Source organism: Rhinoderma darwinii, chromosome 5 (genome assembly GCF_050947455.1).
Source record: "Rhinoderma darwinii isolate aRhiDar2 chromosome 5, aRhiDar2.hap1, whole genome shotgun sequence".
NCBI classification, from domain to species: Eukaryota; Metazoa; Chordata; class Amphibia; order Anura; family Rhinodermatidae; genus Rhinoderma; species Rhinoderma darwinii.
The window spans coordinates 315455935-315600113 of NC_134691.1; the positions used below are offsets into that span (position 1 = coordinate 315455935).

The window sequence follows — 144179 nt, forward strand, 5'->3', positions numbered from 1 at the left end:
CAAGACACCAACGTGCCATACACAGTAACCAAACACCACCTCGCAATTGAATATCTTTGTATCCCATTGTTTTGTTTGTTTTTTATTGCATATTTATTGTATTGCTTGTTTTTTTTTTTTTTTTATATAAACGTAAAAGACATATATAAACATATACATATATTTTTATTTTTATAGAAGAACACAGTACACAGCCGATCAACTTATACAACAATCACCAACATTACATGAGGGAGGGCATTTTCTGCAAAGAGGCCGCACCACGAGGTACGAGAACCTATATCCCTAACTCATTACCCTAACCACACCCCCTTTCGTGCCCTAACACTCCTACCTACTGACTCATCCCCCACAGGGAAGGGGAGGGGGAGGGAGACTAGCCTAACATTAACCCCTTCCCAGCAACAGTCCCTGACTCATCAGTTAAACACCTGTGTGCCTTCATGGAATTCAGTTCATTTGATCCTTTATTTTTTTTCCTTTACAACCTTCATTATATCTATCCTTATTTGCTCTCCTCTTTACTTTGATATTTAAATGGAACTTGTCACCAGCATTTCACCTATTAAACCAGCGATACCTGGTGGTAGTGGGTGAAAAATCATTTCTATGTAACCTATAATTGCCTTCTTAGTCGGCTCTGTAGCTTTAGTATTCAGTTTTTTAGTGTTCCCGCACCGTATGCAAATGAGCATAAAAGAGTCAAATCTTTGTTTGAAAAGAGTCAAATCTTCATTCTTCAAGTCTTTCCGAGTTGACCCCGCCTCCTTACTTGTGATTGACAGCTCCTCGCCTTCCCCCAGCACACACAAAATCCCACGCTTGCGCATTGATGTCCTCTTATGGCGTGTGCGCACAAAGGGACACCGGATTATTACGATAAAAGGCGCAAAATGTTTGCAGACCGTTATTTACAGTTGGAGGAAGAGTTTAGGAGAGGGGATAACGGCAATGAACTTTTGATAGCAGCGGCCAGTGAGCAATAAGTAAAGTTCAATAGGTGAAATGCTGGTGACAGGTTTCCTTTAAAGTTGTTCCTTTGTATGACCTGTTTATAAAATCTCAATAAACTCAGTTTGCAAAAAAAATAAAAATTAAAAAAATTAAAGCAAGACTTGCAAATCCTTGTGTAAAGAAGATAAGGCTCATTCTTCTGCAAGGCAGGGAATTTCCCGGCAGACATCCCTCTCCATTTCTCATTTAACTCAAGTTTACTTCCAAAGCAAGTTCTTGTTTTTTCTGATGAATTTAATCTTCAGACTTGATGCATGTCTCATCATGGAACATTGTACAATATATTATGTTTTTTGCACTAAACCTTTATTTTATTTTATTTTTATGGCTTTTTTTTTTTACTGAACTTCACAAATTTTTGGACACAATAACCACACTCACTATGGTAATGATCCATCAGAAAACCTGATTCCCTGAAAATGTTTTACAGCAGACATAAAATGATTTTCTGAATTTCTTGGTATTAATAGTCGACTGCGTCATTGATTCCATCAAAAACAACGGAGCCCTGTCACAACGGTGACAAACGGAAAAAATTAGCAAAGTTTCCGTCACCATTGAGATCAATGGGGATGCAAACAGAAGCTAAGGTTTCTGTTTCCATTTGCGTTGAGGGGTTACCCCGACGGAAACCTCAGACGGAACCCCACAACGAAAAGCGACGCTGATGTGAACAGGCCCTTAGCCTGCTGAAAGTGTGGAGAGTTAGGGCCAAGCAGGAGTTGTATATTTAGTTACAGGACGTTTCCCAAATTGTGAGATCTCCCAATGGCAAGGTCTAAATATCATGACTCCTGCACTGAGCCTAAGGTCTAATGCATAAGGCCGTCTGACAGATGTGATTTGTATGGAATCGTAATAGGGTTTTCATAGAGGTGCATGTACCCGCTACTGTACCTCTGTATGCCTTTGATTTCATATGAGTTTTTTCCTGTCAGACTTAGGCTATGTTCACACAGGGCGAATACGCTGCATGAAAGCACACAGCGTATCCGCCTTGGTCGCCGCAGGGAATTCCATCTGAAAAACCACACCTCCTGCACTGAAAAAAAAAAGTGAAAACATGTACCATGGTGACGCGTCCCTCCGACGCCTGACATTCTGCAACGCTGTGATGAGGTTTCATCCCATGTGAACGCTGAATGCTGTGATTGGATGAAACGTCATCCTAGGAGGCTGGAATGGGATGAAATGTCATCCCAGGAAGCCAGCCTGGATGAAGAAGCAGAGAATTCTGGGTAAGCATAAGATTTAGATTTTTTCCTGAAGTGAATTGCAACGTCTGCTATTTGTTGCTGGTTTTACTTCCCCATTGATCTTTATGGGGAAAAAAACGCAACAAAAAAGCAGCGATTATGCAAATCCAATTGACTTGCTGCGGATTAAAAAACGCACCGCAGGTGAATTTCTGAGCGTTTTTTTCCGCTCATCATTTACACAGCGTGTGGATGAGATTCGTTAAAAACTCACCACTCTGCTGCTACTGTATTATGCTGCGGATTTTCCACAAAGAAACATCGCCGCTATCAGGGCAGTACATGTGATGCTATTGACAAGGGCCCAGGTATATTGTTATGGCCGCGACCTCCACTTACCTGCCTCCCGCAGATCTTCCTCTTCCTGTCGGCGTCTCCCTCCCCGGAGACGCCGACACATGCGTCCACTCTGTCCCGTAGTGCTCACTAGACGGCGCGCTGGTTCCCGGCCTTAAAGGGCCAGCGCGCGCATATGTAAATAATTAATTATTCCCAGATCACCCTGAACTATAAAAAGGGCCCTGCCCTTCTGATTCTTGCCTGAGAGTTGTTTGTAATCCCCATGTTAGTTTTGCAAATGATTCCTTAGTGTTGTCCCGTTTCCAGTGTTTCCGTGTCCTGCTACCTGTATCCCGTGCTGTGTTATTGTTCCTAAACCTGTTTAGTCATTGGAGTTGTGTCCTACTACACCCGTTGCCCTCCGCCACGTCTGGTGCAACCTACTGCACCTGTTGTCATCCACCACGTCTGGCACAGCCTATTGCTCCCGTTGTCAGCGGCCACGTCTGGCGCAACCTACTGCACCTGCTGTCATCTCCCACATCTGGCGCAACCTACTGCACCTTTTGTCATTTACCACGTCTGGCGCAGCCTATTGCACCCGTTGTCGTCCGCCACGTCTTGCGCAACCTACTGCACCTGCTGTCATCTCCCAAGTCTGGCGCAACCTGCTGCACCTACTACCATTCGTGCCAGAGCCCCTGCCACCATCTTGGACTATTTCAGGTACCCTTGTGCTACAATCTTGTATAGACTGTGAAATGGCCAGCTGCCTCTTCGCTACGGCGGAGCGGCCTAGTGGGTCCACATACCCCGAGAGCGTGACATATATGAGTACCACACTCACCTGTCACCCACTGGTCACTACATGGAACGTACTGAATGCAAATGTAATTTTTGTGCAGCACTCCGCTCTTCCTTCTCCACTATATTGTACTGGCAGGGAACGGTACATAAAGATCATATTATGGTCCTTCCATCCCCCACTTAGGCCGACATATTGCAAAATTTCTATTGGAAGGAGGGATCGCTGAATCTTTATGCTGCATTACGATCATATTAGTGTCTCTAAGTCATCCTCTCCAAAGTGCCCTCCAAGTGCACACAATTGGGTACAAGATTGTGGGATGACCTGTTTCACTGAATGGGGCCCAGGTATTTTAAGTGCGTTCTCTGGTTGTAGGCATAGAAACTGAGACATGCTTGAAGTTGCTATAGTTTCACTTCTCTTTTTCTTCTTGGTTTCACTTTTTAGCAGGAAATATAATTAAAGGGACACTCTCACCAACATAAAAGGAAATGGAGATGTGTGCCCACAGAAACCAAGACTGATGTTTGCACTTTTCCAATTTGCTTAAAGAGCCTATCCAGTATGACAGTCACTCTACATATGATGTCGGGGCTGAATAGCTATACTCAGCCCTGACATCCTTTGTTTCTCTCCCATCAGAAGTCAGGGCAACGTATGTCCAACATATGATAGTGGCAATAAGAGGGGAAGCGGTAGTTTATGCCTGATGCACATGGCCGTGTTTTGCCTCCCCGCGGGACTACTGTCCCATACTGTAATCATGTTTTCAGTACAAGACAGTAGTCCTGCAGGGAGGCAGTGACTCACATGACTATGCTGCTAGGAGTCTGGCTCTCTGAACTGTGTTTGGTCCGGGAAATACGGCCCGTATCTCACAAACCGAACACGGCCATGTACAGCAGGCCTAAGATAATGCTGATACCCTGGACCAGCACTGAAGACCCCGATGTAGTATCCAGCAGACCCAAAGTCATTAGCACTGGTCCATCGGAGAAAAGTGGAGGACGGTGGGGTCGTGTCTCAAACTTCCAAAGAACACTTTCCATAAAAATGTATTAATGGGCGGCCATTTTGGAGAGGGGAAACGAGGGACCGGAATGCTGGAACAGAGGCCAGATCAGGTGCAGGGCAGCAGGTATGTTGACTATACATTTGCAATGTATAGTGACATTTTTAAATTTGGACTGGGGGGGTTGCTTTAATAGGAACCTTCATTGTTGACTACTAGGGGATAAAAATCTGTCCTGGTCATGTGATGGAAACACGGGTGCACAGCTCGTAACTATATGTGAATCAGAGCTGTGTCTTGTTACAATCCCAGCACCTGTGTGTCCATCACACAGAAAGTATTTTAGAAAAAAACAATTACATTACTCAATGAATACAATTTATTTGTTAGTAAGGGGACTGAACTGCAATACTAGACACAGCCCATGGACAAGAGGGGCGCAAACCTTTTTTCCAACACAGGATAACCAGTGGCTTTGAGATGAGACGTTCAGTGAGTGTATTTGGATATGATCCCGGGTGTGATACTTTTGGTAATTTTCTACTTGGTCAATGTCCAAAAAAAAGTTACCAAGGGCAAAATATTAGGACATTTTGTAATTTTCCTTGCAGTTTTATGCAATAAAAATGTAATTCCCCTAGTATGATCATATGCTCCAGCACAACTGGTAAGGCGTAAGGGTGACTTTTCTATAACTATATGCGCTTGTAAAAATCATCCACCATTGCACATTATATTATACTTCTAGTGTCTCAAATAATTCCTTCTCTTTAGTTTCATGACAGTTCAAATTAATCCATGAAATTTGCAATCTATGTGCTACGGTGAGAGTAGACAGGTGTAGTATACGGTCTCGTTACAACAAGATTTTATTTCCTTTGTGGAAAGCTGCACCTTACCTCGGGGGCAGATATATCCCGTATTACAGATGTTTAATATGTTATGTTGCTTTTCTTGCCACTTTTGAACCAGTTCCATTCATCTACTGATTAGCAGTTAAAGGGATTTTCCAACATCATTTGATCCTAATATTTTGGCATGTGTCTTGTGGCTTGCAGCTTACAGAATTCATTATTTATTTTTACCTGTTTTTATTTTGTGTTTTTTTTTTGCACTTCTGCTAAAAGGGGTTGTCCTCTTTGGAATACCCCTTTTTGTGAGAAGAGTCCCCGAATATTAAGCTGAGCACATGCTCTCTCATTGCTGCGACCCCCAGATATCAGCTGTAATCTATGAGGAACCTGGCAACAGTTGTTAAATTTACCTACAGCGCCACCACAGGAGAAATCAAGAATTACACACAGAGAAAGATATGCTCTTTGTGGCCACTCTCCGTTGTGGTTAATTGATAAGAGTCCTAAATAAAAGTCTCCTTTCTATCAACCTCTTTAATTTACATATAAGCTTTTGGTAATATTTGACCATTTAGCGCTTACAGTGGCAATTGGTATAAATTGCCCATATAAGATTATGAAGTCTACAGGTCACTGTTAACAACTCAGTCTACTTTATTGATGCCACATGGGTGGTACAACCTCTCTTAGTACCCAAGGCATTGGATTTTAGGATGTGACCCCCACCCTTGGTTCCTGAAATCCAGCGTGACAGTTATCGTATCGAACCTACAGAATAATCAGCAACTAGGACACAGCATTAAAAAAAAATGTAATTCATAATGTCATTCATGAGCCCCCACTCAGTAGCACCATGGGCTGCCACTTACCCTGCTTGTCCCGGCCCTGTGATGCCACCAGTTTTGATTAAAGTTTTATGAATGAGTGAGATATTCTAAATCTATTCTTTACAATGCTAAATATATGATTTGCACTCGAACAGGAGGGATTGATTACACTGCCGATGTCCAACTCTGTTATTGGATCACCCTCTTATAGAAGGAGATTCTATATGTATTAACGTAAATCGCTTTATATGTAGTTCCCCATATAGATGCATAGGTACACATAAGTTTCACAGAAGTTAAAGGGTAACTAAACGTTCGACAACTTCTGAAATGTCATAGTGGCATGTCAGAAGTTTTGATTGGTGAGGGACTGAGCACTGAGACCCCCACCAATCGCTAAAACGAAGCGGCAGAAGCGCTCGTGTGAGTGCTCAGCCGCTTCGTTTCTGTTTGGCTTCTTCCGGAAAGCCGATGTATTGGAGAACGGGCTCATAGACTTTCAATTGAGCCAGTACCTCGATACATTGATTTCCGTAAAAAGCGGAACAGAAACTAAGTGGCTGGGCGCTCACACGAGCGCTTCTGCCGCTTCGTTTTTAGCGATTTGTGGGGGTCTCAGTGCTCGGACCCCCACAATCAAAACTTCTGACATGTCACAAGTTTGTCGAACGTTTAGTTACACTTTAAACCCAGAGAAGTAACTAGAAACTTCTAGAACCCAATGCAAAATCTGCAGCCTAATATGTGCGATTTGTAATACTGGTGCCTACTTATTTGGTAGAGGGGCCTTTAGGCTCCCTCATGCACCAGGGTCTGGGTGCGACTGCTATGTCTGCACCCCTTATACCTACGTCCCAGGTTGAACCTACACGTTAACATTTGTAGAAATGCTTTACCAGGCTGCTAAATTATTCATGAGACAGGTTGCGTTTATATAATCATATGGACTGAATCAGAACTTCATTTTTACACCTATACGCAAAACATAGTGGAATGTATAGGATATTTCTAAATGTACTGAGCCCAGTGTTGTTAGGCTCTATGATTCATGAGTATTTTATAACGTGTAGGACTAAAGAATGTACAAACCGATCTTGCTCATCATCAACATGACCTTACCCGGGGTTTACTCTGTTTCGAGTCACGCTGTGTTTACAGTTTTATCAATACCAGCCCCACCTTTCTGAATAAAACTCAACACTTCTGCTTTTTCCAGAATTTCTCAGGCTTGACTTAAGAGTTACACCAATGCCTAATAATGTGTCACAGTTTAATTTACATTATTTTACATTTGTATTAATAACTTATTTACAACAAACCCCAAATGTATTGAGTTGTTTCTAAACTCTTTGTTCTCTTGGTTACATCAGGTCTGTTTTGTTGATGTTTTTTGCAGGGGCTTCTGTAGAAAGTAAAGGGATCCCCAACAGCAAAAATCATGGTGTCCCCATCTTCCTATTGCTTCTTTGAGAGAAGGACCATATGACCCTAGGACTGGATTTCTAACATTTTATTGACTGGGGTGAGAAGACCTTCACTGCTTGTCAATTATACCACACGGTGAACACCATAAAAACTAAAACCCAAAAAACAATGACAGAATTTCAGGTTTTTTTTCTCACCCCCCCCCCCCCCCCAAAAACAAAATAGTTAAAGCTTTTTAGTACATTATATGTACCACACAATACTGCCATTAAAAAAATACAACCGGTGCCGCAAAAAACAAGCACTTACACTGCTATATCAACAGAAAAATGTAAAAGTTATAGCCTTCGAAATGCAGTGATGAAAATAATAAAACCTTTGTTGTGTCCTAAAGGCTCAAAATAGTTGCTGTCCCAAAGGGGTTAAAGGGGTTGTCCAGACATTTTTTTTTTTTTTGGTGGCCTATCTTCAGAATAGGTCATCAATATCAGATTGGTGGGGGTGTGACTCCCGGCACCCCTGCCGATCCGCTGATTGATGGGGCCGTGGCTTTTCCCAGTTTACAGGCACAGTGACGTACACATCCAGAGCAGCTGTGAATGGAATTGCAGTTCCGGTCCCATTCAAGCTGCTATCCCAGGTACAGGTGCTACCTATGTGTATGACAGTGACGAACGCTGCGGCACACTCAGTCAGCTGATCGGCGGGAGTTGCCGGGAGTCGGGCCCTCACCCATCTGATATAGGATAGGTTATCAATAAAAAATGTCTGAACAGCCCCTTTAAAGGGGTTTTCTGAAACCAATGAACTAATTTCTATTTCACTGCACATATAAAAATAATGTAATTTGTAATATACTTACGTTTTGATTTCATCTTCTCACATGTCCATGATCTGAGTTCCGTTTTCCGGCTGTCTCAATGTACGGGGACATTCAGCACAGGGGTTGTGATAGCGCAGGAGTGGGCATGCATGGTAAACACTACTAGTCTCTGAGCAGGCGTGGTTTCTACAATAGCAGTGTTTACCACGCATGCCCAATCATGCGCTATCAAAGTGCCCGCGCGTCATTTTCTCCCCCCTAGCAGCGGACTGGAAACTATCAGAAGAAATTATGTCCAGAATTTCTTCATACAAAAAAAACTAGTTTGGCTGACAATTGCTATGGTGGCCGGTATCTCTCTGATTATTTGGTTGTTTACAGGCAAAAGATGTCTCACTTTATCACCAGGGCTAGGCGTAATGTGCTGACCACTACTGGTTGCGTAAAACGTAAAAAAACAGCACAGATAGTGCCACACTCAGTGCCCCTTGAAGATGGTGCTACACACTGCCCCATGTAGATATTGCCACACACTGCTCCCTGTAGATAATACCACACACTGATGTTTTTAGATAATGCCACAGTGCCCCCTGTAGATAGTTCCACATGGCCCCCTTGCAGATAGTGCCACAGTGCCCTCTGTAGATAATACCACAATGCCCTCTGTAGATAATACTGCAATGCCTTCTGTAGGTCGTGCCATGCAGCCCCTGTAGATACCACACAGACCCCCTGTAAATTATGCCACACAGACCCCCTGTAGATGATGTCACACACCCCCTGTAGATGATGCCACACACACCCCCCTGTAGATTATGCCACACATCCCCTGTAGATGATGCCACACACACTCTGTAGATGATGCCACATACACCCCTTGTAGATGATGCCACACCGCCCCCTTTTAGATGCCACACAGCCCCACCGTAGATGATGCCACACGACCCCCTGTAGATGATGCCACACACCCCCTGTAGATGATGCCACACACAGCCCACCTGTAGATACTGTCACAGACCACCCTGTAGATAGCGCGACATACTGCCCCTGTAGATCGTGCCACATACTCCCCCTGTAGATAGTGCCACATACTCCCCCTGTATATAGTGCTATATACTCCCCCTGTATATAATGCCACATACTCCCCCTGTAGATAGCTCTCCCCGTAGATAGAGCCATTGTGGCTCCCTCTGTGAGCGGAAGCCCCGGTCAGGCATTGGCAATGCTCTGGCCGGGGATTCCACTGCAGGAGATGCCCCTGACGTCACTGCTGTTATATGGACAGTGAAGTCATGGGCTCACTCTATGAACGGAATCACTTGCCAGGCATCGGCAACGCTCTGGCCGGGGATTCTGGTGCTCCAGGAGGAGCCCCTGACTTCATTGTCCATATATGGACAGTGACGTCGTCAGTGGCTCCCTCTGAGCGGAATCCCCTGCCAGGCGTCGGCAATGCTCTGGCCGGTGATTACGCTGCAGGAGGTGTCTCTGATGTCACTGCCCTTATATGGACAGTGAAGTCATGGGCTACTCCTGAAGCGCCGGAATCCCCTGCCAAAGCGTTGCTGACACCAAGGCCGGGAATTCCGCTCATAGAGAAAGCCCTGACTTTACTGTCCATATAAGGGCAGTGACGTCAGGGGCACCTCCTGAAGAGGAATCACCGGTAAGAACACTGCCGACGCCTCGCCGGGGATTCCGCTTATAGAAGGAGCCACTGACGACGTCACAGTCCATATATGGACAATGAAGTCAGGGGCTCCTGGAGCACCTGAATTCCCGGCCAAAGCGTTGCTGACATCCTGGCTTGGAATTCCGCTCATAGAGAGAACCCTGACTTCACTGTCCATATAATAGTAGTGACGTCAGTGGCACCTCCTGCAGCAGAATCCCCGGCCAGTGCGTCGGCAAAGCTTTGGCCGGGGATTTTGCTCCAGGAGGAGTGAATGGCAGAGCAGGAAGCGAATTGTTCCTGTTCTGCCATAGTATTCAATTGTATCTGCGTCCTGAGGATGCATATACAATTGAATGTAGCTGTTGCCGGTACAAGTCCCGGGACAGTAATTTTCCGGCACTGTCTCTGTAAATTTGGGACAGTCCCGGCAAATTCGGGACAGTTGGCAAGTATGAGTATCACACATGATAGGATTAGATATAGGGCCCAGCACGCTGATATTGCGGCTCCAGAGCTAGACCCAGAAAACATAAGTATAAGAATTGCTTAGCTTTTTTATGTTACAAATTTTTTTGGTGTGTTTGTGTTTTTTTACAGGTTCGGTTGTTGGACTACGTCGGATTCGGGGACTACTTGGATGACAGCTATTTTATTCTTAATAAAATGGTTAATGAGGGTTGTGTGTGGGTTTTTTATTTCACTAAAATATTTTTTCTATGTCCCTGTATTTTTTTACGTTTTATTACTACCGCCTTAGTAATGGCTGCTGGCTGATTGACAGCATTCATTACTAAGGCGTGGCTTATTGTTGTATTTTATGACATAGGCAAATTGCTATAGTCAATTTTTATAGACGCGGTGCTGGGGGCCGCGGCCCGGTCGCAATAGTGACTGCTGCGACTCCTGTAGATACACCACCGAATGTAGCAATTGCCCGGGGATCTGGGGCAACAGGGCAAAGATCTGGTGCTTGAGGCCCGGTGCTAGCAACGCCCCTGGTCCTTGTGCTGTCTGTGATTTTTACGCACCCATTGACTTCAACAGGTGCGTGATCCGCAAAACCCGCACAAGAATAGGACATGCAGTGAGTTTAACGCAATGGAAACACACTGCGTGAAAAACACTGCATGTCTGAATAGCCCCATTGAATTACATAGGTCCGTGCAGGGCCGCCATCAGGAATTTCAGGGCCCCATACATCTACATTTTCTGGGCCCCCCTACCGTGGCACCGTCTGTTAATGGTACTCCGTCCAGCACTATATCATGCTATCCAGGGCCGCCATCAGGGGGTATTAGGGGTACTGATGTGAGGGGCCAGGCCAAACCTAATTGAAAGGGGGGCCCAGCGAATTCCGCGACTTGCCTTTGGTAGAAAAAAAACAGGCCCCTGCAATGGGGCCCGTTTTTTTCACCAAAAGAATGTCGTGAGCTGCGGGCCCCCCCTCTCGTCATGGGAGCCGTCAAACACCGCCCGCCCGCGCGACCGATCGCGCGCACCCGCATACTCCCGCACGTGCGCACTCGCGAGCGGCCGCGAGCGCGCACCCGCGACCGCACGCACCCGCGACCGCACGCACCCGTGACCGCCCGCGCACCCGCGACCGCCTGGAAGCGCGCACCGAATTTTGAGGCAGATTTTGACCTGCCCACACTATCTTGCCGCGTTTTTTTGCTGCGTTTTTTTCCCGCGGCGATTGAGGACAGCAGACAAAAAACACAGCGAAAAATGCATTTTCTGCCTCCCATTGATTTCGATGGGAGGTCAGAGGCGGAACAGCGGCAAGAAAGGACGTGCTGCTTTTTCTTTTTTCCGCGACTGGCTCCCATTGATTTCAGATTAAATCAATGGGAGGCGGTTTTGGAAGTTGTTTGGTGCTGATTCTGGCGCAGTGTCCGAGTCAATATCAACGCCCAAAAACTCTGTGAACTGGGCCTTATTGTTAGGGCTTATTCAGACGAACGTGTAATACATCCGTGCAACATGCAGGATTTTCACACGCCTCGCACGGACCTATGTTACTCTATGGGGCCATGCAGACTTCAGTGATTTTCACGCAGAGTGTGTCCGCTGCGTAAAACTCACGACATGTCCTATATTTGTGCATTGTTCGCACATCACGCACCCATTAAAGTCAATGGGTGCGTGAAAATCACGCCCAGCACTTCCGCAGCAGAAAACAGAAAAGCACCACGTGCTACAAACATACAGAGTGTCATAATGATGGCGGCTGCGCGAAACTCACGCAGCCGCGCATCATACGCTGCTGACACACGGAGCTGTTATGGACCTTTTGCATGCGCAAAACGCCACGTTTTTTGTTTACACAAAAAGCACACGCTCGTGTGAATCCGGCCTTAGGGTAGGAACACACTAGGCATGAACACTGCGGATTTTATGCAACACATTTTATTGTGGAAAATCCGCAGCGTATAACAGTCGCAGCAGAGAGGATGAGATTTGAACAAATCTCATTCACACGCTGCAAAAAAAATGAACATGCAGTGTGGCTTTTGGCTTTTTAAGCCGCAGCATGTCAATTTATTCTGTGGAATCGCTTCTCCTCTGTTGCGGAAATGCTGCGGTTCTGCCGCAAAAATCATAAATGAGAAAAAAAAAAGGCACTTTTTTTAAATTTATAAAAAAGTTTAGACTTGCCCCGGCCGTAGTTTAGGTGACGCATCTCTCTCTTCTGAACGTAGCCCCGCCTCTTGGGATGACGCTGTAGACCATGTGACCGCTGCAGCAGTCACATGGGATGAAACGTCATCACAGGAGGCCGGGCTGCGCTAAGAATAGAGGATCGCGTCACCAGGACTACGGCTGCGGTAAGTCTAAACTTTTTTTATAAATTTAGAAAAGTACCTTTTTTTTTCTCATTTGTGATTTTTGCGGCAGAACCGCAGCATTTCCGCAACAGAGGAGCAGCGATCCCACAGAATACATTGACATGCTGCGGCTTAAAAAGCCAAAAGCCACACTGCATGTTCATTTTTTTTGCAGCGTGTGAATGAGATTTGTTCAAATCTCATCCTCTCTGCTGCGACTGTTATACGCTGCGGATTTTCCACAACAAAATGTGTTGCATAAAATCTGCAGTGTTCATGCCTAGTGTGTTCCTACCCTAAGGCTGGATTTACACAAGCGTGTGCTTTTTGCGCGCACAAAAAATGTGGCGTTTTGCGCATGCAAATGGTCCATAACAGCTCCGTGTGTCAGCAGCGTATGATGCGCGGTTGCGTGATTTTCGCGCAGCCGCCATCATTATGACACTCTGTTTGTATGTTTGTAGCACGCGGTGCTTTTCTGTTTTCATTCATAGTTTATACTGCTGCGGAAGTGCTGGGCGGGATTTTCACGCACCCATTGACTTCAATGGGTGCGTGATGCGCGAACAATGCACAAATATAGGACATGTTGTGAGTTTTACGCAGCGGACACACTCTGCGTGAAAATCACTGACAGTCTGCACGGCCCCATAGAGTAACATAGGTCCGTGCGAGGCGCGTGAAAATCACGCGCGTTGCACGGATGTATTACACGTTCGTCTGAGTAAGCCCTAACAATAAGGCCCAGTTCACAGAGTTTTTGGGCCTTGATATTGACTCGGACACTGCGTCAGAATCAGCACCAAAAAACTTCCAAAACCGCCTCCCATTGATTTAATCTGAAATCAATGGGAGCCAGTCGCGGAAAAAAGAAAAAGCAGCACGTCCTTTCTTGCCGCTGTTCCGCCTCTGACCTCCCATCGAAATCAATGGGAGGCAGAAAATGCATTTTTCGCTGCGTTTTTTGTCTGCTGTCCTCAATCGCCGCGGGCAAAAAACGCAGCAAAAAAAACGCGACAAGATAGTGTGGGCAGGTCAAAATCTGCCTCAAAATTCTTTAAGGAAGTGCGTACGCGCGGGAGTTTGCGGGTGCGCGCAATCGGTCCCACGCGCGGGCGGGCGGTGTTTGACGGCCCCCATGACGAGAGGAGGGCCCGCAGCTCACGACATTCTTTTGGTGAAAAAAACGGGCCCCATTGCAGGGGCCTGTTATTTTCTACCAAAGGCAAGTCGCGGCAGTTGACGGGCCCCCCTTTCAATTAGGTTTGGCCGGGCCCCTCACATCAGTACCCCTAATACCCCCCTGATGGCGGCCCTGGGTCCGTGTGACAGCCGTTGTTTTCAGCGTTCGTGTGAATAAGGGCATGACCACACATGGCGGAATTCCTCCGCAACTGTCCGCATCAATGCCGCACCTAATCCGGGTTGCGGATTACGGCTGCGGATCTGCACAAAATGTGCAGAAAATTGATGCGGACTAGCTGCTGCGGACTGCGGGAAAAGTGCTTCCCTTCTCCCTATCAGTGCAGGATAGAGAGAAGGGACAGCACTTTCCCTAGTGAAAGTAAAAGAAATTCATAATTACCGCCCGTTGTCTTTATGACGCGTCCCTCCTTCGGCATCCAGCCCGACCTCCCTGGATGACGCGCCAGTCCATGTGACCGCTGCAGCCTGTGCTTGGCCTGTGATTGGCTGCAGCCGTCACTTACACTGAAACGTCATCCTGGGAGGCCGGACTGGAGACAGAAACAGGGAGTTCTCGGTAAGTACGAACTTCATTTTTTTTTACAGATACATGTATATTGGGATCGGTAGTCACTGTCCCGGGTGCAGAAACAGTTACTGCCGATCGCTTAACTCTTTCAGCACCCTGGACAGTGACTATTTACTGACGTCTCCTAGCAACGCTCCCGTCATTACGGGAGCCCCATTGACTTCCTCAGTCTGGCTGTAGACCTAGAAATACATAGGTCCAGCCAGAATGAAGAAATGTCAAGTTAAAAAAGCAAGACGCATCCGCAGCACACATGACATGTGCATGACAGCTGCGGACTTCATTGCGGAACTTTGAATCTCCATTGAAGTCAATGGAGAAATTCCGCCATGAGTCCGCCACTGCTCCGCAACAGACAGAGCATGCTGCGGACACCAAATTCCGCTCCGCAGCCTATGCTCCGCAGCGGAATTGTACGCATCGTGTAAACTAACACTGCTAAATTAAAGTGAAAGTCAATGGAGAAACGGCTCCGCTGCGGATTAACGCTGCGGAGTGTCCGCAGCGGAATTTAAGTGAAATTCCGCCATGTGTGAACCCGCCCTAAGGCCTTAGGTGTAGTTCATAGGTTCCAGACTTTAGGCAGTAATTTACTACAAAAGATTTGCATCCAAGTATTAAAATGAATCCTTATATTTATAATTATGTTAGTTTGTCCAATTATTTTTGAGATTGTGAAAATGAAGGAACTATGTCAAAAACGGCTGGAGTTCCTACACTTTAATCACATCATTGCTTTATTTCAGATTCATTGTGGTGGTGTACAGAGGCAAAATTATGAAAATGATGGCACTATCCAAATATTTATGGACTCTACTGTATGTATTTTTTTATGTTTTATGACTTGTATTTAAAGGGGTTTTCCAGTCCCTAAAAAGGCCATCAATAGCTGATCGGATGAGATTTGAACAAATCACTCAGAAATTGACCAGCAGTGCCTTTTATTTTAATCTGCAGCATGTCAATTGTATTTTTGTAATCGCTGCTGTTTCATCCCATGTGACCGCTGCAGCCAATAACAGGCTCTCACCACTCCTGCTATCCAATAATCCAGAACCTCTGATCATCTGGAATATTTCAGGTCCCATTGATGCATCTGAGTCAGGGGCTGTGGGCTTCTTTTGACCATTGAACACTCTTGGGTGCTGCCCAAATTCTCAAATAGCCAGTCTACCCCTGCCATTCGATAATCCAGAACATCTGATAATCTGGCACCTCTTTGATTAAATTCCTGTGTCCGGTTTCTGATCAAAGAGGTGCCAGATTATCAGATGTTCTGGATTATTGAATGGCAGGGGTAGACTGGCTATTTGAGAATTTGGGCAGCATTTGAGCAGCCAATTTAATTTGAGCAGCCAAGAGAATTTGGACAGCCAATCACAGACTCTCACCACTCCTGCTATCCAATAATACAGAGCATCTGTTAATCTGGAATATTTCAGGTCCCATTGATGCATCTGACTCAGGGGCTGTGGGCTTCTTTTGACCATGGACCCTTGGGTGCTGCCCAAATTCTCAGATAGCCAGTCTACCCCTGCCATTCGATAATCCAGAACGTCAGATAATCTGGCACCTCTTGGGTCAGAAGCCGGATACAGGAATTTAATTGTAATATTATCATCATCCCATAAATCAAATAGTATTTAGTTGTACTAAACCTTTAAATTGATCACAATCTGCAGTTTTCATCTTGCCATGGCCCCCGCACCCTCCCTCGTATTGCAGTTTTCTCTATTAAGGGCCAAAAATCTTGGAAATGATGCAAGATCTCTGTTATCTCTGTAGAAAATGTGTGCTCAGGGTTAACCACTAGTTTACTAGATACAATGCCCAGATAAAAGGATTATTTTCCCAGTAGCTGAAACAACATCCGTTACATTATAATCCTATAAAAAGAAAATAAAAGCGAACGATTCCGTCACGTTCAGCAGTATCAGGTCATTACTCCATATTAATATCATTCTGATATCATAGGCTCATTGGAAAAAACTTTTCCTTTGAAGTAAGTTTCCTTTTTTCATGGCGTCCCTAATATGCAAATACTATGAGCCCTCCCCAGGGTGTCTCTCTAGACAGGGGATTTCCTCTGGGTGGCCCTGACATGACTTTCTATTTTGTCACTGTTGAGTGAAGATCTTCCTCAGTGTCTTTCCACGCTCAGAGGTGTTGTAAGGGTTAAGTTCTCGTGTTTCGCTCTCATCATTTCCTGAAAGAGCACTGCTTGCTTCTTGAGAAAAACTTCCTGCCTGGACTTTCCAGCATTGAGCTGCAGCCTAGGCAGGGAACAACACTCATTACAGAACATGGGGACTGTATACATGGGCAGTCCTGGCCTGACTATGGACAGCAAGTGACCTATATTGTCCTAGCCATGCTGGCCCATATGGAGTGTAAAGGTAAGCGTCCGTATATAGACATTAATATTTATACTATATATGTGATAGATGTCACTGTAGCTCTCTTTAGTACAAACTATTACACTACTCCCCTCATCTGCACTAGATTGTAAGCTCTGAGGGACAGAGATCAGCTGCTACTACTAGCGTCCGCTCTCCTTCTTTTTTCTCTTATTTCTGTTTTCAATATTTTCTATTATTCTACTGCTTCCCCTGCGTACAAAGCTGCGGCTAGACAACAAGTCTTGCGGCACGTCTTCGCGTACATACTATTGCATCGTGACTTCACAGCCCATAGAAATGCATTGAGTTGCTCATATTGAATTGTGCATAAAGGGGTATTCCGGTTTCATTGGTATAATGAAAAGTTTTACGAGTTTGCAATATACGGTTTTCAAGATCTCTGCTTGCTGACATTCAATAGGAATCTTTATTGTTTACTTCCAGAGGATACAAATCAGTCCTGGTCAAGGTGATGGACACACCGGTGCAGGACTGGTTAGAGTAACATTACGGGGAGTCTATTTACACGTTGTGGTCATGTCACGATTTTTGCAGCAATGTGACCGCAACTTGTAAATAGATGTTCTAACTAGACGTGCACCTGCAAGCAGAGATCTTGAAATTGATGAGGAATTGATACAGAAAGTAGATGGGAAAATTTTATAACTTCACAATACAAAGAATAACATTTATTTCCTGAAATTAGAATACCCCTTTCAGACTGCAACCCATTTGCTATGGGTGCGATAGGCATCCCCAAATTAAGAGGACATGCTGGGCCTTGCAGTTCCACAGCCTATAGAACCACTCTACATGCCCATGTCATTTTTTTTCCATTTTGACATTAAAAGTGTGCTACTGTAATTAATAGTATCCGTACACGATACTCTACGGGCACAGCAACTGTACCGCCCAGCGCGCAGGAGCGTCTCTTCATGCCCAATGTCAGTTCACATGTTAGAATACGACTGGAAGAACAGTTTAGGCCTCATTCACACAACGTATTTGTCTGGCATCTTAAACTGCATGAAAAACGCACGTAGAGGTGGATTCACACGCAGCGTTTCTAGTGTCGATATTTGCCATGTTTTTGTGGCAAAAAAATGCTGCCGCCAGGTGTTAAGCCTGAAGCCAATTGGGAAATATAAAACACCCTACAAACATGGAGTTTTTTAAGTTGCCATTTTTTTTATTTTGAACTTTTTGGGTCAGTGGCGTTTTTCAAAAGCTTTGCTTTGTTTTTGTTTTTTTGCATCATTTAGTGGTGTTTTTGTCCGTCAGACCTCTATGTAGTTTTTTTTCTATGTATTTTCTCCAAGTGTCAACGGGTTTTGGTATGTTTTTTTTTTTTTACAGCATTTTTAAGGGCTTTTTGTCAGGAAAAAAAAGCATGTGTTGTAAAGAGGAATCTTTGCATAACATGATCTTTAAATCCCAACATTAACAATGTGAAAAATGCCACCTAAACAAAACGCAGGTAGTAAAACATATAAGCAAAAACGCTATCAAAATCGCCATAAAAAGGTGTGTGTGGAGGCCTAATCATAAGGTTTTTTTTGTCTGGTGTATTTACATGCGCTTTTCCTGCCATTTTTTGAATCCTGCAGAGAAGGCTATAGGGAAAAAACTTCAGAAAACAACGCCATACCTAGAGCATGCTGCGTTTTGAAAAAAAAACTCCACAAACCAAAACCCTTTTGTATGTAGCATTTTCTATAAATCATATAATCTTTAAAGTGATATCAACATTATTTACCTAAAAAAAGAACAACAAACACAACATGAAAAACGCAGCAAAACGCTGTGTGCGAATCCAGCCTTGAAGACAGGGCTTGTCCAAAACGCACCATCTCCTGTGTTTTTTACTGCAGAAAACGGTGCGGATTTTGCGGCGTTTTTCTCAATGTTGGCAGATGGTGACATCTCCTCTGAAAAACGCAGCAATTCAGTCCACAATTCAGGAATTGACATGCTGCGGTACGAAAGATCTCACCCACTTTGCTGCTACTGACTTTTTCTGCGTATTTTCCGTCCGCTATTCCGGAAAATACGCAGCAATTCCTCTACGTGTGGACAAGCCGTATACTAAAACATTCTAAAACTGCAGGCCAATAGTGTGTTGCCCAGTAGTTATCGCTCTGGATCTTCCAGTAGCAGAGCTGAATTTGTATAGATCTATCAGAACTGTACCAAAACTAGGAGAGTTGTTGCAGAGCTGAAGTTGATGTAGCAGAGCTGAATTTGTCATTGAATTGTTTCTTTTGTGCATTATATCACCTCGGAGTTAAAATGATGTAGAAGATTAATCTGCAGTGCTATGGAAAACAGTTGACACATCATGCCAATAGATAGTGTCAGCTCTGCTGCATCTGCACGTTTGGCACAGATGAACATGCACGTAATTTCTATGTAGGCAAGAGGCCTCTGGAACCTACGTCGCCCTTATTCTCTATGGAAAACAATTGAGGGTCAGTTTAAAAAACGAATCATTATTGCGTGCAAGGGGTATCTTTATATTTACTTTTATTTAACGTGCAAACATTAATAATAAATAAATAATTCATTCATAATAAATAAACTGCAACATTGTTACAAACTAAACCAGGTTGAAACTGATTGTAGTTGTCCTAGTGAAGCAGCCATAAAACAAGGGAGGTGAATGTACAACCTCTGGTGGGTAACCCACTGACTCTAGGGAGGTCGGTTTCCTAGGAAACGCCGTAAACGTTCTTGGCACTGCTACACGGAGTTCTATTCTGGGCAGTGTTCGTCCATCTCCACATATTATGTTGTTTGTAGCACAGATCACATTTCTCTAATACATTATGAAGTCTGATCCCATTTGGCTGCTGTGTGGAAGAACATCCCCCATGCAGTGACTATACTAGTATATGGCTGGCAGCATTTTTGGGATTCCTGGCTGAAGTTGTCCTTCCTTGCGAGATATGGATGAATCACACATAATATATCCCGTGGCTCTGTTGTTTTATTACTGGTCAATAGTAACAGCAGAACAAATACATACCAATGATGTAGTGTCACATAAACCATTCATGTTCTCAGTTGATGTAGAAGGAGGTAGTGACCACAGGTGCAATATTTTACTTTGCTATTAATTTGTATTGCATTTAAACTATTAAAACATGTGAAATATGAGAAAGAAGAAAAGATTTTCAAAAATTCAATAACTTGTGAGTGAACCAGTGTCCAGTGAGGGAAATAACCAGACTTGTTTTTTCCCTACAGAGTGGGACTTTCCCTCTCGACCTTCAGATGAGTAATGTGTGTTTTTGCTGTAAGAAAATGGTCACAATTTATTATATGGGATCATAACTGTTGGCATCAGATAAAATAGTGGTATACAGTTCTAGGTCGAATTCACACACAGAATTAAGTGCCTTTTTAGCTGTATTTTTGTTGTTTTTGAAAGCCCAAAATATTGCATCCAGATGTTATCTATTCAAGTAAGTAAGTAAGTAGGGGAACCTGGAGGAGGCTGTATGGCGGAATATCATGATTGTTATGCAGCCTAAAGATCCTGAGGTCACATACCACCATACAGGAATCCACAGGTTTTGTCATGGAATGTGCATAATATTTTTATGCATCCTTTTTTGGCCTAAACCATATTTTTGGAGTAACACTTAAAGAGGCTCTGTCACCAGATTTTGCAACCCCTATCTGCTATTGCAGCAGATCGGCGCTGCAATGTAGATTACAGTAACGTTTTTATTTTTAAAAAACGAGCATTTTTGGCCAAGTTATGACCATTTTTGTAGTTATGCAAATGAGGCTTGCAAAAGTCCAAGTGGGTGTGTTTAAAAGTAAAAGTCCAAGTGGGCGTGTATTATGTGCGTACATCGGGGCGTTTTTAATACTTTTACTAGCTGGCCGTTCTGATGAGAAGTATCATCCACTTCTCTTCAGAACGCCCAGCTTCTGGCAGTGCAGACACAGCGTGTTCTCGAGAGATCACGCTGTGTCGTCACTCACAGGTCCTGCATCGTGTCAGACGAGCGAGGACACATCGGCACCAGAGGCTACAGATGATTCTGCAGCAGCATCGGCGTTTGCAGGTAAGTAGCTACATCGACTTACCTGCTAACGCCGATGCTGCTGCAGAATCAACTGAAGCCTCTGGTGCCGATGTGTCCGACACGATGCAGGACCTGTGAGTGACGTCACAGATCTGCACTGCCAGAAGCTGGGCGTTCTGAAGAGAAGTGGATGATACTTCTCATCAGAGCGCCCAGCTAGTAAAAGTATTAAAAACGCCCCGATGTACACACACAATACACGCCCACTTGGACTTTTACTTTTAAACACACCCACTTGGACTTTTGCAAGCCTCATTTGCATAACTACAAAAATGGTCATAACTTGGCCAAAAATGATCGTTTTTAAAAAATAAAAACGTTACTGTAATCTACATTGCAGCGCCTATCTGCTGCAATAGCAGATAGGGGTTGCAAAATCTGGTGACAGAGCCTCTTTAAGCTGGCCATACTTTTCAGATAGTTGTCGGCCAAAAGCTCGTTCGGCCAACAACTATTCCTCCAGACCCCACCATACACGTGCACACTTGGCCGAGCGGGCATGTGTCTTTAATCAGGAGAAGGTCTCCATCTGTTTTGGTTTTTTTTTGCAGATAACATACTGAACCATTCATTTCTATGGGGCCATGCACACATCCGTTTTTGTTGCAGATCCAGTTGTTCGTTTCACGAATGATAGAACTTGTCCTAGTCTTGTCCGTATTTGTGGTCCGTCTCACCCATTCTATTGTATGGGTTCACAAACAAAATCACAGCACACGGAAACCATTAGGTTCCATGTTTTGTGGTACGCAAAACGAAAACGTTTGTGTGCATGATGCCTGAAGCTGCTGCCCAACTCTTTTGGCAGTAACCTATCTACTTGCAAACAAAAAATCGAGCATGTTAGAATTCAACACGCCCGACCCTTTGCACCCCCAATATCTGCAGTCAGGGGAGAGTCGGGACACCGCCATACACATTAGATGGTTGGTCGGTCCCAGGTTCGGCTGACCATCTAATGTGTATGGCCACTTTTACTTGGGCCTTGTGCAGTTTCACTTGCAGTGACTGGTGGGCGGTGGATAGAATCTGACAGGCAAGCGTCAGCCTCTTTTTTGGACACATTTTCTAGGACCCCTGATGCCAGTATCAACATTATTGCCTTCATGGCAACCATGGTAGTGACCCTCAAAGTCCAATCCCTCGCAGCAGTAAGGAAATAACATTATGAACAATTCTATAATACAATATAATTAATTGCAGCGCTCCCTTTACCCGTGGATGTGATTCCGATAACACATCAGGGCCTCAGTACGGGAATATAATTCGTTTTATGAAGCAGGAAACAGGAAATTTGCATTCCCTGCCCTATTATGAGAATGGTTCCCGCTACTAGAGGGAGTAACTCTAATAGTACTGATGACCTGTCCGCTGGATAGATCATCAGTTGTTCAGTACTGGACAGCCCCTTTAATATAGTTAGATTGACTCCAAGGCAGAGCTTAACTTTAAGGATCCTATGCATGAATTTCCACTGCTTGACAGCTTTCTGTGAATTTCACAGTTTTATACCACTTTCTCATCTCACAATGGTTTACGTTATGCAATACGGAGAAATAAACATGTTTACAAAAAAAGTGGTTAGAGGACTGGATGAGCGGAAGTGACGACTGATTACTGGTAGGACTCCAATGAAACAGCCACAGATCACTTACTGACCTATATTTCATTGTCATACACATTGTGCCCTAATTTGAAGATGACTCTTAATATGTTAAAGCAGGTGTCCGTTTATAGTATAAGCTACAAATAATATTCTCATAGATTCTATTAACACTTTATTAACTCTCGTAGAGTCAGTTAGCAATGTGGGGTGCTGGGGCCCAAAAGATTGCTCTGTGTGGTGGGTTACAGACGGCTCAGGATGACAAAGATGAAGCACATGATAGATATGGATGGTGACAGGGAGCACAGGAAAGCAATGCGTGGTGATGGCGGCGGCACATGACGGCAACTTGTGGCGAAGGGCAGCACAGGATGATGACAAGGCGCACAGGATGGCAATAGCGGTTATCATAGGTCAGATTCCAACATAAAGAACATACTATGGACGCTCATATTTAACACCACCAGATTTTGGCACCTTATGTTAATTGCTGGGGAAATTCTGGATATATATTAATACAAGTGTTATAAAACAAGGGGACTTTTCCATTCACAGAGCTGAATGCTGGGAAACTTCTTTTCATAATGGATTGAATATAACTGTGCTTTAGTTTTCCTGTAAACCGGTCGCAGTTATTTTGCCTTATTTGGATATGGAAAAAAATGTTTTTTTTCTTAAGTCACATTGCAATGTTTGCACAGAAATTGTCTTGTGGTCTTTTTTCAGAGGTCAAAACTCAGGTCACCCTGCTATTTATTAAGGCCCTTTTACACGGCAGATAATCCGCTGAATGAGCGCTCGCACGTATGCTCATTCTCAATCATTACCCGTACTAGTTGTGCTGTGGTGGTTGTCACGTACCTGAGAAGTGTGACAAAGAAATGTGCGCGGTTTACCACAGTTTCGCCGCAAGTACGAGTGAAGCACATGGTTTCTATGTACTTCACTTGTACTTTTAGCGAAACCGCAGCAATTTGCGGTAAACCATGTGCAGTTTTTGCCATGCGGTTCTCTGCCGCACAGCAATTACCGTGACACAACCCATAAGTGGGCAAGCAGCCGACAAACGAGCAAACAAAAATGATGGTTTGTCGGCAGCACAGCTCTCTGTCTAAACAGGGCATTTGCTGCAGAGAATATGCAAACTGCGTAGGGAGGAACGATCGTATTAATGATTGTTCGTCCCCATACTCCCGATCATTGCTCCATGTAATTGGATCAAACAACTGCCGTACGACATGCTGTTATTGTCAATCGGCGCTTGTTTACGGGGCTTGTTTCTGCCCATGTAAAGACACCCCATTGATGACGTGATATGGAGGAATTCAGATTACACAGTTACATATAGAAGCATTATCTACATCCGGTGGCTCTCTGAATATTGTGTACGGTAGCTACAACTCCGGGCATGCCTTTCACAACACATAAAGCCACAAGTTGCAGAACGCTCAGATAAATGAACCTGTATTAACACATCGGTTTCATTGTATGTTGGTCCTGGAAATGCAAATTAGAGGGGAAATAAAACAAGAGGAACAAGCAGCTGTGTCACATTTAAAAAAATCTAAGAATAGTCATTGTTTCCCATCTGTAACACACTGCCAATAATAGGAAGCTACGTTTTATTGGGTAGGGCCAGTTCTATATAACACGCGAGACCAGTGCCTCCGGGGCTATTAGCTGCATTGTGTCATCCATGTATTAGAACTATGACAGCTATCGAAAGAAATGTCGATTATTACATAACACGGTAATGCTGGATAAAGCTTAGAGATATTTATATGGAATATTTGATATTAATGTGGTTATTTCATAAGCGATAATGTATGTACTGCATGGGGTGTAGCTATAGGGGCTGCAGATGTAGAAGCTGCACCCGGGCCCTGATGCCTGAAGGGGCCCAGAGGCACTGGGGTCTAAGCTACACCATTGGTACTTCAAATTATTGACAAATGTTAAGCTAGCCATAGATACCACAAAATTAAAATTGAATGAAAAAACATATTTTCAGTTGCTAATCATTGTTGCTGTTAATAAAATAATTAATTCAATTATCTATTTGAGCAAATTTTGATCCGGTTGTTATTTGGGTTTCTGACCCGTGCAGGGTGGAGCACCTTTTGCAGTTCGTGACGGTGCCTCTGGCCATGTTGCTGTTGATGCACCATTAAAGGGAAGAATAAATTAACTTTTCCTGTTTCTTGGCGTCTCCTGTCATTGCCACCCAAATGTGTAATTTATTGCAGTTTATTTTAGCACTATGTATATGACACAATACTATTCTAGTCATAAGAAGGGCATGACATTTTTGTAGCTGTGGCCAGGAAATTGGAGGGTAGGGTGTAATCCTGTAAGATCTGCCTAACCTATCCCTCTTTGTGCAGTTTCTGCACTTTTTCTGTTGTGGTTTTCCATTCATCAAAACTCATGAACTGCAAAAGTTCAAGAACAGAGTATACGATTCTCATTTCTGGGAAATACATTAAAATATATTGGTGAATTAATGCATGATGTTGTTTGTGGGCCTATGTATTCTTATGGGTGGTCAAAAGACGATTGTGCAAAATGGATCTACACTCAGTAGTAGGTCGTAAGGATTCAGGGGACGCCGGAGGTTTAAGGTGGCCCCCCAGAGTTGACCAAAAGCCAAGATGGGTGGTTTGAAAGGCCGAGGTGCAGAAATGCCCTAGGAGTGGGGACCCAGGTTTTCTTGAAATCACTGAGGATGGGATTCCTCTGATTGATGGACATTTTCATGAACTTCCCATTCACTATTTTGAGCACAAACTCTGTTTTGCCCAGGCTTTTGGCCAAGCTTTACATGGGGAATTTTTATTATAATTACGGTTGCATATCTGGGCCGTGATGACATGGTGCCTCTATTTTATTGAAATTATGATTATTAGTCTGATCATATCAGAAGATCTTTGCATGTATGTTGTTATCCAAAGAACATTCCATTATGGGATAATCCTACGTAGGTTGTTCAAGTGTTTCTTGAGATCCTACTCAAAAGTCTCTCCATTTAGTCTTATGTTTTACAAATACTACTTGGATTAAAAAACTGTTGGATTATTTTAAAATTAACCTCCTTACTTATGTTACTCATTTCATTTTTTTTTAGGTGTTGCTTTAGAAAGCAGTGCCATAATGGATTTCATGAGCACCACCAGTGACCAGAAGGAGGAAGCTGAGTTGCTTCTCACTTATTTAAATGTTACGGATTTGGTAACTATAATGGAAAACATCTACCGAGACGGGGAAGTGTGTGCGGGGGGAAAGAACACGGTCACACTTGGTCAAGAAGCTTATGATAATGAGGAGAGGACTGATTCTCTATTTCTCAGTGGACAAGAAACTTCACTCCTATCATCAGTCAAATACGGAACTACAAAGGAATTACTCAGCTTTGCAAATCAGTTGTCAGATGCAACTAAACATTTACATAAATGCTTGCAGCAGGAATGTGGGGTCATATTAAACAAGGTAAGAAGACTGATGTATATTACTACTTGAAGAAACTACTACTACTACAAGTCAAAGAAAAATGAACCCCTTTGTTCATGTATCCTTAAATTTTCCTGAAATCCACCAATGTAACCTTCTCACATATCTTTTTATATGGCAGAGGGGCACCAGGGCCTGAGTGCAACTGCTACCTCTGCACCTCTTATAGCTACACCCTGGTTGTTAGTAGTACAACAACATTGCAGCACTAGACTTTGGTATCAATTTCTAGTGTTTTCATACTTTCCTTTATCTATCTCTATCTCATGAGGGTTTCCTGTGTATGGTCCTGTGTGGTACATGAATAAAGGCAATGTGTCATTAGAAAATGACGTATTGTTTAAAAAAAGTTTTTATGTTAAACATATTTTTAAGAATTTTTAGTGATTTTTGTAAACTTTTTCTATGTCATTATCTATATTAAAAAATAATCCTAAAATCTTGCAGTTTTCAATCTGGCCACTGAGCTTCACAATATACTGGTCCTTCCTGTTCTATAGAGATCACTTCTCAGCAGTCATCTCATTATCATCACAGACAAGATTACAATGAAAGGTAACACCCCTATATCAATAGGACAGGATCCACCATTGACAATATGTGATGGACACAGCTCCCCTCCTCCCTCTCCCTGCATAATGACCTCTGCACAGGTCACAGAGTATTCCAAGAAAACACTCCCATAGAAGTCTATGAGTTTCCTCCTGTACACAGGTTCCTATGGTCCATGTGGTTGCTGTAAAGCATATTTCTAAATGCTGTTAATAGTAACTCAGGCAATACGGCTGCCCCCATAATCCTGTCCAAAAATAGAATTAAAAAAAATCTACAATCAAAAATATAAACAGATTAGAAAAAAAGATTGTTTCATTATCTGGTTTTAATTAGGGAAAAAAAATATAGGTGATACATTAGAAAAAAAGAACCTAAAGATCTCACAAAACCCACCAGAGTACAGTACAATTAGTACGGTGCCACCAAGAATGAATATACAAAAAGGACAGAAAAAACCCTGGAAAACGAAGGGCACTCGACTCAAGGGTTATAAAAGTATCAAAATTTAGTCCCAAAATAACACCGAACACGCAGGATTTCAGCGTGTTACTTACTGTGATGCAGGATCACTGTTGATGCTGTTTTTTGCGAAACATATTTTATATATTCTTGTGAACAAATGTTGATACTTTTATAACCATTGACTCAAATGCCCTTTGTTTTCCAGTTTTTTTTTTTCCTTTTTGTAACGGGGAATGTTTGCTTAAAGGTTCCCCGCTTTGGACAATCCCTACTTGATAGGGGGGTCCCTTGACAATAAACTGATCACAAAGTGTCCAGCTGCTAGGACCCCTAGCGGTCAGCTCTACTCTGTGGTGAAACCTGGCAATTTGTGTTCAATTTCCCTGCAGTGCCACCACAGGGGAAATTAAGCATTGCACAGTGCCCATTCACATCAATGGGTTGCCTGTGTAATGCAGGACAACAGGTCCTACAAAGCAAGAGGCGCTCTTTGTAACCGCTCTTCAATTTGGTTAAGAGACGAGAATCCTAAACAGAGAACCCCCCTCTGTTAACGCAGAATTCCCTACAAACTAGCGATTGTTCGCTGGCTGCCCAGGTTTACACTAGATCCTTTGGAACGTTTGTTATTCAGAAATTCATTTGCAAATAACCATTTCCAGTCATTATCAATTAATTGCCTTTAGAGGAAGACGTTCCATGACTTGACTCTACAAATACAATAACAACTACGAACTATTATGTCATGTTACTATAAAGTAGCTGCCCATTGAAAGTCTGACTAGCCACATCTATTCTATATTGGTGTTTATGAAGAAGCTGTTGTTTTGTCTCTGACTAAATCCTACGTTCACCACACCTGACAGCAGCATTCCTGTAGGACGGGTCACAGAAATTATCTTCCTCTGTCTAGCGTTGGTGCTTTTTAGCGTAAATGGCAGTAACCTGCTGTAAACACATAATGGAAGAAAAACTTGTTTGTCTCCATATTATATCACACTTATTATGACGAGGCTACTAGATTATTTTGTTATCTAATTACACATTTTCCACATACGGTGTGCACACCCCAGGCATTAGGAAGATATTTTTGAATACTGTCATACATGGGTCTGATCACAAAAGATCATTTTGCCCTTTGTGACTGGTCATTTTCTAATCAAAGGGGTTTTCACATTTATGGCATATCCACCGTTCAACTCTGGGATCCACCCTATCAGGAGAAACGGGGTCCTCTGACTAGCTGCATCCAAGCAGGGACTGAATGGCGAGGTGACCGCATATGCTCTGCTCTTCCAGTAACCCCCTCATACTTTAGAGAGCTGCAGAGCCACTTCTCTATTCGGTCTATTGCTTTATGTGGCCACTGCCAGCCTATCAGATCTGGTGAAACGGAGTTTAGATGATCTCTGTTCTCCAACCTCTGCAACCCCCACCTATCAGACATTTCCATCTACATTCTTGTGGATATGCCATTTATATCTGAGTTTAGTCCACCACTTTGTAATAGTTTAATAATCAGCTGACAAAAAGGGTTACCCAAATCCAGACTACTGACTTTTAGCTAAAGCTCAGAGCTGGCCCTTGGCTTTTTAGGACAACCGGTATCTATTGATGCTTCTTGTAAAGGTCTGTTGAGCATTGATTTTTTTTTTTTAAACATATTTTTATTGAATTTTTTCACCACACAAAAAAAACACAAATCATACAGTAATGCATTGCCATAATAATAAACATTACAAAAAATGTATAAATGAACATGTGATAGTGAATGCTTCCCAGCAAACTAGGTTTGATCTTGGAAGTTATTCCCCATGGGCTATCAGCCCTCCTTCATCTCCTCTATCTCCTCTATCCTTCCCTTCCTTTAACCCCACCTGTCGGGTATTCCTGTAAACATTGTTACATAACTTTGCATATCTGCCTAACTTACATAACTAAACAATACACAGAACAAATAAGAAATTGGAGCATACATAACAATTGGAGCTTCGTGAAGCAGTTCACCAACTCAGGCAGCTGGTCCGCAAGAATAAAGAAATCCCAGTGGATATATATGCTTTACTCCCGTGATATTTTCAGTGCCCCTAAAGTGCCCTTAAGATCTTCAATCAAGTACCATGACGTTCCCGTAAACGGATCTATGATGTCCCTTCGTTCTTCACTGGTGAAATATTTTGTGAGGAAAAGCTTCCATTTCTCAAAGAATTTTTTGCTCTGCGTGTCTTTATTCTGTAATATACCAATGCGGTCTAGATAAAACAGTTTCCTCAACCCCTGGACCACCATGTTCTGAGTCGGTACTTCAGCTACCAGCCAGTTTTGGAGTATGCACCTCTTTGCCACTATCAGTGTGGCATGGGCCATGGGAGCTAAATGTGTCGTTTCTGTCTCTTCTAATTCTCCATCATGTTGTATATGGAATAAGACCTCCATTGGCCCTAAATTCCCATGGAACCTGCCCACCTGCTGTAATAAGGATGTTATCTCCCCCCAGAATGGCTGAATATGTGCACACGCCCAAAGGCCATGATACATGTCTGTCTTTGAGATATTACATCTAGGGCATGACGTTTTCCTATCTGGTTGTGAGGCGGAGGGGGCCAGGGTAAATGCATATATTGCTTGGTGAATGATCTTCAGATGAGTTTCCCTCCAGTTTTCGTTGTGCACGTGTGCCCTGAAATCCACCAGCCCTTTTTCAATATGCTTTTCAATGCCTGATAAATTAAACAGTTTTTCCCATCTCCCAAAGGCCTGCCCCGGGGACATCTTCACTAGTGTTGGTCTGAGTGTACTATATAATTGGGAAATGGAGTGTCTGTGATTGTCCGTGAACCATGAATCAAACAGGTTGGGGGGGACCTCATCCGCTACATCCGCTAGTTTAGTTTTACAGTGATTAACTATTTGTAAGTACTGTAAGTGCTGATGCCGAACAAAAACATATTTATTCTGGAGCTCCTGCAAGGTTAACCACCTCTTATCCTGCGCGTGGAACATATCCCCCAGAGTCGCTACCCCTTTCTCCCTCCATTCTGACATTAGTTTGTTAGATCTTCCTGCTGCAAACTCTGGGTGCTGCCATAAGGGCATATGTTTTGAAATGCGATAAGAGAGGTTATAGTGTTTGCGCAATACCTTCCAGGCAATGATGGTATCTCGTAACAGAGATGATTTCTTGACGATATTTGGGAGACAAGTGAACGTTGTGTGTACCAGAGCCATGAGATCCCAAGGTTTTGCTAGCTGCCTCTCCAGTCTAGTATTGGAGTGGAACTCTGTGTTGTGTTTCCAATCTAGCAGATGTCTACTCAAGCAGGCCAGGTTATAACCCCGAATGTTAGGGAAATTGACCCCTCCTTCCGCCTTCCTCATCATGAGTTTCGTGAGCGCTATTCTTGGTTTCTTCCCCCCCCATATGAATTTGGTAAATGATGAGTTGAGTGTATTGATATCTGAGTGCTTGACCAGAAGTGGGATAGTCTGGAGCGGGTAGAGTAATTTCGCAAATCCTGACATTTTGACCAAACAGCTCCTTCCCATCAGTGATAGAGGTAGACTGTGCCATCTCAGAAGATCTGCTTGGATATCTTGTATAAGGGGGGGATAATTTAGATCATACAGCGAGTTGGGTGCCCGACCCACTTTAATACCCAGATAAGTAATGTTTGACTTAGCCATCTCAACATCCAGGGAGGCTAGGGACCGCCTATATGTTGGGTCCTGCATTCCCAAATCTAATAACTGGCATTTTAACGTGTTAACTTTGTACCCTGAGTAGCTCCCAAAGTCGTTCAATGCCTGGAAGATACGCGGAACATCTTTAAGGGGGTCTGCGAGAAATAACAAGATGTCATCTGCAAACAACGTTTCCTTGACCTCCATCTCCCCCACCCTTATGCCCGTATATAAATTGGATGACGCCAGATAACGTGCCAGCGGCTCCAAAGCCAGATTGAACAGCAGTGGCGATAGCGGGCACCCCTGTCTTGTACCTTTACATAGACGGAATGGTTTAGACAGAAAGCCTGGTGTGGAGATTCTAGCCTTAGGGTCTTTGTATATGTGGTGTAATAATATCCTGAATGCCCCCGTTATTTCCATCTTATCCAGGACAGCATCCAACCAATTCCAACGGACATTGTCAAAAGCTTTCTCCGCGTCAAGTAAAAGTAAAGCCGAATGTTCCCCCGGAAATGGGTTATGCTGTACTCTATCTAGCACTGCCAGAACCGTCCTGATGTTGGTGACCGCCGACCTACCTTTAATAAAACCTACTTGTTCTGGGGCTATGAGGAACGGCATTATATTCGCTAACCTATCAGCTATGATTTTGGAAAGGAGTTTAGCGTCCACGTTTATGAGCGATATGGGTCTGTATGATCCTGGTAGTAGGGGGTCCTTTCCAGGTTTAAGCAATAATTTCACATAAGATGTGTCTGCTGATGGTGGTAACCCCTCCTCTCCCAGAGCATTGTTAAACAAGGAGACCAAAGTCTCCGTAATCTGTTCCCGCATTACTTTAAAAAATTCGCCGGTCAGTCCATCTGGACCAGGCGCCTTACTATTTTTAAGGTTTCTTATTGCCTCATCCACCTCCCCCCTTGTGACCCTGGCATTTAGAAGTTGCAACTGTTCCGCGGAGATGACCGGTAAAGTGACCTTGTCTAACAGTGTGTCTGTCAGCGGAAGGGAAGATGTATCAGAGTACAGCTCCTCATAAAATTTAGCCAAGATGGAATTAATACTAGTTGGATCGCATGTTTCTCGCCCATTATGATCCCTTAATTTCGCTATGTGCTGCACTGAGCGCTTTCCTCGAGCCATATTGGCCAAAAGTTTACCCGCCTTACTTCCGAACTTATGTAAAGTAGCTTCAAAGTCTCGAGTATATATTGTTTCTTTCTGAGCTGCCCACTCGTCAAAAGAGTGTTTTGCCTGAATCCAGGCCTGTCTGGCATCTAATGTAGGGTGTGCCAAATATGCTGTATAGGTTGCCCTCAGTGCAGCACTAGAAGCATTAAATTTTTGTGTTATTTCCCGTTTTTTGCTGGCAGTATACGCCATTATCCTTCCCCTCAGCACTGCCTTGGCCGTATCCCAGTACAGTGAGGGGTCATCTCTGTGTTCTGAATTCGTCGACGTGTATTCTAACCACCACCCTCTTAGCTGTCTCACAAAGGTGTCATCAGTTGCTAAATGAGCCGGGAATCTCCATATGAAGTCTGATCCTCTGGGATATATTTCCTGAAAATCTACTCGTACCGGGGCGTGATCTGAGATCACTAGGTCCCCTATCTCAGCGGCTCTCAGCCTCGGTTGTAGTGTTGGGGATATTAAGAGGTAGTCAATCCTGGACCAGGACTGTTGAGCGTGGGAGTAATGTGTAAATTCCCGGGCATCCGGGTTACCCCTTCTCCAGGGATCTATTAAGTGTATTCTTTCCATCAGAGGTCCCAACACTCGGTCCTGTTTTCTGGGAGCCCCTGTTGGAATGGATCCCGTGCTTTGTGAACTGTGTGTGCGTCTATCCTCCTTGTGATCAGAAACTGAATTAAAGTCACCTCCCACTATTTTGTGCTGGACATTATCTGACATAAGGGCCCTTTCCAAACCATTGAAAAACTCAATATTATCACTATTAGGTCCATACACATTATAAATGCTTAATACCCCACATGGTGTGCTTAGAGTAATATGGAGCAGTCGCCCTTCCTTATCTGCATCAGTATGAATTACCTCGTGTACCAGGTTTCTATTTATTAAAATAAGTACCCCCGCTTTACGGCCACAAGCTGAAGAGCCGTATACTTGGCCCACCCACAACTTTTTCATGCGGTGGAAGTCGCTCTCCTCCAAATGTGTTTCCTGAAGAAGAGCGATGTCCGTATGGAGTTTTTTTAAGTGACGGAGTACCATCATTCTCTTGTTAGGGGACCTAAGCCCCTTTACATTCCACGAGGTCAGCTGCATAAAGTGGGCGTTCCGAAAAGGTTCACAATTGACTGGTCATAAATATCTAATTCTAGGCAAGCGTGCTTTGCTGCCTTGGTAGCCGCCCGGCGGCGTCTGCTCCAGATTGCTCCCAACATTACAATAACAACATTTACATTCGGTGCCAGAAAATTGGCACAACCTTTAACAACAAAATGCCCATCCAGGAATGTCACCAGCATTTCCTGTGAGACAAACTTTAAATTGGCATACATAACTTCACTTTTTTCTGGTCTGTGACCCCTCCCCCCCTCCCCTTCCCGCCATCTTTTCGTGATATATTGGAACTTCACATTTTAATTTTTAAAGTATCAAAAAATAAGTTGGGCTTCCTATACAACACGGGTACAAGTGCTTATGCCTATTATAGCAGGAATTTTGTCGGCATAATATCCCACCAGAACCAATTGCCACATTAATATATAAGGCACAATCAAATGCGCTCATGGAGCCTCTATGCGATACTTATCAGTCCGGGATGGTTGCAAGCCGGTTTTCTGCGCGTTGTCGATGTGGCATCTTCGACGATTCTGCCCGTTGTTGCTTGGGTGAGGAAGTGGAATTGCGGGCGATATCTGACCATGTACAGTCCCTCGATGAAGAAACTGGTGTACGGGGACCTTCACCTCCTGTATCTTGACTCGCCGTCTCCTCTCCCGATTGTCTAGGGCCCCGAAGTCCAGGGATCTTGTCTACATATAATGCCGCCTCCTCAGGATTGTGGAATACCTTGGTGGCGCCATCCGTCTGCATGATCCTCAAAGTGGCCGGATACTGTAGCTGAAATTTAATTTTGCGTTTGTAGAGGGAGGTGCAAACCCCTCCAAATGCTCTCCGCCGCCTTGTGACTTCTGCCGAATAATCTGCAAACAGGATGACTTTTGCCCCCCTTATATGCAAAGGGGTATTGCGGTTCCTGAAAGTGCGCAAAAGTTCCTCTTTGTCATTGTAATCCAAGTACCGCATGATCACCTGGCGCGGTCTGCTTTGCGGCTCTCCTTTGGCGTTGGCGCTCGGACCAGGGGGGCCCACTCTGTGTGCCCTTTCCACTCTGCAAGATCTGGTCAGACCTAGCGCTTCTGGTAACTCCGTCTCGCAGATGCCCTGGAGGAGCTGCGGTCTAATATGCTCAGGCAGTCCCACTATCCTTAAATTGTTTCTTCTGGACCGATTCTCAAGATCTTCTAAGCGGTCTCTGAGTTTTGTGTTATCTCGCATTAGGTCTCTAATGCAGGTATGTGCCCCTGCTGATTCATCCTCCATGAGACCAACCCGCTGCTCCAATTCATCTAGTCGATTGCCATGAGATGTCACCTCATTTTGGAGTTTTTGGAGCGTTGTTGTGACTGTGGCTATTAAGGATTCTCTGATGTCGGGGGCCAGTTGGGTAGCTACCTCAATTGCCAGCTTCCGATAATCAATCTGTGAGTCAGTCATTACCGACGGCGATAGCATTTCCCTCTGAATTTCTGGGCTCTGAGACCGGCTCTGTGAAAGTGGTGGCTGCAGCGGCGCCGCCATCTTGGATGGCCCCTCACCTCGTGTGCTGTGCTCGGCCGGACAGGAGATCTCTCTGCTGCCGCTCCGGAGGAGATATCTCTCCATAAACCTCCCGGTTCTTGTCCCCCACCTCTCCTCCTAATGCCTGGGTGTTTATATCCTGCGGGTGTGTGGCGTAGATGGGTTAGGGGATCAGGGCTTCAGGAGCTCATGCAGCTCCGTCCTCACATCCCAGCGCCGGAACCGGAAGTCTGAGCATTGATTTTGTGGTTCCCCCACCAGTAATAACTAATCACTAGGTTGCCAACAGCAAGTACCCCAGAAATAATTGTAAAAAATGTAATAAAATTCCTTTTTTTTTCAAAAGTACTAAAATTCCATAGTTTATATCTTGATCAATTTTGGTGAAGTTCGGCATATTTAACATACTGTATGTTACATTAAAGAGGATCTGTCACTAGTTTAGTAATGCCCTATCTCCTAGCTAATCGAATAGGCGCTGTCACACTAATAATACTAGTGAAAATTGTGTCCCAAAACGTTTATTATTCTAAAAGTCATGAGCTTTTTTCTAAATATGTAAATGAGCCTATACCTGACAAATGGGTGTAAACACCAGCGATTCTCCTGAGGTGGAGCCTCCTCACAGCCTCTGACGCTGCCCTATCAGCGTGAAGCTGCTTCACACAGTGTGAGAGGCTGAGGCTGGAGGGAAGGGGGATCACTTAAAACAGCAATTTCTTGGGCTGTGGACCACCTAGAATAGTGGTTCTGGTATCTTTCATATGGCACCAGGATCGCAGTTCTAGCTGTGAAACAACCGGAGATATCACCAGTTAAATACAGTCGGGAATGGAAGCTGTATACTGTATGATCACAGTGTTGCTGAGCAGGGAAGGGGGAGAAGCTGTATGCTGATTGGTCAGTTTCATACAGAAAATATTACACCGCCCAGAGTGAAAAGAATGAGTCACCTCCTATTTGGCTATTAGAGCCAAATTAGCATATTTAGAAAAATGCTCATAACTTTGCAAATAATAAAAGTTTTTTGAAAAAAGAAATCACACTGTATTTATCAGCATCATAGCGTCTATTAGATTAGTTCGGAGATAGAGAATTAATAAACTAGTGACAGATCCGCTTTAAGGTCTATGAATAATGTAGGAATAAATTGTGTAGGATATCATCTAGCTGAATATGGATTTTTTTTCTGGTGACGCTTCAGCTTTTATCACACGTCTATATAGCTGGCAAATGTATATGCTAGTATCTTTGTGTTATATCTTTGTTACCTATCTTTTGTTTTCTCAAATTTTCCAATTGGCAAGGAAAAAACTGGTGCTGTCTGGTAACATTACAACAGGACAGCTGCTGTTGGCAGATTTGATGGGTTCTCCAGGATACCTGAAAAGTAGACATAAACTGTGCAGTGAGATACGAGTGCTGTGTAATAAAGATATAAAATAGTAATGATAATGCAACGCTGGTACAGTCATTTCAATTGTGGTTTCAATTCCTTTTTATTTATTTTTCCAGATGCTCACAATACAAAATGGACGATATCAGACAGACACTGATGTGCTATTGTTTCCATGGAAGATGACGTATAAAAGCATCGGTTCAGAATTCATTCCCAGGGGTGCCTTTGGTAAAGTTCATCTGGCACAAGATATTAAGACCAGGAAGAGAATGGCATGTAAACTGGTATGTTCTGCAGAGGGAATTTTATCAAAACAGTCCTATACAGTCAGATCATATCTATCTATCTATCTATCTATCTATCTATCTATCTATCTATCTATCTATCTATCTATCTATCTATCTATCTATCTATCTATCTCTCTTGGGTCTAGCAGGTGAAACGGCTGACCATGTAACACATGACATAGACACACTGGTTCCACCAGAGCAACTCTCTGTTTGGGCTTAAAGTGGGCATCATACCCACCCACCCACAACTATGACATCCATATACCCTAACAAGGCTTAAAAACCAGGAGTAGTCCTCATGAAAATAAGCCCTTTAATCTCATAGGATGCAAATTAACCTATCAGTGTGTTTTCGGAAACCCACACAAACATGGAAAGAGCATACAAACTCCATGCAGAAGTTGCCCTTGGTTGGTTTGAACCCTGGACCCCAGTGCTGCCAGGAAACATTGCCAATAACTGAGTCGCCATGCTGGCCTTAGATAACGTGAGTTACCAAAACCTCTAATTCCACACATAGCTTATCATTACGCCCATACATTTCGTTGGCACGTGTTCATGTATGTGTGGCAATCTCCATTGTGGTTTGTGAACTGCCTATTCTCCAGCTGAACGTCCCTCCCTGCTCTGACTATTATGACATTTCCTCGAAGTCTTTGGAACAACCTCTTCAAGTTTTATTCACCTTTCAACCCCCAACTACAACAATGAAGACACAATGCTATGTTCTTAACAAACCTTTGAGTATGACTGGCATTGCGGTGGTCTTGGAATTTCGCGAGACCTGTACAATGTTTTACGTAGCGGTTTTGGATTCTTGCCCATCATACATAGTTTTAATGGAAAGATAAAAGAGATTTGGTTGTTCCATAGAAAGTAACACCCACATTGTGAAATAACATGTATCTCCATTGACGTTCTTGTGATATTTTTATACCTATATTGATTAATAAAATTATACTATAAGACTGTTTAACTGTGAACTATGTTTCTGAATAAAAATCCCATCAGATCATACCAGCTTCTCCATCTAGACAATGCACATATTTTTTCTTTACTTTGTGTGAATAAGATAAACTATTTTCCAGTTGCTCGCAGTACAAGGAAGTTGATATATTACAATATGTACCATGATATGCTCAAAATCCCTTCAGTGCGTAGTACAAATACATTATAAACACAGGGTTTGGTTTAGTCACTGCGGTAGACGGCAATTTTATTTATATCTGTTGCTCACATTGCGCCAAAATATTCTACAGCTGTCAGAGGAAACAGAGTGCCAAGAAGAAACCCAAACATGGGGAGAACATACAAATCCCATAGCTAGAAAAGTTTTGATTATTATTAAAATGCATGTGTATCATTTAAGTTCGTTGGGGCAGCTTTACTGCTGTGTCTTTTTGAAAGTTCTGAAAGGGGCATGGCTTAGTAGCAAAAGGGTGTGGCTTTCAGGAAAGGGCGGGGCTTAAAACAAGCCAATGTGCGCCAAAATTGTGGTGCAAAATAAGCCAAATCAAAATCGAATAATCCATTTGTAAATGAAGCTCCATTCACTTAAATGCAGTTGTGTAGATGTTCCCTGCATGGTGGGTGGCCTGGAGCGCCGCTGTGCAGGGAGAAACTATGACCTCTATACAGTAAGTAGTTATTCTTATATGATAAAAACATTTCTGTGTTGTCAAGTATCTCTTTGTTTCACCACAGATCCCGGTGGAGCAGTTTAAACCAGCAGATGTGGAGTTTCAAGTTCAGTTCCAGCATGAGAATATTGCAGAGTTATACGGGGCCGTCTTATGTAAGAATATGGTTCACCTGTACATGGAGGCTGGAGAAGGAGGGTCTGTGTTGGAAAAGCTGGAGAGCTGTGGACCCCTGCGTGAATTTGAAATTATCTGGGTCACCAAACATATTCTGAAGGGTCTTGATTTCCTTCACTCAAAAAATGTCATCCACCACGACATAAAACGTAATTTATTTTATTTTTTATAATTAATATTTGTATTGGCTCAATTCTATAATAGACAAAGGTTAAAATGTATTAGTCTCAGCATAGCATTATATGTAGAGGCAGTTTGCATTCATGTATAAATTAATATTCTGAACCATGATGTTTTGTTATAATTTATGCTTTTCTTGCTGTATCCTCCGATAACAACTCTATTGCCTTTTACTTGATGAGAAGTAGCAACCACTCAAGCAACATCTTAAGGCCATATTCACACGAACGTGTCCATTTTGCACGCGCAAAAGTTCACTGTGACATGTGTATATGGTGCGTGGCTGCATGATTTTCACGCAGCCGGCATCCTTATGACACTCCCTTTTTATGTGACGACACAGTAAAGAAGGAGGGGATTTTATGTTTCCCTTCTCTTCTTTACCAGCTGTAGCGCGAATCACGCGTGTCACCCGGAAGTGCTTCCGTGTGCCGTGCGCGATTTGCACACACCCATTGACTTCAATGGGTGCGTGCTGCGCGAAACACGGGCAAGTATAGGACATGTCGTGAGTTTTACGCAGCGCACATACGCTGCGTGAAAATCACTGACGGTCTGAACGGCCCCATTCACTAACATAGGTCCGTGCGATGCACGTGAAAATCACGCGCGTATCACGGACGTATAACACGTGCGTGTGAATAAGGCCTAAGTGTTTAAAGATGACCTGTCAACTCTCCTGACATGTCACTTTTAGTAAATACTTATATTTCCCACAATTCCCAAAATTCAATTCTGGAGCATCTTTTCTAAGAACTCAGCATTACGCCATTCCTCTGTTTTTCCTTCTAGACATTTGACATTCATGAATAAAGTGACAACTGGGTGTTAACATTCCCCTTGTTAAAGGGGCCTGTCCCTACACAGTTTGAGAGTGAGCACTGATTGGACAGTGTCAGACTGTGTAAGGACACACCCCCAACTGGTAGGTTGTCAACTTATTCATAAATTCGTAGGCGGAATAACAGAGGAACGGTACAATGCAGAGTTCTAAGAAAAGATGCTCTAGAATTGTTATTATATGAAGAAAACAAGTATTTACTAAAACAGATATGTTATGATATTTGACGTAGGTTTACGTCATAGCCGGCAATGAAAATTATGGAGAGGGTTCAATGGCTGAGCCTGCTCCATACTCAGTGGGTATCGGCTGTATGGGTGTTGATCCTGGCCGTTTAACCACTTAGAGGTCGCGGTCAATAGCAACCATGGCATAAAGGGGTGCCGATGGTTGTCATGGCAGCCGGGGAACTATTACAATATAACATTATTTAACCCGTACAGTGAACATCATAAAATTTTGTTTTTTTTTTCCTTTTCCACCCCACAAAGAATATTTTTCAGTTTGCCAGTACGTTCTATGGTACAATAAATGGTGGCGTGAAAAACTACAACTCCTCTTGCAAAAAACAGACCCCATACGGCTTTATTGACAGGAAAATAAAAAAGTTATGGCTTATAGAAGGTGGGGAGGAAAAAAATGAAAATGTAAAAAATTAAAAATATCTGAGACGACAAGGTGTTAAAGGGATATTACAGTTTCAGCAAATAAAGGTTATTTATTGTATTATAAGAAGTTATACAATTTTCCAATATGCTTTCTGTATCAATTTCTCACAGTTTTCAAAATCTCTGCTTGCTGTCATTCAATATGAACCTTCACTGAGATCTTGAAAACCGCGCGTAATTGATACAGAAAATATATTGGAAAATTGTATAACGTTTCATAATAGTATAAATAACCTTTGTTTGCTTAAACTGGAATACCCCTTAACATTTTTTGGGCTGGCTGCATATTCATACAGCATGAACTGAATTGCCGTGTGATTGTGAATAGTTTTGCACAAACATAGTCATTATGTCACTGCTTATTAATACTCACAATATAGAAACATTGAATTATATAACACTACGGTATATGACCTAAAAACCCCAGAAAATACTTTTTTAATGACGTATTTCCAAACCAGTTGATAATTAGGTTTATTGAGTTTTTTTTAGTTGTGTAATTTTTAATGCCATCAATGTAATTGCGATACAATATTACTTCCATGTAAAACTGTTCTTTGTTCCCTTCCAGCCAGTAACATTGTATTCATGTCAACAAAGGCCGTCCTGGTGGATTTTGGCCTCAGCATTCAGATGACTGGTGATCTGTATTACCCGAAAGACTTGAGGGGAACTGAGGTAATTAGCTCAGGCTGGCGGCTTAGAACACATAGACTATTCAGATATATTGTCTGGAGCGCAGCTATAATCCTGAAGAACAGTAAATCATATTATCCAAAGAAGGAAGGAATGCTCAGTACTTCTGACCGTTCCATGTCCCGTGTTTCCACCTTCCTCTTTTGTGTTCAGTCTGGTGCTTCATGACACATACACAACCCAAAAAAATGATCTAATATATATATTTGTTACTCTCCCGATATGAGGGAATAACCTTGCACATAGGTTGAAAAATAATTATTTATTACAGGTTAGAATAGTAAAATGGAATTCTACCATGGGCGTAACTATAGCCATAGGTGGCCCAGTGGTTGAGGAGGCCCACTTAGGGGCAAGAACATTGTTCCTATGTGTGGGGAATAACAAATTTGTGACCTTCTGCCATCTAGCACTGTTATGTGGATTCCCTGATTTATGCCGCGATTATCCATACCTTTAATTATTGCTACTTATGTTGCTGTTTCAGTTTTCTGTCACTAGGTTTTGAGGGCCTATCCAATTTTGCTATGGGGTCCTATGAATTCTAGTTACGTCCCTGAATTCTACCAAATATTAAATTGCATCTGTCTTTAGATGGTCACGTTAAACATGCTGTCCCATCTGCGGGCACCATGTTGCAGAGTAAGAAGGGCTGAGCAGATTGATTGATAGTTTTGTTAAAAAAGGTTTAGGATGACCTGTAATGTATGAATTATAAATGTCCTGCTCACTGTGGGCTAAAGAGTCCAGTGGGCGGGCTCACTTAGTGATTGTAAGGTATTTCTGTATGCACACAGGCTGTCAATGAATGGTTGAGACCGCCTGCTGGACTCTTTAGCCCACAGTGAGCATGGATTCAAATCAATAAGTTACAGCTTACACGGAATCTTTTCCCACAAAACTATATATCAATCTGCTCAGCTCCCTCTGCTCTATATAATGGCAGGCAAATAGTACAGATTGTGACGTGACAGGGTCCCTTTAAAGGGAACCTGTCACTTACCCAAAAAACTGCAGCTAACTATCCCTCTAAGCTAAGCTGTTAAAAGGGTTGCATGAGATCAGAAACATACAGGCGCTGCCTCGTTCTTTCACTGCCTGTTATGTACGTATCAGTGTATTTGCACCTTTACATCTCTAATGTTCTGTTAAAAATTCAATAAAACGTACAGTTTGAAAGAAGAAAATAAGACAACCACGATCAGTGCAAAATAAGCAAAGACTTCACAAAGTTTTTAAACTTTTTATGTAGATTATATTTATACGAATTGAAAGATGATGCTTAAAGGGTAATTAAACGTTCAACAAAGATCTGACATGTTTTAGTGACATGTCAGAAGTTTTGATTGGTGGGGGTCCGAGCACTGAGACACCCACCAATCGATAAAATGAAGCAGCAGAAGCGCTCGTGTGAGCGCTGAGCCGCTTCGTTTCTGTTCAGCTTTTTCCGGAAAGCCGATGTAGTGGTGTACGGGCTCGTAGACTTTCTATTGAGCCTGTACTCCGATACATTGATTTCCGTAAAAAGCCGAACAGAAACGAAACGGCTCAGTGTTCACACGAGCGCTACTGCTGCTTCGTTTTAGCGATTGGTGGGGGTCTCACTGCTCGGATCCCCACCAATTAAAACTTCTGACATGTTACTATGACATGTCAGACGTTTGTTGAACATTTAGTTACCCTTTAAAAGTAACTTTTTACATTTTTTAAGTACCCTTTGAATGCATTTAAGTGCAAGCTGATTTCCACACCACTCAGACTTGTTACACACTCCTTTATTGTGGTCATTGTGCGGGGAAATTTTCACAGCTTTTAAAGTAAAAAAAAAACCTGCTCAAACGCAACCACATATTGCATCGCAAACCTGAAAACTGTCTGAACATCTGACTTTGCTTTGCAATAGGAATTTTCTAATGTCTACATACAGTTTAACTTATTTAGAGAAGTTGTTCTCAACATGACAACCCATTCCTAAATTGTAGCCGGCCCAGGGATCAGCAGATAAACCTCTCAGGCCATATAATTCCCCTGCAGCGGCCACAATGTACTATTACATGATCACCATTGAAATTAACCCGCCAAAGCGAGAGCTGCTGTTTACAGCGCCTGTCTGTTCTGCTCATCCTCCATGATGTCCATATGCCCTATCAAGGAATATGAACATGGATTGTGCTGATAAAATAACCCCGTTAAAGTAAAAGATGAATAGTAAAATCGGAGAGAGTAAGCTAAAAGTATATAATATATCTGAATAATAATAATAATAATAATACAAAAATCTTAGTGATTTACTGTAAATAACACAAATTCCTTAAAAAATTGGAAAATTACAATTATCTATCGTCTTTGTGTACCTTAAAATGTAGGTTCATCTTTGACCATCAATTTATACTTTACAAGTAGATATAATCTCCATAAGGTGGTGAGAAATTTTGCAAATACATTGTATTACTTATGTTGTACTCATCTGGAGTGGTAGCATGGTTTATAGCTCAGAGCTGCATTCACAGTTCTGCTGGAAACCAATAAATGGACTTGTTAGGCACATAACGCACTACTGTCTGCTGCACTGCATTCTGGTAGATTACAGTGCCAGATCCAAATACCACGCTTCCCATATGGCAGATTAGCAGCGTAAACTCATTACCAGTGTTGGACTAAAGGGGGTTTTACACACAACGATTATCGGGGCAGACGATCGTTAATATAACGCTCGTTGCAGATAATTGCCCCGTGTAAACAGGAGAACGATCACCAGATGAACGAGCAAACGCTCAATCATCTGCTGGTCGTACCATTTTAGAAAAGTAAAAGATTATCGTTGGCGGCAGTGCGTCTCCCTGTGTAAACAGGGTGACGCGCTGCTGACATGATAATAATGTATCGGGACATAGCTCCGTGTGACAGGAGCAAAAGAGCGCCGATCAACGATGTCTCGTTGATCGGCGCTCGCTGCACCGGCCGATTGTCGGCCGGTGTAAAACGCCCTTAAGATACATTAGACCCACCAGGCATAATTATTCTAAAGGCCCACCGTCAGCTGTACAGATCAGTTTATGGTCACTGTTTATTGTGTTATAAACTAAAGTAATTGTGTATACACCTATATATCCATAAAATGTACTACAAACATTAACCTATGCTTTAATATAAAAGAATAAGGCTACATTCACACGAGCGTATCAGATTCACGCCCGTGAATCTGGTCCATGTGTGTTGCGTTACAAATCAGTGTGCTTTGCGAGTGGCATGCGTTATTCACACACTCGCAAAGCACATCTTTTTTAAAATTATTTTTAATTAAATGGATGCGCAAATCACGCACCGCACACGGATGTGCATCCGTGTGCGGTGCGTGTCTTTCACGCACCCATTGACTTCAATGGGCACGTAGGTGCGTGAAAACGCACCAGTATAGGACATGCAGTGAGTTTCACGCAACTGACTCTCGCTGCGTGAAAACAGCTGCATGTGTGAACGGCCCCATTGAAATCAATGGGTCCGTGTGCTGCGAGTGATATTTATGCGCAGCACACGGACGTTATTCACGTTCGTCCGAATGAGCCCTAAGGGTAAGTTCACACGGGACGGATAAGCTGCATAAAAGCATGCAGCATATCCGTCCTGTGTGCCGCAGGGAATTTCCGGGCGAAAAACCGCACCAAACTGTAGTTTCATCCCAGGAAACGGCTGCAGCTTGTGACTGGCTGCAGCGTCGGTCACCTGGGATGAAGCATCATCCCTGGAGGCCGGCCTTCTGATGTCACCCAGGCCGGCCTCCTGGGATGACATTTTATCCCATGTGTCCGTCGCTACAGCCTGTGATTGGCTGCAGCGGTCACATGGGATGAAACGTCCTCCCAGGAGGTTGCGGGATTTAGCTCCCCATTGAATTCAATGGGGAATTCCAGCAACAAATAAGCAGCATTTACGCAAATACAATTGACATGCTGCGGAATAAAAATTTCCGCACCGCAGGTCAATTTCTGAGCGTTTTTTCCGTTCTATATGTACGCAGCGTGTGGATGAGATTTGTTCAATCTCATCCACTTTGCTGCTACTGTATTCTGCTGCATTTTTTCCTACGGAAAAAACGCAGCAATTCCGCAAAGTGTGGACAAGCCCTGACTGTGTTTTTATTATGATATGAAAAAAATAAGGTAAAATTCAGTTATGCAGGATTGTTGGCAATAAACACTGAAATGCATAGACAGAGATTTAAAAGATAACATGCTGGCTGCAGCTGCCACTAGAGGGAGCTTAGGAGCTTACCGCAAACTGTTGTACATTGAACATAATTATAACACAGTATGCAGCAAACTCTAAGGCTCTGTTTACACTGAGTTTTTTGCAGGCAGACAAAATTTCCTTCCGAGTTTTTTTCGCCTACTTTTTTGCCCGCGGCCATTGAAGCTAACGCAAGGACGGCACAAAAACACTGTGAAAATTGCTCAGAAAAGAGCGCCACAGGTTTTTACTTCTTCCCATTAATTTCAATGGGAGGCCAGTGGTGGAATCTGGGACAAGAAAGGACATGAGCAATCGAAAGCCACCGGGGGAAAAAAACGCATCTGCCCCCATTGAAATCAATGGGAGGCGATTTCGGCCGTGTTTTTGCGCTGAATCCGATGCAGTTTCTGCATCAAACTTAACGCCAAAAAAATCTGTGTGAACTGACCCTAAAGCTCCCTCTAGTGGATGCTGCAGTCAGCATGTTATTGAATCTACGTCTCTGCAGGGGATTTAGATCTGTTCATCAGAAAATCAGAGCTCTGAGCACTCTTGGGCCTAAAAATGACATGATGATAAAACGTGGAGAAATATGTAGAAGGCTTATAATTTCCTCAGTGATTTTTTTTTTCGTATAACCAATGTTGACATTTTGTCTAGACAGAAACAATTTTTTCAAAAATTGTTGTCATTTCTTTTCTTGCAGATTTACATGAGTCCAGAAGTTGTTATCTGCAGAGGACACTCGACTAAAGCTGATATTTATAGTATGGGTGCTACAATCATCCATATGCAGACAGGAAATCCACCCTGGGTAAAAAGATACCCTCGCTCAGCATATCCGTCTTACCTGTATATAGTAAGTTGTGTCCTTTTTTCCTACATTTTATTCTAATGGCCAAAGTTTTAGTTATCTGTTTCACGCCAATATGGAGATCCCTGGTGTCTTCTTGCTGGCCTCCCCGACAGTCTGTTTGCACATTTGAGTCTCAAGATTTTCAAGACGAGTCTGGGAACATGAAAAGGACATAACTCTCCACAGGAAGGGGTACCTCCACTCCGGGCCCGAGTGTTACTTTAATATTGATTTATTTCACATTTTAAATCATGTAAATTCTGTAAAAATATTAATCGAAAAAATTGAGATACTGTAGGCTAAATGCAGTTTCTATTATTTGATATTTTCCCACAGATACACAAACAAGCTCCTCCATTAGAGGACATTGCTGAAGATTGCAGTCCTGTCATGCGAGACTTTTTGGTTTCAATACTGGATAAGAATCCAAATCAGCGACCCACTGCAGCAGAGCTTCTGAAACACGAGGCCCTAAACCCACCGCCGGAGGACCAGCCTCGCTGCCAGAGTCTGGACACTGCTTTACTCGAAAGGAAGAGAATGCTAAAAAAGGAGCTTGAGCTGCCAGAAAATATTACAGGTACAAATTGCTGCGATCCCCCGCTCATTATTGCTTCCTACATTTGTTGGTGTATCTGTGAAGATCTACAGTTAGGACCAGTTTTTTTGACTCGTTTTTTGGTGCGGAAACAGCTCCGCAAAACTCGTAAAAAAACGCCCGAAAATGCCTCCCATTGATTTCAATGGGAGTTGGACGCGTTTTTTTTACCATGGGAAAAAAAACACGCGTCACGGTAAAAAGAAGCGACATGACCCATCTTGAGGCGGTTTCCACCTCCAAAACCCCATTTCAATACGTCAGAAAGGGTAAAAAAACATCTTGACGAGTGTTTTGACGAGTTTTTGTCAAACCACTGTGCAAAAAACGTCTGGAGCAGTTCCTGCAAAAAACTCAGTGTGAACACAGCCTTAATCAGTTTTTCCAGTTCCAGGGGCAGTAAAGTGGAAATAGGTTCTGACATGTGTTTCATAGGAAAGAATAGAGAAATTGCAAAAAGATGGTACAATTGGGCGAAAGATGGGAAAAAATAAATGTTGCGAGGGAGCTTGCAGAATTATGAATTATGGATAATCAAAGGCACATAAGGCACCACTTTCTTTACCACAAGTAAGGACTCATGCACACGGGCGTTTTACATCTCTGTACACCCTCCGTTTTGCCCTTTGTCATAAAACGGCACTTACAGATTTCTATGGGGCCCTACTTCCATATGCCTCCAATTTCGCAACGTGGCATGCTCCATTGGATGCCATATTCTGGTTCTATTCTCACCTAGAAGCATTGCATACAGAGTACAATATGGCAACACATTAAGTGTCTACTGCTCCGTTGTACAGAGCCCCCTGTCCCTCTGTAAAGTCTCTAAGCACAGCTCGAATGTGTGCATGAGGCCTACTTTTTACATAGGCCAATAGTACCTCCCTGGAGGACCCAGCACATCAATACATTACACAGACAGCCGATCGATTCAATAGGCACCATGTAATGCTTGATATCCCCTGTGGTGGCACTGCAGGGGAATTGAACACTTGATGCTGTTTTCCCCACAGATTACAGCTGATCGCTGTATTTCTGTGACCAACATATTTTTGGGGGATCCTTCTAACAAAAAGGTATTGTACACAACCCCATTAACACCTGTACTATGCTCACAAGACTCGGACCCCCCAGCGGTTTTGCTCGACTAAACATGAATCGCCCTAGAAACCCAACGGTGATTCAAGTCAGTTCAGTAGAAACGTGGGAGGTCCTGGTGTTGCGGCCGCAATGCAGATATTAAAATTTGCCCGTATAACAGTAATCTGAAACTGGCTTAACATGTTGTGCGATCTATTGAAACACTATCGAAACCACTTTTGTATTATAGTGTTATAAAATACCATTGCATGCTTTCTGGAGACTCATCCATGATCTGTTCCATCAGAGACTAGATTTTCCACTTTTTCATTAATTCTCTGTAAGAGAAATAGAGAACTGCTTCCCTGAATGGATTTTGTGTCGACTGAAAAACGGAACTTGCAAGCACAACTTCCTCTATCTATTATTATCATGTGCATTTCTTTTATGACATTTATTAGTACTGGAAATACTTCAAAAAGTAAAGAAAACTGGTATAAGAACAGCCATGGTGTGATACTATTTTATTTCCTAAAAATTAAGGTTAGCCTGCAGATAACTTTGGCATTATACCCCATGTCCTTCTCATATGGGGTACGGAAAACCTTAGATATGAGGAGCTGTTTGGCAGTATACTTACACTGGAAACCCGATAGTCTCTGGTGGTCACTGGTGATTATGTTTTCCTGACAACCTCTTTACATATGGCCTTTCTTAACATCATAGAGTGGAATCCCTCTAAGTATCCGTGGCTCTTTGTCTGGCGCACTGAACTCATTCTTGTATTACATCGACTACCATTTTTTTTAAAATAGCAGCCACGTAATACTATTTTCCCCTGCAGCGGCATGTATGGGTGCCACAATGCCCCATGGGATTACAGGTGATCACCGGAGGTTTTCAGATGCCAAATTTGCGGCAATAAGCATAGTATGAAAAATGTGTCATCATGGTGGGACAACCCCTTTAAGGTGCCATAAAATAATAAGAGCCTAAATAATTTTAGGCTTTGAGTAGAGCTTAGGCTTTAACAAATGTGGATTCTATTTCATGTATTTATGTTGCCTTCTATAGTCCTTTTTTTTGCCCACCACTCCTCTAAAAGTCGAAGGGTCTCGTAGGCTACCTTGATTACTTCAATGTGTGGGGGTCTTTAACTGCTTTCGAGTACATGGGTTATTTACTTTTGACACTTGTTTTTGCCCTATAGATTCTTCTTTGTACACAAGCGAAGAGTCTGAACTGCTGAGAAGACAGCGATCTCTATCCATTGACCTGGGCGCTCTTGCTGGATATTTTAACCTTGTGCGTGGGCCTTCTACCGTAGAATATGAATGTCAGTAAATGAAGAAGGAGAGAAAACACTGATATAAAATCTGAAGGAACATCTATTAAATTCTGCGTTTCTATTTTGTATAAAACTGTTAAGAAAAGCTGCTTTGTAGTGCTAGTTTATGATATGCAAATATGAAGGTAAAAGTGTAGAACAAGGAAATCCAAACACTTTACGTCTATACCCAACACTTTGCTACTTAATTGTACAATATATATATTATTTTACATTTTGCAGAGAGACTCTGCTCACATCTACATCTACATCAAGGCTTCTGTTTCTAACGGATGAGTTTTAATGGATCAAAATAACATTATTTTTTTTTCTTCTATTTTCTAAAAAAAACAAACATCAGTGAACAGAGTCTAAAGGGTTATTAAATCAGTGAACAGAGTCTTTGTAGTTATTACATCAGTGAACAGAGTCTAAACGGTTATTAGCTCACCTAATATTTATGAAAATACGATCGCACACATAATCATCAGCACTGCGTTGTATCATAATGTGAATTTTTGTGTTTGTCTGCTATAAATATAAATCTTTGTTTCTAAAATAGCAAAAAAGCGTATTTGTAGAATGGGAGCAGGTTCCTAAGTATTCTGTACAATATTACGTGTGAAATGTGAATGATGTTGTAACATGCATATAGTACATCCGCACGGATGGTCGAAAATGGCAAAATCATGAGCTGCGTTGATCACAGCTCTGGCATTGATGAGGTTAATTTTGCTTACTGAAGATGAGGCTGTAGTAAGACAAATACAGTAAATCATACTGTGTATGATGAATATAGAAAGTGTCAGTATGAAGCATTCGTTCTAGAGTGTAATCTGTTATATAAATCTGTGTATGGATTGCAAAAAATAATAAATACTTATGAAATAGAAAATTGTGTGAATAGTTGTTTAATTAATATTACTGTAAATCCAGAAAAATACTCATTACAGAAATGCTCTTTGACAGGATAACTAGTAATGTTATTGTAAGGAGTCATACTCACACCTGTATTACGGATCTGTGTTATACAGAGCTGTAATAGGACACCCATAGAGGTGCACGGGGCCTTACTAGACCTCTGTACTCTGTATTCCTCGCATTACATATGGAGATTGTTTTCTCCCAGATTCTGACAATGATTTCTGCTCCACCACTACTGTGACTATAGGTGGGATAAGCGCTTCTACTACCCAAGCTAGGGGATTCAGAGTGTGCTCCACCAGCCTTGGTCCCTGAAGCTCGGCATGATCATTGTTGTATGGTCAATCTTTCAGCTGTCAACCCAGTAATAAGTCGAACTGGCGTTCGGCGTTGAAACGCGTTGCATAGCAATAAATACTTTTACGTTCACCCGGCTTCTGGATTTATCCTGTCCTCACCTCGCAGCAGCGCCAATATAGATCCATATTTTCTCTACGTGCACTCATCATACCCAAGCGGTCACCTCGGTAACCGGCCCGGATCTGGCAGCAGCTATTTCGTGGACTCCTTCATTCAACTTTCATAACCTCACGGTGAGCATATATTATTTTTATTTCTCACCTCCACCTTCTTTGATCCACACCAAGTGGCGCCGTGGTTTCTTGCCCTTTCTCTAACCCAGTAATAAGCATTGTTGGCTTTGCTGAAAAATGCTGGTCTGGCTGTACAAATGAATAAAAAAAAAAGGCAGAGCATTGTTATTTTCTTATAATTCATAAATTGTGCCCCCCCCCCTAATGGTGTCCTAGGTGAACGCCGACTCTGTCTACCCCTCATCTGAGCCCAGACGATAACAAAGATTGCCATTCTAAGTTATCTGCCCAATCCATAATACATAATTGTAAAAATTCTGCAACAAATCAAGACACATTATTGTGTTTTATATTCCACAAGTCACTAACCAATAGGCCATGACTATACACAAAGTTTTTGGGTAGGAACACACGTAGCAGCTGCGGCTTTTAAACTATTATTGATAACCACACGTTTTTTCAGGTTAGACTTCTGTTTAAGATCAGGAAAAAGGCCATAATTACTAATACAAGGGACGGTGCAAACACCAGTTCCCAACAGGATGCAGACAAATCACAATGCTACATTGAGGGAGATTAGACTGCTGTTTACCTGCAAAAACGTACAGGCATTAATAATTATTTTAAAAACTGAACCGATTTGCAGTAAAATCGCATGGTGGCTTGGTGTTTGACTCTGTTTGTGACCGCTACGTGTGACCCGATTCTTTGTATTAGGCCGGATTCACACGAGCGTGTGCGTTTTGTGCACACAAAAAACGCTGTGTTTTGCGTGCGCAAAAGGCACTTAACAGCTCCGTGTGTCAGCCCCGTATGATGCGCGGCTGCGTGATTTTCGCGCAGCCGCCATCATTATGACACTCCGTTTGGATGTTTGTAAAACGAAAAGCACGTGGTGCTTTTCTGTTTTCATTCATAGTTTTACAGCTGTTGCGCCAATCACGCGCATCCCACGGAAGTGCTTCCGTGGGGCATGCGTGATTTTCACGCACCCATTGACTTCAATGGGTGCGTGATGCGCGAAATACGCTCAAAGAACGGACATGTCCTTAACAGCTCCGTGTGTCATGATCATATGATGCGCGGCTGCGTGCTTTTCGCGCAGCCGCTATTATTATGACACTCTGTTTTTATGTTTGTAAACAGAAAAGCACGTGGTGCATTTCTGTTTTCATTCATACTTTTCACTGCTGTTGCGCGAATCACTCGCGTCCCACGGAAGTACTTCCGTGTGCCATGCGTGGTTTTCACGCACCCATGCGCGAAATACGCACAAAGAAAGGACATGTTGTGAGTTCTACACAGCGGACTCACGCTGCACAAAAATTACTGACTGTCTGCACGGCCCCATAGACTAACATAGGTCCCTGCGAGGTGCGTGAAAATCACGCACGTTGCACGGACGTATTTTATGTTCGTCTGAAAAAGCCCTTAAAGAGGCTCTGTCACCAGATTTTGCAACCCCTATCTGCTATTGCAGCAGATAGGCGCTGCAATGTAGATTACAGTAACGTTTTTATTTTTAAAAAACGAGCATTTTTGGCCAAGTTATGACCATTTTTGTAGTTATGCAAATGAGGCTTGCAAAAGTCCAAGTGGGTGTGTTTAAAAGTAAAAGTCCAAGTGGGCGTGTATTAGGTGCGTACATCGGGGCGTTTTTAATACTTTTACTAGCTGGGCGCTCTGATGAGAAGTAACATCCTCTTCTCTTCAGAACGCCCAGCTTGTGACAGTGCAGATCTGTGACGTCACTCACAGGTCCTGCATCGTGACGGCCACATCGGCACCAGAGGCTACAGTTGATTCTGCAGCAGCATCAGCGTTTGCAGGTAAGTCGATCTTACCTGCAAACGCTGATGCTGCTGCAGAATCAACTGTAGCCTCTGCTGCCGATGTGGCCGTCACGATGCAGGACCTGTGAGTGACGTCACAGATCTGCACTGTCACAAGCTGGGCGTTCTGAAGAGAAGAGGATGTTACTTCTCTTCACAGCGCCCAGCTAGTAAAAGTATTAAAAACGCCCCGATGTACGCACCTAATACACGCCCACTTGGACTTTTACTTTTAAACACACCCACTTGGACTTTTGCAAGCCTCATTTGCATAATTACAAAAATGGTCATAACTTGGCCAAAAATGCTCGTTTTTTAAAAATAAAAACGTTACTGTAATCTACATTGCAGCGCCTATCTGCTGCAATAGCAGATAGGGGTTGCAAAATCTGGTGACAGAGCCTCTTTAAGTTGATCCAATTTTAACTATTGAGCTACAGCTGCAGTCCAGAGAACTGTGAACATTGAGTTACATGCAAGTGAGTCAACTCCTGTGAACTGCAGCTGTCATTAGATTATTATAGGAAAATCTTACAACAAAAACTCTGTGTGGCCATATAAATTGCTTCACCCTTAGTTGGGCACTAACAACAAACACAAGGATACAGCAGCACTCTGAGCGCTTATTTATCTGCAAATATTGAATATATGGGTTATTTTATATTGCATTAGTGCTATATTTACTCTATTTATAAATATGAAATTCTTAGCGCACATCTTGATGAGTTCTTAGCGCACAACAGCCAGAAAAAGGCAACCTCTACAGATCAATCTACGGATTGCTCTAAACGTCCTCTAAGAGCTTAAAATATATAAATATATTTATTATAGCAGTAACGCAATATGACATAACCCATATATTTAATGTTTGCTTATATCTCAGCGCTCTCAATGCTGTATCCTTGTGTTTTGTTTGCTTTCCACTGCAGTCATAACGGATGTGCACCTGCATATTTCATTTACTTTGTTAGTAGATACTGACCAACTTGTTTGTTTTTTTCTGCATTTACTGTACCAATTATTTGGTACTCACCTTGAATCATTTTTTTGGGACTCTCAAGAGCACCATGTGTTTAGTCCTCACTCGGGCCCCATTTATTTGGGCCTCACTCGGGCCCCATTCATTTAGACTTACTTGGGAATAATTGTTTTGGGCCTCACTCGGTTTGGCCTTTGTAGAGCACCAGTTGCTTGGCCTCACTTAGGCATCATTTCTTTGGTCGTCACTTGTGCACCTTTTTATTGGTTCACTTTAGGTCACCATTTGTTTAATCTCTCTATAAAATATCTGTCTTGGGTCTGAAGTAATGTAGGGGTTTGGGGTTCTCCAAATTTATAGGTTATGTGTCCAGATTTATGTATGGGTCTGGTCTTTGTCTGAATTTGTGTTTAGAGGGTGGAGATGGGCTGTAGAAGTAAGGGTTTAAAGATATATGGGCATAGATCTGGGTGAGGTGGTTGGAGGCATCTGAAACCGAAGTGCGATTTATTTAATTGGTTATTACTGGTGGGACTGGGAGTTGGGTTGGGCCAGGTAGTGCATATGGTTGAATGGTGCATAGATGTGTTGTTATGATGTCTGTGTGGCGGTTGGCTACGCCCATTACCCTACTCTCTTTCTACATTTTTTTCATATGGTACTGCTTTATTATGATTGCACGCTTTCTTTTTTTGTATTGTTTGAACTTATTCTGTAATGGCAATTAGCCCTCTGTCACGCTATGTTTTTCTAACTGTTCTGTTTATTAAAAGTAAAAATAAATACTTAAAAGAAAAGATATCTGGGCATCAAAAAGTGAAAGTGATCAAAATGGTCGTGGCCGGATGAAGAAGAAAAAATCACTAGTTTAATTGTTGTTTATTCTGCCTAGGTCTGATCAGTGCTACAGTATGGCAGTTTTATTGGTTATATTGGTCTTTATATAGGGGTAGCGTAAACAGCAAGTGTACGCCTATCCCTGTCTGTGTGATCAGGTGTTTCTATGTTGCACGTTTATATTCCTTCATGTGTTGACAATGTGAATCATATATTTAAGCGAGTAGTGAGAAACATGACCGAACAAAGCAAATTTCACCATGCTGCACTGCTTTTTTCAGCCATTCCCTAGATTTCAATTCAGTATCTTCCTCTGATTGGGTTTCATGGCTTTCAGCAGCATTTCCCTATACCTATTTAGTAATCCAGAATGTGTGTTAAATGCCAGCAAGTTTAGGATGAAAACAGTTTACTACATTAATTTTCTACTTATGTAATAACACCCCACGTTTAGGTTTCAATGTTTTTATTGAAATAGAATAACTACAATATTTTTCCCATAAAGTTGTTATACATGTGGGAATATTTTGAGTTATGTAGGGTGTAACCAGAAGCAGTCATGTACATGCCGATCTTGAAATTCCTCCTTTCATCTGGAGACAGTCTGTAACTGCAGTTTTTTCTGTTGGTGTAATGGCGATGAAAAGCATTCAAGTTTGGCAAGCATTATCCCTGAGTCATAAATTGATGGCAGATGGCACTCATCATGTCCAGGTTTGCACTGTGACTCAGCCGAGCCACAGGCAGAGACCATCATTTGAGATTTTCATTCCATAAGACTCAGGGAATTTAGATCTATATTCCAAAGATTGGTCAAGTTCGAATTGGCACTGTGACTCAGCCGAGCCACAGGCAGCGACATCTGTCATACTTTTTAAGATTCTTTCATAAAGACTTCAGGAAATTGGATCTATAGTTTAAAGGATGGTCAAGTCCGGGTTAGCACTGTGACTCAGCCGAGCCACAGGCAGTGATATTTGTAATTGTGGGTGAGGTTATATCAAAACCCCTCCGGGTTTAGGTTGGCACTGTGACTCAGCCGAGCCACAGGCAGATACCATTATTTGAGAAGGTTAGTTCACAAAGACTCCGGGATTTTTCATCTATAGTCCAAAGACTGGTGAAGTCCAAGTTAGCACTGTGACTCAGCCGAGCCACAGGAAGTGACATTTGTCATTCTTGGTGAGTATATTTTACAAAGACTTCAGGTCTCGGTTGGCACTATGACTCAGCTGAACCACAGGCAGAAACCATTATTTGAGAGGTTATTTAACAAACACTCTGGGAATTTAGATCTATAGTCCAACAAATGGTGAAGTCTGAGTTGGTACTGTGACTCAGCCGAGGCACAGGCAGAGAAATTTGTCATTCATTGTGAGGTTATTTCACAAAGACTGTAGATTTGGATCTATAGTCCAATGATTAGTCAAGTCCAGATTTGCACTGTGACTCAGCCGAGCCACAGGCACAAGAACATTTCCTTTGAGGTAGACCTTGGTTTGCTGGTACTCTTTTCTCCAAAAGAGACCCACACAAATTCCTTGCGATGCTTTGAGGAAGAGTTCAGTGAAAGTTCCATAAGAATGAGTCTGTGATGTTAGTCTTGTTTTCTTCCTCAATGCAATCTTAGGAATTGCAGTCACTCCAGGTCCAGTTCCCTCAATTGTCAGTGTAGAATCTGTAATGCTTCAACCACTGGAATCAGTAACAGGGTAGGTCATGGCAGCTTTTAATTATGACTACCACTACCAGATATTGGTATCCTGTCACATACATACATGTGGACTTCATGCTGTGTGGTGTCCTGGAATCAGCATGCAGAGAATCCATTCATGGATTTTGGAAACATTACAGTTATGTCTTGAGCAAAGCAGAGCCCTGTTGCTCATTACGGTGAAAGTATAAAAAGTCCAAAATATTGATGCATTTGTTCAGTCCATATCTGTCCTTGTGTGGAGATTAGGGCCAGGGTCCTTTGTTCTCTAGAACCAGTGCAGCCGTGGACAATCTACCAAGATGACATCCTCTGATCTTGAGGAATGGTAAAATGTAATAAAATATCCAAGGCTTCATACTGTTGGGATAAAACAAAACTATAAGTTTAATGAGGTAGGAATACATTATCAGATCATTCACATTTATTTACTGTTCTGCTTTATAACAGACGATGGTCATTAACATGAGTAGTTACAGATTGTGAACTATTAAAGTCACCTAAAGTCCTTATTTATAAAAACTCTCTAACATAAAATCTGGACTTATTTCCCATAGCAACCAATCAGAGCTCAGATTTGAGATCTTAAAGGGAAAGGACACTATCTAATGAGGGAGGGATTGTTTTTGTCCAAAAAGTAGTGAGAAGATGAGCATTACCTTTTCACCCCTCTGCACCGGATTAGGTTGTTTATTGAATCCACAAACCAGACGTTTACCAGATCGCACCGAGCGCTCACACCGCACGCACACCCAATCATTAATAAAGTTTATATATTTTACACTGCCCTTTCCTGCCCGCCACCCAGTCTTTAGCACAAAATCTGTTGGCTGCGTCTCTATCGCTACCAATTACTCACTACAGTCATAGCGATAACGATGATCACTATAGATAAATGTCTAATGCATTTCTGATGGATGAAAAAGATTTCCGTCAGTCCACAAAAAAATGTCACCCACTGACTGTGGCCACAAACAATCCTTTCCAACTAGTTTGACTGAAAAATCAGTTTGTCGTTTGCATAATACATTTATTTTTTTCATTATTCTTGTTTGTCACAAAGTTACATGAAGGTAGGTGACATGGCTGCCAACAACATGTCAGGGCTACTGCAATTGTCAAGTTCTGCATTCAGAAAATAGAAAGGGTTTGGGGTTCACTCATTTTTCAAGGTGTGTAATTCCTGTATTTTCTAGGTTGTTCCTTCATTCTTTTTAAATGTCCAACTTAAAATCAAGTTTTAGTCTGAAGCTTTTTTTGCAGCGGATTTTATGAAGTTATGAGCATTTACACATAGGCCTACGTGGTATGTATGAACTTTGCACATCTTCAACTTTTGTGTGGTGCATCTAATGTTCTGTTTAGCCACAAATATCTATTTTTATGCATTTATTTCTTATGCCCATTTAGGGTTTTAGATCTGCTAGAAAAGTATATAATCCAATAGATCAGTCCTCCCAGATTAATGAATATGTTCCTCAGCAGTATTTTATAAACAGATACATTTCCATTGTATAAGGCTGATTGAGGATGCAGAAGTAATAATAACATAAATAACATTAAATGTGTATAAAATAAAGAATATAAACCTTTTATGATGTTATTGGCCTCTCCTGATTTTCTTATGGACAGATTATGGAGCTTGATCAATCTTCCTCTTCAGGGAAGAAGCTGCATGCACAGAGTACATCAGGATCACAAGGAATGCCGACACCTGTAGGAAACAAAAAGGGTATTCTACCATTTAATAAAAAAAGCTACAGGCTGTAAACAATAAGTAGAAGAGGCTCCTATCTCTATTATGTCCTGATCCACTAGGATTAGGACATAATAGTGATGATCCATTAGCATCCATTAGGATCATCACTCACTTAACATCTTGAGTAATTATAAACACACTTACAGTTGCTGACATATTGAGAATATCATTTATAAAAACGTGATATTCGATGATATGTGTCCCAATGGCATTCACGATCCCTGCACTGAGGTAAAGCGCAGCAGCTAGGAAATGGTAGTAAACATCCTAAAAGAAAAGGGAAATATAAAGTCTGTATTCTGTAACATAAAGGCTCTAACACTACACAGATGAAGAAATGTGTATAATGAGATAACAGCTACAGCTACTTATATTTCACAAAAGTGGGGGCCAATATGTTCAATACAAATCTATTAGAATATGTATTTGTAGAATATATTGTGATATCATTTATTGATTCTGTAGGATTGGACATTGGGTATTTTTCAGGTTCTGTACAATAGGTCGGTCAGTCCTCAGAATTTTCTCACTAATACATTTTTACATAGTAAAGAAGGGAGGGAACCTCCAGCTCACCAGTTTGATGCGTCTCCAGACTCGCCGCTCGGATCCCCGCTACGGCTGGCGGTGTATAATGTAAGAAAAGAAAGAAATGATCCAGCGCTGAGTCGTGCTTCAAGTTAAAAAGGAAACGATATTCCCACCTTTATTGGAGTATAGAAGATTAAAATTGTAGGGAGACGCAGTCCCAAAACAAGTGTGAATAGTAGGTAGTTGTGCCTTAGCCTACGCGTTTCGAGCACGTCCTGTGCTCTTACTCATGGCAAAAGAATGTGAGGACACTTGCTACCTTGCCTGCTTAATATACGTGGATAATGAGTACGGAAAATACAGGTGAATCATTAACCCTAAGTGCTGATTACCACCGCAGGTGAGATATATCTGCGGGAAGAAACGGCATGTCTAAATATAATCAGTCGGGTATATGCTGTATACTAAGAATTTCATAAATCTATCCATTCCGTATAAAAGACGTTGACTGCATTTGAGTAAAGCTATTCAAAATGATGGATTTTACATTGAATAATCCATATAGCAGGCAGAGTAGTATTGTCCCCACAATACATACAAAAAATATATATCACGAATGTTATATATGTGACATAAGGAATTAAAAACAACAGCGTATGACATATGATACATAGTATGGCTTGATTCTGATTACTACATATATAGGTTGATATACAAGAGTGTTTATAATATACGACACAAATATGCAGACAAATCAGAGATAAATTAAAAAATATGTGAAACAAAGTGGTTATTCTTGATATGATAAAAATGGAATTTAAATACACATGTATGACCAGGGGAACACTGTAAACTGTGAATGTGTAATGGTTATATACTATGAAAACGCTTGAGTTCATCACAGGATCTCAAAGGATTGAATGCTGAGCCGTAAGTGCTTAGTTGAGAGTGATTAACGAAACTCAATGTTTGGACAGGTCTGAATAAGGGTATAAGAAGTTCATGCGACTTATCCCGAATGTGTGAGGGATTTAACTTGATGTTTTCTATGTTTATTCTTTCATCATTTTAGAGAAAAAAGCAATTCCTACAATATATCTCAATGTTTTGTATGTTAGTTCAGTCTTTTAGCTCAATGCATTATTTAAATTTATACTTTGATAATTTTAGAAAAAAAGGGGCCATTCCTATAATTTTGATTGGTTGATAGAACCTGCTACATATTGTAAACGTTTGTTATAGAAATTGTCATTGATGTGTTATAATATAAACAATAAATGTGAATGCTTGTCAAGTAATTATTTGTTACTACTATCCGAATGTATGAACTTGGTTCTGTCTTGGGATGTATGAGCTGCTGAAAGCAGTGTGTTATTGGAGACATAAAACCCGTCGGGTAGAAGACACAGGGCTCTCGCTAGCAAGAACCCAAATGTCCAAATGGGAAGAGGGAAAGAGAAGCGGGGTGCCTGTGTTGCTTCTATAAATAGATATGAGAGGAAGCATTTAAACAATATGCATTCAGACTATTGATTAGAAAAAACTATATAATAAATAAAAATGAGATCCATGTATAAATGACTATAGCCTCTGATGAAATGTAAATATAAATGAGACAGTGAAAGAAATTTGTATGAATAATATCTGTCTTAAAGCTAATCTCCTATTGGGTGACTCTGGAGTATAACTCCCATTTTGCTGGATCCGACTTGTGAGTTATATATAAACTCCTCATTGTTAACGGCACTGTCCATAGTGCTGAGTGTGTTCAGGACTATACCATTCAATCAACATGTATTAGAGGCGTACCCCATATTGTTGACAGCGCTGTCCACAGTGAGTTGTACTGAATGTACTCTTAACTATAATGTTTAACCCACGGATGCAGCATGTTAAAGGCTTGCCTCGGATTTTTAGCGGTGTTACCACTGTTGTATAATATTGAATAAATTCCAGACTATAACATTCAGTGCCCCTTAAAGACGGTTGCCTCAGTACCCAGTTGGAAAAAACCCCATGGATGCTGTCCATGGTAAATTGGACTGAATATTCTAGAAACTATAGAAATCCATGTCATTGGTGGTGAATAATTTTGGATAATAACTTGAGGGATGAAATCCCCCTCTGTCGGTATGCCTCCCTGTAACAACACTGTTACGGTTAGTTTTGATGACTCAATCTTGTGTGGGGAATAACCTAGTACTACCTCGCATTCTTATTGTCGCTGTCCATAGTAAGTGGTACTGAAAATGCTGCAACCTGCCACATTCAATACCATTTGGGGCGGATACTATTAAAGTCTAACCCCTAAGATGAATCTCCCCTGATTGGAACAACTCTGTTACAAAAAATGGTATTCCCATTCTTATTCATTCTGATAAAAAATGTATGTAGAATATTTAAGAAAATATAACTCTTGACTGTTGGCGCTGTCCACAATGAATGGTGCTGAGTATGTCGGTGGGCTACAATGAGCAGTACACTTTGTGGAAAAGATTCTGGGAATGTTGATGATAACCTATTGATGTTCTAAAATAGACAAAATTGGCTATGCGTATATATCCCTTTGGTTCAGTAATGGAACATAAGTTCCTTCCTGATATTGAGACCTAGCGGAAAACGAGTTTCCAGGTTATAGATCCAGAAAGCCTCTCTCGTTAAAAGGCGGTGTCTAATGTTGCCCCCTCTTATAGTACCCCTAACTTTCTCCACTGCATAACAGCAAAACGTACTGGTGCATCGATTATGTCTAGCTATGTTTGAGATGTTCAAAATATTGGGGTTCCTGATGTAACCCAGATGTTCTAAAACTCGAAGTTTAAATTTTCTTATTGTGCAACCCACATATTTTAGATTGCAAATCGTGCATTCGATAACATAAACTACATTATTGCTGTTACAGTTGATGTACGATTTAATTGGAAAATTAATGTTTCCTGTGGAGTTAGAAAACTCTTTGGTGATCTTGGAGAAACTACAAACTTTACACGGTTGTGTTCCGCACTTATAGTACCCTTTGTGGGTTAACCATGTAGGTTTGGGGAGACCGGTTGTTAATAACGAGGGGGCTAGCATGTTTCCAAGAGTGGGAGCTCTCCGTGACACCACTCTACATCCGTTACTAAGTACCTCTTCCAATTTAGCATCTTCATATAGCAGAGGGATGTATTTGAGTACCATGTTTCTAATGAGATTAAATTGGTTACTATACTGTAGTACCAGTGTGGGTATATTGGGGTCCGTTGTACTAGATTTTGTGGTGTCTGCCTTGTGTTTGGTGGATAGGAGAGAATCTCTATCTTTGGTTTTAACAATAGTTTTGGCCCTCTCAAGAGTCCACTTCCTATACCCACTAGCCGCAAGTCTGTGGCATATTCTACATTCCTCTCTGGTGTAACCTGACTCAGTGCTACAATTCCTCTTAGCTCTCGCCCACAGGTATTGCCGAAATTGTGTGCTTGGGATGACAACTAGTGGCGTGTAGTAAAGTATTGCCTGATATGGGTTTGTGGTAGATCTCTGTACAAACCCTAGATCCAATTTCAGAACTGAAGTTGATATCCAGAAAATTCATGGTTGTATTATTGGTGTTATATGTGAACCTAAGGTTTAGATCGTTGTCATTGATGAAGGCCATGAATTCTGGTATGACAGACATATCGCCCTCCCATATAAATAGGAGGTCGTCGATGTATCTGCCATACCAGTGGACATGGCCCACATATGGGTTAGCAGTCGAGAACAAGATGGATTCCTCCCACCAGGCCATGACCAGATTGGCCATTGACGGAGAGAACTTAGCCCCCATGGACACCCCTCTCTGCTGGAGATAAAAGGTACCCGCAAAATTGAAATAATTGTGTGCCATGAGAAAATTCGTTACATTGACTATAAAATTTTGCAATAATGGACCGTATCCACTGTATTTGCGTAGATGGTGGATAAGGGCTTTGATAGCAACCGAGTGTGGAATGCTAGTATAGAGAGAGACCACATCGGAACTTAGCCATGTGTGGTCTTGACCCCAGATTTTATTTTGAAAAATGGAAAGCAAGTCCTTCGTATCCCTCAAATGACCGGGCACCCTTAGAACGAGTGGCTGTAAGTGGCAATCAAGTCATTCAGAAATTCTCTCCATCAGGGACCCTATACCGGATACTATGGGTCGCATCGGGGGAGGGGTAATGCCCTTGTGTGTTTTCGGTAAGGCATGCATTATTGGTACCACTGGGAATTCCACATATAAATAATCATACTGTTTTTTGCTCAATAGGCCCTGATCCAAACCCTCATCTAGAATATATTTCAATGCATTGGAGAAATCATTAGTGGGATTATAACACAATTTAGCATAGGTGTTGACATCATCTAATAGAAGGTAAATTTGATCCATGTACATATCCTTATTCATAATCGTGATGGAACCTCCCTTATCCGCCATGCGAATTACAATTTCCTCATTATCTCTCAAGGACTTAATGGCCTGTTTTTCTATTGTGGATAGATTTTGGATGGTTTTGTCGAGTCCCATTTGATTTTTGATTTTATGTAATTCCCTTTCTATGATCGATTGGAAAGTGTCCATGGATTCAGTCCGAGATATTTATATATTTATTATATAGTTTTTTCTAATCAATAGTCTGAATGCATATTGTTTAAATGCTTCCTCTCATATCTATTTATAGAAGCAACACAGGCACCCCGCTTCTCTTTCCCTCTTCCCATTTGGACATTTGGGTTCTTGCTAGCGAGAGCCCTGTTGTCTTCTACCCGACGGGTTTTATGTCTCCAATAACACACTGCTTTCAGCAGCTCATACATCCCAAGACAGAACCAAGTTCATACATTCGGATAGTAGTAACAAATAATTACTTGACAAGCATTCACCTTTATTGTTTATATTATAACACATTAATGACAATTTCTATAACAAACGTTTACAATATGTAGCAGGTTCTATCAACCAATCAAAATTATAGGAATGGCCCCTTTTTTTCTAAAATTATCAAAGTATAAATTTAAATAATGCATTGAGCTAAAAGACTGAACTAACATACAAAACATTGAGATATATTGTAGGAATTGCTTTTTTCTCTAAAATGATGAAAGAATAAACATAGAAAACATCAAGTTAAATCCCTCACACATTCGGGATAAGTCGCATGAACTTCTTATACCCTTATTCAGACCTGTCCAAACATTGAGTTTCGTTAATCACTCTCAACTAAGCACTTACGGCTCAGCATTCAATCCTTTGAGATCCTGTGATGAACTCAAGCGTTTTCATAGTATATAACCATTAGGGTATGTTCACACGAGGGCGTCCGTTACGGCTGAAATTACGGGGATGTTTCAGCCTGAAAACATCCCCGTAATTTCAGCCGTACCGGCATGTGCAGGCGCTTGAACGCCGCGTCAATGACGGCCGTAATTAGCGCTGCTATTCATTGGAGTCAATGAATAACGGCTCCAATTACGGCCAAAGAAGTGACAGGTCACTTCTTTGACGCGGGCGTCTATTTCATTTGACAGCGGCACGTAAATATACGCCTCGTGTGAACAGACAAACGTCTGCCCATTGCTTTCAATGGGCAGATGTTTGTCAGCGCTATTGAGGCGCTATTTTCAGACGTAATTCGGGGCAAAAACGCCCGAATTACGTCCGTAAATAGGCCGTGTGAACATATCCTTACACATTCACAGTTTACACAGTGTTCCCCTGGTCATACATGTGTATTTAAATTCCATTTTTATCATATAAAGAATAACCACTTTGTTTCACATATTTTTTAATTTATCTCTGATTTGTCTGCATATTTGTGTCGTATATTATAAACACTCTTGTATATCAACCTATATATGTAGTAATCAGAATCAAGCCATACTATGTATCATATGTCATACGCTGTTGTTTTTAATTCCTTATGTCACATATATAACATCCGTGATATATATTTTTTGTATGTATTGTGGGGACAATACTACTCTGCCTGCTATATGGATTATTCAATGTAAAATCCATCATTTTGAATAGCTTTACTCAAATGCAGTCAACGTCTTTTATACGGAATGGATAGATTTATGAAATTCTTAGTATACAGCATATACCCGACTGATTATATTTAGACATGCCGTTTCTTCCCGCAGATATATCTCACCTGCGGTGGTAATCAGCACTTAGGGTTAATGATTCACCTGTATTTTCCGTACTCATTATCCACGTATATTAAGCAGGCAAGGTAGCAAGTGTCCTCACATTCTTTTGCCATGAGTAAGAGCACAGGACGTGCTCGAAACGCGTAGGCTAAGGCACAACTACCTACTATTCACACTTGTTTTGGGACTGCGTCTCCCTACAATTTTAATCTTCTATACTCCAATAAAGGTGGGAATATCGTTTCCTTTTTAACTTGAAGCACGACTCAGCGCTGGATCATTTCTTTCTTTTCTTACATTTTTACATACATCAGATTTCTACATTCGTTCATCACTTCTTATGAAAAACTCCAAGAACCCAGAACCCAATGTCTTCATCACTACAGAGAAGACCCAGCTCCACTGACACAAGCGATACATATAGAAATATATCTCAAATGTTTTACTACCCAGTAGTCAGACTAAGCACATCCATCAGTGTAGTAGTCAGCACATGTACATTCTCGGCAGCACAGGTCAGTCGTCAGCACAGAGATAGAACTAGTTAATTTATATTTTCTTATGTTACATAACATTTTATAACTTGGTTTATACTAATCTGCTGGTGTTGCCATAATATTGGACACCATTTATAATTTACAATGTGTTCACACCTAGTGCCGGTTATACACAAAGCCCTGCACACGACTAAGAGGAGACATGTGTGAGCTTTTCTTTATAAAAAATCGTTACATAATAAATTGTAGATTCTTACAACATAAGTCCATATGGTCTCCCTCTTTTTGTGGCCTCCTGCAGCAAACACAATCATGATGGTAAATGTTCCCAGGAAACACAGAAGGGAAACACATAGAACCCATCCATGAATTAGTGAAGTCTCTTCAATGGCTGTTGCTGCAATGAGACTCAATACTAATCCTCCGAAAATCTAGAACACAAGGAGATGTAGATGACATGAGATCTTATGTAATAAACTGTATACATGAAGAATAAATACTTAGATGCAATTATTACTACATCAAATTTGGTGACATACAGTAGTGCCCTGTTGGAGCTGAAATGGCGACTAAATTAGAACTTCTATAATGTGTAATTAGGGGCAAAAACTGCACCAAATCTGTATTGTGTGAATGAGGCCTAATGGATAATTACAATGGAAAGCTGCAATATTTTTTTTTACCGAGCTCCACTTTAAAGTAAATGTCGTCACTTAAATGGCATTTCTTTTTTTCTTTTATATAGATTCAAAATTCTATGATGATCAATTTCTGAATAAACCTGAATAGTGATCAGGGGTTTGTTTTTCTAATATAAAATCCCCAGCATAGACAGAGTTAAATGATAAAATTCTGGGTGCCTGCAGAGGGAACATGGAAGCTGACGGTATACGGTTACACACAGACACATGTAAGTAGTATGGTAGAAGGAATTGTGTATGTGGAGCACATAATACTTACAAGCTCAGGGATAAACAGCATATCCGGGAATGTGGAAAAAATCCTACTGCCCTTGGGCAGGAGAGAGGGTTCAGTGTTTTCCACCACTCCCTTTTCAACGTCCTATTGTTAAAGAAAAAAGAAAAAATATTTATAGTTTTACATTTTTCAATAAATTGCAATACTGTCAATAGAATGAAATAAAAGCTGTTCAATATGTTCTATATCATAAACTGTCCCATGTTACCATCACTCACGGCCTGGAAGACAATTGCAGCGCTATCAAATCCTCTGTCTAGTAAAATATTAACTGCAAACCAGGACTATGTTATGGATTAGATACTCAGTAATGTGTGATGATGTCACTTCTGTCATGATGTCATTGTCAGGTGGAACATTAGACATTAGGGGCATGTGCCAGTATTGTCCATTGTAATAACCAGACTGTTGCAGAAAATGGTTTAAGCCAGTAAATTATGGCCATATTTGCGCTTAAACTTGCAACTTTTTTCACCGTCTTCAAAATAGGCAGGGTTTAGCATTAGGGGCGAGGCCTCTGCCGATACGAGAGTTTTATCATAATTTACCCCAGAAACTGAAGTAAGTTATGGCTCAAATCTACACCTGTTTATAGCAGGCATAGATTTGCATTTTTTTCCCACGGACAGCTAAAGATGCGCCAAATATATTAAGAAACACATTCTCATTGTCCACAAATGTAACGCAACTACACATGAAGGCTCTATACACCCCGTGTTTGGCCATAATGTCCGATTTAGATGTCCGGAAATTAAAAAAAAGTACCCTGGTGAATACTGTACAAAATCCATAGGACAAGATATATATATATTTATTATGCAAACCATCTAATGGAAAAGCTGTCTTTGTTTCCCATAGCAACCAATCAGAACTCAGCTGTTATTTGTGAAATAGCTCTGGAAAAATGAAAGCTGTTCTGTGATTGGTTCCTATGGGCAACAAGGCCAGTCTTTCTGTAAACAGTTTTTATATATGAGGCCATTGTGTTCCTTATTATTGTCAGTCAGGAAGATATTTTATTATCTAAATATATATTGTACTTAACGGCCATATATAGTGCAACTGATATATAGAGGTGTAATATGCTATAGAATGGTGTATAATAACCAGGTTATAAAGATGTCTATGTATAAACTATATATATATATATATACAGAAGGATGGATATGATAAACTGTACATAAAAAGAGGTTCTGCAGCTGTGTATTATAGAGAACAACGTACCCCCTACTATACATTATAAAGAATATTGTCACCTCAGAGTCCTGTGTCCTGTATAAATGTCTTAACCTGAGGCCTCTTTCTTTTATATGGTCACAGAACTTGGTGACTTCTAATATTCTTATAATTTACAGTGGGAGGGGGGGGGGGGGGGCGGGGACATGATATCATATATACAGGAGGGTAGTATAAGGTATATATGAGAGGTGTACTTTATTCCTGTGTATACAGATCACTATTTCTAGTACAATGGGGAAAATGTTTCTTGTATGACCGGCACTGACACTACAATAATAACTAAATAAAAGGAAACTATGGATTAAATATAATTCAGGGGTTCCTTTAGGATAAAACGTCCCGCGTTACTTACCATGATTCACAGTCTGGAAAAACCAGTAACAGCAATAAATTCTCTGTCCAGAAGAAGAATAAATGCACATCAATACTATATCATGTGTAGATAAAGTAGAATGTGATGATGTCATAAATGCATTCTGTCACAAAGGGGTTAAATAATAATTCATACATAGACAGATATACAGGTTATCATATACTACATATAGGAGTACAGCGCTCGGCTTTTTCCATCATTTTCATAGACATTAAGTGGAGCAGCGGACACAGGCTCGACCGCAGCTCCATTCAAACTCCTCCTCACTGCAGGGAGGAGGGGGTGCAGTAAGTAGGAACAGTGGTTCAGGACCCCAGTTCTTACGATTGGTGGGTGTTCAAGCGATGTGTTCTCCAGCGATCAAAAAAGTATCACCTATCCTGTGGATAGGTCATAGTTTTTATTATGGGAATACCCCTTTGAAGAGGACCTGTATTGTGTTTTTTTTTTTTTTTTTAAAAACACATACCTCCCCATATTCCCGTTTTTCTCCCGATTCTAGAACTGTGATTTTTTTTCTGTTATCCCCGTGTCCGCTTCGGCCCCTGCCCTCTCTTGTCACCACATATACTAATTATGGGTGCACGGTCCGTAAACAGCAAACAATATATATTGCGTGCCCTTCTACGGCACGGACACGTTCCCGTAAAAATACGGAAAGGTGTCCGTCGGCCATAGAAATGAATGGGTCCCTAATTACTGATCGTAATTACGGACTAAATCTACGGTCGTGTGAATGGGGCCTTAACAGTTCAACATCTGACAGAAAAACATTTGTGTCAATGATTCTAGGGCAGACTAGCTCTGTACATACAGCAGTTGATGGAATATTGTACATCGACACATGGAGTGGTGTATGACCAGGGTGGTATGGGACTCTGCGCAGTACACTCTCCTTGCTGTGTGTATGAGTCTTGTGGGTAATTGCTGTTAGAAGTATTTATATATTTTTAATGCAACATTGACCTCTAGTGGAAAAATCATAACATTACATTGTTACCAGAATCCAGTGGCCACATAGCAAACTTTGGACTGAGCCCCCCTCGCCTGGGTGCCACACACAGCCTGTCCTTGTAGATAGTGCCCCCCCCCCCCCGTAGATAGTGCCATACAGCCCCGCTGTAGACAGTGCTATGGAGTCTCCCAATACAGTGCTATACAGCGCCCCCTGTAGACAGGGCTATACAGACTCGCCATACAGTGCTATACAGCCCCTCCTGTAGACAGTGCTATAATGCCAATCCTGAAGATAGTGCTGTACAGCCCACCTGTAGACAGTGCTATACAGCCCCCCCCCCTCTGTAAACAGTGCTATACAGTCCCCCCTGTAGACGGGGCTATGCGTCTACCCATACAATGCTATACAGCCCTCCCCATAGACAGTGCTTTACTTTCAAGTATCACAAAGATGGACAACCGATGCGAAGCACAGCGTTAATTTTTTTTTCTTTTAAGCCACGCCTCTAATCCCACCCAATCCCCGCCCCTACACACCCGGTTTAGCCGACACAGTATCATGCTCCCATAGTACCTCCCACACAGTATAATACGAAATAGCTGCCCCCACACAGTATAATGCCCCCTAGCTGCCACCATATAGTATAATGCCCCATGGCTGCCACCATACAGTATACTGACCCATAGATGCCCCCATACAGTATAAAGCCAACACAGATGCCTCTATACAGTATAATGCCCACACAGATACCCCCATACAGTATAATGCCCACAAAGATGCCCCCATGCAGTATAATGCCCAAATTCCCCCATACATCATAATACCCCATAGCTGCCCCATGCAGCATAATGCCCCAATAGCTTCCCCAATACAGTATAATGCCACCATAGCTGCCCCATACAGTATAATGCCCCATAGCTGCCCCATACAGCTTAATGCCCCTAAAGCTGCCCCATACAGTATAATGCCCCCTTAGCTGCCACCATTCAATATAATGCCCCCTCAGCTGCCCATACAGTATAATGCCCCTATGGCTTCCCCCAGACAATATAATGCCCCATAGCTGAATACATACGGTATAATGCCCCCTTAGCTGCCCCTAGTGCCAGTGCCCACATATAAAGTGCCAGTGCCCACGTAGATAGCCAGGGATTCCTCTCCAGGAGGAGCCCCTGACTTCACTGGCCATATATGTACAGTGACGTCAGGGATTCCACTCCAGGAGGAACTACTGACGTCACTGTGCATATATGGACAGTGACGTCAAGGGCTTCCCCGGGCTCAGTGCTTAAAGTAGAGCTGTGTCAGATAATGTCCTCTCTACATACATTTGAATGTGGCGTCGCTACCGATGTAGCAGCCATAGCGGCTGCTAGCGGAGCCTCTGGGCAAGGGGGGGCCCGTGCCGTCATGCCACGGACCCCGTAGCAGCCGCTACCTGGATATGATTATTTGTGATTATATGATAATAAAATGTGTACATGAGCAGCTATGGGGGCATTTTACTGTATGAGGGCAGCTATGGGGGCATTATACTGTATGGGTCAGCTATAGGGGCATTATGTTGTATGGGGCAGCTATGGGGCATTATACTGTATGGGGGCAGCTATGGAGGCATTATACTGTATGGGGAGTATCTGTGTGGGCATTATACTGTTTGGGGCATCTGTGTGGGCATTATACTGTATGGAGGCATCTGTGTTGGCTTTATACTGTATGGGTGCATCTATGGGGGCATTATACTGTATGGGGCATCTGTGGAGGCATTATACTGTATGAGGAAGTTATGGGGCAGTATACCGTGTGGGGGGCGCTGTGGGAGCATGTTACTGTCTGGGCTGAATCGGGTGTGTATGGGTGGGGATTGGGCACTATTAGAGGTGCGGCTTAAAAGGAAAAAAACTTGCCTCGGTTGTCCCTTTTGCGTTACTTGAAAGTTGGGAGGTATGAATATGACTAAACATGGTGTCAGTCATGTGACTCGAGGCGGGGCCTAAAAGGCTTCTGTAAGATAGTGCCGACTCAGGAGATGAGCCGGCGTCATCAGTGGTGGATGTCAGCTGTATGTTACAGCTGACATCCACCTGTAACGGCAGGAACCGGAGCTAGCTCAGATCCCTCAGATTAAACCCTTAGATGCAGTGATCGAAAGCAATCGCTGCATCTTTGTGGTTGTCGCAGGGTTGCCGATTATGCCCCGCCCGGAGGCGAAGCCTAATCGACTTGCTGTCAGTGAATGACTGGCAGTTCTAATACATTACACTACGTAGGTAGTCTGACAGCTGGACCTTCAAGTCCCCTACTGGGACTAAAAAAAATGTGGCAAAAAAGTGAAAAAAAAGTTATAAAAAAAATATTAAAAGTCTCAAGTAATAAAATAAAACACAATCGCCCTTTTTCGCTTATCAAGTCCTTTATTATTGAAAAATTAAGACCATACATATTTGGTATCGTCGCAACCATAACGGCAAAAACTACAAAGATATGTTATTTATTCCATGCGATGAACGGCGTAAAATAAACCCCGTAAAAAACAATGCCAGAATTTCTGTTTTTTGGTCACTTTGCCCTTGGAAAAAATGGAATAAAAAGTGATCAAAAAGTCGCATGTATCCAAAAATGATACCTATAAAAACTATAGCCCGTCCTGCAAAAAACAAGCCCTCATAGAGCTCAGTCGACGAAAATTTTTTAAAGTTATGGTTTTACAAAAGTAATTTTATTGTGCAAAAAGTTGTAAAACATAAAAAAGTGCTATAAATTAGGTATCGCCGGAATCGTACGCACCCGCAGAATAAAGGTAACATGTAATTTATAACGCATGGTGAACACTGTATAAAAAAAAACCTTAAAAACTATGCCAGAATTGCTGTTTTTTGGTTACCTGGCCTCCCAAAAAATAGGATAGAAAGTGACCAAAAAGTCACATGTACCCCAAAATGGTACCAATAATAACCACAGCTCATCCTGCAAAAAAACAGCCTTCATACCGCTACGTCTGAGAAAAAATTAAATTAGTTAAGGCTCCAATAAGTCAGGAAATAAAAAATATGCAGTTGTGCCTGAGGGGAACATTTCTTCTGTTTCAAGAGGCGATTTATCAAGGCCCTAACATTAGGGAACCAGAAAGGGGAGGGCCCAAACATGTCTGCTGGAAGCGAGGGTGCCCGAATTATACCTGGACAACACTTCCCAGCAAAATTCCCCAAACTGCAAAGGTGCAGAGTGTGGACCAAAAGGGGGAGAAGTAAAGACATTTATCAGTGCGACACCGGCAGTGGCGGATTATCATATGGGCGATTCGGGCGGCCGCCCGGGGCCCGAGGCTCGCAGGGGGCCCATGGCAGCCGAACCGCACATCGACATGTAAACCTATTCAGCGCGCCAGCGCTGCTAACTTCCGAAGATGGGAAGGAGCAGGGAATTGGCCGGAATCCAGGGGTAGGACACGCCTCCCTGACAGTGCGGGCGCCGCCATTGAGTAACATAACAGCGACGGACGACTGTTCTGTTACTCCAAAGCTGCAAGAGAAGAGCCGGGCGGGCGGTCACCGGCGCTTAGGTTAGTTGACTTATGATGCCCAACTGGTTCCCGACCGCTGGCTGTATTTTTACGGCCAGCGGTTAGGAACGGGTCCTTAAAACCCGAGCCATAGACTTTCTACGGCTCGGGTTTTAACTTGCTGCCCGCGCGATCGGGCAGCTGAATGTCGGGTCTCCGGCTGTCAGTGACTGCCGGGGACCCTGAGGAGAGGATAGAAGCAGCTTTCGCTGCTTCTGTCTTCTCAGATATCTTTTTACACAGCGCTCAATGAACGCTGTGTAAAGGAATAGAGACAGCAGCAGCGGCGCTGTCTCTATTCCTCCCGGTGATCATGTCACTGGTCACATGATCGCCGGGTGCCGTTAGTGGCAGACTGTTGCTGGGTCTAACTAGACCCAGCACAGCCCTATTAGTGACAATAGTCACTATGAGAGGGCTGATTTCCCCTGTAACTGGGGCTGCTGTGCAGCCCCAGTTACAGTGGAAAAACATGGTGTAAAAGAAAGAAAAAAAATATCTAAAAGTTCCCCAAAGGTCTTCTTTGACCTTTGGGGGACAGACCATAGTAATAAAAAAATAATAAAGTAAAGTGCAAAAAAAAATGTAAATAATAAATACACATAAAATACCCACCCCAAAAAAAAACGTTCCCCCCCCGCCAATCATTGTTGTAACGCTAGCGCTGACCCAATTACCCTAATATAGACATGTAATATATTAAAATTTACGGTAGACAATGACGATCACAAATAAAAGGTCTATTTTAGGGTAAAACTATGTTATTACCCAAAAAAATAGCTGAAACGTAAAAAAGCTTATTTTTTTACTATTATATTCAAACTTTATGAATAAAAGTTCTAAAATAGCAAAAAAGGTGTGTATAAAAACGATAAAAAACGAAAGCTGCATTGTCTACGGAAAAAACGTCGCAAAAATCACGTCGGTTTTATTTTTTTTTAATAAAAATGTGTGTTTGGTGCAACTTTGTAATTACGTTTTATTAAAAAATATTTTCGCTTTTTGAGATACAGCTGCTTTGTATCCTGTATCCGTCAGGTCAGCAGGACTGACGGGATCAGTGAAACGGGCCCTGCGCTAAATTATAATCTTAGATGTGATAGATTTGAGGTGGATCCTGCGTGTCACTGATCCTGTCAGTCCTGCTGACCTGACGGATACAGGATACAAAGAAGCCGTATCTCAAAAAGTTAAAATATTTTGTAATAAAATCAATCAATCACACTGATACACACACATACTAATATATATATATATATATATATATATATATATATATATATATATATATATAATAATAATATAACGTTTTTAAATGTGTACATAACCTTGTGGCACTATATACAAGGGGGAGCGCTGTGTGGCACTATATACAAGGGGGGGGGGGGCTGTGTAGTGCTATCCACAGTGGTATGTGTGTGGCGCTCTTTATAGGGGGGGCTTTTTGGTGCTATTTACAAGAGGGGGAGGGCTGTGTGGCGCTCTCTACAGGGGGGGCTGTATGGCACTATCTATAGGGGGCTGTGTGTAACGCTCTCTACGAGGGGGATATGTGATATATAGAGGGGGCTGTGTATGGCGATATCTATGGGGGTGTGTAATATCTACAGGGGCTGTGTGTATGTGGCGTTTTACAGTGTGTGGTATTATATTTAGGCGCGCAGTGTTTGGTGCTATTATATTTAGGGTACAGTATTTGGCACCATAATAACTTTATTTTCGTTTATAGGTGTGGAAATGTTGGAAAAGTGAGGAGACGTCTGAGTGGCAAATTCTGCAGAAATGAGTCATGGCCGGGAGAAGTCGTCATGAGCGCTGGACCGGATGGAGAAGAAAAGAGGAAAAAAACTACTAGAATCTGAGACGTCGTCACCTGTGAGTCACTAGATTTATAGAGAATCTGTCACCTCTCCTGACATGTTTATTATAGGAAAACCTTGTATTTCACAAAAAGTCTTTCTGCAGTCCAGGACTGATAAACAATTCCCCTTGTCAGGAGGTTGTGTCCCTGCACAGTGTGATACTGTCAGTATGTAGGGACACCGCGCTGTGACAAGGGAAATCGTAACACTGTTAATGCTTGCCCAAAAAGGTAGTGTTAAAAATAGTTACGACGCGGCAGGGCGGCGGTGAGGAAGGGGGGCCCAAGTTTGGATAACAGCCCAGGGCCCATGGTCTACTTAATCCACCACTGGACACCGGCCTGTGCAGAAAGGATTGCTTCACAGCGTAACACACATCTATAGATTATTGTATTGTTTTTCTTTACCCCATTATTATACCACCTGACTATGCCCCTGATGTACTCTGCCCAGCTTACATATGCCCCCACATTATAAACGGAAATACCAGTAAAACTCCAAACAAAACTGCTCCCAAGCAAAATCCCCACTCTAATAGCCAAATGGTGCTCCCTCCTTTCTGAACCCTACAGAGTGCCCAAACAGCAGTTTACTTCCACATATATGGCATCGCCATACCCGGGAGAACCCTTTTAACAATTTTTGGGGTGTGTGTCTCCAGTGCCATAAGCTGGGCACGACATATTTGCCACTGAAATGGCATATGCAGGGATTTTTTTTTACTTTGCACCATCCCTAGCGCAATCATTTATGGCAAAGACCTGTGCGGTGAAAATGTTCACTACACCCCTTAATAAATGCCTTGAGGGGTGCAGTTTCCAAAATCGGGTCACATCTCAGGGGTTTCTTTTATTACTTCACATCCGAGCCCTGCAATTGTGAACCAATACTTTTTAAGTCACCACATTAGGCCTCAATTTCGCATGGTACTCTTTCAATCCTAAGCCCTGTCGAATGTCCAGGCAAAAGGTTAGTGCCCCATGTACGGTGATTCTAAAACTGGGAATCACAGCATAATAATTAGAGAGCTGTCTTGTTAAGGGGGCACCACATATTGGCATTTTTGGAAAAAATCCCATTTTCACTCTGCAACATGGAGTGCATACTAATTTCTGCAAAACACCTGCGGGGTTAACATTCTCACTACACTCCTAGCTGAATACCTTGAGGGGTGTAGTTTCCAAAATGGGGTCACTTCTGGGGGGTTTCCACTGTTTAGAGAATGAATAGGGGTAACTTGTTGTAACCTGCAAAAATCGTGCGGCCATAAAGGGTTTATTAATTCATGGCCGCATGATTTTGCAGATAAAGGGACGGTTTACCTGCATTAACGTGCGGACACTAACAGGCTGTTTGAGAGCCGCACCAAACATGGTGCCAGCGTGGTTGTTAACCTCGTTGCGACCGTGTCAGGGCCGCTCCGTGTGGCCTTACCCTAAAACTGCAGAACCTGGGCAATAAATATTGAGTTGCGTTACTCCGGTAAAACTTTCTGTGTTACAAAAAAAATGGATTAACAATTAATTTCTGCAAAACAAAAATGAAATTTAGAAATTTCACCTCTACGTTGCTTTAATTCCTGTGAAACGTCTAAAGGGTTTAGAAACTTTCTAAATGCTGTTTTGATTACTTTGAGGGGTGACGTTTTTAAAATGGGGTGACTTATTGTGGGTTTGTAATATATAAGGCCCTCATAGCCACTTCACACCTGAACTGGCCCCTGTAAAATTAGCCTTTTGACATTTTCTTGAAAAATGGGAGAAATTGCTGCTAAAGTTCTAAGCCCTGTAACGTCTTAGAAAAATAAAAGGATGTTCAAAAAATTAGGCGAATCTAAAGTAGACATATGGGAAATGTTAATTAGCAAAAATTTTGTGTGTTATGACTGCCTGTCTTACAAGCAGATACATTTAAATTTAGAAAAATGCTTATTTTTGCAATTTTTCACTAAATGTTGGTGTTTTTCACAATTAAATACTAAATGTACCAAGCGTCTTTAACAGTAACATAAAATCCAATGTGTCACGAGAAAACAATCTCAGAATCGCTTGGATAGGTGAAAGCATTCTGAAGTTATTACTACATAAATTGAAACATGTCAGATTTAAAAAATGAGGCTCTGTCAGGAAGGTCAAAAATGGCCAAAGTGGGAAGGGGTTAATGTAAGATTAAGGGTATGTGCACACGACAACGCCAAATACGTCTGAAATTACAGAGCTGTTTTCAGGAGAAAACAGCTCCTGAATTTCAGACATTTTTACAAGTGCACGCGTTTTTTGCGGCATCTTTTACAGACGTAATTGGAGCTGGTTTTCATTGGAGTCAATGAAAAACGACTCCAATTACATCCCAAGAAGTGTCCTGCACTTTTGACGCGGCTGTAATTTTACGTGCCATCTTTTGACAGCGACGCGTAAAATGACAGATCGTCCGCACAGAACATCGTAAGACCCATTGCAGGCAATGGGCAGATGTTTGCCGACGTTTTGGAGCCGTCTTTTCAGGCATAATTCGAGGCGTAAAACGCCTCCATTACGTCTGAAAAGAGGTCGTGTGCCCTAATAGTTAAGATAAATATAGGGGTTTGCCTTCTTTTTCCACAATTATCAATTTATTCATACATTTCCAGGAGGAATAATAAAAGAGGACTAGCACAGTGCAGATTTCTAAGAAAATATTCACCCGAATAAGTATTTTAGAAAAGACACAACTATTTGCGAAAGCACACGTCAGGAAAGCTGACAGGTCCTCTTTGAGGGTGCTCGTACACAATGCATCAGAGCACAGCCAAGAACCGCGCATCAAAACAGCACGTTTACCGCCAACTGCTGCAGATTTGCGTCAAGTACAGGTGAAGCACATGGTTTTTATTTGCTTCACCTGTAGTTGTCACAAAACAACCACTCACGTGTAAAGCACCTGAGTTTTTTGCCGAGTGATTCTCTGCCATGCGGCAATTAATGAATCTTGGCTGCATTGAGTACAGCCACCCTTTAGCCAGAAAATTAGAATTATGTGCAGCAGATCAGGTGCAAATGAATAGAACAATGTTAGAGATTATCTTGGAGAAACCTGTCTGATTAAAGCTGTCTTTTTGGGTTCACACGTCGTGGTCAAAATGCGTTTTTTGACTGTGAATCAGAGCAAAGCTGTGCCGTTTTGCAAAAGTCATGGCAAAACAATGCAGTTTTGCCTCAGTCACTGCAAAAAAAACAAATATCGCATTTTGACTGCAACGTTGGAACCCAGCTTAAGGCCCCATACACAGAACCATATATTTCATACCAATTCATTTCTATTGGCCACGGACACCTTTTAGTATTTTTACGGATGGGCATCCGTACTGAACAAATTAGAGAACCTGTTCTATTCTTGTCTGTAATTACGGCACGGACTCTCCCATAGTAGCCTATGGGCGCTACCGTAAATATAGACTTCTACGGATGTGCATCCGTAAACCGTCCGTCATTACGGAAGCGTTCTATGCTGGTCACATCATTTGCAGCCTTCCTCTTGTTTTTTTTACGGATCCGTATATACAGATCAAATACGGATGCAATACAGACAATATTTACGGACACCCTTTCTTATATACGGATGAATTACGGATGACTACGTATCCGTATTTACAGTATTTATGGATAGATGAAAATACGGTCGTGTGCATGGGGCCTTAGGCTCTATGCACACGACCATGCCCGTAATGACGACCCGGGCATATATATGGGCATTATCCAGAGGGGACATTGTGGTGCTCTCTACGTGGCCACTGTGTTTGGCACTAACTACATGGGCACTATCTATGTGGGCACTGGCACTTTATATATGGGCGCTATGGCACTTTATATAATACTTTATTTGTGGGCACTGTGGCACTATCTACTGTGGGCACTGTGGTACTATGTGGGCACTGGCACTGTCTATGTGGGCACTATTTACAGTGGGCACTGCGGCACAATCGACAGTGGCATTGAAGCAGTCTACATGGGCACTGTAGGACAAAAACAAGCCTGACAACTGAAATCCATCCATTTTTTTTTTGTAATGGCCACAAAAAAGGGATGGCTAACAGATGACAAACGGGACTCCATCTCGGGGAAGCCCCTGACATCACTGTCCATATATGGACAGTGTTGTCAAGAGGAGAGAAGGAGTCCAAGGCAGAGCGCTAGTGGCTCTGCTCCGGGGACTCAGTCTCTGGAGAAGCCCCTGACATCACTGTTCATATAAGGACAGTGTTTTCATGAGCAGAACAGTGTCCCAGGCAGAGTGCTAGTCGCGCTCTGCCTGGAACTTTGGCTCTGGGGTTGCCCCTGACATCACTAGCTGTATATGGACAGTGATGTCAGGGGCTTCCCCAGAGCTGGAGTACCAGAGCAGAGCATTTACTAGCGCTCTGCCCGGGACTTCAGCTCTGCTCCAGACATTACTATCCATATATGTACAGTGATGTGAGCAGGAGTCCCAGGCAGTGCTAGTAGTGCTCTGCCCGGGACTATGGCTCTAGGGTTGCCCCTGACAACACTGTCCATATATGAACAGTGACATCAGGGGTTTCTCCTGAAGCGGAATCCCAAGCCAGAGCATCGGCAATGCTCTGGCTGGGGATTCCACTCCTAGAGTGAACCCCAAAGGAGCTACCTACAAGGAGGGAGGCTGTGTGGCACTATGAGGGAAGGTGGTTGTGTGGCACTACCAGGGAGGGTGGCTGTGTTGCACTACCAGGGAGGGGGGTTGTGTGGCGCTACCAGGGAGGGGTCTGTGTGGCATTACCTGGGAGGAGGGGCTGTGTGGCACTACCTGAGATGAGGGGGCTGTGTGGCACTACCTGAAAGGTGGGGGCTGTGTGGCACTACCTGGGATGGGGGGCTGTGTGGCACTACCTGGGAGGGGGGCTGTGTGGCACTAGAAGGGAGGGGGCTGTGTGGCACTACCTGGGAGGGGGCTGTGTGGCACTATCTACAGAGGGCACTACATTTCTGGGGGTACAAACTGGGGGCCTAACTTCTATATGGGGGCACAAAGTGACGTTTTCTGCTATTTTACTGCCACCATGAGTTCCCCGGCCGGCCCTGTTTACATCACTATCGTTTTGTTTGTATACTGTTTGAATGAAGATGAAATACAGACGGCATATGTTAAAAAGTAAAAAACTTGACGTGAGGTGTCTTTACTTTTTCACATGATTATGTAGATGAGCATTAGAAGTTAGGACCATTTCTATGAGCTACTGGGCCCCACATATGAGATCTTAGGTACTGCAGCACTATGGAAATACGGTGCAGGTCTATATAGCATGGACTTTGATGACCTACAGTCATCTGTATTATGTGTATGTAAATAAACAAGATCTCGACTTGGGGATACCATTGGAACACAATTACAAATACAAATCCTATTAACTTTTTGAGCTTGCTTATGTGAACACAAGTTAAAGACCCCTTGTTTCCATTTACTCTAAGGGGGCACAGTCTCTTTATTTGCAACTTTTCAAGCTAATACTTGCATAAACTGTGCCCCAATGGTGTTCTGCTCACACATGCTGTAGCTCATTTAATACCAGAAGATGGCAGTAAAGCAATGCGTAGTATTAGAAAATACATAAAAATGATAGCTGATAAGTAACGAGAGAGAGAGAGAGAGATAGATAGATAGATAGATAGATAGATAGATAGATAGATAGATAGATAGATAGATAGATAGATAGATAGAATATGAAACAGATAGATATAAAATAGATAAATAAGAAATAACAGATAGTAGAGCAAATATGTCATAAAGATATCCTAATAAAAAGAAACACAAAAATACCTGCTTTTTCACGGTTTTCTTGATATATAGCATTCCTTTAATCCAGCATCTACAGGACCGAATAAGTGTCACATTATTGGATATGCTTGATTATCCAATGCTCATAGTTTATGAAACTCCCTTGTTATTCCAGACATATAAAACATTGTCATACGAATCCTGTTCTGGATTTTCAGCAAATTTCACCCTATGCATTGCGACAGAATTGACATGCTAAGGATTTGAAAATTCCCAGCATGCCCTCATTTCCATGTAGATTTTTTTCTGCTATATGTGGATGGGGGGTTTAAAAATCCTATCCTCATGTATTGTACTGTACTTTATTGCGGATTTTCAGTGCAGAATCCGCACCTACAATCCACTGCAATTCTGTAGCGTCTGAATTTACTTGAAGGGTAAAAAATTTTTAGGAAGAAAATAAGATCTACTGCAAAATACGATTTACTGCAAAAAATTTTGTTTTATAATCAGAGCAAATTCAATAAAAGATATATTAAAAAATTAATCAGTCTAAAATTCTGGACCTAAAAACAACATGGTGTTAAAAAGTGGAGTTCACTTTAAGCCAACATGTAATTAACCATAAAGAAATGGTGGGCACTGCTCAAAAAGTACATCGCTAGAGGTGCAACACTGGCGTCTAGCATACTACAATTGTAAGCAACAAGCAACAAAAAAAAAGTGTGCACACCCACAATGTTTAACAATCAAACAAACATCACTTCATTAGACCGGATTCACATGAGCGTGTTCAGTCCATGATTTACGGTCCGCAGGTCGGCCGCATTTCCTGGACTGAGTACACTGCAGGGAGCTGAGCTCCTAGCATCATCGTTATCTATGATGCTAGGAGCCCAGCTCCCTGCAGTGTGCTCAGTCCGGGAAATTTGGCCGACCTGCGGAACGTAAATCATGGACTGAACACGCTCATGTGAATCCGGCCTTAGGCCGGGTTCCCACCCGACTGATACGCTACGTAAAAATCACGCAGTGTGTCCGACCTGGAACCTGCAGGACATTCCGTCCGAAAAATCATTTCAGAATTATTCAGAAGGAAATTCCGCCATTCATACTTACCCCCTCCCTCTTCTGACGTCCGCTCCGGCCCCTTTGGGTGACGTTGCAGGTCATGTGTCGGTTCAGCCTGTGATTGGCTGCAGCGGTTACATGGGATGCAACGGTTACATGGGATGCAATGTCATCGCAGGAGGCCGGACTGCAGGAAGAAGGGGGGTGTTCTGAGTAAGGCCTCATTTACACGAGCGTGGTATACGTGCGTGCGACGCGCATGCTTTTCACGCGTATCGTATGCACCTATATTAGTCTATGGGGCCGTGCAGACATGTCCGTGAGTCCGCTGAAAAAAACTCACGACATGTCCTATCTTTGTGCGCTGTTCGTGCATCACGCACCCATTGAAGTCAATGAGTGCGTGAAAATCACGCGCACCACACGGAAGCACTTCCGTGGGACGCGCGTGATTCGCACAACAGCAGTCAAAAGTATGTTTGCCAACAGAAAAGCACCACGTGCTTTTCTGTTGACAAACATCCAAACGGAGTGTCATAATGATAGCGGCTGCGCGAAAATCACGCAGCCACGCATCATATGCTGATGACACACGGAGCTGTTATGTGCCTTTTGCGCACGCAAAATGCCGCGTTTTTTGTGTGCGCAAAACGCACACGCTCGTGTAAACCAGGCCTAAGTATGATTTTTTTCGGCGCTGTGATTTTTTTTCGCCGTAAAAGCTGCGATTATGGCGTAAAGTCGCAACACTTGAACTCTATGCGCAAAACCCGCAATGGAAAATCAACAAAAACGTAGCATAAATTGACATGCTGCGGAATTCCGCACCGCAGGTCAAGTTTTTAACGTTTATTTACAGTTTTTTTCCGCAGCGTGGGCATGAGATTTACTAAATCTCACCCACTTTGCTGCTACTGTAAGGGGAGATTCACACGAACGTTGCGTTTTTGCGCGCGCAAACAACGCAGCGTTTTGCGAGCGCAAAAACCATTTGACAGCTGCGTGTGTCATGCGTGTCTGATGCGCGGCTGCGTGATTTTCGCGCAGCCGGCATCATAGAGATGAGGCTTGTCAACGCCCGTCACTGTCCAAGGTGCTGAAAGAGCTAAATCTTTCAGCACCCTCGACAGTGAATGCCGAACACAACAGCGAAAAACCTGTAAAAAAAAAAGATAAAGTTCCTACTTACCGAGAACTTCCCGGCCGTTGCCTTGGTGACGCGTCCTTGGTGACGCGTCCTTGGTGACGCGCCTCTCTTGACATCGGGCCCCACCTCCCTGGATGACGCAGCAGTCCAAGTGACCGCTGCAGCCTGTGATTGGCTGCAGCCTGTGCTTGGCCTGTGATTGGCTGGAGCTGTCACTTGAACTGAAGTGTCATCCCGGGAGGTCGGACTGCAGGAAGGAGACAGGAGTAATCGGTAAGTTAGAACTTCGTTTTTTTTTTACAGGTTAATGTATTTTGGGATCGCAAGTCACTGTCCATGGTGCTGAAACAGTTTAACTCTTTCAGCACCATGGACAGTGACTATCTCCTGACGTCGCGTACCGATAATTTTTTTGCCGGGATCGGCCAAAACGAGTTTGGCCGAACCCGGTGAAGTTCGGTACGCTTGTCCGGCTTCGCTCATCGCAAAGACACTCCGTTTGGATGTTCGGAAACAGAAAAGCACGTGGTGCTTTTCGGTTTTCATTCATCCTTTTCACTGCTGTTGCGCGAATCACGCTCGTCCCACGGAAGTGCTTCCGTGTGGTGCGCGTGATTTTCACGCACCCATTGACTTCAATGGGTGCGTGATGCGCGAAATACGCAGAGTTATTGAACCTGTCGCGCTTTTTGCGCAGCAGACAAACGCTGCGCAAAAAGCACGGACTGTCTGTACTGCCCCATAGACTTGTATTGGTCCATGCGTGCCGTGTGAAAACCACGCGGCCCGCACGGACCGAATACACGCTCGTGTGAATCCCCCCTAAGGCTGGATTCACACGAGCGTGTGCGTTTTGCACGCGCAAAAAACGCAGCGTTTTGCGCACGCAAAAGGTCTGTGTGTCATCAGCATATGGTGCGCGGCTGCGTGATTTTCGTGCAGCCGGCATTATTATGATACTCTGGTTTTCTGTTTACAAACAGAAAAGCACGTGGTTCTTTTCTGTTTTCATTCATTCATTTTACTGCTGTTGCGCGAATCACGCGCGGCACCCGGAAGTGCTTCCGTGTGCCGAGCGCGATTTGCACACACCCATGGACTTCAATGTGTGCGTGCAGCGCGAAACACGGCCAAATATAGGACATGTTGTGCATTTCACGCAGCAGACATACACTGCGTGAAATTCACTGACAGTCTGAATGGCCCCATTCATTAACATAGGTCCGTGCGACGCAAGTGATTTCCACGCGCGTAGCACGGACGTATTATACGTTCGTGTGAATAAGCCCTAGTGCAGCGGAATTTCCGCACACAATTCCATTGTGGAAACTCCACAGTGTTCACGCTACATGGGAACCCGGCGTTATACTGTATATAAACAGTACGTCGACAATGAAACCAATATGTATCACTAATCACTTGAGTGGCCAGCGTCTTGGAGACCCTCATACTCTGTATTGGTGGGAGGGTGATCCCACAGGTTAGACATCCACTGATCATACTTATATGATACAAAATTAAAAGTGCTTGAGTCAAAAACTCCTTTGGTTGAAGTCATTGCTGCTCAAGAAGTTCACATCAGTTCCTAAAATTATGGCTTCACTTACTTTTGCCGGATCATTGTTGGATATCTTTTGATCAATAAGTGAACGTGCAGTAATTGACATATTGAATACTTTGTTTTTTTTTTAGCCTATTTTATAACCTTGATGAGGATCTGGTCACATTTATGTTCATCATTTTGTCTGTGTGCTTACAGTAACCCATCTAGTCTCTGGTATCTCTGTTTCCGCGCATGAATGTCTGTACAGTGAAGGAAATAAGTATTTGATCCCTTGCTTATTTTGTAAGTTTGCCCACTGTCAAAGACATGAACAGTCTAGAATTTTTAGGCTAGGTTAATTTTACCAGTGAGAGATAGATTATATAAAAAAAACAACAGAAAATCACATTGTCAAAATTATATATATTTATTTGCATTGTGCACAGAGAAATAAGTATTTGATCCCTTTGGCAAACAAGACTTAATACTTGGTGGCAAAACCCTTGTTGGCAAGCACAGCAGTCAGACGTTTTTTGTAGTTGATGATGAGGTTTGCACACATGTTAGATGGAATTTTGGTCCACTTCTCTTTGCAGATCATCTGTAAATCATTAAGATTTCGAGGCTGTTGCTTGACAACTCGGATCTTCAGCTCCCTCCATAAGTTTTCGATGGGATTAAGGTCTGGAGACTGGCTAGGCCACTCCATGACCTTAATGTGATTCTTTTTGAGCCACTCCTTTGTTGCCTTGGCTGTATGTTTCGGGTCATTGTCGTGCTGGAAGACCCAGCCACGAGCCATTTTTAATGTCCTGGTGGAGGGAAGGAGGTTGTCACTCAGGATTTGACGGTACATGGCTCCATCCATTCTCCCATTGATGCGGTGAAGTAGTCCTGTGCCTTTAGCAGAGAAACACCCCCAAAACATAATGTTTCCACCTCCATGTTTGACAGTGGGGACGGTGTTCTTTGGGTCATAGGCAGCATTTCTCTTCCTCCAAACACGGCGAGTTGAGTTAATGCCAAAGAGCTCAATTTTAGTCTCATCTGACCACAGCACCTTCTCCCAATCACTCTCAGAATCATCCAGATGTTCATTTGCAAACTTCAGACGGGCCTGTACATGTGCCTTCTTGAGCAGGGGGACCTTGCGGGCACTGCAGGATTTTAATCCATTACGGCATAATGTGTTACCAATGGTTTTCTTGGTGACTGTGGTCCCAGCTGCCTTGAGATCATTAACAAGTTCCCCCCGTGTAGTTTTCGGCTGAGCTCTCACCTTCCTCAGGATCAAGGATACCCCACGAGGTGAGATTTTGCATGGAGCCCCAGATCGATGTCGATTGACAGTCATTTTGTATGTCTTCCATTTTCTTACTATTGCACCAACAGTTGTCTCCTTCTCACCCAGCGTCTTACTTATGGTTTTGTAGCCCATTCCAGCCTTGTGCAGGTCTATGATCTTGTCCCTGACATCCTTAGAAAGCTCTTTGGTCTTGCCCATGTTGTAGTGGTTAGAGTCAGACTGATTAATTGAGTCTGTGGACAGGAGTCTTTTATACAGGTGACCATGTAAGACAGCTGTCTTTAATGCAGGCACCAAGTTGATTTGGAGCGTGTAACTGGTCTGGAGGAGGCTGAACTCTTAATGGTTGGTAGGGGATCAAATACTTATTGCTCTGTGCACAATGCAAATAAATATATATAATTTTGACTATGTGATTTTCTTTTTTTTTTTTAATATAATCTATCTCTCACTGGTAAAATTAACCTAGCCTAAAAATTCTAGACTGTTCATGTCTTTGACAGTGGGCAAACTTACAAAATCAGCAAGGGATCAAATACTTCTTTCCTTCACTGTATATGCATATAGAAGTGATACAGATGGACCAGTCCATTACTATGCAACGATCAATGTACCTGCATAAAATGAAACCAGGACAGATTAGATGGAATGGATTGCCACAAGCATATTGTAGGAAGTCTGGGTAATAAATAACACCTTCAAAGAACATTTCCCCTAGAACCAGTAAAATGCTGAAAATACAAGGCTATAGAAGGATATAAGTTGTGATCTTGTGTCTCTTAATATTAGTAAGGGTATGTTCACACGCAGTGTTTTCGGACGTAATTCGGGCGTTTTGCGCCTCGAATTACTCCTGAAAAAACACCCCTAATACACCTACAAACATCTGCCCATTGCTTTCAATAGGTTTTACGGTGTTCTGTTCCCACGAGGCTTAATTTTACGCGTCGCTGTCAAAATACGGCGCGTAAAAAGACGCCCGCGAAAAAGAAGTGCATGTCACTTCTTGGGACGTTTTTGGAGGCGTTTTACATAGACTCCATTGAAAGACAGGTCCAATAACGGCTGTAAAATACGCCACGAAAAACGCGAGTTGCTACAAAAACGTCTGAAAATCAGGAGCTATTTTCGCCTGATAACAGCTCCGTATTTTCAGACATTTTTGGTCACTGCATGTGAACATACCTTAACATTCAGTCATTTTGAGGTTATTCTTTTACACGGTAACAAATGTTCAGTGACAATAAGTAACCAAAGCCATTAGCGTGTTTAGGTGGTTGTCACTTTGCTTTCAAGGATATCATGTAATATGTACAGTATATATTATGCAGAGTAATGTCTACCCATGTATCCTCTACTGCTGTTCTTGGGTATGTATCAGTCTTCTCGCATTTTATTCCTGAAGTAGAATAGCAGTGCCCTAGTGCTATAGGTTGTACCCAGACTGATGAGTCTGAAACTGTTTGGCAGTGCATGAAATGGTCCAGAGACAGATAAAAAAAAACAATATAAATGGTAAGATGACTAGTGTTAATACGGTTAAAGTGGTATTCCCATCATATAAATTTATGACATATCCCATGTTTGCTAATTTAAAGGGGCAGCGCACATCATAGGCTGCAATGGAAAGTGGCTGCATTGAAGTCTATAGAAGTTATGGAAAGAGCAGAGCAAGCAGCGCCCATGTACGCACCCCTCTCTATGCATGTACCCTAAACTATGGGGAGAACTGCCTCCGTGAATCAGCAAATGGGGGAAACAGGATCCCTGCTCTCCCAATCGGTAGGACAGACACTTATTACACATTTGTGGCAGATCCCGTTGATTTGATATAAATGTATATGAGGGAATAGCCCTTTAATGCTCAATAAATACTTCTATTCTGCATCTGTAGCTGCAATCTATAAAGACCTCCTGGGAAATGCTCAGACTTGCTACAGGTTGTTTTATTCCTATTATTTTCTGCTATGCCATATCTTCCTTACTCTGAAAAATGGATATAATGGGTGGTGTGGCCCTAATACACAATAACATTACAAAATAGTTCCAGATGCTGAATGAATAAAGATAAGAAAACAACATTATCCACTCAATTGAAGCACATTGCCAAATATTATAAGACTATCTGGATTTTCTTTCTACATTATTGTTGTAGGGTGACCTATGGCTGTGTGGGCTGGTATTAATTCAATGCACAAAAAATAAAAAATGAAGGTACTTATTGTGTAAATCTTGGCTCAATTTTCATGCATTAGGAAGGAGGGGAATATAGAAAATATTTTATTGTGGGGTCTAAGAGGGTGTCTCCCAACAGACTCATGAAGATCACAACTCCAAAAGACGGTTGTCTATGAGTAACATCAACCCTAAAATGTTACATGCGCTTACATCACAGAGTAAACAAGAAAATGTACAAAACTGCCGGTAATAAGATAAGAGTCATTAAGATGGATATATGGGAATTTAAAGACAGGATGTAGGAGGGAAGTGTATCATGAGAAAATGTCCAAACTCACAATTCCATGTTGTTCTTTAATTAACTTATTTTTGACTTATCATTGCAGACTGAGTAGAAATGTAATGGTTGACCATCAGTGAAATTATTTGGTCACATGTTAATAGAGATAGTTAGAGTGGTTTTCCCATAATGGACATTTATGACATATCCACAGGACATGTCATAAATGTCAGATAGATGCAGGTCCCACCTCTGCGACCCGCACCCATCTCCAGAACGGGGCCCCCTAAACCCCGTTCTAGCTTTTTGTGTTTACGCTGCTTCCCCGCCACTTACTGATTACATGGTCGGGAGTTACGGAAACAGTGTAACTCGCTGAGCTACGCTGTTTCCGTAACTCCCATAGAACTGAATAGTAGCTACGGAAATAGCGTAGCTCACATGCTACGCTGCTTCCGTAACTGCCATTCACTACTATGGGAGTTACGAAAGAAGTGTAACTCAGCAAGTTACACTGTTTCCGTAACTCCCGACAATGTAATCAGTAAGTGGCGGGGAGGCAGCGTAAACACAAAAAACTAGAATGGGGTTTAGAGGGCCCTGTTGTGGCGATGGGTGAGGGTTCCAGAGGTGGGACCTGCATCTATCTGACATTTATGACATATCCTGTAGATATGTCATAAATGTCCTTCATGAGAAAAACCCTTTAAGGTCCCTTAACACAGGCAGGTGATAGGCCGAACCAGCATTCGTACAAATGCTCATTCCCGATCATTGCCCCATGTCACATGACAGCGATCAGCCGACAAACAAGCAAATGCTGGTTTCTTGGCTGATCTGAACTTTTATGTGACCAAAAAAAATTATAGTTTGTTGGGCAGCACATCTTCCCGTGTTAACAGGAGATGTGCTGCTGACAAGATGCAAACTGTATGGGGACGAACAATGGTATTAACTATAGTTCATCCCCATAGTTACGATCATTGCTCCATGGACTGGCTTGTTGGTGTGTATCCCCCCCCCAGCAGCCAGAACCAGGGCCGCCATCAGAAATTTCTGGGCCCCAAACAGCCAAGAAGTCTGGGGCCCCCCTCACTATTGGGACGGGCACAAAGTAAAGGGGTGGGAGGTAAGGCAGCGGTGAAAAGCAAACTAGTAGGGTCACTTTGGAGGGGCAGGGCAGAGACAGCTGGTGGGTATCAGGGGGCAAGGTGGAGAGACTAAGTGCCAGGGCTCATTGGGGGAAGGAGGGGGGGATTTCTGGGAGAACAGAAAGTGGCATGGGTGGCGACACCGGGCATGAGGGCGCCCGTGCCGCCCGTCTGAACGGGCACCCCCATGGCCGGCGGCGTACTATAGTAGAGCAGGGACATATCTCCCTTCTCTGCAATCTTCTAGCGCCACTGTAGCTCCCTGAAGGAGCGAAATTCCTGTGTGGCCAGGGATTCCCCTCCTGGAGCGCTCCGCTTGATGTCTCTGTCCATATATGGACAGTGACATCAGGGGAAACTCCTGAAGGGGAATTCCGGTCCACAGCATTGTAAACTCTGTGACCGGGGATTCCACTCCAGGAGACTACTCTTGTTGCTCACGGTGTTGCCGTGGGCAACTGCCCCATTTCCCTTAGCTTCTGTGTACCCTTGTCTGTTTGTCTGTCGTGCACTTATTTAGCATAGGGACCGTCGCCCAGTTGTACACAGTCGCCTAGGACGGGCCGTGCAAGTAGGCAGGGACTGAGTGGTGGGTAGATTAGGGCTCATCTGTCTGTCTCCCCACCCCATCATTACCTAATCACAGGCCCATATACCTTTTCTACCCTGGTTCCTACACTACTATGGACCCCCTTGAGACCCTGGCTCAGCAAATGCAGGGTCTCTCCCTACAGGTCCAAGCCCTGGCTCAGAGGTGCAACCAGCGTGATGCTAACCAGGTAGTGCCCTCCAACTCACCTCTTGAACCCCACCTCAAGTTGCCTGACCGGTTCTCAGGGGACCGGAAGAGTTTTTTCTCCTTTCGGGAGAGTTGTAGGCTCTATTTCCGATAGGCTCTATTTCTGAGAGCCAGCGAGTGGGTATAATTATGTCCCGGCTCCAGGACGACCCCCAAGAATGGGCCTTCTTCTTGGCTCCTGACGCCCCTGAACTTTCCTCTGTTGACCTTTTTTTTTCTGCTTTCGGCTCATCTATGACGAGACTGACAAGACTGCCTTTGCCGAGAGTCAGCTGGTGACCTTACGTCAGGGTAAGAGACCTGTTGAGGAGTACTGTTCTGACTTTAGGAAGAATGGTCTCTGCTTCTACTGTGGGGATGACAAGCATCAAGTGAACAACTGTCCTAGGCGTAAGAATAAGCAACCGGAAAACTTCTGCGCCTAAGTGACCATCGGGGAGGTCGCTTGGGCGCACAGGTATTTCCCGTAAATATGAAACCTAATAAGATCTACCCCCTATAGATAGAATAGCACCATACACAGCCCCCTGTAGATAACGTCTTACAGCTCCAAATCCCCCCTGTAGGTAATGCCATACAGCCCCCCTGTAGATAACGCCATACAACCCCCCCTGTAGATAACGTCATATAGCCCCCCTGTAGATAACGTTTTACAGCCTCAAATCCCCCCTGTAGATAACGCCATACAGCCCCCTGTAGATAACGCCATACAGCCCCCCTGTAGATAACGCCATACAGACACCCCCTTTAGATAACCCCATACAGACCCCCCTGTAGATAACGCCATACAGAGTCCCCCCTTAGATAACGCCATACAGAACCACCTGTAGATAACGCCATACAGAGTCCCGCTGTAGATAACGCCATATAGACCCCCCTGTAGATAACGCCATACAGACCCCCCTGTAGATAACGCCATACAGAGTCCCCCCTGTAGATAACACCATACAGACCCCCCTGTAGATAATGCCATACAGACCCCCCCTGTAGATAACACCATACAGACCCCCCCTGTAGATAACACAATACAGAACCCCCCCTGTAGATAATGCCATACAGACCCCCCCCCTGTAGATAATGCCATATAGACCCCCCCCCAAAAAAAAACGGCCTATAGTTTGTCCTACAAAAGACATGCATCCCCTATCCGCAGGATAGGGGATACATGTGTGATCGCTGGCAGCGATAAGGAGAACAGGGGACCGAAAGTCCCCCGAAGTTCTCCATGACAAACCTCGGACTTCCGGCGTCTGCGCAGTTCAATAAAAATGAAAGGAGCGCAGGTCACGCATGCGCACAAGCGCAATCGGTGCGCAAGTCATTTCTATGGAGCTGCAGACAGACCCCGGAAATCCGAGGTTTGTCATGGAGAACTTCGGGGGACTTTCGGTCCCCGTTCTCCTTATCGCTAGTCGTCCCAGCGATCACACATGTATCCCCTATCCTATGGATGGGGGATGCATGTCTTTTGTAGGAACAACCCCTTCAGTTGCGTCGCGCTGTAGCAGCCATAGCAGCTGCTAGCGGAGCCTCCGGCCATGGGAGGGGGGGCCGTGCCGGAGGGTGGCACGGGCCCCCTCATGCTGCGGGCCCCGTAGCAACCGCTACGGCTGCTATAGCGGTAGTTATGCCACTGGTAACAATACTAACCACTGTTGCCCAGGTTATACCTCCTTTCACGGCACTATATGCAAACATTACTATGTAATATGACATTTTGTTCAAAGATCAAAACACAAATATGCATTTATAAGTGACATCTCAAAGGGGGGGGCAGATACTTTTTCACAGCACTGTATTTGGCACACATTAGGCTAACCTTGCAGGTTATAGCCATACTAAGAACGGAAAATAAATTATCAGCTCTAAATCTTTTAATTTGGTTTGTTTGTATGAGAAAAGCTTTTGTGGACAATCTGGATTATTGTACAATACATTTCTGAGAAAACGACGGAAGGATGTCTGCCTCAATCTCACAAGAATGTCTTAATAATAAATAATAAAATAGGCATTTATTCATTTACGTAGACAGCGCTTTTACTGAGCACGGCCTAGAATCTGATGGTCTCCTGTCCCTTGTGTCTTCTTGAGGTCTGAGTCTCGAGACAAGCTGGCATTTCCGAGAGACACAGTTCGGTATGTTTGCTGGTCAGATTTAATCCTCACTAGTTTTCTGCGGCGGCTCAGGCAGAATGAGGCTTCTGTGCTTTAGTTTGTTTGAGTAAGCAATGCATGGCTCCAGCAATGGCTGGGACTTCACTGAATCTGTTAAAAATGAAAAACATTTTGACAAGAAACAGGAAGTCGGACTTCAAATGCTTCCCACTTTCTAGCTGCGTTTAAGTGCTTCTGCAAATAAAAGGTTTTGGATACTTGAAAGGGAGTATTTATGTTGAACTGAGCCTCACAATAACAGACCAACAATGTCATGGTGGCGAGTTAAAAGCCAGTTCTAATAACGAAACAAAAATGAATGGAAGCTTTTAGTGGAATTTTTTACAAATATTAGTCTCTGCTCGCTAGGACTTCACTTTTATGTGGAAACATGGCTACGGGGAGCTATAACGTCAATGCTTCAAGTCTAAGATGCGATGAGATACTTAGTAGTTAAGTACTGATTTGACAGTAATAACATAAAGAGTGGTCCCGTGGCTGTGTCATGTACATATATGCACATATATCGAAGTAACACATTTAAGCATAGCACGTCAGGGGTACACACAGATATTATAGGGGCACATGTACTGATCATCTTCTAATTTAACTGTATAAGAGAGCTCTGTTTCATATGCCAGCCCAAGAATACCACTCTCCTGGAGTAAGATGCATTCAATTTATTAAGAGGTGTAAGCTTCATTAAAAAAACGTTGCATCTTTCTGCAGTCCACGTGCCACAATTCTGGCACAAGAACCGCGGCCATGCGCCATCCATCCATTCTCCTCTATCTGACATAACATTTAAAAAATTGGATGCTCACTGCTCCTCTTCGCTACTCTCTTCCAGGTCCCCTCAGTAGGCTGCGGCTTATGCCATGTCATGACACCGAGCAGCGTCAGAGCCTTATATGCAAATTAGCACTCAACATCCTTTTGCAGGATCTACCTCCATTCCAAGGCAAGTCGGTGGTGTGGGTTGCAGTAGACCGCTTCAGTAAGATGTGCCACCTTGTACCCCTCAAGAAACTACCCAATGCCAAGACGTTAGCTACCTTGTTTGTCAAACACATCCTGCGTCTCCATGGGGTCCCGGTCAATATTGTTTCTGACAGAGGGGTACAATTTGTTTCATTATTTTGGAGAGCTTTCTGTAAGAAGCTGGAGATTGATCTGTCCTTTTCCTCGGCCTTCCATCCTGAAACTAATGGCCAAACTGAGAGGACTGATCAGTCTCTAGAACAATACTTAAGGTGTTTTATCTCAGACTGTCAAAATGATTGGGTCTCCTTAATTCCCCTCGCCGAATTTTCCCTTAATAACCGGGTCAGTAACTCGTCGGGGGTCTCCCCCTTCTTCTGTAATTTTGGGTTTAATCCACGGTTCTCCTCCTTTTCACCTGGTGGTTCCAACAATCCCGAGGTAGATGTCGTTCATCGGGAACTGTGCACAGTCTGGGCCCAAGTTCAGAACATCCAAAAGACTACGGCAGATAAAAGACGTTAAACTAACCCCTTATTTGTGGTCAGGGATCTGGTGTGGCTGTCTTCTAAAAATTTGCGCCTTAAAGTTCCGTCCAAGAAATTTGCTCCCCGGTATATAGGGCCGTACAAAATCATTGAGGTCCTCAACCCTGTCTCCTTCCGGCTGGAGTTACCCCCGTCTTTTCAGATACACAACGTGTTCCATACCTCCCTCTTGAAAAGCTGCTTCCCGTCCTTGGCTTCATCGAGGAAACCTCTGGTCCCTGTTCTCACTCCGGATGGGGTAGAATTCGAGGTAGCCAAGATTGTGGACAGCAGGATGGTCCAAGGCTCCCTCCAGTACCTGGTCCATTGGAGAGGATACAGGCCTGAGGAGAGGACTTGGGTACCCGCCCGGGATGTTCACGCCTTTATATTGCTCAGGAAGTTTCATCTTCGGTTCCCCAACAAGCCAGGCCCACCTAGGAAGGGTCCAGTGGCCCCTCATAAAAGGGGGGGTACTGTAAAGGGTTTGCCAGACACAGGTTCTGTGTCGACACCCGGGGTTAATCAGCCCTCATCAGCTCCAAGGTCTGCTAGAGTGACGTGATCCGTTACCACTCAGGTTCTCCCTCTCCTCAGCCTGCAAGCCTATCACAGCCTGGCCTGACGGTTCTAACTCCCGCCCTTAGTCTATTTATACCCTCACTTGCAGCATGCTCCTTGCCTGTGATTGTCTGGTTTCCTGGCTCTGCGATTCCTGCTATTCACCCTATTGACCCTTGTTACTTATTGACCCTGACTTGCCTGACTATTCTCCTGCTCTGATTTTGATACTACGTACTCCCCTGGTTTGATTTGGCTCGTTCACCACTGCCTTTTGCTCACGGTGTCTCCGTGGGCAACTGCCCCTACCCCACCCTTGCTTCTGTGTGCCCTTGTCTTGTGTTGTCTGTCTTGCACTTACTGAGCGTAGGGACCGTCGCCCAGTTGTACGCCGTCACTTAGGACGGGCCGTGCAAGTAGACAGGGACTGAGTTGCAGGTAGATTAGGGCTCACCTGTCCGTCTCCCTACCCCGATTCATTACAGTGTGATTGCTAAATCTGAACCTGCTAAAGCTACGTCCTTGTGTGGTTTATGCATTTACATATCTCCCTACATACTCTTATACTGCCTACCCCCGGATAAATGCCCCATAGTACCTCGCACACAGTATAATACCCAATAGTGCCTCCCACACAGTATAATCCCAAATATATGTCCCCACACAGTATAATGCCATCATAGAACCCCGCACACAGGTTAATACCCAATACTGCCTCCCACACAGTATAATGCCAAAAAGATGACCCCACACAGTATAATGCCCACATAGAACCCCACACACAGTATAATACCCAATACTGCCTCCCACACAGTATAATGCCCCAATTATTGCCCCCACACAGTATAATGCCCCCATAGCTGCCCCATACAGTATAATGCCCCCATAGATGCACCCATAAAGTATAATACCAATACAGATGCCACCATACAGTATAATGACCACACATATTCCCCCGTACACTATAATACCCACCAAATTCCCCCATACAGTATAATGCCCCATAGCTTCCCCATACAGCATAATGCCCCCCCATAGTTGACCCACACAGTATAATGCCTCATACCTGCCCCATATAGTAGAATGCCCCCACAGCTGCCCCATACACTATACTGCCCCATATAGCTGCCCATACAGTTTAATGTCCCCACAGTTGCCCCATTCAGTATAATGCCCATATAGCTGCCCCATACGGTTTAATGCGCCCATAGCTGCCCCATACAGTATAATGCCACTTTAGCTGCCACCATGCAGTGTAATGCCCCCTTAGTTGCCACCATACAGTATAATGTCCCCTTATCTGCCCTATACAGTATAATGCCCCCTTAGCTGCCCCATAAGTATAATTCCCCTTTATTTGGCCCCATACAGTATAAAGCCCTCTTTGTTGCCACCATACATTATAATGCCCCATAGTGCATAATAAAAAATTAAATAAATAAATACGCCCCTATCCCCAATCCCACAACACATGGAGGAGATCCCTTGGCTCCTCTGCTCAGTGCTGTGAGTGCAGACAAGCACAAAGACGTGACTGCATCGCCTATCTGTGCCGAGCCGCTCACTACGCACAGTCGCTTCACACAGTAAATGCTGAAGCAGGGAGCTGACGGTTCCCTGTTTTAGCATTGGATTTAACTGTATCTACATCCTGAGGACACAGAAACAGTTGACACCGGGACAGACCACCGACCACAGGACACCGCCCAGAATCCGGGACTGTCACGCTGAATCCGGGACAGTTGAGAGGTATGGCATTTATAGTACTGGTGTCTTATTTTGAGGCATAGGGGTCTTTGGCCTGAGGTGCAATTGCTACCACTACACACACACACACACACACACACACACACACACACACACACACACACACACACACACACACACCTGTAGCTACGCCCTTGAGCCAGATTCAGAATTATATGTAGATGGATGTCATGAATGCGATCTTTCATGTGACTTTCTTTCCAAAGAGTTCTTAAAGCAATGTAACAACATGAATTCTTCCCCTTTCCCCGTTCTTTGCATCATCTAAGCTCTACTGGCGCCTCCTCATGCCTTGGATGATATGACCACAGGAATGTGATTACGATTTTCATTTTACCCTTTTTGACGTCTTCAGTTAAAATAATATCATATTCGTAATAGGAAGTCCTGTAGAATATCTGACCGCAGTGAACTCCTGAACTTCTTATGCCTTCAGGTAGTTAACATTGCCCTGAGTTTAGAAAAATAAAATTCTATAACAACTCCTTTACTTGCTAAATGTGCAGGCTAGAATACAAGCACCCACGCGTTTCCCTCTCCGTTTTAATGCTCTGATTGATTACTCATAAATTGCTTCCACTGTGTGTCTTGTAACGTTATACTACAGTATGAGCCTTGTTGGTTGTACACTCTCAAAGATTTTTTTTTCCTAATTAAAAAAAACCCTTCATTCACAGTGTCACAGAGCAGCGTACGTCCAAAAGTTTATAAAAGTTTATAGAAGTCCTGGGCCCCAATGCAAACTCTGTAACAAAGCCCCCCAACTGTTATGCATCACTTGAAGTACTGGTATGCTCATATTTTGTTTTTGGCCCCTTAAGGCTACAGGGCCCCTTAGTGCGTCCACAATCGCTGCACCCTCTATAGTTACGGCAGTGGTTTAAATCCTAAACCGAAGAGACTGGACTACCGTGCATGGAAGCAGACTATAAATCAAGCCTGTGACATTTAATCTAAAATTCCTCCAAACTTTTATTTAATACTGTCTCCAGCCTGGAGTCTGAAGCTTCGGAGAATGTAGGGTCATGAGAGAATAGTAACTTTTAACAAATTCAAGTGTGAGCTATTTTAATAGTTATGTTCAAATTCCATTAATAATGACTCACATGATAAGTGTCGTGCACAATGTAACATGCGGCAGAAAGCCAGTGGCACCCAAATAGTTTTAAAATGGTTATGCTGGAGGGTTAACCAGAGTTTACAGGCAGCAAACATTACATTAAAGTATATTTATAATGCTGATTGTCTACATGTAACACCAGCTGTATATGATTATTGGTTTACACATAATACCTGTCTGACATATTTACTTATTCCCTTTTTGCCCAAAGACTAGTGGGAAAATATCTGAATGCCAGAATGATGGATCCTATCTATCTATCTATCTATCTATCTATCTATCTATCTATCTATCTATCTATCTATCTATCTATCTATCTATCTATCTATCTATCTATCTATCTATCATCTATCTATCGATCTATCGATCGATCGATCTATTCTTCTATTGATCTATCTATCGATCTATCTGTAGGGTCCATGGCCGCGGGCCGTCGGGTTTACTCACCTCCCGACACCCGCAGCCATGGATCAGTGAGCGCTGGTCCCCATCTCCTTCCTAGGAGACGCCAGCGCTCACTTCCGCAAATGCACCGGTGGGCACCGCACATATATTGCCACATACCCAAAAAGCTACAGTAGATAGAGACAAAGAACACACACACACGGGTATGTATATGGCAAAAAAAGTCTATAAATACAAGAGATATAATAAAGTGTATACATTTATTGACAAAAAATACTCCACAAAGACAAAATAAAAACACTTAAAAAAGCAGATGGCTGCTATAACTGGTTCAAGTGGGGGATACCGCCTTGATAAGCAGTTAGATATACAATCCTCCCAAAAACAAGAACCTACCTCAGTATCCCTCGTATAGAAATGACAAAAAGGCAAGGACACAAGTAAAGAGATTATTGCTACAGACCATATAAATGAAGTCATTTTGAAGTCGGCCATTTTGTATCCAACTTTAGTTTTTTCAATGGGAAGAGGGTCATGTGACACATCAAACTTATCGAGAATTTCACAAGAAAAACAATGGTGTGCTTGGTTTTAACGTTACTTTATTCTTTCATGAGTTATTTACAAGTTTCTGACCACTTATAAAATGTGTTCAAAGTGCTGCCCATTGTGTTGGATTGTCAATGAAACCCTCTTCTCCCACTATTCACACACTGATAGCAACACCGCAGAAGAAATTCCTCCTGATCTGACCCCCTTAGACTTTTATCTTTGGGGTCATCTGAAGGCAATTGTCTATGCTGTGAAGATACGAGATGTGCAGCAACTGAAACTACGGATACTGGAAGCCTGCGCTAGCATTTCTTCTGCGGTGTTGCTATCAGTGTGTGAAGAGTGGGAGAAGAGGGTTGCATTGACAATCCAACACAATGGGCAGCACTTTGAACACATTTTATAAGTGGTCAGAAACTTGTAAATAACTCATGAAAGAATAAAGTAACGTTAAAACCAAGCACACCATTGTTTTTCTTGTGAAATTCTCGATAAGTTTGATGTGTCACATGACCCTCTTCCCATTGAAAAAACTAAAGTTGGATACAAAATGGCCGACTTCAAAATGGCCACCATGGTCAACACCCAGCTTGAAAAGTTTCCCCCCTCCCATATACTAATGTGCCACAAACAGGAAGTTAATATCACCAACCATTCCCATTTTATTTAGGTGTATCCATATAAATGGCCCACCCTGTACATTCCAGTCCACCGTCGCGCTGATTCTGAAATTTTCATAGATTTTTATAGCGCTACTGGGGGACCGGAAGTCTTATTTGATGATGATACGACTATTCATTATGTGACCGACCCCACTGTACTCTATGTAAAAGCAGTAGCAGTAGTACAGCCAAAGTTGCCAACCTGATATGTTTTTTTTCAGTACAACTTATCCAAAAATCACGTACAGCAAACATTTTTTACAGACAATTTGGAAAACCGCAATGAATCATAAAAATTATAAGTAATAGATGTCTATAGCTTAGAATAGTGATATGAACAACATTAGCAGCATGTACTGTGACCTATAAACCAATTATAATTACAATCCCAATAAATGGCAAAAACTTGTTCAACTTAATAAAAAATCATGGATGCATAATTTTTTTTATGGACACTGGAAAAAAGACCCTTATTTTTATGGACTGTCCAGGAAATTACAGATGGTTGACAACCCTGAGTACAGCGAGTACATAGAGTACAGCGAGTACATAGAGTACAGCGAGCACATAGAGTACAGCGAGCACATAGAGTACAGCGGGGTCGGTCACATGACGAAGAGTCGTATCGTCATTAAAGAAGGCTGTGCAACTAGACTTCCAGTCCCATGGCAGCCCTATAAAAATCTATGAAAATCTCGATTCGATTCTATGAGAATCAGTGCGACGGGGGACCAGTATATTGGCGAGTGTACTCACATACTGCAGTGACTACGCTGCTAATAAGACTTCCAGCGTGGTCCTGTAATAGGACGCCACCGTTGTAACAAGTCAGTTAATTAAATTTCTTCCCTCCTAGATATTCCACAATCAACTGTGAGTGATATTACTGCAAAGTGGAAGAGTTTACGGATGACAGCCACAAAATAAGTTACAGAGCGGGGTCGTTGATTTCTGAGGTGCATAGTGCATAAAAGCCGCCAACGATCTTCTGACCAGGGGCGTAACTAGGAAAGACTGGGCCCCATAGCAAACTTTTGACTGGGGCCCCCCTCCCCTGGGTGTCACACAACCCCCCCCCCCTTGTAGATAGTGCCTTTTTTACAGCCCCCCCCCCCCGTAGATAACGCCATACAGCCCCCCCTGTAGATAACGCCATACAGCCCCCCCTGTAGATAACGCCATACAGCCCCCCTGTAGATAACGCCATACAGCTCCCCCCTGCAGAGAACGCCATACAGCTCCCCCCTGTAGGGAACGCCATACAGCTCCCCCCTGTAGGGAACGCCATACAGCTCCCCCCCTGTAGGGAACGCCATACAGCTCCCCCCCTGTAGGGAACGCCATACAGCTCCCCCCTGTAGGGAACGCCATACAGCAACCCCCCTGCAGGGAACGCCATACAGCGTTCCCCCCCTGTAGGGAACGCCATACAGCGTCCCCCCTTCCAAAAAAATGCGACCTACAGTGTGTCCTACAAAATACATGTATCCCCTATCCACAGGATCTCCACAGGATAAGCTGTACATGAGTGATCGCTGGCAGCGATAGGGAGAACGGGGGACTGAAAGTCCCCTGAACTTCTCCATGACTAACCTCTGACTTCCGGCGTCTGCGCAGCTCAATAAAAATGAAAGGAGCGCTGGTCACGCATGCGCACAAGCGCGACCGGCGCTCCATTCATTTCTACGGAGCTGCCGACACAGACCCCGGAAGTCCGAGGTTTGTGATGGAGAACTTCAGGGGACTTTCAGTCCCCCGTTCTCCCTATCAATGCCAGCGATCACACATGTATTCCCTGTCCTGTGGAGATCAAGTGGAGAGGGGATACATGTCCTGTGGAGAGGGGGGGGGGATACATGTCTTTTGCTCTATTTTGAGCCTTCAGGACCAGACACCGTTTAGCCCTTTTTAGCACGTGTTAGTTAAATGGCTATAACTTTTTTATTTGTTGGGCTAACGACGTGATTTTTGCGACGTTTTTTCCGTAGACAATGCAGGTTTCATTTTTTATCGTTTTTATAAACACCTTTTTTGCTATTTTAGAATTTTTATTCATAAAGTTTGAAAATAATAGTAAAAAAATAAGCTTTTTTACGTTTCAGCTATTTTTTTTGGGTAATAACATAGTTTTACCCTAAAATAGACCTTTTATTTGTGATCGTCATTGTCTACCGTAAATTTTTATATATTACATGTCTATATTAGAGTAATTGGGTCAGCGCTAGCGTTACAACAATGATTGGCGGGGGGAATGTTTTTTTTTTGGGGTGGGTATTTTATGTGTATTTATAATTTAAATTTTTTTTGCACTTTACGTTACTATTTTTTTTATTACTATGGAACTTTATATATTTTTTTCCTCTCTTTTACACCATGTTTTTTCACTGTAACTGGAGCTGCACAGCAGCCCCAGTTACAGGGGAAATCAGCCCTCTCATAGTGACGATTGTCACTAATAGGGCTGTGCTGGGTCTAGTAAGACCCAGCAGCAGCCTGCCACTAACGGCACCCGGCGATCATGTGACCAGTCACATGATCACCGGGAGGAATAGAGACAGCGCCGCTGCTGCTGCTGTCGTCTCTATTCCTGTACACAGCGCGCATTCAGCGCTGTGTACAAGTGATCGGAGAAGACAGAAGCAGCAAAAGCTGCTTCTATCCTCTCCTCAGGGTCCCCGGCAGTCACTGACAGCCGGAGACCCGACATTCAGCTGCCCGATCGCGCGGGCAGCATGTTAAAACCCGAGCCGTAGAAAGTCTAGGGCTCGGGTTTTAAGGACCCTGACCGCTGGCCGTAAAAATACAGCCAGCGGTCGGGAACCAGTTAATGGCAGAGCGGGGAGATACCTCCCTGCTCTGCCGTACTGTTCAGTGGCGTCCCGCTGTAGCAACCATAGCAGCTGCTAGCGGAGCCTCCGGCCATGGTGGGGGCCCGTGCCGGCGGGCGACACGGGCCCCCTCATGCCGGCGGGCGACACGGGCCCCCTCATGCCGCGGGCCCCGTAGCAGCCGCTACTGCTGCTACGGCGGTAGTTACGCCACTGCTTCTGACTCAAAACCTGCAGAGCTCCAAACCTCTGGCATTAACGTCAGCACAAAAACTGTGTGCCGGGAGCTTCATGGCATGTGTTTCCATGGTCGAGCAGCTGCATGCAAACCTTACATCACCAAGAACAATGCCAATCGTCGGATGGAGTGGTGTAGTGTAGTGCGTGCTGCCACTGGACCCTGGAGCAGTGGAAACATGTTCAGTGGAGTGATGAATCACGCCTGAATCACCTGCCTGAATGTAAAGTTTGGAGGAGAAGGGATAATGCTATGCAGTTTTTTTTTCAGGGATTGGTCTAAGCCCCTTAGTTCCAGTGAAGCGAAATCCTAATGCTTCAGCACATTTTGGACAGGTGTATGCTTGCACATTTTCGGGAACAGTATATGGATCGGCCCTTTTTCTGTTTCCGCATAACTGTGCCCCAGTGCACAAAGCAAGGTCCATAAGGTCATGGTTTGGTGTGTAAGAATTTGACTGGACCAATGGATTTAGAATGGGATGTCATAAAAGCTTCTGTAGGTGTAATGTGTAGTGTTCCAATACTTTTTTCCTTATAGAGTATCCATCGTGGTATTTTACATGGACAAATCATTGATGCTGTCCATATGGAGGAATTCATGCTCAAAAGTCACAATTTTCAGTAAAATTTTTAAACTTTTGTGCCATTTCTGCCGCTCACGGCGCTTTTCCTAAAAGTGGGCAGAGCTTAGTGGAATGAGGCTGGGCCACTCGCAGCCCGACAAATTTACTGTAATAAATTTCTGTATTGCAGTGTATTACAGGCGTTCTATTAGGCCTAGCCTCTCAGGGGTTAAACGAGCCTGATCAGAGGTAACTGATCCCGCTTATTAGAGTAGGAGCCCGGTTGTCCTTAGTCTGACATCCACTGTAGCCGGGCTTACGACACAGCACTGTGAAAAGGTGTATGGGTGGTCATTTAGGGGTTAAAGTCTTTAGTAAGATATTAAATGCACTACACACAATTGCGTTTTGGTTTGTGGCGTATTGAGGCAATTTTGTGGTCAGTAACATACTTTTTCCAAACGCAGCATGCTCTGGGTATGAATTTATTTTTTTCAGGTGTTTTTCCCATAGGCCTCTCTATAGGACTCTAAAATGCCAAAGTACAAAATGACACCAAGTGAAAAATGCCATAAAAAAACACCATAAAATCGCATGTTACATTTTAATAACACTTTTTAGAAGCGTTTTTTGAAGCAGTTAAAATTGCAAGAATAATTCTGTGTGTGAAGGAGGCCTTAGAGTTAATTTTAACATTATGGTAATATGCAATCCACATTCAAGTCCAGCAGATGGCAACATTATATCCTGTCATTGGCAATAGATACATTTATAATAAAATACATTTGTCCTAGGGAATAAAACAACATGTTTGTAATGATTGAATATAAGTCTTATTACACTGGAGCAGGAATAAACTGCACTCAGGATTCACTTTTTAAAGAGGCTCTGTCACCAGATTTTGCAACCCCTATCTCCTATTGCAGCAGATCGGCGCTGCAATGGAGATAAGAGTAACGTTTTTTTTTTTTTTTTAAAACAAGCATTTTTGGCCAAGTTATGACCATTTTTATATTTATGTAAATGAGGCTTTCTAAAGTACAACTGGGCGTGTTTAAAGTTAAAGCACAACTGGGCGTGTATCGTGTTCGTTACATCTGGGCGTTTTTACTTCTTTTACTAGCTGGGAGTTCTGATGAGAAGTATCATCCACTTCTCTTCAGAATGCCCAGCTTCTGGCAGTGCAGACACACAGCGTGTTCTCGAGAGATCACGCTGTGACGTCACTCACTTCCTGCCCCAGGTCCTGCATCGTGTCGGACGAGCGAGGACACATCGGCACCAGAGGCTACAGTTGATTCTGCAGCAGCATCAGCGTTTGCAGGTAAGTAGCTACATCGACTTACCTGCAAACGCCGATGCTGCTGCAGAATCAACTGTAGCCTCTGGTGCCGATGTGTCCTCGCTGGTCCGACACGATGCAGGAACTGGGGCAGGAAGTGAGTGACGTCACAGCGTGATCTCTCGAGAACACGCTGTGTCTGCACTGCCAGAAGCTGGGCGTTGTGAAGAGAAGTGGATGATACTTCTATACACAACACCCAGCCAGTAAAAGAAGTAAAAACGCCCAGATGTAACAAACACAATACACGCCCAGTTGTACTTTTACTTTAACCGGTTAAGGACTAGGCTGTTTTACAGCTAAATGACCAGAGCAAATTTCACAATTTTGCTATGCGCTTCTTTACATGACTATAACTCAGCAGGTGAATAAAGTTCATCTTTGAATTTTACACTCTTTTTAAAGGACAGATAGGGCTTTGTTTTAGTGGCATTTGTCAGTATATATCATTTTTTTTTTTTTCACTAAAGTGGGCAAAATTGGAAAAAAATGCAAGAATTTAACAATTGCGTCGGTTTATGCTAGCATTTTTCACACACGGTATGAACCACGGCCAAAATTAATCTCCTTTCACATTCTTCCACTTCTCCCGTGCATGGGGATACCAAATATGTGAGCCTTATTCACTGTGCGGGCATGTGCCAGGGCTTGGCATAAAAGGAGGCTTTTTGGCCTTTTCGGTCCAGGAATTTTGCATTTGATTTTATAGCCGCATACTGTTTTCTGGGGGGTGTAATGCTGCTGAAACATTAGAATCACCCCATAAATGACTTCATTCGCACAAGTAGACCCCACAAGGTTTCCTTCAAGGGGTTTATCATATTTTTAGCAAGTCCAGTTTTCTTCTGAAAGTTTCTTGAATAAGATGGAACAAAATAAAATCAGCACTTTTTTAGCAAATGCGTCAGTTTAGGCTAGTATTTTTCACACACGGTATAGACCACGGCCAAAATTCATCTCCTTTCACGTTCTTCCACTTCTCCCGTGCATGGGGATACCAAATATGTGTGCCTTATTCGCTGTGCGGGCATGTGCCAGGGCTTGGCATAAAAGGAGGCTTTTTGGCATTTTCGGTCCAGGAATTTTGCATTTGATTTTAGAGCCGCATACTGTTTTCTGGGGGGCCTAATGCTGCTGAAACATTAGAAACACCCCATAAATGACTTCATTCACACAAGTAGACCCCACAAGGTTTCCTTCAAGGGGTTTATCATATTTTTAGCAAGTCCAGTTATCTTCTGAAAGTTTCTTGAATAAGATGGAACAAAATAAAATCAGCACTTTTTTAGCAAATGCGTCAGTTTAGGCTAGTATTTTTCACACACGGTATAGACCACGGACAAAATTCATCTCCTTTCACATTCTTCCACTTCTCCCGTGCATGGGGATACCAAATATGTGAGCCTTATTCACTGTGCGGGCATGTGCCAGGGCTTGGCATAAAAGGAGGCTTTTTGGCCTTTTCGGTCCAGGAATTTTGCATTTGATTTTATAGCCGCATACTGTTTTCTGGGGGGTGTAATGCTGCTGAAACATTAGAATCACCCCATAAATGACTTCATTCGCACAAGTAGACCCCACAAGGTTTCCTTCAAGGGGTTTATCATATTTTTAGCAAGTCCAGTTTTCTTCTGAAAGTTTCTTGAATAAGATGGAACAAAATAAAATCAGCACTTTTTTAGCAAATGCGTCAGTTTAGGCTAGTATTTTTCACACACGGTATAGACCACGGCCAAAATTCATCTCCTTTCACGTTCTTCCACTTCTCCCGTGCATGGGGATACCAAATATGTGTGCCTTATTCGCTGTGCGGGCATGTGCCAGGGCTTGGCATAAAAGGAGGCTTTTTGGCATTTTCGGTCCAGGAATTTTGCATTTGATTTTAGAGCCGCATACTGTTTTCTGGGGGGCCTAATGCTGCTGAAACATTAGAAACACCCCATAAATGACTTCATTCACACAAGTAGACCCCACAAGGTTTCCTTCAAGGGGTTTATCATATTTTTAGCAAGTCCAGTTATCTTCTGAAAGTTTCTTGAATAAGATGGAACAAAATAAAATCAGCACTTTTTTAGCAAATGCGTCAGTTTAGGCTAGTATTTTTCACACACGGTATAGACCACGGACAAAATTCATCTCCTTTCACGTTCTTCCACTTCTCCCGTGCATGGGGATACCAAATATGTGTGCCTTATTCACTGTGCGGGCATGTGCCAGGGCTTGGCATAAAAGGAGGCTTTTTGGCCTTTTCGGTCCAGGAATTTAGCATTTGATTTTATAGCCGCATACTGTTTTCTGGGGGGTGTAATGCTGCTGAAACATTAGAATCACCCCATAAATGACTTCATTCACACAAGTAGACCCCACAAGGTTTCCTTCAAGGGGTTTATCATATTTTTAGCAAGTCCAGTTTTCTTCTGAAAGTTTCTTGAATAAGATGGAACAAAATAAAATCAGCACTTTTTTAGCAAATGCGTCAGTTTAGGCTAGTATTTTTCACACACGGTATAGACCACGGCCAAAATTCATCTCCTTTCACGTTCTTCCACTTCTCCCGTGCATGGGGATACCAAATATGTGTGCCTTATTCGCTGTGCGGGCATGTGCCAGGGCTTGGCATAAAAGGAGGCTTTTTGGTCCAGGAATTTTGCATTTGATTTTATAGCAGCATACTGTTTTCTGGGGGGTGTAATGCTGCTGAAACATTAGAATCACCCCATAAATGACTTAATTCACACAAGTAGACCCCACAAGGTTTCCTTCAAGGGGTTTATCATATTTTTAGACAGTCCAGTTTTCTTCTGAAAGTTTCTTGAATAAGATGGAACAAAATAAAATTAGCAATTTTTTAGCAAATGCGTCAGTTTATACCAGCATTTTTCACACACGGTATAGACCACGGTCAAAATTAATCTCCGTTCACATTCTGCCACTTCTCCCGTGCATGGGGATACCAAATATGTGGGCCTTATTTATCACATAGAGATGTAGGAGGGCGGACGATAGAAGAAGATTATTTCACAAATCGCTTTTTTTCAAAGCTGGTTTTACAAAACTCAACAGAGTTTCTATAACACTTCCAAAATATCTGCTCTCGAAGCAGAAATCCCAAAATATTCATCTAGGGGTATAATGGGAATTTATTTTTTGGGGTTTTCTAAAATAAGAAATTTCAGGTTAATGCAAATGGAGCTCTCCAGCAGATGAACTTTAGAAAACATCAAACATGACATCCACCCCCCACCCATTCCCTCCCTCACCCTTGGAGTAAAATCAGGGGAAAAATAAAAACGTAATGTAGGGCAAATATATTTTCAACAAATTAACTAAAATCTAATAATTCAGAACAGTGTGGTATTTTTTAAAACATGGCTCAATGCACAGGCCTGGTTGCGAGGGACATGAGGGACAGAAATATCGGGAATCTTTGCGGTGCCCGTCTTTTCTGCAGACGCGGCACTTTTTCTGGGGGTTGCTTCTGGTTGCTGTTGGGGGAATCCGACTGACGAAGTGTCTTTCAGTCAGTCGCGTGACATCCTCAGACTGGGGGCATTCTCGGGTGTCCTGAACATCAAAAATGAGGCCTTCAATAATTTTCTCCTGGAAATCCAGGTATGTGTCTCTGCCTCTGTTTTTTTTATAGAGCACAAATGAGTTGTGGATGGCCACCTGTAACAAATAAATGGCCACCTTTTTGTACCAGGTTTTAGTTTTGCGTTTTACTAAATAGGGCTGTAAAACCTGGTCGCTTAAATCCACCCCCCCCATGTACTTGTTATATTCGGACACGCTCACTGGTTTGTGCTTGTCCGATGTTGCCCCTCTTTCCCTCACTGCCACTGTTCCTGCGGTATGAATCGTGCTTAGCACATACACATCTTTGCGATCCCTGAACTTGACCGCCAGCAATTCCTCAGATGCATAAGCACAGGAGTCCCCCTTTACCATGCGCTTCCCCACTAATTGCTGTGGAAAACCAATTCTGTTTTTGCGCATGGTACCACATGCCCCAGTCCTTGCAGCATGCAAATGCCTAAACAGGGGCACACTGGAATAAAAATTATCACAGTACAGGTGGTACCCCTTGTGAAGCAGAGGCTGCATTATCTCCCACACGATCTTACTGCTGGTGGAAAGATCAGGGGGGCATCCAGGAACATTTATTGTGCGGTCCCGCCCTTCATAAATCCTGAAGGCGGTGGTATATCCTGACCCGCTTTCACACAATTTGTAGAGCTTAACGCCATATCTTGCCCTTTTTGAAGGTAGATATTGGCGAAAGCTAAGTCTGCCATGGAAGTTGAGGAGGGATTCGTCCACACTTACATTCTGCTCAGGGGTGTAGAGTTGCAGAAATAAATTATTCAGGGAATTTATTAGCGGTCTTATTTTGAACAACCGATCCCGGTTTGCATCGGTACTTGGGGGGGCCTGTGCGTTGTCATTGAAGTGGAGGAACCTCATTATTGTCTCATAACGAGACCTGGGCATTACTGCAGAATATACTGGGGTGGCTTGGGCGGGTCTTGTTGACCAGTAAGACCTAATGGAGGGCTTTTTGACAATACCCATATTTAGGGTGAGCCCCAAAAAATTTTTTAATTCCTGCAAATTGGTGGGCGTCCAATCTCTGGCATGGGTGGATGAAGGTTTCTGCCTTATATATTGCGTGGCATATAAATTTGTTTCGTGGACAATCTGATTTAGGATGTCGTCCGTTATAAATAAATGGAAGTAATCCATTTGGACAAAATTTGTATTGTCCACGGTTATGCCAGGAGTGGCCGTAAATCCGTGGATTCTAGGCCCAAAAGATGGGGCAGGTGCCCATACAAGAGCCTGGACTGGAGGGACCAGGCTGTCCCGTGCTACAGCGCTACTTGGCCCTGCACTTTCATGTTCTGCAGTTTCGACTGCATCAGGGACAACGTCCCCTGAAGATGAACCTGAAGTGACGCTGTCATCGTCACTACCTAAAACAGGTTCCATCTCGGACGCCATCTCTGATGCGGTCTCCGACTCAGACCACAGCATGGCGTATGCCTCCTCGGCGCTAAACAACTTCCTCGCCATAACGTAACTAACACTAACACTAACTAAACAAATTTTTTTTTTTTTTTTTTTTTTTTATAAAACACACAAACTAACTGCTATATATATCTACACTACCGCTAACAAAAAAATAAACCGCTATTGCTATATATATTATATATATGTGGATATATATATAATTATATACTCCCTACCTGCCTATTCTAATAGAATAAAAGAAAGAAAGGTAGATAGATAGAAAAAAAGATAGATGGATAGATAGATTGTATAGATAGATAGAAATCTATCTATACAGAGAATGTTTTAGTGTAACTGTATTTTTTTTCACTGTATTCTTCTGGCAGCAATTCTCTCGAGTCTCTTCTTCTCCTCAAACTGAAACAATGTTTGAGGAGAAGAAAAGAGGCAGGAGATTTACTGCCAGAAAAGTCAAAATAAAACAAATGTGGTCGCTGTGATAGGTTTTCACAGCGACCACATGATCAGGGACCATCAGATTGGTCCCTGATACTCTGCCCAGTGCCCAGAGCTGTTGGTAACAGCGAGGGCACAGGGCTGTGTGCACGCGATCGCGTGCACACTGTTTTCTATGCAGAAATGCATGTGATCGCTGTGATTGGTTGTCACAGCGATCACATGTTCAGGGGCCAAAAGATTGACCCCTGACATTCTGCCCAGTGCCCATGGCTGTTAGCAACAGCCAGGGCATAGAGCTGTGTGCACGCGATCGCGCGTGCACAGTCTCTGAAGTGCGGCCGTATATATACTATACGCCGGACTTTAGAGACCCTGGCCGCTGGCCGTATATTTACGGCCAGCGGTCGGGAACCTGTTAAACACGCCCAGTTGTACTTTAGAAAGCCTCATTTACATAAATATAAAAACGTCATAACTTGGCCAAAAATGCTCGTTTTTTAAAAAAAAAACGTTACTCTTATCTCCATTGCAGCGCCGATCTGCTGCAATAGGAGATAGGGGTTGCAAAATCTGGTGACAGAGCCTCTTTAAGCTTCATACAAAAAAAGCTGAACACTTTCTATTAATCCACTTTTTAGTTACCGTACATGAAACAGAATAATACACTAATAATACATCATAGTATATAAATTATATAAAAAGACAGTAGATAATCATACTAACTTCTGTCTCAGGGTTCCTTAAAGCAGTATTTAGATCTCGTATATTTATAGCATATCCACAGGACAGAGGCGTAGCTAGGTAATCCAGCACCCGGGGCAAAGATTCAGTTTGCCCCCCCCCCCCCAAACCTCTTTCCCGACATCTCCTTTCCTCTCGCTATGTTTGTTTTCCCTAACAATCAATGAGGTGTCATTTTTTCCCACATTCTCTTAATGTAATTCGAGCATAAAGCCATTTGTACATTTTACAAGTAATATAGTTCTATATACAGCACCAGAACAAAGCTCATTGCATATACAGTGAAGGAAATAAGTATTTGATCCCTTGCTGATTTTGTAAGTTTGCCCACTGTCAAAGACATGAACAGTCTAGAATTTTTAGGCTAGGTTAATTTTACCAGTGAGAGATAGATTATATTTTAAAAAAAACTGAAAATCACATTGTCAAAATTATGTACAGTATATTTATTTGCATTGTGCACAGAGAAATAAGTATTTGATCCCTTTGGCAAACAAGACTTAATACTTGGTGGCAAAACCCTTGTTGGCAAGCACAGCAGTCAGACGTTTTTTGTAGTTGATCATGAGGTTTGCATACATGTTCGATGGAATTTTGGTCCACTTCTCTTTGCAGATCATCTGTAAATCATTAAGATTTCGAGGCTGTCGCTTGGCAACTCGGATCTTCAGCTCCCTCCATAAGTTTTCGATGGGATTAAGGTCTGGAGACTGGCTAGGCCACTCCATGACCTTAATGTGCTTCTTTTTGAGCCACTCCTTTGTTGCCTTGGCTGTATGTTTCGGGTCATTGTCATCCTGGAAGACCCAGCCACGAGCCATTTTTAATGTCCTGGTGGAGGGAAGGAGGTTGTCACTCAGGATTTGACGGTACATGGCTCCATCCATTCTCCCATTGATGCGGTGAAGTAGTCCTGTGCCCTTAGCAGAGAAACACCCCCAAAACATAATGTTTCCACCTCCATGCTTGACAGTGGGGGCGGTGTTCTTTAGATCATAGGCAGCATTTCTCTTCCTCCAAACACGGCGAGTTGAGTTAATGCCAAAGAGCTCAATTTTAGTCTCATCTGACCACAGCACCTTCTCCAAATCACTCTCAGAATCATCCAGATGTTCATTTGCAAACTTCAGACGGGCCTGTACATGTGCCTTCTTGAGCAGGGGGAACTTGCGGGCACTGCAGGATTTTAATCCATTACGCCGTAATGTGTTATCAATGGTTTTTTTGGTGACTGTGGTCCCAGCTGCCTTGAGATCATTAACAAGTTCCCCCCGTGTAGTTTTCGGCTGAGCTCTCACCTTCCTTAGGATCAAGGATACCCCACGAGGTGAGATTTTGCATGGAGCCCCAGATCGATGTCGATTGACAGTCATTTTGTATGTCTTCCATTTTCTTACTATTGCACCAACAGTTGTCTCCTTCTCACCCAGCGTCTTACTTATGGTTTTGTAGCCCATTCCAGCCTTGTGCAGGTCTATGATCTTGTCCCTGACATCCTTAGAAAGCTCTTTGGTCTTGCCCATGTTGTAGAGGTTAGAGTCAGACTGATTAATTCAGTTTGTGGACAGGAGTCTTTTATACAGGTGACCATTTAAGACAGCTGTCTTTAATGCAGGCACCAAGTTGATTTGGAGCGTGTAACTGGTCTGGAGGAGGCTGAACTCTTAATGGTTGGTAGGGGATCAAATACTTATTTCTCTGTGCACAATGCAAATAAATATATATAATTTTGACTATGTGATTTTCTTTTTTTTTTTTAATATAATCTATCTCTCACTGGTAAAATTAACCTAGCCTAAAAATTCTAGACTGTTCATGTCTTTGACAGTGGGCAAACTTACAAAATCAGCAAGGGATCAAATACTTATTTCCTTCACTGTATACAACACCAGAACAAAGCTAATTACATATATACAGCACAAGAACAAAGCTCAGTACATATATACCACTCCAGAAACAAGATAGGTACATATATACAGCACCAGAACAAAGCTCAGCACATATATACAGTGCCAGAACCAAGCTCAGTACATATATACAGTGCCAGAACCAAGCTCATAACATATATACAACACCAGAACCAAGCTCAGTACATAAATACAACACCAGCACGAATACAGCTCAATTTAGTGCAACCCCTGCAGCATAGGTTTGCACTAAATTGTATACAGCTCCCAGCATGGCCGAAACAATGATAAGGCTATGCTGGGAGTTGCTGTTTCACAAAAAAATCATACCACCCATCATCTCGCTGCAGATCATACAGTGACTATAGTACTGATTAGAGGCAGAATAAACATTTACATTAAGTGACTCACCGGGGACGATCTCAGATTCTAGTTGTTCTTTTTCTCTTTATTTCGCCATCCAGTCAAGACCTCTATGATGACTTCTCCCGGCCACAGCCCATTTCTGCAGTTTGCAACTCAGATGTCTTCAGCTTCTCACTGTTCAAACATTTCTGCACCTATAAACAAATATAAAGTTATCATGGCGCCAGACACTTAAATATACTTAAATATAATAGCACCATACACTGTACCTCTAATTATAATAGCACCATACACTGTCTCTGATTTTAATAGCACCATACACTCCACCTCTAATTATAATAGCACCATACACACACACACACACACCGTTCCCCCTGTAGATAGTACCCCCATAGAACCCCATGTAGATAGTGACCTACATAGATCCCCCTGTAGATAGTGATCCCCATAGAGCCCCTGTAGATAGTGCCCCACATGCAGCCCCCTGTAGATAGCGTCCCACATATAGCCCCCCTGTAGATAGTGCTCCACATATAGCCCACCCTTGTAGATAGTGCTCTACATATATCTCCCCCTATAAATAGTGTTCCACATGTAGCCCACCCCTGTATATAGTGCCTCACATATAGCTCCCCCTATAGTGCTCCATATATAGCCTACCCCTGTATATAACCCCCCTGTAGATATAGCTCACCCCTGTATATAGTGTCCAACATATCGAACACCCCTGTAGATAGTGCCCTACATATATCTCACCCTATAAATAGTGCTGCACATATAGCCCACCGCTGTATATAGTGCCTCACATATAGCCCGCCCCTGTATATAGCCCCCCTGTAGATAGAGCCGACCTCTGTGTATAGCCCCCCTGTAAATAGAGCCGACCTCTGTATATAGCCCCCCCCCCTGTAGATAGAGCCCCCCCCCTGTAGATAATGTCACTTACATTTTTATTAGGAGTATTTACATACTCACCTTAATCCCATTCCCGCGCCATCCATTGTCAATGCAGACCTGCTCTCCTCGCGCCTCTTGCATTGTTGAAAAGCACTGACTTACAGGGCAAGTCATTCTGCCCTATCATCGCGCCGCTTTCGTCTATGAAAGGCGCTGATTGGCAGGGCACTATGACTTACCCTGTCAATCAGTGCCTTTTAAAAATACAAGCGGCGCAAATAGGTAATCTCGCCGCTTGAGTCGTTGAAAGGCGTTGAATAGCTGGGCACAGAACGTACCCGACCATTCGTCGCCTACAGTGCAGGAGGGGGTGGCGGCGGCTGGTTTCAGTGATGCCGTCACCCCCTCAGAGAGGAAGCAAGCCGCCGTCATGGACGGTGCGCTCCTGACGCCTCCCCACCTTCCCTCTTAGTTGCGCCCGGGGCACATGCCCCGGCTGCCCCCCTAGCTACGCTCCTGCACAGGATATGCCATAAATGTCCGATAGATCTGGGTCTCACCTCTGGTCCCACCACCTATCTCTAGAACGAGGCCCCCTATCCACCATCCTACCTTCCACTGCTATCACTGGGCTCCAGCCACTGTTACAGAAACAGACGAGCACTTTTTACTACAATATTTCCGTAACTCCCTTAGAAACAGTGTAGCATGGTGAACTACACTGTTTCCGGAACTCACTGTGCTACACTGTTTCCGTAACGGCCATTTACTTCTATTGGAGTTCTAGAAACAGCGTAGCAAAAGGCGCTCGGTTATTTCCAGAAAACTCGGCCACCTCGTCAGCCAGTGGCCAGAGCCTAGCGACAGCAGCAGAATGGATCAGGGTGTCCCGTTCTATACATGGGCACGGGACCCAAATTCCTCTCACATGTATCCCGTGGATATGCCATAAGTGTGCGAGATGGAAATACCCCTTTAATCATTTTTTGTAAAAGTCAAAATATGGATTAAAATCTTATTTTATACTAGTCAAACAATGCCCCAGCTAGACAGATAGTGATAATGTTGAGCAGTGCTGGTCTCTTACTGACAGCGCCAGGAGGAGGGGAAGGTGTTGCAATGGAAGAAAGCAGAGTGGGAGCGAGAAAAAGGTAAGTGTGTGTTTTTTTTCTAGATAAACATATAGTCTAGTATCAATTTATAACCTAAACTTGTAGTAAATCATGGGCGAATGTTGGGTGTTTAAAGATTTTTTTTCCCACATTTGTTGGTGCTGGGAAAACTTAGTACTCACTATAAACTTGTTGCAGTTAGCTCCCTCGGGTGGTAACTGCAGGCAGGAAGATTGTTATCATTTTACACTATGACCGTGTGGCTGTCCCTTCCAAGTGGCACAGAAGAAGTGTTTCCAGGTACAAGGAAACCCCCTTAACAAACACCCTTAGGGTATGTGCACACACACTAATTACGTCCGTAATTGACGGACGTATTTCGGCCGCAAGTAGTGGACCGAACACAGTGCAGGGAGCCGGGCTCCTAGCATCATACTTATGTACGATGCTAGGAGTCCCTGCCTCTCCGTGGAACTACTGTCCCGTACTGAAAACATGATTACAGTACGGGACAGTTGTCCTGCAGAGAGGCAGGGACTCCTAGCATCGCACATAAGTATGATGCTAGGAGCCCGGCTCCCTGCACTGTGTTCTGTCCGGTACTTGCGGCCGAAATACGTCCGTCAATTACGGACGTAATTAGTGTGTGTGCACATACCCTTACAACTATGTACAAGTAAAACAAGATTATACTGAATGCAAACTACTATACCAACCGAAGCGGCATGAACTATTATCCACTCCTGACCTAAGATGTAGGCATTCTTTTACACAGGGCCACATATAGACATGCACCTCTTGTGCCTAATTTAATATCCTACCTTACGGGCACGGCTGGCCTAATTCAAATGTGTCTGTAGACTTACGGTCCTAGACTGAATTGCAAAATTGTTTAATGGGTGTGGGCAGAAATTTTTAGGGTATTGCTGGCGTAGAACGGTCACAAACTACACAAAAGTCAGAATTTGTGCCAACATTTTTATGACTTTTTTTAAAATCAAATTTTATGACTTTCATATAATTTCCGTCAACCATGGCACGTTTCTAAAATGTGAGTGAAGATTAATGGAAGGGGTGGGGCCAACCGCTGCCCAGCAAATTTATCATAATTTACACCAGAAACTGTCATAAAATTTGGTGCAAATACATATATTCCACTTTGGAATGGCCAGAGATGCGCATAAATTATTAAGAGGAGTGCACTTCATTAGTAAATTGGGTACATTTTACTCCTGCTTTCTTTATATTAGAACTCTCTCTGGGAGGAGATAAAATAGTTTAGATAAAATTGCACATACTGCAGCTCAGCGGCTATTCTGCGACCGGAGCCATTTGCTTCCATTCCAGCATTGACATCCAGTGCCCAGAGGCAGCCGGAGCAGCTGATCGGTGCGGGGTCCGGGTGTCAGACCCTCACTGATGATATACTGATGACCTACCCTGTGAATAGGTCATCAGTTGTCCGTGCGTGGACAATCCCTTTAAGCTAAAGAGGACACTTGGAAGGAGTACTTTGAGCTGCTGTCTGTCCGTCAGTATCACTGGGTCTATTCTCAGCAATGCTGATTGGCTGGTAGCAGATGATTGAAATACAGCAGCTCCTCCCATATGTGCTTTTCAGATGAATGCCATACACCGCCATACTGATTCTGGGAACTTTTAGCACCTACCAGTTCAACCTTGTATGTGCATAAAGTACCAGAGATAAGTCCATATAGTGCCAGAGATGGGAGTCCAGTTTATGTTCACTTCCCGTGCCACGCTACGATTCTCAGTGCCTGGTGAGTAGAAATCACAATTTCAGTTACTTCAAAAGGACTGTGACCAAATAATCATAGCCATCTAGAAAATTATTCAGACCGAAAGATTTAATTTTGTGTCACTACAAACACCCCAATTACTAGTTCAACCGCTACTTAAAAGGTTGAATAAATATGGGAAAACATACCCACTTTTATCATTATTATTTTTTATTTTTTTGAAACAGTGCTATATTTGTTTATAGGCTGTGTCTAGTATAATAGCTCAGCCAATTCAAGTAAAGGGGAGGAGCTGCAATACCATACATAACCCAAGGACAAGAGTGGCGCTGTTTCTAGGGGAGGGGGACAGATCCTTTTTTCTAATCTCAAAGAACCCCTTTAATGATCCAGTCTTCTAGATAATCAGTGCATATATGGCCAGTTTTAGTTGCAGTAATAAGGCTATGGAAGTAGTTCTATAGATCAGGCCTCAAACTCTTATGTGTGCCCTTAGGCAATACTGGAATTAACAGGAAGGATATTCATTGATGCTTACCCCACCCATTTACGTCATTTCTCGTCTCGTGTTGGGTTCGGTGTACATTCGATTAAAAAAAAAACCTTTTGATTCTAGAATCTGAAGGTGTAAATCACACAAACCGATTTTTGTTTTCTAGTACACACAATACTTTAATAAGCATGCACGGAAACAAAGAACACCGGGCATACATTTGTTTTGCGACTCACTTTGCAATTTAGAAAGCTGTGCCCTCCCGAGTCAAAACATCACTCAACCACTGATAAAAATCTTTTGGCCGCATGAATTGTACTTAGGATTTGTGGCAATCTGGACTTTATCTGAAGAATACCACATGCTGTTACCTCGTGCCAACAGAAACACTATGCTGTAGAATTTAGCTTTGTTCAACATATCTATTTATGTTAGATTCTTTAGGCTGAAAGACGTATCGTTTTCCAGGATATAATAAATGTTTAAGGCTCATGACAGCCGAGAAGAGGAGATCAGATAAGGTCGATATTTGAACTTTTTCCTTTTTATTACTGTACACGCTTGATCTCTGTGTTATTAAAATCACTTTGTATATAGATTCATCAAATGTTATATGCCGCCAGAGTAAAATCTCATGTTATGAATGAATTCAGGATACAGTTTACTCAGAAAAGCATAAAGTAAATCAATAGTTTTAGCAATTGAAAACAATAAAAACTTCCATTATGTTGTATATTGTAACTGGACTTTAAAATATATATTTTTTGACAATGTGGAGGGCCTTCTTTAAAAAGGATATAACCTAATGGGTGCCATTCCAACCACCAAAAACACCCCAACCCTGTGTTTCAGGTAGCTGACAGATAAGCCTCCTATATGATAATTAAAGGCTATGTACACCTTTGAAATCGTTTTCTTCTTTTTATAAAATTATGCATCAGTGTGATTGGTGCAACTTCCTAAATACATTTTATTAAAAATGTTTTTGACTTTTTGAGATACAGCTGCTTTGTATCCTGTATACAGAGCACCTGTATCGTGCACTAAGACCTGAATCCGTCAGGTCTGCGGGACTGACGGGATCAGTGACAACGAGTCCTGCGTGTCTCTGACATGCTGGATCCACCCAGGACCGGATTTAGACAAAGTGTAGCCCTGGGCAAGGTTAAAAGTGGGGCCCCAAATGCTGAATTAGGGCCTGTTCACATCTGCGCCGGGCTTCCATTTATGGCTTCCGTCAGGGGAACCAATGAATGCAAACCAAACGGAAACCATAGCTTCTGTTTGCATTACCATTGATTTCAGTGGTAATGTTTCCATTGCAACTGGTTTCCGTTTGTCTCCGTTCCGTAAGGTTAGTTTTATTGTTGGAAACAATAGGGCAGTCGACTGCGCTATTGATTCCATCCAAAAAACTGAATTACGGAACAAAGACAAATGGAAACCATTTGAAACTAAAGCATTACCATTGAAATCAATGGTAATGCAAACAGAAGCTATGGTTTCCGTTTGGTTTGCGTTGGAAGACCCCAGCTGATCAGCTGTTTTGAAGGGGCCGCAGCGCTCGTATGATTCCCCTTCTTTCCAGTCACCAGTCACTTCGTTCCAGTCCAGTCATATTGCGAATCGCCGACACAGCAGTAGCAGCAATTCACAGTATGACAACCTTCTCCCATTGAAGTGAAAGGGAGCAAGCTGTAATACTGTGAATCACCATATGAGCGCTGTGGCCCATTCAAAACAGCTGATCGACGGGGGTCCCAGCAATCCAACCCAGAGCGATGAGCTATTGATGGCCTGATATCCTGAGGATAGGCCATCAATTTTTAAGGACTGGAAAACCCCTTTAACCCCTTCCCGCAGCTTGACGTTAATGCACGTCAAGGTGAGAAGTAACTTCGCGCACCTCGACGTGCAGTCTCGTCTGTGCTTTGACAGTTAACCGCCGCGCGGCGCTACACGGCAGCGGCGGTTAACTGTACAGGGTGTCTGCCCTGCATTCCCTGTTGCCGATCAGCGGCCCATCGCCGCTGATTTAGGCAGTTAACCCCTTCGATGCGGTGGTCGATTCCGATCACCACATCTAAGGATTTTAGCGGAGATCGGCAGCCCCCACGTGAAATCACGGGGGCTGGCGATGGTACCCATGGCAACCGGACGCCAGACAATGGCTTCTGGGCTGACATGTACAGAAGCCTACGAGGACCAGCCGGAGGGTGGTCGTCGTAGGCTTCCTGTCAGTGTGACTGTCACGTCACAATGACAGTTGGAATGCATCAGAGCTGCAAGTCTAAGTGTCCCCTAGTGGGACAAGTAAAGAAAGTAAAAAAAAGATTAAAAATATTTAAAAAAAGTGTAAAAATAAAAGTTATAAGTGACATAAACAAGAACTGTGTTTTTTCCTATAATAAGTCTTTTATTATAGGAAAAAAAACGACCACGTAAAAAAAAAGTACACATATTTGGTATCACCGCGTTCGTAACAACCCCATCTATAAAACTATTATATTATTTTTCCCGCATGGTGAATACCGCAAATAAAATAAACGAAAAACAATGCCAGAATCACTATTTTTTGGTCACCACCCCTTTCAAAAAGTCGCATATACGCCAAAATGGTACCAATACAAACTACATCCCATCCCACAAAACACAAGCCCTTACACAGCTTTTTTGACTGAAAAATAAAAAAGTTATGGCTCTCAGAATATGGTGACACAAAAAATAGTTTATTTTATAAATAAGTTATTTTATTGCGCAAACGCTGCAAAATGTAAAAATAACGATATACATATGGTATCGCCGTAATCGTATTGACTCGCAGAATAAAGTATAATGGTCATTTATAGCCCAGGGTGAAAGCCGTAAAAAATAAATGAAAAACAGGGGCGTGGCCAGCTATGGGAGAGTGAAGACGTGCTCTTTCCAGCTCCTCTAACAGCGTGTCCAAAATCGGCTGACATCCACTCCCAGATATGGGGAAGAACTCCAAAAAAACAAAGGCAGCAGCCCCTTCATGCCCCTCATCGCCCCAGCGCGATATCGGGGATTATTTTGGGCGGCAGCCCCAGATGCAGCTGCGGGCTGCGACGCGGGCCGAGGCCGGTGGTCAAGATGGCCACCCGACCTCTTCAGCTTCAACGGCCCAGTGCTCAGGGGCGCCGGAGACGACAGCAGGACAAGTCCACTCACCTGCTGAGGTGCAGCCCTTGAAGGTCCCCGGTCCTCTGTCTCCTTCCCGGGCGGTGATAGTTCCTGCGGCACGGCCGACAACGCCTGCCGATTTCCAAGATGGCCGCCGGGACCATGAGGCGTGCGGATGCGGGCCTGCTCTGGAGAGCACGGCCCTTCTTTCAGCTGATCCGGAGGAGAGAGGACCAGCACAGAAGGTACCGGACCCAGAGGCACCAGATCCCCGGTCTAGCTGGGAGGCATTGGGGGCCCCTGCAGCGGCGGATGCCGTTCCCCTGTCGCAAGACCATGAGGCCTCTCAAGATGGCTCTCTGGAGGGCCTGCGCATCCCGGGACGCCACCCTCCCCCGTCACTGCTCTCATGGCCTGCGGGCCCTCTCCTGCCGAGACCCGACAGCGGCCTACTTTCATCCCCGGGAATGAGAGACACCACACCTGCCCAGCCTGCAGTTCTGCAATTGGAGGAGCTAGCTAGGAGGCACAGTGAGTACCTAGGCCCTGAGCCTCCCATCACCCAGCTCACCTCACACCCTATGGGACTGATAGCTCCAGTGCTTCCCCTCCCGCCCAGGGACCCTGGGCTGGTGGTGGCCTCTCCCTCGTGGTCCTCTGGCTCCGCATGGCACAGCTTCCCCAATGCCCCAACAACCACAGCCTTGACCCTGCCTGTGGGGTCTCCCAAGCACCCTGGGAATATGCCTGCATTACATGCAAGTGGCCAAGGTCCTCAAGTACACCCACTCCCGTCCCCTGAAGTGGACACGCCAGCCAGTAGTGGATTAAGTTTTACTGACCCGTCGTCTGGATCTATGTGTGAAAATCGGCCGGCGACTCTCTCAGATATCCGCCAGCTTGTTCAATTGTTGCCTACTAGGGATGATATGACTTCCTTTGCCAGACAGATCGTTGAAGAATGCAAGATGGAGTTCACACAGTTTCGTGCTGAACTTTCCTCACTTTCTACGAGGGTGGACACTCTTACGCAGGACCGGGTTTCTGATAATGCCACTATTGCAGATATCCAATCCACTATCCAGCAGCACTCAGCTCAGTTGTTCACTTTGCAGCAGCACCTTGATGATATTGAAAACCGCAATAGGAGGAACAACCTACGTGTTCGAGGATTGCCCGAATCTGTTCCTGCGTCTGATCTGTTTTCGACTCTCTCCACCATCTTCAATACTTTACTTGGCCGTTCGCCGAATACCCATATAGAGATCGACCGGGCGCATAGAGCTCTCCGCCCTTTAAGTGTTGACGATCCTCGGCCGAGGGATGTCATCTGCCGAATCCATTTTTACGCAATCAAGGACTCTATCCTCCAAAAAATCCGACGGCAGCCCATCATTCTCCACCAAGGCACGCAGTTACGTATTTTGCCGGATTTGTCTCGACATACGCTGGCGCAAAGAGCTGCTCTCAAACCCCTGCTGGAGGTGCTTCGGAATCGGGACATCATCTACAGGTGGGGCTTCCCGTTTGCCCTGATGGTCCGACAGGAGGGCCGTACCTACACTGTGCGATCCCCGGCCGACCTGCCTGGTTTCTTGCGGGACTTGAACCTTCCTCAGGTTGCACTACCGGAGTGGCCCTCGTTGTTATCCTCTGCTGGCGGGGGATCGCGGGGGAGACGCCCGTTCTCTGGGCCCCTGGCTGTGGTGGAGGGTCGCCCTCCGCATGGACCTCGCAGACGATCTAGGCGCCGACAAGAACGGGACCCTACTCCACCCATGGAATCCGCCCGTTCGGCGTGATGACCCGAACTGCCGCTCCTGGAATTCCTCCTGTTACTTACTTGCTGTCTGATTTCAAGATTACTTGTTGCTCTGAGTATTTCCTTCAGATGCCTTCCAATGTCTTCCTCTCTCGTTATTTAAAATGTGCAAATGATGTTAAGCTGTTAATACTTATATTATTGTACGCTAAGGAGTGCGGATAACTCTTATGCGTAGTTGTCACCTTCCCCCTGTAGGTTTTGGACCGAATTTTTGGTCCTCCGTAATTGTGCGCTTAGCTTGTGCGGCAGTGGTTTTCGTACTGCCTTTTTGGTTTGATTTTATGTCTGTGTTTTTGTCTAATGCTCTGTTCTTTACTCCTAGCTTGTTTCCCTCCTCTGCTTCCCTCCTGGCGATCCTGGACTCCGATCCTTTGTGCGCTACCCGGCATACCTCAGCGAGCCGTTTAGTCTGCATCCATGGCTGACCTTACTATTGCCTCCTTCAACGTGAAGGGGCTGAATGTTCCTGAAAAGCGGGCGCAAATCTTACACCATCTACACAAGCGTAAGGTACACATCGCATGCTTCCAGGAAACACATTTTAAGGAGGGACATACCCCTACTATCAAGCACAAACATTACACTACGTGGCATTTCAGTAATAATCCCCTTTCCAGATCGTGTGGAGTTGCCATAGCCCTTCACAAGTCTCTCCCCCATCAGGTTGTCAATCTTGTTGTGGATCCCGATGCGAGATACCTCATCTTAGTGCTTAATATTGGTGGGAGGGAATTCACGGTGATTAACGCTTATGTTCCTAACCAGGGTCAGGTGCCCTTCATTCTTCATCTTATAGAAACCGCCCTTCCGGTGGTCCGGGGGACTGTGGTGCTGTGTGGAGACTTTAACCTTACTATGGATCCGACGGTGGATAATTCTACTGGTCGCTCTAGTGTTGCATACGGTGCTATTAGGCGGGCGAAGCGTGCTCTCCTACAACTGCAACTGTGTGATGCATGGCGTATTCAACATCCCACGGATAAGGATTATAGTTTTTACTCCCATCCGCATGGCACCTACTGTCGCTTGGATTACATTTTCCTTCAGCAACATGCTCTCCCCTGGGTAGCCTCTACGTCCATTGGCAGTATCCTGTGGTCTGATCATGCCCCGGTATATTGCACCTTACATCTCCCCTTCATCACTAAAGGCCCCTGGACTTGGAGACTGAATGAGTCCCTGCTCCTGGATGGGGTGTGCCAGGCTGATTTGCTTCAAACGGTGGAACATTTCACACTTGATCATGCCCAGGATGACACGTCCCCATTGGTTCGGTGGGAAGCCCTTAAATGCGTTCTCAGGGGAGTCCTCATAAAACACGGGGCGCGCCTTAAAAGAGAAAGGGCACACTCCCTTAAAATTGCTCTCCAAAAAATTAGCGCTCTTGAACTGGCTCACAAACGTGCGCTGTCTCTTCCGATTTTAAGGGAGTTACAGGTTGCCCGACAGGACGCTAGACGGCTGTTGGACTCTGCCCAGCAGCGCGCTCTCCAAGTCTGTCGCAGTAAATTCTACGAGTTTGGCAATAAGAGCGGACGTATGTTGGCCAGAGCTTTAAAAAATAGAATCGCCCAGTCACACATCCCAAATACTAAGGCTCCTTCTGGCCAGGTTGTTCACACGACCCCAGAGATAGCGGAGTGCTTCCATAGTTTTTTCTCTGATCTTTACAACCTTGACCCTCCCACCTCCGCCCCCTCCCATCCGCCGGACCGGGATTCTTTCCCATCTCCCTTCACACAGTTGTCGGGGGAGATAGCTGAGGAACTTGATATGGATTTCACTTCCTCGGAGCTCCTCATGGTTATAACCGAGCTTCCTGGGGGAAAGAGTCCTGGCCCGGATGGCTACACTGCCAAGTTTTACAAGGTGTTGGCGGACCGGTTGCTACCGCTTTTGTTGTTAGCTTTTAACTCTATTTCCCCAGAGGTCCTGTTTCCTCCTAGCTCCACCTTGGCTCATGTCGTGGTTATCCCTAAGCCGGGTAAGGACCCTCAACTATGCTCCAGTTATCGTCCCATCTCCTTGCTCAATGTAGACCTAAAAATTTACGCTAAATTGCTCGCCAATAGATTGAATAAATACCTGCCTGACCTAATCCACCCGGACCAGGTGGGGTTTGTGCCTGGTCGGGAGGCCCGTGACAACACCCTTAAAACTTTCGATATCATTCACCACGCCCAGACTAACCGAATCCCGCTCATGATCCTGTCCCTAGATGCTGAAAAGGCGTTTGACAGAATATCGTGGCCTGCCCTTTACCAAACCCTTCGGCATGTGGGAATAGGACCCTCTCTTTTGGCAAAAATTATGGCATTGTATCGCACGCCTTCGGCCCAAATAAAAATAAATGGCTCCCTCTCGGCACCTTTCCCTATTTACAATGGCACGCGACAGGGCTGTCCCCTATCCCCCCTGTTGTATGTCCTGGTTATGGAACACCTCATGGCCTCCATTCGGAGCAACACGGATATTAAGGGTATTAATATTGGAGGGAAGGAATACAAGTGCTCAGCATTTGCTGATGACCTATTGGTCTATCTAACAGACCCTCATGTCTCCCTTCCTTCACTGATGTCCGAGTTGTCTCGTTTTGGAACATGGTCTAATTTCAAAATCAATTTCTCCAAGTCTGAGGCGTTAAATGTTTCTCTCCCAGGCCCGTTAGTATCGCTTCTCCAAAGTAATTTCCCCTTTTCATGGCCCTCCAGAGGTATTACATATTTGGGTGCCCGTATAAGTGGGGATCTTACACAATTGTTTACAAATAATTTTATCCCCCTACTGGCCAAGTTTCGCACTGATCTTAACTCCTGGCATAAGACTGAGTTTTCCTGGTTTGGTCGTATCAATATTATTAAGATGTCTCTCCTCCCCCGCTTACTTTATCTCCTGCAGACGATCCCCATCTCTATCCCATCCTCCTATTGGTTGCGGCTTCAGCGATGCTTCGGCTCCTTCATTTGGCCAACGGGTCGTCCACGTTTGAGCCGGGCTCTGCTGACTCGTTCCAGGGGTGCGGGTGGGGTTGGTCTGCCGGATTGTCGGCTCTACTATCTGGCGGCAACTCATGCACGGGTTTTAGATTTCTTTCATAACCGTGAATCAAAATTATGGGTCCGTTTGGCTCAACAACTATGTCCCAGTACCCTATCATCCCTGCCGTGGATCCTGCCCGGGAATAGACCGACTCAAGCCTCCTTTGTTGTTTACCATACCCTCATGGCGTTGAGGTCCTTAGGGCCTGGAAGTACGCTTATAGACCCTCTGGGTCCTTTAACTCCTATCACAGATAATCCAGACTTTCCTGCTGGTAAAGCTGGTCGCTCCTTCCTAGGCAGGTCGTCCACTGGCCCCATGTATTTTGCTCAGGTCCTCTCCGCTTTCTCTCTTCTCCCTCTAACCTCCATCTATCCCGATGCCGTGCCCCTCACTCGCCATATATATGAATATGCCCAGTTAAAACATTTTTATGGAACAGTTAACCGACGCGCACATCTTCACAGGGTGTTGACGGACTTTGAGCGCCTATGTGTCTCCTCCCAGCCCCCTACCCATACCATATCCACAATATATAAATTACTCCTTTCACAGCGTTCCCAACAACTCCCCTCCTTCTGTGGGGCCTGGGAGAGAGAATTACATACTACATTTACTGACGCACAATGGAAGAGGTGTTTCTCCCTCTCACAAAAAGCCTCTATAGCCATAAGGGCCCAGGAAACTAGCTACAAAATTGTCTCTAGATGGTATAGGGTCCCGGCTGCGCTTCATAAATGGTATCCGTCTGTGCCTGACAAATGTTGGCGCTGTGGTGCTGCGGGAGGCTCCATGTCACATGTCTGGTGGAGTTGTCCCTTGTTGAGGAGTTTTTGGGATGCGGTACTTAAATTAATAGTGGAGGTCACTGGGGTCTCTGTCCCCAACTCTCCGGAAGCAGCTCTTTTATTCATGTTCCCGATGCCAATACACGTTTATAAAAGCTCCCTAACTAGACATCTCCTTCAGGCGGCAAAATCAGTGATCCCGCGCAGGTGGAAAACGGCCATACCCCCAACATTAGATGAGTGGTTTCGGGAAGTTGCCTTGATACAGCGAATGGAACACTTGGTGGCTCACTCCCCGGCAGCTGTGGTAAAATACACGTCTACATGGTCTCCCTGGATAGTGTTTCTTTCTTCTCCTTCCTACCTCACGGCTGTCACCTGAGTCGGCCTATGCCCCTGTGAAATGTACTATGGCTTTTGCTCGTTGCTGATTTTCATTCATAATACGCCGGAACTGGAGTCCAGGATCCCCTTGTCCTCTCCCCTCCCTCCCTCCTATCCCTCCCTCTCTTGGGGCCTTTCTCTATACTTTCTCTTCCCCTGTCTAGGGTAATGTGCCTCTTCTTCTCTGTTTGAATTAAGTGGTCTAGCTGTACCTCCTGTTGTTATGCCTCTAGGATTACTCATGCTACTGTGGTACACCGACCATTCTTTTGCATGTTGAGATGTGATGCACATTATTGATTTTCCCTTTGGTGTTTTGTTTGTTTTTGCTTTGGTCCACTGACCTTGTTTGTTTTTTATTTAAGGTGTGGAGGTCTCCCCTCCACTATGTTTTGTAACTTTTGTGTTCTGAAACTCAATAAAAATTTTGAATAAGAAAAAAAATAAATAAATGAAAAACATTGTCAGAATTGATGGTTTTTGGTCACCTTGCTTGACGAAAAATGGAATAAAAAGTAATAAAAAAAATCGAATGTACCCCAAAATGGTACCAATGAAAACTACAGATTGTCCCGCAAAGAATAAGCCCTCACACAGCTCCGGTGGTGAGAAAATAAAAAAAGTTCTGGCTCCCAGAATATAGTGATGCAAAATGTGCAGTGTTCCAAAAGTGGATAAAATCGGGCGCCATTTATCAGTGCGACACTGGCCACATGTCTGCGGATTATTATTTATTTACCCCATTATTATACCCTCTTATTATGCCCCTGATGTACTCTGCCCAGCCTACATGTACCCCCACATTATAAAATGAAATACCAGCAAAACGCCAGAGCTACTACCAAGCTAAATCTGCTCCAAAAGCCAAATAGCGCTCCCTCCCTTCTGAGCCCTACAGCGTGCCCAAACAGCCGTTTACGTCCACCGATATGGCATCGCCCTACCCGGGAAAACCCTGTTTATATTTTATTTGTGGTATTTGTGCCACAAACTGGGCACAACATATAGTGCACTAAAATGGCACATCTGCGCATGAAAACGTTCGCGCACCGTGACTTAATAGCATGTCGTGGTGTGGGGGGTGATGTATGGCGCGTCTCACTCACTGAGCCCGCGCCATATGCTGCGGGTGTCAGCTGTGTATTACAGCTGACACCCGGGACTAACGGACAGAAACAGCGATCGCGCTGTTAGGGGGGATTCACACGAGCGTGTATTCGGTCCGTGCGGGCCGCGTGGTTTTCACGCGGCACGCATGGACCAATACAAGTCTATGGGGCAGTACAGACAGTCCGTGCTTTTTGCGCAGCGTTTGTCTGCTGCGCAAAAAGCGCGACAGGTTCAATAACTCTGCGTATTTCGCGCATCACGCACCCATTGAAGTTAATGGGTGCGTGAAAATCACGCGCACCACATGGAAGCACTTCCGTGGGACGAGCGTGATTCGCGCAACAGCAGTGAAAAGGATGAATGAAAACAGAAAAGCACCACGTGCTTTTCTGTTTCTGAACATCCAAACGGAGTGTCTTTGCGATGAGCGAAGCCGGACAAGCGAACCGAACTTCACCGGGTTCGGCCGAACTCGTTTTGGCCGAACCCGGCAAAAAAATTATCGGTACGCGACGTCAGGAGATAGTCACTGTCCATGGTGCTGAAAGAGTTAAACTGTTTCAGCACCATGGACCGTGACTTCCGATCCCAATATACATGAACCTGTAGAAAAAAAAACGAAGTCATGACTTACCGCTAACTCCCGGCTTCTTCCTCCAGTCTGACCTCCCGGGATGACAATTAAGTCCAAGTGACAGCTCCAGCCAATCACAGGCCAAGCACAGGCTGCAGCGGTCACATGGACTGGCGCGTTATCCAGGGAGGTGGGGCCCGATGTCAAGAGAGGCGCGTCACCAAGGACGCGTCACCAAGGACGCGTCACCAAGGCAACGACCGGGAAGTTCTCGGTAAGTACGAACTTTTTCTTTTTTTTCTACAGGTTTTGCGATATTGTGTTCGGCATTCACTGTCGAGGGTGCTGAAAGAGTTAGCTCTTTCAGCACCTTGGACAGTGACGGCCGTTGACTAGCCTCATCTCTATGATGGCGGCTGCGCGAAAATCACGCAGCCGCGCATCAGACACGGATGACACACGCAGCTGTCAAATGGTTTTTGCGCGCGCAAAACGCCGCGTTGTTTGCGCGCGCAAAAACGCAACGTTCGTCTGTATCTGCCCTTACAGGAGCATGTAAAAATGACAATATACTGCAATACATTAGTATTGCAGTGTATTCTACCAGTGATCTAACGATCGCTGGTTCAAGTCTCCTATGGGGATTAATTAAATTTGTAAAAACAAAAGTAAATAGTTATTATTAGTGGAAAAAATGAAATAAATATTTAAAGTCCAAAAAAACAACCTTTTCAAATTTTTTCTCTAAAGTAATGTAAAAAAATAAAAAAAATACACAAATTTGGTATTGCTGCGTCCATAAAAGTCTAAACTATTATAATATACCATTATTTAACTCGCACGGTGAACGCCGTGAAAAATAAAGAATTTAAAACGGCAAATCCGCTGTTTTTTTGTTACCTTGGCTCCACCAAAAAATGTAATAAAAAGTGCTAAAAAAGTTGTGTGTACCAAAAAATGGTACCAATAAAAACTACAGCTTGTCCCGCAAAAAAATAAGCCCTCACACCGCTCTATTGACAGAAAAATAAAAAAGTTATGGCTCTCGGAAACCGGGAGGGAAAAATTAAAAAGCAAAAGCAAAACATGGATCAGTCCGGAAAGGGTTAATTACTTTCTAATGAAAAAGCATTTATGACCACATTTGGGGTATAGCCGTACTCGGGAGAAATTGCTTTACAAATATTGGGGTGCTTTTTCTCCTTTATACTTCGTGAAATTGAAAAAATTCTACATTTTAGTGGAAATAATGTTGATATTCATTTTCACGGCCTAATTCTAATAAATTCTGCAAAAGACGTGTGGGGTCTAAATGCTCACTATACCCCTAGATAGATTCCTTAAGTGGTGTCGTTTCCAAAATGGGGTTACTTTTGGGGGCCGTCCACTGTTTTGGTCCCTCGGGGGCTTTGCAAATTCGACATGACACCCAAAAACTATTCCAGCTAAATTTGAGCTCCAAAAGCCAAATAGCGCTCCTTGCCTTCTAAGCCCCACTGTGGGTCCAAACAGCACTTTATTACCACATATAGCGTATTGACGTAATCGAGAGAAATTTTTTTACAAATGTTGGGGTGCTTTTTCTCCTTTATTCCTTGTAAAAATTTAAAATGTCTAAGTTTTTTCAGCAAAAAAGTAGATTTTTACCTTTACAGACTAATTCCAATGAATTCAGCAAAACAACTGTTTGGTCAAAATGCTAACTTTTCCCCTAAAAAAATTCCTTGAGGGGTGTAGTTTCCAAAATGGGGTAACTTTTGGGGGGTTTCCACTATTTTGGTTCCTCCAGTGCATTGTAAACGCGACACGGCACTGAAAACTATTCCAGCAAAATCAGAAATCCAAAATCCAAATAGCGCTCCTTCCCTTCTGAGCCCTGCTGTGGGTCCAAACAGCAGTTTATTACCACATATGGAGTATTGCTATAATCGGAAGAAATTGCTTTACATATGTTGGGGTGTTTTTTCTAATTTATTCCTTGTAAAAATTAAAAATGTCTATATTTTTCAGAAAAAAAGTAGATTTTCATCTTCACATAATAATTCAAATAAATTTAGCAAAAAAACTGTGGGTTCAAAATGCTAACTATATGCATAGATAAATTCCTTGAGGGGTGTAGTTTCCAAAATGGGGTCACTTTTGGGCGGTCTTTACTGCTTTGGTACCACAAGACCTATTCAAACCTAACATGGTGCCTAAAATATATTCTAAAAAAAGGAGGCCCCAAAATCCACTAGGTGCTCCTTTGCTTCTGAGGCCTGTGTTTCAGTCCATTACCGTACTAGGGCCACATGTGGGATATTTCTAAAAACTGCAGAATCGGGGCAATAAATATTGAGTTACATTTCTTGGGTAAAACATTCTGTGGTACAGAAAAAATGTATTACACATGAATTTAAAAAAAAAAAAAAATGAAATTTGCAAATTTCACCTCTACTTTGCTTTAATACCTGTGAAACGCCTAAAGGGTTAAAACACTTTCTGAATGCTGTTTTGAATACTTTGAGGAGTGCAGTTTTCAAAATGGGGTGATTCATGGGGATTTTCTAATATATAAGGCCCTCAAAGCCACTTCAGAACTGAACTGGTCCATGAAAAAATAGGCTTTTGAAATTTTCTTGAAAATATGAGAAATTGCTGCTAAAGTTCTAAGCCTTGTAACGTCCTAGAAAAATAAAAGAATGTTCAAAAAACGATGCAAACATAAAGTAGACATATGGGAAATGTGAACTAGTAAGTATTTTGTGTGGTATTACTATCTGTTTTACAAGTAGATACATTTAAATTTAGAAAAATGCAAATTTTTGCTAATTTTCTCTAAATCTTGGTGTTTTTTACAAATAAATATTAAATTTATCGACCAAATTTTCTCCCTAACATAAAGTACAATATGTCACGAGAAAACAATCTCAGAATCACTTGGATAGGTAAAAGCATTCCGGAGTTATTACCACATAAAATGACACATGTCAGATTTGAAAAATCGGCTTCGTCCTGAAGGCCAAAACAGGCTCAGTCCTGAAGGGGTTAATAAAATGTATTTAGGTAGTTCCACCAATAACACTGATGGACAATTTTATTTAAAAAAAAAAACAACAACAAAAAAAAAAAATTCAAAGGTGTACATAGCCTTTAAAGCTTATTTGCAGACAAACTTTAATATGGCCATATATCAGCAACTCAGAAGGTAGAGCTATTGTGAGTGGTAATAATGCTCTCTTAAGGTCCCTCCAGCTTGTCCAGGGAAAATCAGTTCCGGCGGCCCCCATATGAAAGGGGTTGTCTTAGGTTAGATGTATTCTAAAAAGGCTGGGCAAGAGGCAGAACTCCTAATGACTATTCATGATTACAAGATAACAAATAATAACAGTTTGTATTTTTATTTCCAATATTATTGTGATCCTGTGTGTTAGACACACACAACACCCGCTCTTAGCCGAGCCGTCAGTTCAGTTGAACTAACGGAACCGGCTCATAACAAAAGTTACAGCATCTATGTATAAAGTGTAAATAGAAGCTGTATCGGGAAAACGAAGCAACATTTTTCATAAAAGTAAATTAACTTTTTTTTTTTTTAAACCATGTAAAACATTGATTTAATAATAACAAAAAAAAGCTTGCAGAATTGTACATAGCCTTTAAATAAAATAAATGTATCTTATAGTTTCACATGTATTCCTGCTCTGTTCTCTGGACTCAATGAGAAACTTTCCTTTCCTTAATATTTGTCTTTATTACAGTATAAATAATCATGTTTTCAAGTTAATGACATCAAGATGTTCTCCTGTCCTAATCTTTACAAAAACGTTACCACCTCATATTTTATTCCCTATGACAGATAAGGGTTGATCGTCAGCAGCTGGTGGTGGGTTGTGTGATGATGTATTATTACATTATATGTCTTGCTTTTTATCTAAAAGTAAATGTTTCTATAGTCCTGACATGAGCTGCCTTCCTCCTGTTTATTTTTTTGTCACGACCCACATCACATCCAAATTTTGGGCCTATTTTACTATATCTCTTTATTTCTATAGACTATTCCACACACTATTCCAAGGGAAATGTATTGAACCATAGAGCAATGGCGGGTGCCCCTGAAAAGTATGAACGTTGGGGTGCTAAACCAGCGTCAACAAGACTAAATCTTATACACAAACAATGACTTTTTGAGAAAAACATTTGCACACCCACAATGGTTCAATATAGAAAAAAAGCACAATCACTTCATTGAATTACCCAAAGAATACATACAAATAGACAATTTAAAACACAAGTTTAAAAAAAAAGTAACTCAGATGAGGGTCACAGACAATAATGCGACCCTCCTGCGTTGGTGACCCAAATTATAGCGTCGAACCAGACAAAAAGTAATAAATAGATTCTTAAGTAGCAAATCAAATAATAGATTGTCCAGTATACCAAAGTATAAAATATATAGCATAATCTGCTCCCTAAACATAGTATAAAGTGCTATAAAGAGATATATGAGTACATATAAAAAAAAGTGAATAACCACAAAACACAAATCAGAAAAAACATTAAAAAAAAAACAAGAAACATCTGCCCCAATGAGAAGGAGGGAATGAATATAAGCAATATGGAGAATATAGCAAAAAAAAGGGATCAACCAGTAGACAATAGAAAGTAGGTAATAAGTGTCTGGTCCGGGCGACCACCATAGCTAGAGTCCAAGGTGTGTCGCTGAAACCAAAAAAGCTTCCTCAGGGAAGGCATAGACATAATTGGAAGCCTATCCATGAAGCTACTATGCGGTCCATCAGAAAAGGGCACCCAGCATAGGTTTACTATGGGCTATAAGCTCCTCCTATCCACAATGACAGCAATGTTACCAAACATGGGGGGAATACAGTATATCCATAGGTTTATACAGGGCCGCCATCAGCGCAGTACAGCTATTACTGCTGTATGGGGTCCCAGGCTTTCTGATGTAATATGGGACCCAGCCATTTGCTGAAGTACACGGGTCCCAAGAAGTTAATAATCTAAAGCTACCGAGTGGGCCGGTATAGAGTAGAAAGGACTGGAGGGGAGAAGCAATAATCTTCTACACAGCTATCCTCCTGTCCTCCATGGACCTCAGGAGTCTGGCAAGGAGGATAGGGGCTTCTGTATAGATTACTTTTATGGGGGAGGAAAACTTAGCTGTAAATGCTAAGGCAGAGGGAGTGGGAATTCTTTATACATTATTTTGTGGGTCAGGTGGACAGCTTAAAATGTTTGTTTTCGGGGGGGGGGGGGGGGACGGGACTTTATTATCATTTATCTTGTGGGGGAGGGGGCTTTATAGTTCATATGTGTGAGAAGGGGGCTTCTTTGTAGATTATATGTCAGGGGAGGGGGCTTCTTTGTAGATAATATGTGTAGGGTAGAAAGGCTGCTGAGCCAAAACGTTGCACAATCAGATTGAATGTACAATGTATTTGCTAGACATGAGTTAAGGAACTTGGCTGTTAGGGTGTGTTCACACTGCAGTAAAATCATGACAAAAAATGCAACGTGTAGATACACCTTAAATGCTATGTCTGGAGGAAGGGGACTTTGTTATAATTTGCTTGTGTAAGGTAGGTAGACATAGCTATCAGGCTACAATTTCGGCATTACCACGTCGTGCGCGGCAACTTCAGTGTTTCCCTGTCAGACTTTTTGCAATGGTAGCTGACAACTTTTTTATTCTATAGGGAAGCAATGCCTGGATTTTACTGCAACTCATGGGCGACCAAATGTCGTTGAGGCGCCCTTGCTTAAATGTTGTGCCAGGGAAAAATTCTATGTGTGGGTGTAAGAGGGGTTAGCTATAGAAAATTTGTGTATCATAGCTTTTGCCTTAACCATGTATCAGGATGAAAGAAGGGATGCTGGAATGGGTGCAGGGGGTTCCTGGCCATTGAATTGTATGGGGTCCAACATTTTCTAATGGAAGCCCTAGGTTAACATCACTTTTTCTCTCTTACAAGGCACTGGAAAGAAATGAAGAGGCAACAAGCTCTGTGGCCCCCTAACTTGGGATAGACAGGTGTGATGGCACCAGTAGAACCCAATTCTCTTTTTTGCTCTATATGTACTGTACGCACCTGAACAGACTAATATTTTTATTTATTTTTTAGGAACTTGCTCACCTTATTATCCATAAATGCAGAAGCTATTTTAGTATGACTGAAATGACTTTCCATTGAGCACCACTTGGGGAATTTCTGTCTGATTGTAAAATGTTCTGATTATTGAGAAAACTTCAAATACATATTCATAACCAAACCACTGGACAACATAGATGCACCAATTTTTGTTCCATCAGTTTGTAATTTGTAGAATCAGCCAACAGCTATTGTGTGACTATGGCCAGCTCAATCCTCATGCACATGGCTGGCATATAGCACAGAGCCACAGGAACTCTGTGTGCTGCTATATGGTGCTCTGTAGGGAGCCATATTTTGGAGATATTTTTCCATATTTACTACACCTCTGTAAGGCCTCATTCACATCTGCGTTCACTATTCCATTGTTCTGCTCTGTCAGAGGAGCAGAACAAGGGAATAACCAGAATCGCTGGTTTCGTTGCACCACGGACGCCACCGGCAGAACCCATTGACTTTAATCGGTTACGTTGGGTTTCCGTCGGGGTGCCCGTGGTTTTACTGGAAACAATAGCAGAACATGCTGCGCTATTGTTTCCAGTACTCTTGGCCAGATCTGTGATGGAGGACCTTTTGGAGCCTTCCACGCAGATGTGAACGAGGCCTGTGATATAGATTGTCTAAATTTTTATTTAAGTCTAACTTTTACGTAATTTAAAAAACCTCTGTATGCCTCAGAGTCATACGGAGGTACAGTAGGGCCCCACAGAAGCCCGTGGGTGCCCGATTATGGCTCTGTGCAATTCAGAGGTTGCATGTACCCATAATATTGCCGTGTCCATAAAGTCCTTAGGATAAATCTATTCATTTTACTATTCTGTCTCTGGGTGTACATTGTGGCATATTTGGAGTTCATTATTGGGTTAATCATCACTTGCACATATTTCCTAAAACTTTACCGACACCACAATAAATTGAAAAAATGTTAATTCTTTTAAACCCACCGCTCCGTATGATATCATTGATAATAGTGTAATTTGTTAAGACAGCCTTGTGTCCTGTTCCCACAGACTGAGGGAAATAAGCTTTATAACTTTTTTGTCTCCAACATATATCCCACAAAACCACAACAAACGTCTCAGCTGTAGAGTCATATCACATCAATCTTACAGAGACATTCACAAGGTTTTCAATTAAATAAAAGGCAAGCAAAGGCAGACATTTGGGTAGACTTTCATTTTCTGGGGTTATTTTGATGGACTACATAGAAGATTGATATGACAGATATAATTCACCACAACATTAATAGAAAAATTAATAAAGTGCAAAATCAATCATGAAAAAACAGTCTTAAATTATGAAAACACTTTACATGTCCTGCCTCAACATTAAGTAATAGAATATTCTGTAAATCAGCAGTATAGCCACCCAAAATATAATACTTTATTCCGTTAACCCTATTTGTGCAGTCAATATAAGTTTATCTATGCAGCCAATTATGAGATCCACCATGTTCACCTATTTCCATATATCACTTTAAAGAGGCTCTGTCACCAGATTCTCAAATCCCTATCTCCTATTGCATGTGATCGGCGCTGCAATGTAGAGAACAGTAACGTTTTTTGTTTTTTTTTAAAACGTTCATTTTTGGCCAAGTTATGAGCTATTTTATATATATATGCAAATGAGGTTTGAAATGGACAACTGGGCGTTTTTTTTCGTTATGTCCAACTGGGCGTGTATTGTGTTTTTAACTGGGCGTGTTTACGTGTATGACGCTGACCAATCAGTGACCAGTCAGCGTCATACACTCATCTCCATTGATTTACACAGCAGCGATGTGCAGCCGCATACACAGAGATTAACGTTACTGCAGTGTCCTGATAATGAATACACATGAAATCCAGCCTGGACGTCATGTGTATTCAGAATCCTGACACTTCTGACTCTTTTCTTTGAGATTTCTAGCAAGTGAAACTAAATCTTGTTTACCTCCGTAATCTCGCGAGATTTCGCTTCCCTTGCCCACTTTCAACACTTTAGACTCCCTCCCAGTAACCAAACCTTTAAAAGCAATCTGAAACCCCCCTCTTCAGAAAAAGCTCACAAACTACTATAATCCTGCCACCATTACACAACTTTTTAAGCGGTTTCTATTCTCGCCTAAAGTGTCTTTCTCTTTTCCCACATTCTCTCCTGCTGCGCCAGTCTGTTACTCTGTAAGCTCAGGTTTTTTTGTACTTTCTTTATTTTATAATTTATTAATGGTACTTTATGTATTTTTTCCCCGCTGTATTTCATATGTACAGTTAAAGGGTAATTAAACTTTCAAAAAACTTCTGACATGTCATAGCGACATGTCAGAAGTTTTGATCGGTGGGGGTCTGAGCACTGAGACCCCCACCGATCACTAAAACTCAGTGTGCAGAAGCGCTCGAAGCGCTGAGCCGCTTAGTTTCTGATTGCCTTTTCTTGGTAAGAGGAACAATTGGAGTAAAGGCTCATAGACTTTCTATTGAGCCCATACACCATTTGCTTTGCTTTCCGAGAAAAGCTGATCAAAAGCTAAGCTGCTCAGCGTTCACCCAAGCTCTTCTGCCGCTTCGTTTTAGCGATCGGTGGGGATCTCATTCCTAATCACCCACCGATCACAACTTCTGACATGTCACTATGACGTCAGAAGTTTTTTGAAAGTTTAATTTCCCTTCAAGGGTGCTATTAAATAAATAATATTAATAATAATGAAACATGACTAATAGTACGTTTTCTGCAATTAGTAAATTTCTATTTGGTAGGAAAATTACAATGTCTGATCTTGCTGCAGAGTAATCATTTTATTTGTCATATCGTATCCTGCACCACTTTGTCTGGTACACAAAAGCTTATAAAGCATCCACCGTCTGTAAACATGACTCACAAACTAAATATTTCCCTGGGAAATTCCCTTTAGGCTTCTGTGGGACCTAATGAGAGAGTCAGTTCTTTCCAATGGCTTATGGGCCACCCACCAGCTAAGCTTTTGCTAGCAAGTGATTGCCTTTTTAAAAAGCTACTTACACATCCAATAAACTACAGAAATACCTTTAGATCTATTAAAATGCGGAGCCGCTGTTGTTCTTCTATTTTTCTATTCAGAAGAGTCGGCTATCCATATTTTAGTAGGATCTAAAACAAAGCACAATAAATATGTCGAGCAGGGGATTAAATGACGTTTACGTACATTAACCCACAAGTATGAAGTCCATTAAAGCTTTTTATTGGGGATTGTGAATCAGGAGTGATGAAATGTTACCAACGCAACAAAATTTTTCAAGTAAAATACATTTCATACAAGTTGTTATGAGATTCAATAATTCCAATAAATGAAGGTCCTAAACCAAAGTCACAACATTCATAAATATCTACATGAATAGTGGATAAATTGGACAATCTTGAACCGCTGATAAATGATTTAATGTATATATAATTTGTACTCTAAACTAAGAAGTGGATAGGAGAGGTTTATTGGATAGGAGAGGTTTATTGGATAGGGTGCATGAAATTTAGGAGTTATTGAATATGACTCTTAAAGCACAAAAATGAAAAAAATGGCGCATGAGGTTTTATAAATTAGCTGCAGCTTACTAGCCACGGTAGCCACAACATTACTATGGTGTAGGTTGCGGACACATGAACATCACAAGTAGTTTTAAAGGTGGCTTTTTTGTATTAACCCCTCACAGTCATATTAAAATTGGAAGAACTGTCCCGATAATGTTACTTTTTCTTATTATAGATATTGAATTTAAGTCTCATGTAAATATAGTTGGCGCATAATTATAGTCCCTCAACTGCATATTAACCTCTTTATGACCCAGCTGATGTTGGCCTTAAATGGGTTGTCCAGTCCCAAAAAATTTAAATCTGATCGGTCGGGGTCCCAATCCTTGCACCCCCTTCCAATCAGCTGTTTTGAAGGGGCCACAGCGCTCATACGAGCGCTGCTTCCCCATCATTTCCTTTACTGCACACACTGTGAATCGCCTACACATTTGTAGCAGCGGTTCACAGTATTATAGCCTTCTCTCATTGAAGTGAATGTAATACGGTGAACTGCCGCTACAAGTGTATCGGCGATTGACAGTGTGAGCCGTAAAGGAAATGAAGGGCCCATAGACTTCTATTGGCCACGGGTACCTCCCCGTATGCTTACGGAAAGGTGCCCGTGCCGTTAAAAAATATAGAACATGTCCTATTTTAGGCCGTAATTACGGCACGGGCAGGCCCATAGAAGTCTATGGGGCTCCCGTAATTACGGGTGACTACGTGTGTGCACCGGTAATTACGGGAGCGTTGCTAGGCGACTTCAGTAAATAGTCACTGTCCAGGGTGCTGAAAGAGTTAAACGATCGGCAATAACTCTTTCAGCACCCTGGACAGTGACTTCCGATCACAATATAGATCAACCTGTAAAAAAAAAAAGACGTTCATACTTACCCAGAACTACCTGCTTCTTCCTCCAGTCCGGCCTCCTGGGATGACGTTTCAGCCCATGTGACCGCTGCAGCCAATCACAGGCCAATCACAGACTGCAGCGGTCACATGGACTGCCGCGTCATCCAGGGAGGTCGGACTGGATGTCAAGAGAGGGATACGTCACCAAGGCAACGGCCGGGTAAGTATGAATTTCTTTTACTTTTTCTGCGGAAATGGCTGTCCCTTCTCTCTATCCTGCACTGATAGAGAGAAGGGGCTGCCGATTACTGCAGTGTAATTTTGCAGCGAAAACGTGCCCGTAAATACGGGTGGAATACGGGTGACACCGGGCCCGTATTTATGGGCACGGGTCCGTAAATACTGGTGCAATACGGGTCGAATACGTGTGACCAAGGACCTGTATTTACGCCAGTATTTACGGGAGGACAAAAATACGTTCGTGTGCATGAGGCCTTAGTTAGTTGGCAGAACGTAGAGCACGGGTAGGATGGTAGACAGATGAGGGAGGAGATATAGGGAGGTGCAGCACTGTGGAGAGCTTTGTGGGTGAAAGTAATACGTATACATTGTATTTTAAAGTGCAGTGACTGGTTTAGCAGGTGGTAAGAAAGATGAGCCTGGCTGCTGATTTTCAGAACAGAGTGAAGAGGGCAGAGTTTGGTGAGGGGCAGACTGATTAGTAATGAGTTACAGTAGTTAAGACGAGAATGATTCAGAGCGACAATAAGAATTTTGACAGATTTAACAGTAAGAAAAGAGCGGATTCTGAAGGTGTTTTTGAAGTGCAGGTGACATGAGCGTGCAAGTCCCCCCCCCCATCATTCACCACCCAACATGCATGCATCGTCCAATTTGGGGAAAAAGAAAAGAATATAGGAGAGTTGACTTAATCACAGAATGGCCACCTGAGCTGGATTAAGGTTGGTGGAGGCCAATAGGCATAACGTTTAGTGGGGGCCCCGATCTGCCCCTGGTACCCAGACCCAACCTAACTCTTAATTGCAGCCACATATAGGAGAGGTCGTTGCACATGGCCCTTGCCACTGAACTCTATGGGAGTTACGGAGACAGGCGAGTCAGTGATTTTTTAAAGCGGTTGTCCAGGCACGGACAACTGATGACCTATCCACAGGATAGGTCATCAATATATGATCACTGGGGGTCAGACAACTGAACCCCACACAGTACAGCTGCTCTGACTGCCTCTGGGCACCGGATGTCCATGCCGGAACCAGATGGCTCCGATCACGGAATAGTGGCCTAATCAAGTGAATAGGAGGAGAGTTGCTGTTCTGCAGCACAGCCACTATGCAGTGGTCGGAGCCATCTGCTTCCGGATCCGAATACTGCACACCCTGCATAGCATCTGGCACCCAGAGGCAGCCGGAGCAGCTGATCGGTGTGGGGTCCGGGTGTCGGATAGCAGCGGCTGTGGATAGGTCATCAGTTGCCTGTGCCTGGACATGCCTTCAATGGAGAAAGCCACATACATGCGTGGCCATCTCTCATTAAGGCTGGATAGGATTGCTCAACTGCCATAAAGATACTTACTGGTCCTCTTCTGGATGTGCCATAAATGTCTAAGATAGGAATACCCCTTTAACCATTTTAATACACTTGAACACCAGGGATGCTGCTATTAACTTTTTCACTAGCCTAGACCTTCAGGGTTAATACCCTTTACTCCTCCCACATAGACTGTTGAGGATGAGGTTATTTTGATGGACCACATAGAAGATTGATATGACAGATACAATTCACCACAACATTAATAGAAAAATTAATAAAGTGCAAAATCAATCATGAAAAAAAAGTCTTAAATTATGAAAACACTTTACGTGTCCTGCCTCGACATTAAATGATAGAATATTCTGTAAATCAGCAGTATAGCCACCCAAAATATAATACTTTATTCGGTTAACATTATTTGTGCAGTCAATATAAGTTTATCTATGCAGCCAATTATGAGATCCACCATGTTCACCTATTTCCATATATCACTTTAAACTATAATGTAGAGTGCCACGCACATAAAGGCCAATCACCCCCCCCCCCACCTCCCCTTCCCGTTGTGGCCAGAATGCACAATGTAGGACCGGGGACCCTGATTCTCCTGATAGGCAGGAGTTCCAGTACTTAAAGAGGCTCTGTCACCACATTATACGTGCCCTATCTCCTACATAAGGAGATCGGCGCTATAATGTGGGTGACAGTAATGCTTTTTATTTAATAAAACGATCTATTTTCACAACTTTATTAGCGATTTTAGATTTATGCTAATGAGTTGCTTAATGCCCAAGTGGGAGTATTTTTACTTTAGACCAAGTGGGCGTTGTACAGAGGAGTGTATGACGCTGACCAATCAGCGTCATGCACTCCTCTCCATTCATTTAGGCAGCGCATAGGGATCCTTTTAGATCACTATGTGCTGTCTTATACTAACACATTAACAATACTGAAGTGTTTAGACATTGAATAGACATTCCACGGGATGTCTATTCACAATCTGTGCACTTCGTTACTCTGTTTGTGGTAGTTACAGCCGAGGAAGCGTGATCTCGTTGTAACCTGTCATTTACCTCCAGCAGGATCGCACTAGGTTTTTGATTCTGGGGGGAGACCTTAACACTGTGAGGTCTTCAAGGGAAGATAGGAGCGCAGGGACTAGTTCGCAGAGAAATAGAGATAGGATCTTGCCCGACTTTTTAAGACACACGGCCCTAATAGATGCGTGGAGGAGTCTACACCCAGATGCGCGGGAATATACACATTTCTCCCATGTTCATCAGTCATGGTCGCGTATTGATTACTTGCTAGTTAATGACGCATTATCGCGACGATTACGTGAAGCGGCGATTGAAGATCTAGTTATTTCGGACCATGCCCCGGTTACCATTACCTTGGCCGACACAGTAGCTAGAGGAACGGATTTTATCTGGAGGTTTCCCGCCTTTCTGGCAAAGGATGAGGGCTTTATACAGAAGCTTAAGGGGTGGTGGATGGAATTTGATGGGGATAATGTATCGCATCGTTCGGAACCGTCATTGTATTGGCGTACAGCCAAAGTGGTAATAAGGGGGAAAGTTATGCAATTTATGTCTAATCTTAAACGCAAAGCGGCCGAAGGATACAAGGCAGCGAGCGACAGATTACGGTGTGCATACACAGCATTTCTACATTCTCCATCACCGCCATTGGGGGAGAAATGGAGGGAAGCCAAGCGACAGTTTGATCAGTGGTTAGACAAAAGAGAGAGTATTTACCGGTCCCAATTTGATGCCGATCTAATGCGTTTCGGCAATAAAGCGGGCAAATTATTAGCGCGATTAGCGAAGGGGAGGTTTGCACCGTCACACATTTCAACACTTAATGAATCTAATGGAACTTCTACCTCAGACCCAAAAAAAATCAACACCATATTAAGTAAATACTACCAAGCCCTTTACTCAGAAACACCCATAGATCTCCAAAAAGGGAGGGAATTTTTGGAGAAGGTGAAGCTGCCAGGGCTCACTCAGGAGCAGAACGGTCACTTGAGCGCAGAGATTACATTAGAGGAAGTTCGGAGCGCCATTAAGATCTTATCTAACAGAAAGGCCCCGGGTCCAGATGGATTCACAGGAGAGTTTTTTAAATCTCTGAGAGAAGAAATCAGCCCTACCTTGGTGGCATACTATAATATTTTACTAAGGACGGGTGCTTTACCAGCAGAGGCCAAAGTAGCGCATATAAAGGTGTTACCCAAGAAGGGGAAGAATCCTCTTGACCCGGGGTCGTACTGTCCCATTTCACTGATAGACCAAGATCAGAAATTGCTCACGAAAATTTTGGCCAATCGACTGGCTATGTATCTACCCACACTGGTGGGAAAAGCCCAAGTAGGATTTGTAAAGGGCAGGGCAGCAGTGACGAATCTACGCAAAGTGTTGACGGTGCTAGAAACAGTCAGGCACGATACCCAGCCAGGTACCAGGCCGGCACTATTAGCGTTAGACGCAGAGAAAGCCTTTGATAACATACAATGGGAATGGCTGGGGATGGTGCTGCACAAAATGAACGTTCAGGGAGACTTCCGGGTCTTCTTGAAGGGTGTCTACAATAACCCGCAGGCACGTGTTCACTCCTCAGGGTTCCTGTCGGATCCCTTCCAATTACATAAAGGAACACGACAGGGTTGTCCCCTGTCGCCCCTGTTATTCAATCTCTCATTGGAACCTATGGCTAGATTTCTGGAGGAATCGGATATGTTCAGAGGCATTCAAGTAGGGTCTCGGGCAGTGAAGTTAGCCCTGTTTGCTGATGACGTTATACTTTTTATGTCAAATCCTCAAGAACATTTAAGGACGGTTTTTCAATTTTTGCAGGAATTTGGGCAATGCTCGGGATATAAAGTCAACCTAGCTAAAAGCGAACTGCTGGAGTTGGGCAGGACATTGCCTAAGACCTTTTGGCAATCCTTGGGGTGTGGGATATCCCCAGTTGAACATTGCATTACTTATCTGGGTATCAGAATAGGGAGGGTGCCGGACACCCTGTATGGCCTAAATTATCCCCCGTTAATTAAAAAAATACAAGCGGAACTCACTAGATGGGGCCAATTGCCGTTGTCCCTCCTGGGAAGGTGCCACCTGATTAAGATGGTTAGTTTCCCCAGATTGCTATACCCCTTTCAAACAATCCCTCTCTTATTGAAGCATGTGGATGTCTCTAAACTGACGGCCTCATTCACTAAATTCATATGGGCAGGAAAAAGGCCTCGCATCGCACTTACCAAGCTCATGATGGGCAAACAAGAAGGGGGTTTGAACTTCCCGAATATCAGGGGTTATAACGTGGCCTGTCTTTTTCGTCATGTAGTAGATTGGCTTCACGAAACGAGCAATTATTCCAACTTAGATCTGGAGGGGGAGTACGCCTCACCCTGGAACCTGAAAGCTTTGTTACATTGTAGAGTTGCTTCTCTTCCGTGCCGTCTCAAAACCTCCATTGTATTGAGAGATACAGTCCTAGCTTGGAAAGTGGTACGCAAGCAGTTTGGGTTACCTCACCTGGTATCAAAATATATGCCGTTGAGCGGACACCCGGAATTTTTACCGGGAGTAGGCAAAGGGGACGGATTTGCCTCATGGGGGATGGTAGGCATTGACAACGCAGGGGATCTTATGCACATAGAGGAAAGGAGGTGGTTAACTGGGGAGGAAATTACCACTAAACTCAGACCCATAGAAGGTAGGGTAAATTTTTTACAAATACTTCAGGTACGAGCATTTTGCACCTCCAGGCTCAGGGATTTGAGTAAGGAAGCTACCTCGCACACTCTAGATGAGGTCATAGGTCCAACAACTGGGCGGGAGACCATATTAGGGTTGTATAGAGCACTGAGAGATGGTTTTGTTCGTCCGCAATCAAGGGTTAGTTTCAAAATCTGGGAACGGTGGACCCAAGATCCAGGTATAGGAGAGATCATACTGGGGGGTTGGGAGACGGTACGGAAGAGTGTTATAAATGAGAGCTGGAGGGAAACCTATTTTAAGTTGATGCATTCAGCTATATATGGCTTTAATATTCTGCCTTCACAATCCTTCCCTGACCGCATTACGTGTTGCCCCAAATGCAATACACCTCTGACGAATTTATGGCATGGAGTGTGGGGGTGTGTACATACGAAACGATTTTGGGGGATGGTAAAAAATATATTGAGGATCATTGAAAAGCGAGCCTCCCACTGACGCCTCAAGCGCTATTATTCCATCAGGCGCGGCCGCCAGAGGAAGAGGGTGCTCGAGGAGTGAGATCACCTCCAGCGCTGGTGCACACGATTTTACTGGTAGCCTTGAGATGCCTGCTGAGCAAATGGTTGGAGGCAGACACGCCGGGGATAGAACTGATTGTGTCACGGCTGAAACAGTTACTAGTTCTTGAGAGGGTGGAGGTGGAAAGGCGGAAGGAAACGGGAACCAATAAGCTATTTGATAAGTGGCAAATATTCATAGAATCGCAATGTACAGCAGCCGAAATAGCGGAAATTGTTAAGCCTTTCCAGCATACAAAGTGGTACTGCACACAGCTCTTGGCAGGCACTTTAGGGGGGTTGCAACTTTGAACTAGTTGGGGGATAATTGATAAGTAGATACTCATTGATGACCTAAGTCGTGTCGGGGTTGGGGGAAGTCATGTTTTCGGTCCATATGAAGATCGACACTCATGCCATGTTTATATGTTTATATGTTATGTTATGTTGAATTTAATTCAAAGTTAATTCAATGACAGTTGAGTGCTGCGCACTCATGATGTAATTTTTACGTGAAATGTTTGTAAGAAAATGTGAAAATTGAAAATAAAAAGGATATTTAAAAAAAAAGCACTCTAGACCACCAGGGATGATTATCTGTACATTATTATTTTCGTTTACAATTTTATTCTGCGCTGTCCGTCTTGAAGCTCTTTAACCATATAGGTAAAATGTATACACTCTCACAGTCTTCCAATAATCCAGATTTTTTTTTTGTATAATCTAGGAAACCATCCGGTCCCAGTAATGCATAATTGGTATTTTAATATATATATATATATATATATATATATATATATATATATATACCACATCAAAGAATTCGATATTATTTTCTGTCCTACATCTGCAACAAAGTTTTCATTGTCTAAATGAAACTTTCTGCAAATCTTTCAAAGGCAAGGCCATATATTTAATTCCAAAATGATCCTTACTACAGTTTACCTGCAACATAATGTTACCTTTGTAGTGAAGGTGATTCAGAGGCAGCACAGACTTCAATATCATAAAGGTTGAATTCACCTTTGATATAAAGTCAACAAAACCTGAATGCTGTAATTTAACCAATTTTCTCAAATCGCTCATCCACTCCTGTGTTGTCTCTGTCATGCCTTTCTGCTCTCTCCCATTGCTCTGCAGCAAGTAAATGCAGTACAGAAGACAGTGGGCCACTGTGAGTGCTTATTTTTTTTTCTTTCATTTACTATTTACACCTTCGAAACATCAAAGGCTTAGATATTATTTTTCCATCTTCCCGTGGGTTTGTATGGCCAGTCTCAACTACACAGTTCAAAAGTGCAAGTTTATGAGACTGGCGACATCTACCTCGCCCCTGCAGTGGTTTATCACACCAGACTTTAGTGACAAGATCTTTGTAACTTGGGCAGTATAACCAACTTCCCCTCTTCTCTCTCTGAGGCCCATTATTCTGCTGAGAAGATAATACTTGCATCCGTTTTCCTATTTTCTGTCCCAGACTGGTGCTTCTCTGTTAGAATTCCTTCTTTTTATAGAAATATTTAATCTCCTGCAATCTGCCTGTCAGATCCTGTGGCTTCAACCGCTGTGTTTGTTTTAACATGTAACATAATCATGCTTTCTATTTTGTATTTTTCTTTTTAATGATGCACAAACTAGATAACCTGTAAATAAAAATTTTTTTGTATAAAAAGAGAAACTTTTTAATAGTTAACTTTTTGTTAGATTCAATCTTCATCAACTTCCTCTATTAGAATGGAATACATTTTAATTAAATTTCTCAGTTTATCC

General features: G+C 43.2%; 2 protein-coding genes across 3 annotated transcripts; one reads left to right on the plus strand and one right to left on the minus strand.

Annotated features, from left to right (window-relative positions):
• Positions 1-15320: 15320 nt before the first annotated feature.
• MAP3K8 (mitogen-activated protein kinase kinase kinase 8) lies at positions 15321-49556 on the plus strand. Of its 2 annotated transcripts, none has more exons than XM_075828712.1 (8): positions 15321-15393; positions 25802-26163; positions 36235-36402; positions 38113-38374; positions 40486-40592; positions 45547-45699; positions 46033-46276; positions 48585-49556. In XM_075828712.1, exons 2-8 carry the CDS (start codon positions 25828-25830, stop codon positions 48716-48718), a joined length of 1404 nt encoding a protein of 467 aa, XP_075684827.1. In that variant the 5' UTR covers positions 15321-15393; positions 25802-25827; the 3' UTR covers positions 48719-49556. The 2 variants fall into 2 exon arrangements, with proteins under 2 accessions (XP_075684827.1, XP_075684826.1); XM_075828711.1 differs by lacking the exon at positions 15321-15393 and adding an exon at positions 16738-16971.
• A 4856-nt stretch (positions 49557-54412) lies between these two features.
• On the minus strand, positions 54413-68016 carry LOC142653007 (myelin and lymphocyte protein-like). The gene is made up of 7 exons (XM_075828713.1): positions 67928-68016; positions 67093-67135; positions 65484-65585; positions 64781-64954; positions 57484-57606; positions 57170-57294; positions 54413-55940 (listed from the first exon to the last, which is right to left on the minus strand). The coding sequence occupies exons 2-6, from the start codon at positions 67093-67095 to the stop codon at positions 57214-57216; spliced, it is 483 nt and encodes a 160-aa protein (XP_075684828.1). The 5' UTR covers positions 67096-67135; positions 67928-68016; the 3' UTR covers positions 54413-55940; positions 57170-57213.
• Between the last annotated feature and the right edge of the window lie 76163 nt (positions 68017-144179).

Bases quoted from the DNA above. Each gene is read 5' to 3' on its own strand.
- MAP3K8 (XM_075828711.1), top strand. From the start codon at position 16,947: ATGCTGGCCCATATGGAGTGTAAAG. The intron at 36,403-38,112 runs GTATGTTCTGCA...GTTTCACCACAG, and splicing joins AGAGAATGGCATGTAAACTG to ATCCCGGTGGAGCAGTTTAA. The intron at 40,593-45,546 runs GTAATTAGCTCA...CTTTTCTTGCAG, and splicing joins AAGACTTGAGGGGAACTGAG to ATTTACATGAGTCCAGAAGT.
- LOC142653007 (XM_075828713.1), bottom strand. The intron at 57,607-64,780 runs GTAAGAATCTAC...CTTTTCTTTTAG, and splicing joins AGACCATATGGACTTATGTT to GATGTTTACTACCATTTCCT. The intron at 57,295-57,483 runs GTAAGTGTGTTT...TGTTTCCTACAG, and splicing joins TTCTCAATATGTCAGCAACT to GTGTCGGCATTCCTTGTGAT.